Genomic DNA, 144179 nt, shown 5'->3' with positions numbered 1-144179 from the left:
AACACAGTGAAATAAAACTACCTCTGGTAAAGTGTCTCCAGTCATAACTAACCTACTAAAGTAGGAACTTCTGATGTAGGGATACATCTACCAAAGCCGGCGTATCACAAAGAAAAGGATACAAAACTACAAAAGTATTGTAGTAATGATATACTAATATCCTGGTTGGGTGGCGCAGTTGTAACACCTTTCACCTAGGCGGACGGGGTTCGATTCCCCTATCGGACGTGAAAAGGTATGGGGTCACCGGCTCGGCCCCGTGGGTTTACCCCGGGTTCTCCGGTTTCCTCCTATAGTAAAACCCCTCGCGCGCTTCAATTTGGGCCAAAAAAACGTGATTAATATAAGTTGATATAACTTGTTTTACAATTATTGTAAAATTAATAAAGTTTACATTTACACTAATCAACAGTTGGATCAGACAGTCATACGGAAAGACCAATGAGGGTTTAGGAAAGTGTTAATTACACGTGGGGACATTTCGCATTTTTTTTTGAAGCAGCAAACATACATTTTAAAACAAAACCGCACAGATTATACACGAAATACATTCGATCTCCCTACGCATAGATATTTTAAAACATAGTTATATGGAACGCGTTTGGTTAATTTTTGCTTTATAATGTTTTAATATTGCTTTGAATTGTAAAATAAACATGTGAGCTTGATCATATTTTATTTTCTTTATCTGGGAGTATATAAGAGAAATTCTTCGGGTTTCAATTACTCATTTATTCGCTTTTAAAAACATTTAATTAGAAGCTCAAACTTTTGGCGGATGGAAATTAGCATGAATATGTATATGTTACATATACCAGTATATCTTGTTTCCAGTCTATCACTATCATTTGTCAGAGATGTAGCATGTTTAATGAAATCCCAATTGCAGGACAAAGTGGAAAACGATTCTGCAAGTTTAGAATGTAATCTACCATTACCACGCCGGATATAACGTGGGATCTATCTCATTTTACGTGGGGGGAAATCTTCAATGCTTTATATCACATCATTATAAAACATGAATGAAAATAAAACTAATCCGCTATCATTCACATTATATTACACGTAAGAGGAATTAAAGTTCGTTGATAGCCTTCATCATGAAATCAATCGAGATACGTATTTAAGGGGAGATAAATCTGACATATTTCTGTGACAATGATGTTTTGGGAACAAATCCCAAAGCTTCTTTTGTTCAAAATGTTGTTGATAGAATGAGTCGTTATGTTGATTATATGTAACGGCTCGATATATCAGTTATCTTTAATTGCTAATTATATTCAAATTGTTGGGCAGCAAAAACAAAACAAAAAACAAAAAGACCAATAGACCAAGGACAAATTATTTCTATAAATTTATTGATCTTTGATCATTTATCAGCCTGATTATATTCCACTTGTTTTTGTAACCGTACAATACGGGATGATGCAAGACCGCGTGCATTTTATAGAGACATATACAGTATGTGAGTTCTGTGGTAGATAATAAACAAAGCGACAACAAAAGTACAATGTAATATAATTAATCATTCATAAAGGTTCTCAACGGTATATCAAATGGATGTGTGTCCACACTTCAAAAATGCCGAGTCCTTTCATGATTATTGTAATGGCCGCCGTAAAATGTTACTTGTTTTCAATGAAATAAGCCAAATCCCATAACTCACAAACAGTGATAAGAGCAAAATATCGAAATGTGAGAATATGCCCAGCGGACAACTGATATGCGTTTTTTTTTTAAATAACAATCAACGTACTTGATATCGATGGAAGGCAACAAGGAAGATAACTCTCGCGATATTAACGACACTTGGAGTTATCTTAGTTATGCCACTAAAAATGGCAAAAATGATATTACTCAAACAACAAACAACAATCATTTTAAAATCTATCCTTTACCAGCTAAGTCAAAGAAAAATAAACATGAAACCTGCATCCATGGCCAAGTTTAAAGCGGTAACTATCATTATATTTCTAATTCCAATAATATAGTTTAAATAAAAAAAAACAAACAAAAGTGAAAAACATCAATTCAATAATAGCCTGTTTGAAATATGAAAATGTTACAGTTAAATGAGTAAAATGAAAAAGAAAAAAAGTTCGTCACTTGGGAAACAGTTATTGAAATACATAACACTGAGTTGTTTATATCCATTATTGTGAATGCCTTAAGAAATATGCAAACATTATCGAACTTAAAATCAAGAGGGGTTTCGAAGGCACCGCTCTATGTTGATAATAAATTATCACTTAATGATCATATAGGGGTAAAACTATTTCTTATTCATCATTTTAAAAAAAACAACTAAATAAGAATGAGGATTATCTTATGAGGACCATTCAAAATTTGGAAGAACAAGAACAGGTAGACATTGAAAAATTAGAGGGTAAGAAAAAGGAATTAAAACATTAGAGTTAATAAAATTAAAGGCAGTGTTATTCGATCAAGGGCAAGATGGCTTTTAGAAGGCGAAAGGCCAACAAAATATTTTTTAGTCTAGAGAATAGGAATTTTACATCTAAGATTATACCTAGGATTGAAAAAGACAATGACGTTACATTAACAGATCAGGGTACTATTCTCAAGGAGGTTCACTCTTATTATGAAAAATTATATGATGATAACTATGATACAGAGGATATTGACTTAACAGATTATTAAGATATGTATGATGTTCCAAAATAAGATAACAATGAGGCTAGAAGTTTGGAAGGGATGATTTCTGTAGACGAGGCAGCTAAATCTTTGAAAAATATGAAAAATAATAAAAGTCCTGGCACAGATGGTTTCACAGCTGAATTTTTTTAAATGTTTTTGGAAACAGTTAGGGGTTTTCATAGTCAGGTCTATAAATTTTGAATATATCAAGGGGATGTTGTCTGTAACCCAAAAACAAGGTCTAATAACATGTATTCCTAAGGGAGATAAGCCCAGACAATTTTTAAAAAATTGGCGACCCATTACCCTTCTAAATATAGTTTATAAAATAGCCTCAGGATGTATAGCAAGTAGGATTAAAAATGTTTTAGATAAATTAATATGTGAAGATCAGACAGGATTTCTTACTGGTCGCTATATTGGGGAGAATACAAGACTTGTTTATGATATTATGCAGTATGCTGAAGAAAAATATATTCCGGGTATGTTACTCATGTTAGAGTTCGAAAAAGCCTTTGATTCTGTATCGTGGAAATTTGTAAATAAAGTTCTGAATTTTTTTAATTTTGGGCCAGGTATACAAAAATGGGTTAAATTGTTTAATAGTAATATTACTGCAACTGTGAACCAGGGGGGAAACTTGTCACCTTTTCTTCATATCAAAAGAGGCTGTCGTCAAGGGGACCCGATTTCCCCATATATTTTTATTCTGTGTGTTGAAATTCTAGGAATCAGGTTAAGAAATAACAAAAAGATTAAGGGCATAGATGTAGGCAATTTTCCCATTCTAATTTCGCAGTATGCTGATGATACCACACTCATACTTAATGGCTCGGAATTATCTTTAAAGGAATCCATTACTGAGTTGAACACCTTTGCAAACATCTCTGGGTTAAAACTTAATGTTGATAAAACACAGGTTGTTTGGATAGGGAGCAAAAGTTACAGTGATGATACCTTCCTACCCGAATTAAATTTACAATGAGGAAGAACAAAATTCACATTGCTTGGAATTGAATTTGATGTGAACCTGCATGTAATTCCCAAACTAAATTTTGATAAAAAGTTAATTAAACTTAAAGCACTGATAAAGACATGGAGTAGAAGAATACTTACACCCATAGGGAGAATAGCCTTAATTAAGTCTCTTTTGTTATCTCAATTCAACCATTTATTTATTTCTCTACCTAATCCAAATGAACAATTTCTTCAAGAGCTCAACTCAATCCTTTTTAACTTTTTATGGAATAGTAGGTAGATAAAGTAAAGAGAGATATTATAACACAAAATTATCATGAAGGGGGTCTGAAAATGGTAAATGTAAAACTATTTATTGATTCATTGAAACTTAGCTGGGTAAGGCGATTGCTTAAAAAAACATGCAAATGGCAAATTATTTTTGAATCACACACTGATATACAAAATTATCAACATGTGGTAGCGAGTTTATTGAGGAATGTCGAACAAATTGTAAGAATAAATTCTGGAAAGATGTTTTAAAAGCATGGAAACAATTTATTGATGCTGAGGGGGTGAAAGAAAAAATAAAAAGGCTGACAGGTACATTGACAATACCTCTTTGGTATAATAAAAGTATAACTATTGGAGGGAAGACAATCTTTTACAAGTCCTGGCATAACAGAGGTGTAACAATAATTAATGATTTGGTAAAAGATCCTGGTACAAGTTCCTTCTATACATTTCAAGAATTTAAAGAGATATATCAGCTCAATACAAACTTTCTTCAATTTCAGGGTGTAATCTCAGCTGTCAAAGTACTTTTAACGAGGCTGAATGTTGAGAATCACACGAAAATAGTATATCCAGTTATTCCCGATAATATATTATTGTTCATGAAAAGTGTCAAAGGGACAAAGGATCTTTATAATATTATGGTAAAAAATGCTCTTATATCAACTGGTAGAAGAAAATGGGAAGAATCATTTGAAGATATTGAATTGAATTGGGTCAATATTTATAATAATCCTTTCAAGGTTACGAAAAGCACAAAATTACAATGGTTCCAGTATAGGATAGTTCAAAATATTTTAACGACAAATTCGTTTTTATTCAAAGTGGGATTAGTAAATAATCAAATATGTAATTTATGTAATCGTGAAAGAGAAACTATCGTTCATATTTTATGGGAATGTAGAGAAACTCAGAGATTTTTGCAAAGTATAGAGACACTTTTGGATGCGCTGTATATCCCATTTCAATACAATAAACAAAGTTTTCTTTTTGGTGTGTTTTTAAATAATAGATATTCTCCTTTAAATAGAATAGACAATGAAATTTTGATAATAATTAAGTTTTTTATATACAAAACAAGATGCTTGCATAAAGTCTTAAGTCCTCACGCCTTAATCAATTCAATTAAAGAACATTACATATTTCAAAAGTATATAGCCAATAGTAAAGGTGAAGGTGCACAGCTGAAATGTGAAAATGAATGGAAAAAATGGGAAAAACTTATTGAACTATCTGATAGTTAATTTTCTTTACAATTTTGATTTAGTGTGCCAATATATGATAATACATGTATTATTATGTATGTAAATATACATGCGTACCTTGTATATGCTTGTATGTAAACTACTTCTCCCTACTTGAGCTGCTGGATGCTGGAGTTTATATGTTTATGGTACCACTTGAATAAATAACAATTGAAATCAATGTTAATTATCAAAATGCTTTTGTGATCTCTTGTCTAGTCTCTCTCTCTCTCTCTCTATCTCTATCTCTCTCTCTCAGGTACATGTGGGTATGATATTGTTTTGAATGCGTATGTATGTTTTGTGTGTAAATGCTAGGTGTAGTTGGTGTAATCAGTGTGGAGCCTGGTTAATCGTGCCGATGGCTCAGTTGACGTGGCAAGAGTTGATATGACCAACACAGAAGCTGAACCCTCGACAGGATTGATCAGGCTACCAGGAAACTGAATATGTATGTGTGTGTGTGTGTGTGTGTGGTGAATGTATGTTTATCAGAATATATATACAAGTATAGGAGTATGTATGTTTTTTTTTATGTATTTATCTCCTTGTTTAATTGATGATGATAATTAGTATGATGTTGAGTATGATGATAAGATTACAATGATGATGATTATGATGATGAGATTATGATGGTGATGAATATGATGATATGATGATGATGATGATGATGATGATTAGCATGATGATAAGAGTACAATGATGATGATTATGATGATGATGATGATGATGAAGATGATGAGATTTGGATGATTGCTATGATGATGATGAGATTATGATGATGAGTACTATGATGATGAGATTATGATGGTGATGAATATGATGAATATGATGATGATATTTTGATGTTGATTACTATGATGATGATGATTACTATGATGATGATGAGGTTATGATGATGATTACTATGATGATGATGATTACTATGATGATGATGAGATTATGATGGTGAGGAATATGATGAATATGATGATGATATTTTGATGTTGATTACTATGATGATGATGATTACTATGATGATGATGAGGTTATGATGATGATTACTATGATGATGATGAGTTTATGATGATGATTACTATGATGATGATGAGATTATGATAGTGATGAATATGATGAATATGATGATGATATGTTGATGTTGATTACTATGATGATGATGATTACTATGATGATGATGTGGTTATGATGGTGATGAATATGATGATGAATATGATGATGATGATGATGATGATGATAATGATATTTTGATGTTGATTTCTATGATGATGATGATTACTATGATGATGATGAGGTTATGATGGTGATGAATATGATGATTATGATGATGATGACAGGCAAACCATACCAATTGGAATTGATGTGTGTTTGTGTGTGTGTCGTTCTTATACATTTATGTATTGAAAATGTCTTAAAAAATAAAACAAATATAAAAAAATATATAGGGTCTAGAACCCAGGCCCTTGTGCCACAGAGATGTACACAGGCGACGTGATGGTGCCGGTGGTCAAGACCCCCGGTGGTATGGATATCCTCCAGTGAGACTCGTCCTTTTCTTCCGTACGTTCACTGTGCCGGTCAGCTCCCTGGAAAAGACATGATCGAAATAGTCCTCTATCTCCTGTGTCAAACTTCATAATTATGTGAGGAGCACATTTTATAACATTTTCTATACAGTGGGGTCTGGCTAAACCGGACTCTGTCTTATCCGGGTCTCTGTTCTCTGGTGGTATGATATGGTCCCGAACATTTCTTTCTCTATCTAAAGTAGTGTAATTCTGTCTAATCCGGACTCTGTCTATTAAGTAATACGGCCATATTTCAAGGCCCCTACCTTCTTTACACTAATATTTTTTGTGGGCTCCCGGCAATTAATTATACCGTCTTCAGGAAAACCATCAGTTGACCATGCTATCTAGATACGGTCAGCCAAACACATGAACTCCTTCCACGCATAATAGATTATGCTGTCCTGTTGATTAAAATGCTTTACGTAATTATATCTGTTACAAACGCAAAATTAAAAAGTGTATTATGCGAAAGAGTTTTTTCTCTCGAGGACCGAAAGGTTGCGGAATACCCTGACGAGGAATAGGTGTGTTTCCGCCTTACATACAACAACCAGAAAACTTCTTGTGAATGAATGACCGAATACACATTTGACAATGTCCGGCCAGTTCATGCTGGTACGAGAGCTGATTGATAAGTTGTGAGCCTCATATTGAAGAATTTGAATTTTGCTAGACATATTGTATTATTTTCAACATAATTAATTTCAGTATCTTTGTCAGCGGTGCTTAAGGGCCGCAATGCTACTTTTATAGAACTCCTTTTTATTGGCTGTTCAGAGAGTCATACACTGCGTTTTAGAGTTAGGGTTAGCGATAGGGTGCCTGGAATAGCTGTTTCCAGTTTTGGAAATAGATGAAAGGCTGATGGAGCGAGATCAGATGAATAAGGCGGATGCTCAATCAATTTAAAGCCATAATCGTGAATGGGTCCTTGGGTAAATAGTCAGAGAAAAGCAGGACTTAAAAAGAACATCTTTGAGTATCTCCTTCAATACGACGCTCACAATTATCAATCAGCTCTCGTAAGTAAATAGATAAAGAGTCAGATATCGAATCTGAAAACAAAAATGAGATTATCTGACACAGAGGCGTAGTCGCGACGTTCCTCAACTCATCGATAAAATGGAAAATTATTGATGACCAGTTTCAAAGATAACACATGATTCGATCATTAAGATGAAGGCGAGTTTTACTCAAAAGAAAGTCAAAGACGTTGCCTAGCAAATATCGTTAGTGTTGTCTAAGTGATAATACATGTATGTGATGACGAAGGAATGTCATAACCGAGTTTTTAACAAATTTTGTACAATTTTGCATCTGTCCCTATGCCAATCTCTCCCAGAGTGCATTGCGGTTCCCTTCAATGCAATGCACTCTGGGAGAGATTGTCCCTATGCTTGTTCTGCATTTTAAATTAATCTGGATTTCATTAAAATACATGTATTTGTTTAACTGTAATGGCCTACAAATATCAATAAACATGAAAAAAATATCATCGAGATATTACAAAGTTTTTTTTCGATACAATACTGTATCTTGTTTGTCAATTTCTCCCAGAGTGCATTACGGGTCCCTTCATAACACCTCTGTAAACGGCTCAAGCACATCCACAGTTGACCTCGAGGTCATCTTATTTATAACTTCAGTGCGTTGTGAAATTGGTCAACATTTCGGCCCCCAACACACTCATGTGTACACCGACAAAAGAAACTGCCGTGTTTGTGATATATTGGTTTTGACAATACAATGTACTTTACTTTTTTTTTTTTATTTTCGGGGAGAAATTGTGCTACTACCATATTTACAAAATTAGCATCGTTTATTTCAACGAGGCGGTGTACAGTGCAACTGTTATACGCGCCTGGGAAAGACATCAGAATGAGAGGAAGGGAAGAACGATATGTCATTGATAATTGGCCAACAAATAACATGTTCTCTTCGTGCAAAGTGTAATCATGCTCCGATTCCCTTTCTTGTACGATAGGTTAATGAAATGTAAACACAGCGTAAACATATGTGACTATTTACTCAGGAATACTCATCCGCAATATAATCCATAATAAAAATAGATTTTTAAAATGATGTGATTATTTTCTGAAGTAACTGAGAATCATATAGAAGTAAATGACACAAGAACAAACTTCGAAATTGGAGAAACAAATTGATGACATACCATGAATATATTTTTCAAGAATCTTGAAATTGCGTTTATCAAGTTCTTCAAGCTGAAAAGTATCCTACTCGAACACTATCCATGTAACGAATTTTAATGTGTCTAGGTGACTAATAAAATCTGAAATCTGACTAATAAAATCTGAAACACTGGCATAGGTAAGTGTTTCCGCCTCCTGCCACGGGTACTGCGTACCGACAGCGTCGGAGTAAGAATTAACAAAACATCAGAAAACAACCTTAAAACGACAATTGATGATCAAATCGTATCAAATCGGTTACAGCAGTACTAGTATAAGCACATAGTAAATAATTAAATATTCCATTTGTCTTACATTTAACACACATGAATACGGATAACAAATACCTGATTCAATCATCTCCTGGAGACAGAACAAAAGCCTTTGTATAAAAGCCATGGTGTGATGCAAGTAGCCAGTATAGACTGCATTTTTAAGTCATATAAAAAACTTGCATATAAAAATGACGCCTATTGAATCCATTTGTTAATCTCTATACTTACTTGGGTGCTTTTGTCTGCGAGAGAATTCCTTATTGTCATATTTTCAATTAATGAAAAATGGAATGATTCTAAGTATAATATTTTATACATAATGATTGATACAATTTATCGATAGGTTTTACCAAATAGAACTTCAAATCAAGGACACCTCAAACTCTTCATCACCCGCTTCCAGTAAGGACAGCTTACGACTAAGCCATATGATAAGTGTGATTTTCCATTTCTAGAGAGTAATGTTCCTGCTCTCCCTACCTGCGGCGTTACATGTCACAATTGATTTGACATTCAATGAGCTATTCCCATTATCACGATTTCCATGACAAATGTCGCTTACTGGAGAATAAGATGTAGGCTGACCATGCATCGGAAAATTCATGGTCGACACAATGATTCCATTTGGAAGAAGTCTATTTCTTTGTGCTATATGAAGACAGACATGTTCAATGCTTGAGGGCATGGAAGGTATTTCCGGTATCTCCTCTCTAGTTCTAATTTTAAGAATGTGCCCCAGATTTGACATAGATTTGGAGGATGTCGTCAATGAAGCAAAGACGCTTACTCTTTCTGACCACATGGTATTATACTCGTGGTACTTTTAAGGGTTTCACTGTAATTCTATATTGTTTGTTTTTATTTTACTCTCGTTTTATTGATGGTGAGTTAGAATTACATTCGTTTTTCTGTCGGTATTCTCTGTTGTTTGTTATTTGCTTTTCACTTATGATTATTTTCACCTTGTTGAAGATTCAAGTAGATATCATACTGTTCAATTTAACAGATAATCCAATGAATCTCATAAGGGTTTTAAGTTACATGTGATGTCAATCTAATAATCATAATTATAAAAAAAATATTGATAGTGTATGTTCAAAGTTTTACACCATAAAAATATCACACTCAGTTGTTGAATTGCATAGCTGTTGATGTTCCCAATGTATAGACCTGTATTTTCTGTCCATAAGGTCTTATCATAATCTTGACAGAAAAAGATACGACAGATTTGTGTATTCATGTCTCTTTCAGCTGTGTTTAAATAATTCTTCAAATACATTGCCATGTAATGTGAAATTTACAACTTTTGCTTTATGTTATTTTATCAATATATATATATTTTTTTTTTTATTTTTCAAGTTTCCATGTTTCTTGCTCCACGTTTGATCTACGACGATTTATCGAAACACAAACTAGATCAATCAATAACTGAAAAACGCTATTATGTTTAATGTGTTGACAATGCTTTTTGTTTCGTACTTCATTTATCACATATGACTCTTTGTAGAAGTCAATAATGGTCCGCTATTGTTAGGCAGTGCCTTTTGTTAAAGGAATCTAATTGAATATTTCAAAAAATTTATACATAATAATGATTGATTTTTCACATTATCAACAAGTTATTGTTTTGAATACCAATATATATATATTCATTGACCGTTTATCTATTTATTTCCGTGACAGATGTCGACAACTCACGGATGATAAACAACAACAAAACGTTCCGAGAGACGCAGGTTGATTATGGACGGGATTTGATGGTCGTCACCATGATTTAATTTAGTCTATTTCTTTGTACGATATTAAGTCAGACGTGTTCAATACTTGTTGGTATGCCTAGTGGTGCCGGTTTCTTCTCGCTATTTCTAATTTTGAGAATGTGAAATGGTCCCTAAGCGTGCCGTTACCAGTATACCAAGATGACATATAGGGCATACTAATTCGAAAACTCCTTTGGTATCAATTGAAATTTAAAAAAAAAGATAAACACAATATAAAATATGAAAGATTTATTCAATACTCAATATGAGAAATGAGCTGGTACAAGATAATGAATTTACATGCAAGTAAGATATTGATTACCTCAGAAATTTTGAAAATAGTAAAACAACGCATCTACACACACATGTATATACATGTATATTCATAGGGTCGGCTGCCTCAACACACGCAACTTCATATCGCTTGCATACATTTTTTATGACATTCTTAATAAAAAAAATAATTCTGTAAATTCCCAGTAGTACATGGCACAATATGCGTTTAATGTCACGACGCATACGTTCTTATCAAGCTGATATAATATGCATGAAGGAAAGTATTACTCTCTTTTGATCATATTATCTCGTCAATTATACATTCCCAGTTCAACAGCACAAATAGCATTTAATGCAATCACCATGATAGGAATTAGTCACACTCATTATGTGTTCATCGCGTCAGTAAGTTTCTAAGAACATTTTTATGCATGTATGACAAAAAACGGCCGTCAATAGTTGAATCTATCCTCCAAGGCATAACTAGGGCCGACGTTGTTTGTAGAATTTTCCCCAGTAGGTTCATCGCCTTCACTTTCGTGGGTTTCGTAAAGGTCATATGATACCATGCCAATAACAATAATATTTTTCAGGGAGAAGATTGAGATTCCATGACTCATTCCATGCCAGACAATCATGCGTGTTATAAGGAGAGGGAGATTAACTATAAAAGCTAGTAACACTTTATGTAGTATCACCATCTTTTCTGATAGCTTCTTGTGCCCAAAATTTGTTTTCGCCAGGGTTATTAGTGGAATCGTCGGCAACAAGAAATTGACACAAGCAATTCCTATGATGGTATCATCCAAACTCGGTAAAATGTTCGCACGTGCTTCCTCATCAAATAAGATCTCCATGCTGTCTACACAATCCAAGATGTCGAATATGACTGTCCCCGTGAGCTCGTCAATGTACTTCCGTCTGTGCGACCCTGGCTTTGCGTCGTGAAGCGTTGTGAGAAGAATCAGAAAAACTATCCCCGCTAGTGCAACAGTTGTTTTAAGAGTATTTTCTCCAAAGAAACTATCTTCATCCAACTTGTGAGAAAAGTCTTTAAATGCATACGCCACTTTAAAACACAACACCGATGCGTACACAAACCAGGTCACAACCCCAACGCGTGTGTGTATTTCTAAATCCTCATTGTCGTTTTTTCCAGACTTTTCTCGGGAATGAAATCTGTAGCCGAAATAGAAGGAGATTGCAAGAAGAATGAGAACCACAATATCAGCGGCCGCCCAGCCTGCCCAGTTGAGGTTTTTGTAGGTGACTAGATAGTAGTCCAGGGCAGCTGCCTGCAGGAGCAGGACTAGGACACATACCAGCCTTGTTGGAAGGTGTTTCACCGTCCGGCAACACTTTATACATAGATTAGCCATTTTGGATTTCTGCAAGAAAAACATTTGAAATATAGACATACCAATTTGATGAAGTCGTGTCGACAACAATTAGTTTATTATAAGTAAATTTGTTTTTAAGCCAAACTATAATGAAGTTAAATCCCACACCTACCCCACTCCCAACCCCCAACCCCCTCCCCATATGTCGTTAAATATAACATATAGATAAAATACAAATGTAACAACTTCAGAAATCAAAGGTTTCGCCCTCTATGTCAACCATTCAAGCGGATATGCCATAGAGAAAAAGAAGTCACATGGTTGGCCATTTTGTTGGTTTCAGATTTAACAGACTGACCAATTGTTAGACTGATAGATGTCATTGGAGATTACAATATAATGGCGGTACCAAACCTGGCCAAAGCGTCCTTAATGTCGCCGTTTCTTTCAGATTAATTCTTATACCCGAATCCATTACATCTGAGGTGAACATACACTCTTCTGTAAATGTTTTCAGATTAACTGATCTCGTCCCAATCGATATGTAATTAAAAGAGGTAGAGAATTCACATGGCTTTATCATTAAGCGTGCACCTTTCAGCAATTTTAAAGACAACCATGCATGTGCTTAAAACTTGATGAAGTAGGTTTATGTAAGATGCGCTGATATCATAATTATACATGTATATATAATTATCAATATTGTAATAAAACATATTACTGTTTGTTTCATAATAATTGATACTTTGGCATTTGTTCGGATCACTGGACTAAGTCCCCTTAACACTCTGTAATGTTCACGGTCCATAATCATAACAGTAACCTTCAGTCATATGGACAATTATGGCAGCATAAACCGCCAATGTTGATGAGAGAAAAGAAATATGGACACTACCAACCCTGTGTTTCTTTAATCCCTTATTACCACTGATGAGTCCTAAAAGAGCGAAATAGCTGCATGGTGCAGTTCAATGCATTTTGGCTCTTTATTATTTAACTTTCATATTTTTTTGGAACGTGCTTATATCTTTTGTCTTTTGTACAATTCTTGGACCAGTTAATAGGAGACCTAAAAAAATCGGATATATTAATTCCCCAAATTCAAAACTCACCTCACCATAGTAATACAACCGATCTCCTACATTTTGTATGACCTTAAACCATATCATTATAGCTTACTTATTATAACCATATTATTATACCTTACTTATGATAATAACCCATATCATTATACCTTACTTATGACAATCAACCATATAATACTTATTTACGACCATAAACCATATTATACGTTATTTGTGACCATAAACCATATTAATGAAACCTTATTCAAGACCATAAACCATATTATACGTACCTTAGTCATGACCATAAAACATATTTTACCTTATTTATGACCATAAACTATAGTATACCTTATTTATGACCATAAACCATATTATACCTTATTTATGACCATAAACCATAGCATACCTTATTCAAGACCATACACCATATTATATGTACCTTATTCATGACCATAAACCATATTATATCTTATTCATGACAATAAACCATATTATACTTATTTACGCCCATAAACTATATTATATCTTATTTACGACCAAAAAACAATATTATACTTTATTTATGACCATAAACCATATTAACTTATTTACGACCATAAACTATATTATACTTATTTACGACCATAAACTACATTATACCTTATTTATGACCATAAACCATATTATACCTTATTCAAGACCATACACCATATTATACGTATACCTTATTCAAGACCATAAACCATATTATACGTACCTTATTCATGACCATTAACCATATTTTACCTTATTCATGACAATAAACCATATTATACTTATTTAGTCCATAAACTATATTATATCTTATTTACGACCAAAACACCATAATATACCTTATTTACGACCATAAACCATATTATACATATTTACGACCATAAACTATAGTATACTTATTTACGACCATAAACCATAGTATACCTAATTTACGACCATGAACCGTATTATACTTATTTACGACCATAAACTATATTATACCTTATTTATGACCATAAACCATATTAACTTATTTACGACCATAAACTATATTATACTTATTTACGACCATAAACTACATTATACCTTATTTATGACCATAAACCATATTATACCTTATTCAAGACCATACACCATATTATACGTATACCTTATTCAAGACCATAAACCATATTATACGTACCTTATTCATGACCATTAACCATATTTTACCTTATTCATGACAATAAACCATATTATACTTATTTAGTCCATAAACTATATTATATCTTATTTACGACCAAAACACCATAATATACCTTATTTACGACCATAAACCATATTATACATATTTACGACCATAAACTATAGTATACTTATTTACGACCATAAACCATATTATACCTTATTTACGACCATAAACCATAGTATACCTAATTTACGACCATTCATGAACCATATTATACTTATTTACGACCATAAACTATATTATACCTTATTTATGACCATAAAACATATTATTTTACTTATTTATGACCATAAACCATTTCATACCTTATTCAAAACCATACACCATATTATATGTACCTTATTCATGACCATAAACCATATTATATCTTATTCATGACAATAAACCATATGATACATATTTACGCCCATAAACTATATTATATCTTATTTACGACCAAAAAACAATATTATACCTTATTTACGACCATAAACCATATTAACTTATTTCCGACCATAAACTATATTATACTTATTTACGACCATAAACTATATTATACCTTATTTATGACCATAAACCATATTATACCTTATTCAAGACCATACACCATATTATACGTACCTTATTCATGACCATAAACCATATTATACGTACCTTATTCATGACCATAAACCCTATTATACCTTATTCATGACAATAAACCATATAATACCTTATTTATGACCATAAACCATATTATACCTTATTTACGACCATAAACTTTATTATACTTATTTACGACCATAAACTATATTATACCTTATTCATGACCATAAACTATAGTATACCTTATTTATGGCTTTTTAAACTATATCATTATACCTTATTCATATAACAGAGTATTATATTACATTTCTGTAAAGGTACCTTGAACGACCAAATTTTAGAGTATAACCGAACTAAGACATAGCAGCGCGAAGGTCGAGTAAATAACGAATTGGATCAACTTTAGCCAAAGGAAATTTGACAGTACCCTGTGGGGGTTTTCATTATTTTTTTTTTCTTCATTTTTGTATAATTATAACCAACTTATTGCCCTTTCGTTGGAGAGACATGAATAGTTGTTCTTCCGAGACGTATCATGATCCCCAGGGGTAAATGTGTAGTATTACAATCAGCCGTCTTACCAGCCGTCTAGCTATATGTTTTTGTCTGTTACTCATATTGCATTCATATTTACAATGAACACTAGCTAACGACCTTTCAGTGATTAACAGAGCACAGTAATACGACTAGTATCATATGTCTATGGCTGGAAGCACTTATCGGATGGATGGTATTTTTGTCCATGTAAGTGGCGTTTTTATATTGAAATCCTCCTTCTTTTTGCCTTTACACATCCATTAAAAGCCGATTCATCTCTCTGGTATTTAAATCAACAAATATAAAAAAAAAAAACATATGCCTTTGGGTTTTAACTTGGCAAAACAGCATAGCAAAGTGTCTCTAGTGTGTTGTCTGGTATGTTTCGCATGCTAATCACGACTGACGAGTGTGTAAATCTATAGACAACAGATTTACAACCATCAACTGATGTTCACACCAATACATGTACATCAAAACTCCTATGTTCATTGGCTACATAATCAACCCCAACATCCAAGAGGCATAGACAAACAATCCATCAACGATATTCATAGACCATAGATGTACAGCCAAACTTCCAGAACTTGCGATATCAGTTAAAAACAAGAAATATCTTTTTAAAAAAAAAGGTAAACGGCATAGTTTTAATGCAGGTGGTAAATGTAAAACTGATGTGAAATAAATTAACGAACTAATGCGTTTCAGCACGGATAACAAAATTATATCAGTTTGAATCATTTTTGGAGATTATAAGACTGCATTTGAATCAGGGAAATAAGTTTATTAAAGTGTCATTTGAAAAGATACATCCACTTATTCAGCTTGCATTCAATCTTAACATTGTTTCGTTTTTAACTGCATATCTGCATTTTCCGCTACATTGACCAATCACATACTTCATCTGGTCCAGTAACGCCACCTGTCGCGTCATATCCGGGGCCAAAAGTATATTATACGGCTATGCCGAAAAAATCGATATTAGTCAGGATGGTAGTGTACGACGGGTCACCCTTGGCCTATGTCCAGACTTAGTAGTAATGTATGTACAACTGCTAGTAACCCCTATAGTCATTAATTCATCCTATATCTTCTTGATATAAAATCAACACATTCAAAATGTTAAAAATATTCATAGTCTTTAAACTGTATTGAATTAATGGAAATTAAGACGTCTGTGTATTGCTATAACAAAATACTTTTTTAAAAACACGATTTCGTTACTTTTTTTCTCTGAACACACTTACTGGTATTTTACATTACTGCGACATTCATCAATGTGTATGTGACGCTCGTTATTCCGGTATTTTGTCCGGTACACCGGACTAAGTACTGCTAACAGCCTGCATTAACCTTCCTAATCAAAGAAACAGCCTCCAATCATTATGGATTATCATAGTAGTATAAAAAGCCAATGTTCATGGCCGAATGAAAAGCTTGACTACCAACCACTTATGTTCACAGACTGACATTAGAAGATATTAATACGGAGACCCCTGCAAAATTGGATACATAAATGAGCTATACTGCTCCCTTTACATAAGTCACTTCTCCACAGTTTATCGTCATGTAACTCCTATGTCCGTAAACCATAATACTGCAATCAATCGTTCATTCATTCAATAAATACTATCTGATGACTATTCAGAGGTTAAACATGGTAATAGTCTAATGTCATATGTCTATACCCAACGGAAGTGCAACCAGCATCCCCAATGTCCATTGGCAACGCAATCAACTTCGTTTGTCCTAAGTTCAGAGATATACAATCAACCTCTTTTATCCAAATATTATAGTTATACAATCAATATATGATGTCCATAAACCAAATCAACGTCAACAAACCCATATCCTTAGTCAGAACGCATGACATGTCAACCTATGTCCAAATATTAAAACTGAGTGAACATCAACTTTAGATAAAAACATTTACCATTATATAGTCAAATCTCGAACTCGAAGACCCCGCGTAACTCGAAGTAAGCATTCAGTTTCAGTAAAACTTATATGTAATATATACTCGGCTATCTCGAATACTCCATTAAATTCGAGATAGCGAGGTTCGACTGTACTTTAGTATTATTGTGTACGGGAAATCCATTCTAAATATGTAGTTCGTTAATGCCCTATCAACCAATGTTTGTTTCTTTTCAACAAGAATACTACTTTGATGACAGCCTACATCTATTAATACGGAAACGAAATTTAGTTATTAACTGTCTAATTATCAGACAAGGTGAAAATAATAAAAAAATGTTCACACGTGGATTGCAATTGACTTGTATGTCTGAACCACTGGCCGGTCACGTGGTAGTGATAGATACGACGATATTTTTGGTAACCTATTAACAGTGGCATGTGGTGGTAAACAGTTATACACAGTACGTACGACAATGAGTAAAGCTTTATCTAATTTTTACATTAACGGCGAAATAAGTATAAGATTTAACACCACGTAATTCTGACATAAAATCAGTTTTATACATACCTAGGAATGGCGTATCATACTCGACCCGGTGGGATGCCAGATATAACCTTTACACTAGATGTGTTCCGTGATGATCTACAAAGAGTCAAACAACGTTACAGAACTGTATACTATCTCTGCCTCTGAACGAATGCTTCAAAACTGCACATGCTTTTCACATTAGACCTTCTCCCTGTATCGGCCACACTTGTTATCACACGTGTCGGATTACCCAATAAAATAGTTACTTTTCGCATGCGCTTGTCCATTTACTCTTACCAACGCTCTGAGCTTGCATAACTGTCATCTTGCCGTTAATCCTAACACATGTAGATAATGCTTCCAAGCAGAGACTTGTATATGCAAGTCTCTGTTCCAAGCAATCAATAAAACCATTAAACTGTGGGTTGCTGATGGTAAACAGTTACAATACTTTGTAATATAAAGCATCACTAAACTTAGTAATACGTTCTAACAAAGACAAGCATCAATTATGTAGGAAAGATTGGGCTGTGAGATAAGGTCGTCGTGGCTGAATACACCAGACAGATATTGCGGTAATGTATTGTACGAAATCAGAGAATTTAATTATGTTTTATACGAGTGTTATTTATTTTAACGAACCAACGGAGAATATAACCCGTTTAATTAATTAATTGTGTTAGTTCTTTTAAAAGAAATAACACCATCGAAAGATCGAAATCAAAATTTATGTAAGGAGTTAATGGTTTAAATGTTATAATGGAAATTACTAGAGGCCTGACCTTGCAATACATTTTGTTGATTGTTTTACTCGAAATATAAAATGCAATAAAGATCGATGAAAATCGCGTTTACAGCGTCATAGATATTTCATGTAATATCGCATATATCAATTGAAATAACGTATAATGACAAGCATTCACACTATTTAAATAATCCAATATTTTCAATTGGTTTATAGGGAAATGCGATAGAATTCTAAAATTATTAGAACGCAATACCATTGATTTTGTGTGCTGATTAATTAATGGCAATAAGATTTAATCAAAGAACGTGTATGACGTAAATTGCTTGCGATAAATGAGAAATATGAATAAATGAGGATCTTTCAGTCATGAATAAAAAAAAATCTTTCGATTATAAATTAATCAAGTGATCATGCTATTAATAAACATGCAAACAAAAGGTATACATTCAAATATATCTTATAATGTAGGTAGATTCAATTTTGAATTCATGAAAATTAATTTTGAATTGTTGAGTTGTATTGTTTCCATGGTTGGTAGATCATATTGACGACTGGGTTGGTTATTTGATCATGAACAAACCAATAGCTCAGAAATGATAGGGACGTTGATATATACGGGATATACTTAGCAATTGTCAGCTTTCACAAAAAGGGTACATGTTGACCCTTCTCGAAAGATATTAAGGTATGGCGGTGTCTAAATTGGATAAAAACACACACTTTATACAGTAAATAGACTGAGAAACTGGATGGTGTGTACGATATTATTTGTATTTCAGTTTTTGAGACGCACCGTCTTTGGCGTTATCAGAAATATGTTAGTACTGGTACATATCAGCATTGGTAAAATAAACTTCGTTATTTGAGATCAATATTTCAGAGCATTGTGCAAATGATTACACAAATATTTCACAAATATCAGTGATAAATACAGTAAGTACGTCATAAAAAAACTACACCATACCGCTACTTTGTCCATATATCACTCTTCGGGGAAAATGAGAGTCTAATCTAAGGATTGAACAGATGACACGAGATATTAGCACCTTTCAATATATATTCAGAGTTAGATACGTACATCCAACATGAATAAAACTAAACCATACAGCTGTTTGTGCTTCTAAGACTCGTCATTGATACTAGGGATCTAAAGTGTTGATACTTAAGAGGCGACTGAGGAAACTAAAAAAGGTTGTGAAAAGGCGACTGAGGAGACTCAAAAAGGTTGTGAAAAGGCGACTGAGGAAACTAAAAAAGGTCGTGAAGAGGCGACTGAGGAAAAGGTCGTGAAAAGGCGACTAAGGAAACTAAAAAAAGGTCGTGAGGAGGCGACTGAGGAAACTCAAAAAGGTCGTGAAGAGGCGACTGAGGAAACTAAAAAAAGGGTCGTGAAGAGGCGACTGAGGAAACTTAAAAAGGTCGAGAAAAGGCGACTGAGGAGATTCAAAAAGGTTGTGAAAAGGCGACTGAGGAAACTAAAAAAGGTCGTGAAAAGGCGACTGAGGAAAAGGTCGTGAAAAGGCGACTAAGGAAACTAAAAAAAGGTCGTGAAGAGGCGACTGAGGAAACTAAAAAAAAGGTCGTGAAGAGGCGACTGAGGAAACTAAAAAAGGTCGTGATGAGGCGACTGAGGAAACTAAAAAAAAGGTCGTGATGAGGCGACTGAGGAAAAGGTCGTGAAAAGGCGACTGAGGAAACTAAAAAAGGTCGTGAAAAGGCGACTGAGGAAACTAAAAAAGGTCGTGAAAAGGCGACTGAGGAAACTCAAAAAGGTCGTGATGAGGCGACTGAGGAAACTCAAAAAGGTCGTGAAAAGGCGACTGAGGAAACTCAAAAAGGTCGTGATGAGGCGACTGAGGAAACTCAAAAAGGTCGTGAAGAAGCCGACTGAGGAAACTAAAAAAGGTCGTGAAGAGGCGACTGAGGAAACTCAAAAAGGTCGTGAAGAGGCGACTGAGGAAACTCAAAAAGGTCGTGAAGAGGCGACTGGGGAAACTAAAACAGGTCGTGAAAAGGCGACTGAGGAAACTCAAAAAGGTCGTGAAAAGGTGACTGAGAAAACTAAAAAAGGTCGTGAAGAGGTGACTGAGAAAACTCAAAAAGGTCGCGAAGAGGCGACTGAGGAAACTAAAAAAAGGTCGTGAAGAGGCGACTGAGGAAACTCAAAAAGGTCGTGAAGAGGCGAATGAGGAAACTCAAAAAGGTCGTGAAAAGGTGACTGAGAAAACTAAAAAAGGTCGTGATGAGGTGACTGAGAAAACTCAAAAAGGTCGTGAAGAGGCGACTGAGGAAACTAAAAAAAGGTCGTGAAGAGGCGACTGAGGAAACTCAAAAAGGTCGTGAAAAGGTGACTGAGAAAACTAAAAAAGGTCGTGAAGAGGTGACTGGGAAAACTCAAAAAGGTCGCGAAGAGGCGACTGAGGAAACTAAAAAAAGGTCGTGAAGAGGCGACTGAGGAAACTCAAAAAGGTCGTGAAGAGGCGACTGAGGAAACTCAAAAAGGTCGTGAAAAGGTGACTGAGAAAACTAAAAAAGGTCGTGATGAGGTGACTGAGAAAACTCAAAAAGGTCGTGAAGAGGCGACTGAGGAAACTAAAAAAAGGTCGTGAAGAGGCGACTGAGGAAACTCAAAAAGGTCATGAAGAGGCGACTGAGGAAAGTCAAAAAGGTCGTGAAGAGGCGACTGGGGAAACTAAAACAGGTCGTGAAAAGGCCACTGAGGAAACTCAAAAAGGTCGTGAAAAGGCGACTGAGGAAACTAAAAAAAGGTCGTGAAGAGGCGACTGAGGAAACTCAAAAAGGTCAAGAAAAGGCGACTGAGGAGACTCGAAAAGGTTGTGAAAAGGCGACTGAGGAAACTAAAAAAAAGGTCGTGATGAGGCGACTGAGCAAACTCAAAAAGGTTGTGAAAAGACGACTGACGAAGCTAAAAAAAGGTCGTGAAGAGGCGACTGAGAAAAACTCAAAAAGGTCGTGAAAAGGCGACTAAGGAAACTAAAAAAAGGTCGTGAAGAGGCGACTGAGGAAACTCAAAAAGGTCGTGAAGAGGCGACTGAGGAAACTAAAAAAAGGGTCGTGAAGAGGCGACTGAGGAAACTTAAAAAGGTCGAGAAAAGGCGACTGAGGAGATTCAAAAAGGTTGTGAAAAGGCGACTGAGGAAACTAAAAAAGGTCGTGAAAAGGCGACTGAGGAAAAGGTCGTGAAAAGGCGACTAAGGAAACTAAAAAAAGGTCGTGAAGAGGCGACTGAGGAAACTAAAAAAAGGGTCGTGAAGAGGCGACTGAGGAAACTAAAAAAGGTCGTGATGAGGCGACTGAGGAAACTAAAAAAAAGGTCGTGAAGAGGCGACTGAGGAAAAGGTCGTGAAAAGGCGGTTGAGGAAACTAAAAAAGGTCGTGAAAAGGCGACTGAGGAAACTCAAAAAGGTCGTGATGAGGCGACTGAGGAAACTCAAAAAGGTCGTGAAAAGGCGACTGAGGAAACTCAAAAAGGTCGTGATGAGGCGACTGAGGAAACTCAAAAAGGTCGTGAAGAAGCCGACTGAGGAAACTCAAAAAGGTCGTGAAGAGGCGACTGAGGAAACTAAAAAAAGGTCGTGAAGAGGCGACTGAGGAAACTCAAAAAGGTCGTGAAGAGGCGACTGAGGAAACTAAAAAAGGTCGTGAAAAGGCGACTGAGGAAACTCAAAAAGGTCGTGAAGAGGCGACTGAGGAAACTAAAAAAGGTCGTGATGAGGCGACTGAGGAAACTCAAAAAGGTCGTGAAGAAGCCGACTGAGGAAACTAAAAAAAGATCGTGAAGAGGCGACTGAGGAAACTCAAAAAGGTCGTGAAGAGGCGACTGAGGAAACTCAAAAAGGTCGTGAAGAGGCGACTGGGGAAACTAAAACAGGTCGTGAAAAGGCGACTGAGGAAACTCAAAAAGGTCGTGAAAAGGTGACTGAGAAAACTAAAAAAGGTCGTGAAGAGGTGACTGAGAAAACTCAAAAAGGTCGCGAAGAGGCGACTGAGGAAACTAAAAAAAGGTCGTGAAGAGGCGACTGAGGAAACTCAAAAAGGTCGTGAAGAGGCGACTGAGGAAAATCAAAAAGGTCGTGAAAAGGTGACTGAGAAAACTAAAAAAGGTCGTGATGAGGTGACTGAGAAAACTCAAAAAGGTCGTGAAGAGGCGACTGAGGAAACTAAAAAAAGGTCGTGAAGAGGCGACTGAGGAAACTCAAAAAGGTCGTGAAAAGGTGACTGAGAAAACTAAAAAAGGTCGTGAAGAGGTGACTGGGAAAACTCAAAAAGGTCGCGAAGAGGCGACTGAGGAAACTAAAAAAAGGTCGTGAAGAGGCGACTGAGGAAACTCAAAAAGGTCGTGAAGAGGCGACTGAGGAAACTCAAAAAGGTCGTGAAAAGGTGACTGAGAAAACTAAAAAAGGTCGTGATGAGTTGACTGAGAAAACTCAAAAAGGTCGTGAAGAGGCGACTGAGGAAACTAAAAAAAGGTCGTGAAGAGGCGACTGAGGAAACTCAAAAAGGTCGTGAAGAGGCGACTGAGGAAAGTCAAAAAGGTCGTGAAGAGGCGACTGGGGAAACTAAAACAGGTCGTGAAAAGGCCACTGAGGAAACTCAAAAAGGTCGTGAAAAGGCGACTGAGGAAACTAAAAAAAGGTCGTGAAGAGGCGACTGAGGAAACTCAAAAAGGTCAAGAAAAGGCGACTGAGGAGACTCGAAAAGGTTGTGAAAAGGCGACTGAGGAAACTAAAAAAAAGGTCGTGATGAGGCGACTGAGCAAACTCAAAAAGGTTGTGAAAAGACGACTGACGAAGCTAAAAAAAGGTCGTGAAGAGGCGACTGAGAAAAAATCAAAAAGGTCGTGATAAGGCGACTGAGGAAACTCAATAAGGTCGTGAAGAGGCGACTGAGGAAACTAAAAAAGGTTGTGAAAAGGTGACTGAGAAAACTAAAAAAAGGTCGTGAAGAGGCGACTGAGAAAACACAAAAAGGTCGTGAAGAGGCGACTGAGGAAACTCAAAAAGGTCATGAAGAGGCGACTGAGGAAACTCAAAAAGGTCGTGAAGAGGCGACTGAGGAAACTAAAACAGGTCGTGAAAAGGCGACTGAGGAAACTCAAAAAGGTCGTGGAAAGGTGACTGAGAAAACTAAAAAAGGTCGTGAAGAGGTAACTGAGAAACTCAAAAAGGTCGTGAAGAGGCGACTGAGGAAACTAAAAAAAGGGTCGTGAAGAGGCGACTGAGGAAACTTAAAAAGGTCGAGAAAAGGCGACTGAGGAGACTCAAAAAGGTCGTGAAAAGGCGACTGAGGAAACTAAGAAAGGTCGTGATAAGGCGACTGAGGAAACTAAAAAAAAAAGGTCGTGAAGAGGCGACTGAGAAAAACTCAAAAAGGTCGTGAAGAGGCGACTGAGGAAACTCAAAAAGGTCGTGAAGAGGCGACTGAGGAAACTAAAAAAGGTTGTGAAAAGGTGACTGAGAAAACTAAAAAAAAGGTCGTGAAGAGGCGACTGAGAAAACTCAAAAAGGTCGTGAACAGGCGACTGAGGAAACTAAAACAGGTCGTGAAGAGGCGACTGAGGAAACTCAAAAAGGTCGTGAAGAGGCGACTGAGAAAACTCAAAAAGGTCGTGAAAAGGCGACTGAGGAAACTCAAAAAGGTCGTGAAGAGGCGACTGAGGAAACTAAAACAGGTCATGAAAAGGCGACTGAGGAAACTCAAAAAGGTCGTGGAAAGGTGACTGAGAAAACTAAAAAAGGTCGTGAAGAGGTAACTGAGAAACTCAAAAAGGTCGTGAAGAGGCGACTGAGGAAACTAAAAAAAAGGGTCGTGAAGAGGCGACTGAGGAAACTTAAAAAGGTCGAGAAAAGGCGACTGAGGAGACTCAAAAAGGTCGTGAAAAGGCGACTGAGGAAACTAAGAAAGGTCGTGATAAGGCGACTGAGGAAACTAAAAAAAAAAGGTCGTGAAGAGGCGACTGAGAAAAACTCAAAAAGGTCGTGAAGAGGCGACTGAGGAACCTCAAAAAGGTCGTGAAGAGGCGACTGAGGAAACTAAAAAAGGTTGTGAAAAGGTGACTGAGAAAACTAAAAAAAAAGGTCGTGAAGAGGCGACTGAGAAAACTCAAAAAGGTCGTGAACAGGCGACTGAGGAAACTCAAAAAGGTCGTGAAGAGGCGACTGAGGAAACTCAAAAAGGTCGTGAAGAGGCGACTGAGAAAACTCAAAAAGGTCGTGATGAGGCGACTGAGGAAACTCAAACAGGTCGTGAAAAGGCGACTGAGGAAACTCAAAAAGGTCGATAGGAATGTCAAAATGTAAGACATGGCAATCCAGGAGGAAAACGGGTATTAATATACAGAATTTAGTAAGGCTGGATATTAGATACTATCTCAAGAGTGTGTGTCACAATTTACAAGAACTAGACGTAGTATGCAATATTATGACGAGTAAAAAGTGTATGGTTTTGGACCGATGGCACATATACAAGAACTAGACAAAGCATGCAATATTATGACGAGTAAAACGTGTATGGTTTTGGACCGATGTCACATATACAAGAACTAGACATAGCATGCAAGATTATGGTGAGCAGGGAGTATGTTAAAACGAAAAGTATGATAATTCTAATGAAAGTTATGGTGGCTGTTTGGATCCGATATATATGTAGAGAGGGGAATAATAAGTAGGCGAGGAGGAGTAAACACGTTGTTACTGGTGCACCAGTAGGTAAACAAACAGACGACTACAGTACATGTTGGTATAAAAAAATTACATATATACGTGTATATATACACATTCATATCATATCAAAGAAATAGTTTTGTGTATACACCTCTATGTGTGAGAGATGGTATCAATATGGCGTAAGCAGAATAGCATGAGTGACATGGGAATTGAAGGTCGATGAAGCTATAATTGGGTTTCGGTCAGTTCATCGCTAGAATATACTGAGCGAAGCACGAATTCCCTGAGGGCCTGAATGTAACAACGATTAATTTAATTCATTTTCATTATGGAACAATAATTAGGCACAATGGCTTTGAAGTTAAGTTGCGTGAAGTAAATACAACATGACAATGGGTAATGATTTTGCCCCGACGAAGACTAGCACAGTTTCAGCGCCCACAGACAGAAATGTATTCCGGAAAGATAGTTTGCGAGCTACAAAGTTAACTTATTGTCCAGAAGGGTTCTGATAGCGCGCAATTAAGAACATATTACAGATACAGTAGGCAGTCAAAACTCCTCTAGATTGTAGTCACGAAACCTCGAGATTGTAGTGGTAACGTCTCGAGACTGTGTTACAAAACCTCGAGATTGTAGTGGAAACGTCTCGAGATTGTAGTCACGAAACCTCGAGATTGTAGTGATTACGCCTCGAGATTGTGTTACAAAACCTCGAGATTGTAGTGATAACGCCTCGAGATTGTGTTACAAAACCTCGAGATTGTAGTCACAAAACCTCGAGATTGTAGTCACGAAACCTTGAGATTGTAGTGATAACGCCTCGAGATTGTGTTACAAAACCTCGAGATTGTAGTGATAACGCCTCGAGATTGTGTTACAAAACCTCGAGATTGTAGTGATAACGCCTCGAGATTGTGTTACAAAACCTTGAGATTGTAGTCACAAAACCTCGAGATCGTAGTCACAAAACCTCGAGATCGTAGTCACAGCTCCGCGAGATGATTTTAGTCGCAATACCTCGAAATTTTAGTCACAATACCTCGAGAGTGTAGTCACAACTCCACGAGATTATAGTCAAAACACCTCGAGATTGTAGATTCAACTACTCGAGATTGCAGTGGTAACGCCTCGAGATTGTGTTACAAAACCTCGAGATTGTAGTCACGAAACCTCGAGATTGTAGTGGTAACGTCTCGAGATTGTAGTCACGAAACCTCGAGATTGCAGTGGAAACGTCTCGAGATTGTAGTGATAACGCCTCGAGATTGTGTTACAAAACCTCGAGATTGTAGTCACGAAACCTCGAGATTGTAGTCACAAAACTTCGAGATTGTTGTTACAAAACCTCGAGATCTTTGTTACAAAACCTCGAGATCGTAGTCACAAAACCTCGAGATCGTAGTAGTAACGTCTCGAGATTGTGTTACAAAAGCTCGAGGTCGTTGTTACAAAAGCTCGAGATTGTAGTCACAAAACCTCGAGATTGTAGTCACAAAACCTCGAGATTGTAGTCACAAAACCTCGAGATTGTAGTCACAAAACCTCGAGATTGTAGTCACAAAACCCCGAGATCGTAGTCACAAAACCTCGAGATCGTAGTCACAAAACCTCGAGATCGTAGTCACAAAACTTCGAGATTGTTGTTACAAAACTTCGAGATTGTTGTTACAAAACCTCGAGATTGTAGTCACAAAACCCCGAGATCGTAGTCACAAAACCTCGAGATTGTAGTCACAAAACCTCGAGATCGTAGTCACAAAACCCCGAGATCGTAGTCACAAAACCTCGAGATTGTAGTCACAAAACCCCGAGATCGTAGTCACAAAACCTCGAGATCGTAGTCACAAAACCTCGAGATCGTAGTAGTAACGTCTCGAGATTGTGTTACAAAAGCTCGAGGTCGTTGTTACAAAAGCTCGAGATTGTAGTCACAAAACCTCGAGATTGTAGTCACAAAACCTCGAGATTGTAGTCACAAAACCCCGAGATCGTAGTCACAAAACCTCGAGATCGTAGTAGTAACGTCTCGAGATTGTGTTACAAAACCTCGAGATCGTAGTCACAAAACCTCGGTATCGTAGTCACAAAACCTCGGGATCGTAGTCACAAAACCTCGAGATCGTAGTAGTAACGTCTCGAGATTGTGTTACAAAACCTCGAGATCGTAGTCACAAAACCTCGAGATTGTAGTCACAAAACCTCGGGATTGTAGTCACAGCGATTCGAGATTATAGCTACAATTCTTATAGAAATATGAAGTGTCAAATACCACCATCTGTCTGTTAGATAGAATAGTATATACCTCATTTCAACATCTGATCAGTTTTGTTTTATAATTATGTTCTATAATGTTTCGCTTTTTATTTTAGAGCTATTTTCTATCATTATTCATGTCTGAATCACAATGCCATTTGTTTTAGATGGTTTAATAACGAAGGTATGTCGTTGAATCAAATTTAGTGTTTACAATTTCTAGTGACATTAATTGATTACATTATTATTGTATATTAAATTCTATAAGTACCATCACTAACAAAATTTTAACAAATTTAAATCTCATTATCGTATGGATTTTGAATGTTACGTTGGAAATTATATCGCAATACAAATGTTTCCTGCATGATAACGCCTTAATGGCATGGAAACCTGCACTCCAGAGTTATTACCTAGTTGTGTTACATTAGAAAAGCAATATTTCACATTCACAATTGTTCGTGAATGTTTTCCTATGAATATAAATGTTCCACTTAACGAAGTGTCGAATAACCTCTAAACTATGAACATAAACAATACTGATATTACAGACGCATTTTTAACAAAAGATAAACATTTTGTCTCAAATATCAGATTTAAAAAAAGTAATTTTGTATTTTTTCATGTTTTTCAGTCTCTTAACAGACTTTTAACATATACCATTAAGATCGGTATCGCGCTATTTAATCATAGTCCCTCTCAGCCATAATTAAGTGTTTAAAAAATAATAATAATAAAATAAAAAAATAAAATTTAAAAAAATAACAATAATAATAAAAAATAAATAAATAACCAAGAGAGATTGATTATTGTCACTTCAGTAGTTTGATTTTTGTCCTTCCTTTTTCTCTCTCTATTTTTTTTTACCATTGTTTTTTTAAAGCTAAAGCGTTTGTTACAGCATAAGTATGTTTATAAAAAGATGTTAGACCGTTATTTCTTGTGAGTGGAGGGATTGTAAACCTGTCAATCCGAAATTTGACTTATGGTAAGTTGGCGGCCAGAATCTAATATAAACCCACATGTCTTTTCCTAAATGACCTAAAGTCCGGATGTAATTATCATAGGAGGCGGCCAAACAACCCGGAGTACTTGTGTATATTTTCTGAACCGTGTCACTATTCAAATGAATTAATACGTAACTTGACAAGCAGGGTTACGCTTGAAGACTGAAAAGCCCACCAGACTTATATACAAAATGTATAATCTAATTTAGGGTGAGGCGTGCACGTATTGAGGAGTTTTAAAGCGTTAAGTTTACCTCGACTCGCTATTGACACGAAGTACACATAGTTTTCGCTCTCGGGGTACATTGTGTTTCTCAGTGTCGGAGTACGGGTCTGTTTTGTAATGCGTGTCTCGACCTCAGAGGTAGGACAAAAAAAAAACTACACCTCTTATACACACAACTTCTATAAGTCCTCCGCTACGTTCATTGGTGCTATTATAGATGAAGAAATGAGAAGTCTAAGATGTTAGTTCTTTTCCAGTTGAAAATGGCAAGGTAGCGTGTATATCGCTACGAAACCTGTGTACCTCATGAAATATACATTAAACTATAGGTTCAAAATACAAGGCTGGACACCGTACTCGATTGTACTGATAGCAGGTAGTAATTACCAAAGGACATACATGTATTGATCCACACAGAGTCTCATAATTAAGTGTGCTATTGCTCCAAAGCCTATGTATAGCTTTTAACTTAACCCAGTCAAGCACTAACTCGACTTAAAGTACTACACATGTATTACACAACCACGTGTACATTTAAAATATTGACTGTTTTTTTCTTTGGATTGGGGGGGGGGGGGGGGGGGGGGGGAGTTCTGTGTAGTGGTTGTCTATTCAATTGAACTTGTGTTGAGAATAAAGCCAAGGGCAAGAAGACACCGCATACCTGAGTTGGTCGGCCATATTTTTACCTGCCTTACCGATCTCGCGATCATCACAGTGACCGCAGTGATGGTTGTCGACTACCGATCTAATAGGTCAAACATTAAGCCGAATTTCCTCAGGCCTTAACACCAGCCTAGGACATTCTTATTTATCTGAACCAAAATCTTCAGCGACATCTAACGGTATAAACGAAGATTCTACATGTACGTTTTCATATACTAATGCACTCTGGTCTTACATCACTGTCAGGTGCCTGGTTTCAAAACCAGAGGAAACTTAAGTTAAGTAAAATGTATGAGATGTATATATCACAGAAGTTTTATAAATAGACACCTGCGATTTGCATGATGACATTTAATGGTCATTGTTGGAATATGATGCTACCTAGTCCCGAGTTTCCTCTGGCCCTGACACCATGTCTGGTGTAGGCTACACCAGACATGGTGTCAGGACCAGAGAAAACTCGGGCTAGATGATACCATGACATGAAAATTTATGTACTACATATGCAGATTCGTTTACACAAAAGGCACGCATGGCTGAAAATGAAAATAATGAAAAATAACCTGCAATACTAACCTTAAAACTGGTGGCCTGGAGGACCGTGCCTGCTGGAGTGACGCTCACTACTACATGAACCCGTACACTGAATGTAGATCATGCGTACCAATCTGTTGGTTTTACAGAGTTGAAGATCAAGAGGTATTGAGCGTTGGTAGCCCGTTCATAGGACCACGCCATTATATACGACGTTAATCCAATCGACCTAGTGACCTATAATCTATAATGCTATAAGTTATGTATTCAAAAACATAATCGTTTAGAAACCAGAACTATCCTATGTAAGCTAACAATGATGAGAGAGTGTGAAATTTAAATGTCGTTGACTTACATCCCAGCTTTCATGTCGTATTCACAGTGAGAGAAAGTGTGATAATACATATACTGTCTTTGTCATATGTATTTACTCATGTTACCATGGTAACATAAATGCTGTTAATCATTCCATTACGTACTGTATTCTAGTCGATTTATATTACTGTGTCTGAGTGATGTAGCCACTAACGATGTGAATGCATTGTTCTAATCATCATCATTACTCCGTTCTAGCGCTGGATTATATGTAGTTTTTTTTTGGTTTTTTTCTTTGTATTACAATTGATAAAATGCTATCCAAATGGTAGCGGCGTTATGGCAACATGACGTCAGAACAACCTCATCGGCTCTTTATCATTTTTGCCAAATGCAATTAGTAAATTAGATATTAATAATGAATTATCACGATTTTATTACATTTTTTTTTTTTTTTCAAAAATGTTTGTAAATAAACGATGTATGTAGTTATATATCCTAAACATATCTTTTTACGCGCACCAACTCATTCGGCCTGTAAAAAATACAAATTAAACAAAATCAAACTGGTGGTACACAATATATCTTTCTTTGATGAACACTGGTTTTTAAATGTTTGTTCATAATAAAATGATATTTCAAAATCAATAAACACATTTGCATGCAGAATACGCCGCGGGAAATAGTTTCTTCTCTTCCTCTTCATAATATACAACGAAGCAACAGCTGTCTGTCAATCCGGAAAAGCCGGTTTGGTTACGTCATCGTTTTCTGTGTAAATACCGGCGACCAAGTGTGCGATTATTGATGCGGGTGAAAATAGATATATAAATTCACACACACATATATATACACATATATTTGTCTGACATCGAAGGTGGAAATCATATATTGTGCACACGTATGATATCCAATCGTGAGAAAAATAAAAAAAATAGTCCTTTACATTCTCAGGTATATCTATGTTTTTGACATAACCAATACACTCTAAATATAGCATATTCATATACACTCATACAGAGATAACATCTATATGAGATGAGTAACTTGGCTTCAAGTATACGCATGTTAATTTGATTGTGTACACCATACAAATCTATAAACGATGACTCCGATATCATCACAGGCACAGAACTGTAAAACCCAAAGAGATGATGGGCATCCAACCATGTAGGTTACATTTAATTACTTCGTCACCATTGCCGATATCCTCAAATCCGTGAATTATTCACATACAATGTAAATTAATTTTTTTTAATGGAGGGAATTGTGCCTTTAATAAAAAAAAAACAGTTTCGGTATTAAGAAATATATGTTTAAAATATATTCCGTATATACTGTATTCTGAAAATCAATAATTCGATTTTTATATAAAAACGTAAGCATTGATATATTTTTGCATTTAATTGGAAAACAAGTAATCGATTATCTTATAAAAACATAACTTTATATACTTTTTACTTTAAGGTGAACATGTAATGTGTTATGTATAGAATATTCAATTGACACGACGAATGCAATTTGTTGACCTCAACAAAGGACAATATTTTAACAAGACCCTTTATAAGGAGTAGTGGAAGTGCTGGAACGTCTAACACTACCCAATATATCATCTTAAAAAGAAACTGTAAAAGGGTTGATTTAATAAGTCTCCTCATTTTTAATATGGAAGTGAATTTCACATAAAAGCTTGTATAAGTAAGATTGAATCACCTATATCCACAAAGACAGGTATGTAGTAGGTACAAACTACAACGACCCACCCACAGGTGGCAACAAAAAACACCAATGACCCACCTCAGGTGGCAACAACAAAAAACAATGACCCACCCCAGGTGGCAACAACAAACACAAATGACCCACCTCAGGCGGCGACAAAAACACAAATGACCCACCCACAGTAAGCAACAAAAAACACCAATGACCCACCCACAGTAAGCAACAAAAAACACCAATGACCCACCCCAGGTGGCAACAACAAACACCAATGACCCACCCCAGGTGGCAACAACAAACACCAATGACCAACCCCAGGTGGCAACAACAAACCCCAATGACCCACCCACAGTAGGCAACAACAAACACCAATGACCCACCCCAGGTGGCAACAACAAACTCCAATGACCCACCCCAGGTGGCAACAACAAACCCCAATGACCCACCCTAGGTGGCAGCAACAAACACCAATGACCCACCCTAGGTGGCAGCAACAAACTACAATGACCCACCCCAGGTGGCAACAACAAACCCCAATGACCCACCCCAGGTGGCAACAACAAACACCAATGACCCACCCCAGGTGGCAACAACAAACCCCAATGACCCACCCCAGGTGGCAACAACAAACTCCAATGACCCACCCCAGGTGGCAACAACAAACCCCAATGACCCACCCCAGGTGGCAACAACAAACCCCAATGACCCACCCCAGGTGGCAACAACAAACCCCAATGACCCACCCCAGGTGGCAACAAACTCCAATGACCCACCCACAGTAGGCAACAACAAACAGCAATAGGCTGTTCACAATTTACCGGCGAGAACAAAGGCGTGCACAGGTAGGTATCAGTCACCTACAAACATTACTCAATCGTCTATAGGGTGGACACCTCAATCTGACAAGATACTTTAATTGCCATCCCTTTTGAAGTGTTCTGCACTAGTGTCGTTTTCTGGAAGTGAGTAGCCGTGGTCTTAAGGACTATACCCAAACTGGATATGCATACATTAACATTTGTCTGTTAAGTAACAATTGTCACGTATCGATGTATTTGTTGAGATTTTCCTACACAGAGTCAATACTGCAGATTATTCCCCACATCTCTTGACGTCACCCGAGAACAATATAAACATGTTACTATGTCCGGAAGGTCGTTTATATAGATAAGAAACAAAACTGGGCCCAATTCACCACACATTGTTCCATGATGTGACGAAGGTCATGAGTCCAATGTCCTGTGTCGCCACTCATGCCAAAACCTTTTACTTTCTCAAAAACAAAAAATCTGTGCAGAATACTGTCAAAAGCTTTACTTAATTCTAGATAACGTCTGCCTGATTTCTCTTATATAATGATTCCATTTCCAGGAGTTAATTGTTCTTTTTCGTATGGTCAAACACTCGATCATTGATGATCGTATGTAGGACTATCCCTAACAGACCTTAGACTGATTTAATGTTAATGAATACACTCCTGTTTTTTTCTGTTCTGATATATAGCATAATAATGACTAAAGGGACCTGATATATTTTTTTTTACAGTCTACGTGTATCTGAACCTTTCCCTGTTACGTATAGCAGATTTTCAGACATTTTGGGGGTATAGATTAGAATCGGGTGAAAATTACACCCCCGGTGTCATTTTTACATAATTTTAATATAGATCCCCAAAATGTCTGAAAATGTACTATACATGGTCACTGGTCAAAATACACAAAGACTGTACAAGTTCCCTGTTGACCACTCTTCTTCCAGTGACTTGTTTAAGGTAAGATGTAGTGGCGTCTGCAACTCGTTTAAAGTTACTTCCAGCAGATTCGGAGTGGATGTTTGGATATTTGGAACAGCCTATTGTTTTTACTGCGTATACTATTTCCTTCTCGGTAATTTGTATATTCATGTGGTCCAAGCGTTTGAGAGGACACACTGGCTGGTGTCTCTGATTTCCCTGTGTGAACAGGATATCGGCCTTTTCCTGGTCAATGGTTTTTATTCCGTCGTGCACATTTTTTCTTCTTTCTCTCGCTTGTATTTCCAAAAAGTGTCGCTTTTATGAGCTATGTCTTTCTCTCTGAGGTATAATGATTTTATAACAAGGTTGGTTAATAACTTCCTTGTATCTGTCAAGGTTCACGGCGTGTTTTCGTACAATTTCGTACCGTTTTGCGGTAATATCTGAACCGCTGCCTGATTGAGTGGATGTTACTACTGTAATGTGGTTCGTCTTTATTCGCTGGTTTATGTTTGTCTCAAGTTCTCGATATTGCAACAACAAAATGTTGTTACAAAATGACTTGTGAAATCAGATAAGATCAGGACATTTAAATAAGTGTTCGGGGATTTACTTGATATAAATCTGACTTATGAAAACGATTCTCCTATGCATAGTTTTTTGCTGGGTGGAGAATTATTTATACGCAATTAATGACTATATCCGGGGATTGAAATTGATGGTGATAGTTTAATGGCAGAGTAATGATCTGGGGGCTATATAAATACAATATAACTGGCCACCAGGCATGTCCAGCAATTTAAGATATATATATAACAATAAGGACCGAAAGATTATATATGTCACGAATTTGGGTTTACAAACAAATATATAAGCACGGTAACCTACAGTAGAGGGGGACTTTAGATTGGGACTTTAGATTGGGACTTTAGATTGGGACATTAGATTGGGACTTTAGATTGGGACTTTAGATTGGGACTTAAGATTGGGACTTTAGATTGAGACTTTAGATTGAGACTTTAGATTGGGGCTTTAGATTGGGACTTTAGATTGAGACTTTAGATTGGGACTTTAGATTGGGACTTTAGATTGAGACTTTAGATTGGGACTTTAGATTGGGACTTTAGACTCAGACTTTAGATTGGGACTTTAGATTGGGACTTTAGATTGGAAATTTAGATTGGTACTTTAGATTGGGACTTTAGACTGGGACTTTAGATTGAAACCCTGACGTACGTAGAGGGACACACGTACAGAGACTGAACTTTCATAGATATGAACGAACAAAAGAATAAAGACTTCAACCAACCGCTTTGAGCCTTTGAGTGATAGTGTTATAATGTTCACTGCCCGATCAGTCCTAAACCTGATGGTTCGTCATTAGTTCGAAGCCGCTTTTGTTGTGTAAGATGTTGTTGAAATACAAAATTATCCGGCACCGATTCCAAGAAATTCGTTTTCATATGTAGATAGAGAATTACTAAATCAGACATTGATTTATTTCGTCTGAAAGTCACCCGTGATTAGTAAAGGAGTATCATCAACATTACCGATTGTTTATCAACATGTTATTCTCGCCTGAAGTATTAGGGCTACGGTAAACGCATTCAAATAACAATTTATCGGTTAACTCATTTTCATCTTCATTTATGCTTATTGTCGCCGACACGTATAATTCGGTCACAATGCATTTTCGACGCTAATACCTATACGTGAAAGTCCATATTCCATTGGATAGACTGTCAGACCTGTGGAAGATCTCAAGCTAGAGAGCTTACTGGGTTTTGGTGTGCTCGAAAGCTGCTGTAGTCGACTAACAAATTGGATTAGGCACAAGTTATCACAACTTATAAACGCATTCTTCCAAAAATTACATTGTAGCAATATGATATATTTTCATCAAATCACGGTTTGATTTGTATATATTTAAAAAGAGGAGAGTTGGAAAAAACAAAAGAAATTGGATTGTTGTAATAAATATGCACGCTTCGGGATTCCTTTGTTGTCAGCGTTGGGTCGATCAGTGCAAAACCACTGTATCCCGAACGAATAACAGTTCAAGTTCAAGTTCTTTATTTACCAAAATCCCTAGGGCCTATAGGTATACAATATATATAACATTAAACAATTACAGATGTGTACAGGCGAGTGTTACATACATGTACATGAAAATTGTTCGATATAAAATTATCTACACTAATCAATTTTGTCTTTTGCTAGCCAAGTATAGATATTTAAACAGGAAGTCACAACATCTATTTTACAGGGACAATAATGTTTTTGTAGTAGTTTAGTAAAGGTATTTTTTCTTACTTTTCTGTTGCGAGAATCTTCTCCTCTTCCCTAGACTATGGAAGGTTAATTTGTTATAGATTTATAATTATTGTTGTAACATCAGAATGATGACGTTTTTTTTATAAATGTTATATTGCTGTTACCAAAAGAACAAATCTGAAATTAAGCAATCCGTGTTGACTCTGAGAAGAAATAAACTGTCTTGGTAATACTGCGTGATTGGTTGTTTCTTAACCTGCATAATTTGGGGTTGGGTTGTTTCCTTAGGAAATTGGCAGTACCCAAGCATAAAGCTGCTGTATCCCGCTACGGAGAGGTATAATGTATGATGGCTGATAAGGGCCATATTTGTTTATTTATTTATTCATTTATTTATTTATTTTATTTATGTGTATTTATATATATTTGTTTATTTATTTTCCTCTGTTGGAAAAAGCGAAAAAAAAGTGTTATTCAAGTAAAATATTGTTTTTAGCCTCGAAAAAAGTGCTTTTTTAATTTTTCTATGTGTTGCATTTTCGCATTTACTAACTGTATTCAAATCATCATTTACTAACTACTGTCACGATGATGTTTACCGTTTATAAATTGGTAGGTAAAAAGCACAGAAATCTTATAGCATCTGTAAAATTCACGGTGAGGTGACTCAATAACTTAATACGATTGTAAACATTTTTATGAAGTTCCTTGAGTACTTCAGATATTGGAATCGTGTAAAGTTTTTGGTATACGTCCATACGCCAGAGTGTTGTTAAATAGACTTCAATTACCGGCAGTGTGGTTCGTGACTCCGGTGTGTTGTGAGTTATCTAATCCACACTGACATTAGTCATCCAGTCATCAATATTAACACAAAGTGCTTCATGTTTATATAAGGCACTCTTTTAAGAATTATTAGGAAATAGCCGACGCTCTCTTTATATAAATATAATACTAGTACCAAGGGCAGCGATAACTCCGACACAGCGCCTATCTCAAGCCTGTGTTGGGAAAGGAGGAGGAGGGCAACGCCTACAGACACCAGCTAACAGTACACCTGGACTTATGTTCAAACCTGAAGTCGTGAGTAGAGGTTGTAACCAAAATCGAGAATTTAAACCTGCAACATCAACATTAACATCGGGCCACGATAACTCGCTCGGTTAGAGCGTTGGCCTACATACGTATCCCTAAGCTTAGACATGCGACGAGCCTCCTGTATGTTGTTCAGCGAGGTGGCCACCAACTACTACAAGGATAGCCTCGAAGTGACCAAAAGGCGGTAAACGCAACAAACAAATGTTTGCACATCAAATTTTGAACAACAACGAGCGCGTTCCAATGCATGTGTCACCAAATAAAATACTACCACGTGAGAGCGTTCAAATGTGCCACCAAAACTATCACGTGACGGGTCACTGATAACCGTCTATTCTCTGTGTGACGATGTCGTTTGTATTCTGTGTTAATCATGAGATAAAGAGTTCCATAACCAAACAAATGAGTCGTAAAATAAACCCTTTATAAAGGTATTGATTGAGATGTTAGTTTGAACTTACGATGTGGATTTCAAACAATACAAATATCGATAATGGATGCCTACTTGGAATAAAGCACTTTACTGCATTAGCAGACGATATGTTTCGCAAACATATCTTGACGTCAAAACAAACAAGAATGATTGTATTGATAGTATTAGTTATTCAAACCATCAAACAATACTGTAATAATTTACATGTACATGTGTGTAAAGTCAATGCGCATTTTTGTAACAATATTCCATCGTAGGTGCTTTTCAGTTCTATATTACGGGGGAAAGGCAACCATGGATTTGACACTAAATGGAAAATATGTAATTTTTGAAGTATTCGAAACTGCTCTTTTCCCTTACCCGGATATTGGTAAAAAAATCGTATAAATCAGCAGTAATGACCTAAATGGTTGCTTGTGAGAAATTATATAAATCAATATAAACAAATCTATAATCACAGGGGTTTGAAACTCTGACAGTAAATTGAGATAAATGTATGTATCGGATAAAAATCAAGGGTATTGCGTACTTTATTGAGTAACAGACTAGTATATACCTATTCAGGTATGACAGTCAAGCATATCTCAATTTACTGTAAGAATTTCAAACGCCTTTGGTATACTCAGAGACCTATATCAATTTAGTATAGTATAGGTCTCTGGTATACTATTATGTGGAGTTGGTGCAAAGGGACGGTTTCCAGACTATGCTAACGACATTTTCTTCACATATATAGTTTCCAATTTACCATCATTTCGCCTTGTATTAATTTAAAACTGTATTTTGTCGAAATTAAAAAGATATACTAAAGTCTTTTGAACCTGGGATGTAGCTGCGAGGTAGATCTAACAACTGGTTACCATTGCTTGACGAGGGGAAGCAACTCGTACAATTTTGTAATAATGATACACAAATTAAACCATAATACCATAGAAATACATCCACAACAACATATTTTACATAGCTGTCTTTATATATCTTTGTATTCAATTTTAATCACATTGCATTTACCAACCACCCCTGATATACAAGTCTCTGGCCATACACAACGGCTATCACATTCCGGATTTTATCTGACCGCTTCCATTCGTGATTTACTTTTCTGATCCCCATGCCGGATGTCGTGTGAACCCCGCTCGGATCGGTCTTTTCACTTCCGCTGTGACCACGGTGAGAATGGCGATATGGTAGAGCAAAAGAAATTGACTTGTAGATCCTTAAAAAACGAGTTTTTGAAAGTAGTCAGGCCTGTTGATGAACAAATAAACATTACTTAATATCACTATATCTCTCGCTGTGATGACTAGCCCTCACAACGTGCTTCTATGATGGTGTTTTGTGATGGTCTACACGTGGGTCATGTCAGTTGTATACCTATGGAAAGGGGGGGGGGGGGGGGGGGGGTATAGGCAATCATTTTATCTTAAATTATTAGGAGTGAATAATTCCTTTGCATTAAATAATGTCCTTTTGAACTTTGCTGAATGATAAGCTGTTTAAGTGTTACTGTTTATGTATGTCCCCAATACGTTTCAATTCTGAAAAACTCCTGCATGATTGGAAGTAAATTATATCGAATGGTTGAGATGCCTTGTATGTAAGAAATCAAATAACATTAGAATATTTTGCTAAGATTATTTTTTTTACATTCTCTTTTTATTAAGATAGAAAACAATAATATTTAAGACACGTACAATGCAATTTTCCATTGTATTGTGGCACAAAGCTTATTGGGGTTTGCATTGCAGGTTGGGAGTTTGAAACACATTGTTTAAAGTAACAGAGACCTCAATATAGGAGGGACTGGCAGCTACTGTATATAAATATCTACTGCAGAAACACATATTATACTATTGTCATCTGAATGAAGATGTATATATATTGAGTGCAAGATAAAATTGGCATGGCTGCACACTCAACCAAGACTGAAGTTGTGACACTAAATTATCAAATCTGTGCCATTGTTAAGGCGTATGTAGAATTAAATATTGATATTAAGTAGTATGGGACAAAATATTATCCCGAGAAGTATATCAATATATTTGAACCATTTAGTCTAGAACATTGGAGTAGACCTATCCATTAATGAAATATATGTTTCAACAAAACTGGAAATAGATTCAAAAATAGGGAATCAAATCAAAATCCAGACTTTATAAATTGAAATTTTAATTGACGTCATTGAATCATGATTCAGTTAGTTACATTATGTGAACACAATGCTAAATACGAACGGATACCATTATAGCTTTGTTTAATGTGACAAACAGTAAGGCTGTTACTCAGCCTATTAGAATACAGGGATTTTCCTACAATAGAATCTGGGTCCGTTAGAAGGACCCATTCCCCTAAAGGAAATCTTGTGAAAATTCCCAAAATAAATATATATTTTTCAAGATTAAATAAGCTTGATGTAAAATGACCTCAGACAATTTTGAATAAATCACAGAAGTTAATACCAAATGTAATGAAGAATTAAGAAAATTTTAAGAACTTGAATTTGTTTGAATATCACTGTTTTTCCAATTTCACATTTGTTGTGTAAAAAATTCCCAATTCAATGGACCCTGGACCCAGATGAAAAATTGTAGAAAAATCCCTGTGAATAAGTTGCCTGTCTCTTAATATGGTCTCTGCTTCTAACACATATTTGCTGTTAATGTTGTCTTCAGAAGAAATGTCCCAGTTAAAATTTCATTACAGCAAAAACAAATCATTATACGTGTAAAATGGAAGTAGAATGTTTATAATTGCAGCTTTTGTGTGGTAATGAGATTTTAAATTATTGCAAAAGAAGTGTCTTTGTTACTAGATTATTTAAGTTTTCAAGTGAAATTGGTTCGATTGATTAGGTGCCAAGGTGGGATAACTTTGCTAATTAGAAATCTATTGATTTATAAATGGTCTTTAGCAAAATATGGGAGAAAATGTCATTTTGTTTAAGTATGTAATGATTTGAAGGATTGGTATTATCAGTGTTTTTGTTCCCATTATTTTTCAGTCTCCTGTGGCATGGCTTATAAGTTGGGAAAATTCATCAACATTTTGAGAAATTTGGGAAAATACCAAATTGCAAAAAAAAACAGTACTAATTTTGTCGAATAAATTTATCAATACATAGTTCACCATGTTTTCAGCATTATTAAAGTAAACATCACTTGCAACTAAATAACACATTAAGTGGTCTACAATCATAATATGCCCATAACATGCCATCATGGTGAGATATGACTTGCTGCTAGTACTGTTTTCATTGTTTTAATTCTTTGAAAAGATCAACAAGTTCCTCTAAATCAGTCAACGAAAGCTCCTTGTTCAGGTGGCAAATCCTGGTTAGAACGAGTAATCATACCCTGCATGCACTGCACTCTGACAGGGTATAGAAATCCCTCCTACTCAGGCTACAGCCGATAGTGTAGCAAGCCCCACACCGGGTGGGGCAGTTGTATGTACACATATTTTTGAGTAGAATTTACACATCGATTTATGATTTTGATAATTACTATCAGTATCCTAATTAATGTATCACTAATTTTAACAAGACCTTCATGTCTTTTTCAGTCGGTCGTATGTGTAGTATTTGGTTTCACGATGTCTGCATCATTTTAGCGCTTGAAATCACTGACATCTATTACAAAGTGTTTTAATGATCAAGATCGAAAAGAACAAAGATCGCACGCCTGTATGCCTACAGGATGATGTTACATGTTTGAAGTGATAACGTTCATAATAGTTAGGTTTGGAAAATACTTCCTGGTTTCGGAAATCGCGATGTTATCATTTACAAAATGTCAGAAAGTAGGTAAAGGAATTTTTTTTTTCTATTTTTTCAACTTTATTAATTGGGAAACTTCATTGAAATTTTTGGGAAATACAGCATTTTTGGCATAGGGGAAACAGCCGATATACGGCGGTAAAACAGACCAAACAAAAACACTGATGATCATCTTCATTTTATCACTGTTGTAGAACTAACCAGTCATGGCCGAGAGTTGGGACGAACCTGCCCCCGTAACTGCAGAGCTTCCAGAGATCAAGCTCTTCAGTAAATGGTCCTCAGATGATGTACAAGTCAGCGACATCAGTTTAACTGTACGTTTTGTTTAACACATTTAATTGTATATTTTGTTTACCAGATTTAAATTTGAAATAACTGTCAATATTATGTAAAATGTTTTCTCTGGTGTGGAGAGGTATTGTATAACAGTGATAGTTTATAAACCCAAAATTTGCCATCTACAAGTAACAGCGGTATATAATGCCCTGTATCAGTAATGTAAGTTTTAAAAAAATACAATAGACACTGGCAATTTAGTTACTTATCTTGAAGTCAGTATTGAATGAAGTCCATATTTGGTTAGCGATTCAAATAACAATAGATTACCATTTCATTTTATTATGGTTCTAATGTTTGAGGGTTGCTGTGGGGATTAACAATTATTACCCCAAGTAGAGTGTGGTTCATAATGATGATAATTTCAATGCTTTCTACAATGTAAAACCTAATTTTAAGATATGTCCATTTTACCTTATGCTTATATTATTGCAATAATTTTTGTTCAAATATTGGTATACATATATTGCATTATAGATCCCAATTGATGAACTTGCCCGACCCCTAATTCTAGTGTGAAGTATAGTGATATACAATGTGAGGCAAGCTTTGTACCGATGATGTTACTCTCGTTGTCACAATAATATGAATTTGTCCAAAACCTATCATACATTTGACGATCCTCCTTTATGATCTTGTTCTGTCTTTAAATTTCTTTCCCAGTTGCCTTGCTTATTCTTGTTTTATTTTCTTGGTTTGACAGGATTACATTGCTGTCAAGGAGAAGTATGCTAAATATCTGCCTCACTCCTCCGGCCGTTACCAGGTCAAGCGTTTTAGGAAGGCACAGTGTCCCATTGTGGAGCGCCTTACCTGCTCCCTCATGATGCATGGACGTAATAACGGCAAGAAACTGATGGCTATGAGAATAGTCAAACACGCTTTTGAGATCATCCATTTGCTGACTGGTGAGGTAAGAAGTAAAAACAAAATGCTGTGCTCACGCTATTGATCGCATTTTGCGCATTTCGCGAAATGTAATCACTAATTGCGAAAATATAATTAAGTATTTTCGCAACTTTTGCGAAACTGTGTTTAACCTAAGAAATAATATAGACTGCATAAATATCCCCCTGTCTTAAATCTTTAATTCAATCACTTACGTTTACACTAATTACGATGTCATTGCAACTAACTTATCCTGTGATCAAACTACATGATTATCACATGTCGTATACATGTATGTTACGGAAAAGGAAGTACTTAAATAAATCTGAATCATTTGAGCACAAAAACATGGCAGCTGTGACCCTATGGCAGTGCCTGTGCCTGTGCCGCAAGCTTACATTGCTCTAAAAACAAAATGACAATTGTTTGTTCAATGTTATTTCAACTTTCATTAATTGTATGTACAATATTATTTAGTATTTAACAAGTATGTTTCAGTCAATGTCTTGTATCACGAACATTACATAAGGTACAATTCACTGTAAACTACACGTTGTGACAGGGCTGCAAAATTATTTGTTCATGATGATTTATGTATGAAGCATCAGTTTGGAAATGCATCTATTTGGCAATGCAGTGAATAGGTTAAGCAGTAGATATCATTCTCAAAATCCAATGACTTATAATTATCACCAACATGATCTAAAGGAATAGGGACAGTCAATTCAATTTTCACAAAAAAATAAATAAATAAAAACCGTCCCGGGAACGATAACATTAAAACATTAGTTGTGTTTTGAAAATCAATTTGAAAATCAAGTTCATATAACTTTTAAAATGTATAACATTATTTCAGTGTAATCTCAGTTTTGTTCTTTTTCAATATGAAAATAATAGCAGCTAGAACACAACTGTTTTGGTATGATACAATGCGTTTTTTTATTTAGTTGAATTTTTTTGTTTTTGTTTACCCTGAGGTAATAAATGATATTTTTCAGTATTTTGTAATTCATAAATTCTTTAATAATGAACACTTTTAATGCCTGCCTTTACTTATAAAATAGTTTAACACATTTTATTAATATATATATATCAAACAAATATGCGTGTGCTATATTTAGTTATTAAATTCTAAGCAATAACATTGTCTTGCTAAACCATTTCTTATTTGCTAAAGAGAAAACAGGTATTTTAGCAACTTTTGCTAAAGGATTTTTACACCTAGAGTGAGCAGAGAAATGGAAGTGATACAGGATATTATGGCTGGTCATTAAACTTTTCAGTCTTCGTTATTTTTTATGAAAAATATACAATGGTTTTTCTCTTCATGATGGAGTCACTTAGAAAGTATAAAAACCTTACATTTACCCTGTACTTTTGAGCAAATCTTGGATAATCCTGTCATAGTGTAGCCTTGAAAAGTCCTTGAATATGATGTTCAGTGTTGGGAATAATATAATAAGCACTGAAGTCGCACATGAAAAGTGAAGCACCAGGCTTTTCAAAGATTTTGTTTCAAAAAAAATAAAATCTAGTTTTAGGATGATGATTGGATATAGTATAACATCAACTGATATGCTAATCAATTGTGGTTTTTCATAATCGATCAGTTGTCGATTGAAATTTTCCTTTAGATTTCGTGTCGTACTTAAAATGCATAATAAGGATGATTTAATTATAAACGTATCCTAGATAAGTTGGTATTCTTTTAGTAAAATTTACACAAAAAAATGATATGACAGCAAAAGAGAAATTATACATTTTATAGGAAATTGAATACACAGTGATATGATTATGTAATCAATCAACTAAATCATAATTATCAGGTTTATCAGCTATTTGTATATTTCCATGACTGCTTCGATATGTTTAAATTTCAATTTTGTAGTGTTCTCTGTTCAGGTATTAATTCAACATCGTCTTTATTTTAGAACCCACTCCAAGTGCTCGTCAATGCCATCATCAACAGTGGCCCACGTGAGGACTCCACACGTATTGGTCGTGCTGGTACCGTCAGGAGACAGGCCGTTGATGTTTCTCCTCTCCGCAGAGTCAACCAGGCTATCTGGCTGTTGTGCACAGGTGCCCGTGAGGCTTCCTTCAGAAACATCAAAACCATTGCTGAATGCCTTGCTGATGAGCTCATCAATGCAGCTAAGGTAGGTTGTGTGGAAGATACTACCAAGCAATGAATATTTCAGTTAGTCTGTACTTAAGAGTGAATTTGATTCATACAGAAAAGTAAAAGAATTTAGCATAATACTCATTTCATGTGTAAGTATGAAGTTGTATAGAACTCTTTGAATATTGTCAATATCAAGACAGATATTGAAAGAGATGAAAGTATTTTTTGCTGACATTGAACAATGTTGGTCTCTACTTTTCAAAGAATATTTATTCAATTAGTTTTCAAGGGACATTGTATTTGTGGTACTTCTCTGCCTCATTTTCCCGATGTGTGGCAAGATGCTTGTAGAAGTTCTGTGCAACAATTTTGGTTTTAAATGACTTTTGTGTTTGTTCAAAATTAATTGAGTGTTGGAGTGAATAGTTAGCCGACTCCAGTGAAAATAAACTTTAAAGAAATAATTACTCGGAAATAATCACAAACTAGACAAATAAGCATTGTGAAATATAAGTGGTCAAAACATCCAAGACTTGTAAAGGACTGCCTGTTAGCTGAACATTTTATATAGAGCTTATATTTAAGAAGAGTAGCAGATGATTCAATATTTTTGTCTGATTTCACATGCTGTCATAATGGGAACATGATGCAATCTAATAATATTTTGAAAATTTACAAATCGTATTCTTAAAAACTTTTTCTTTTCTTTTCAGGGATCATCAAACTCCCATGCTATCAAGAAGAAGGACGAGTTAGAACGTGTTGCCAAGTCCAACAGATAGATACAGACTTTATTGATTTGTTTACAAAATGTGAATAAACCATCCTCATCGTGCAGGAGTACCCAAGGGAGATAATTCTTTATTGTTTCTGTGAAAACCATCATTCCTTGTGATACATAGCAAGTTCCAGGTTATCAATGTGTATACTATTGAAAACTCTCAACATAATTTTTCAAAATACATTTCCCAGTATATGTTGAAGAAGCATAGAGAACATGCTGTATTTAAACAGCAAAATCCCTGGAGCAGAAAGCAGTGGGTCATTTAAAATAAAACATAAAACAACGGGAAATTAATTACCAAGGTTTCGCTTTGAGGACCAATGACCCCCTCAAGGATTAGCATAGCCTGAGTTTCCTCTGGTCCTGACACCATGTCTGGGGCCAGATTACATGACATGTACTATATGAAAATGGAATACTCCTTACACCATTTGGTGTTGCAAGATTTTGGTGAAGACAAAATAAATCTGGCATGATGGAACTCCTACCTTAAATATTCGGATAAATGAGATGTTCATTTATACGGAAATGCTCATTTAGTCCCATATTGATGGTTTATTCAATCCATATAGCTACACTGGACATGGTGGTGTTTGGCCAAAGGAAACTCTGGCTAGGATTAGAAGTATATATTACTACACTATCACTCTTCTTTGTAGGTGTGTAATGTCTTCTTAAACATGTACTATCAACATAAAATCTTCCGTGATGAAATGGTTCATGAACATCGACAATCTCTTCGCACACGGGTAAAGCACACCTAACAACACCAAGTATTGGTGATCTGCTTGAACACTGGATCATTGTCTCCAGGAACAAACATTACGTCACATGAACATAAAACTGTCCCCGCAGACAATTAAGTTAAACTTTTTTCGCAACCTTGTTCGTTAAAGAATACACAAACATCTATGAAACCAACAGGTAGTCAACAAATAGACAAAAATAGAACTGTACATTCCATTAGTTTGTTGACTAAAACTTCGATAATTTAATCACCTTTGAATATAATACAATCCAGGAATACATGAAAGTCAACGTTGAGATTTGCCAGAATGTAAAATTATAACTTAATTGCAAGAGAGCGATACAATTGGTACAGGCTACATCTGTCAATACACAAGATATATAATTTATTACATGTACATGCCTATATTTGGTGTTTTAACAGAGGAATCTACTATCTGTAGTAAATCCTGTATGTAACCAAAAGCTTTAAATTCCTGATTTTCGTGGGATCTATGATAACCCTTAGTAGATGAATTAGTGACCCAGAAATATAACATCCATGTAACTTAACTCACAGAATGATTGATAAAGTTAATTGCTGAAGATCAAATTACTTATTACTAAGAAATGGTAATGTTTTATGTCACAGATCCAGCACGGACATTTACGGAAGCCAAATAGGACCAATGAAAAAAAAAACTTAGTTGGTATCATTAAAAAATAAATTAAAAATCACGTATATACGAGTTTATTTCTCGTAATAACGAGATTATTTCTCGTATATACGAGTTTATTTCTCGTAATAACGAGATTATTTCTCGTATATACGAGTTTATTTCTCGAAATAACGAGATTATTTCTCGTATATACGAGTTTATTTCTCGTAATAACTAGATTATTTCTCGTATATACGAGTTTATTTCTAGTAATAACAAGATTATTTATCGTATATACGAGTTTATTTCTCGTATATATACGAGTTTATTTCTCGTATATACGAGTTTAATTCTCGTATTACATGTAACAGTGTGCTCCATCATGAAACCGGAACTAATTTAGAACAACTCTACGGAATGGCAGTTGTAACCGACATTGTGGAATGTTGCTCTTACAAGGCATTTAGTAACGATGATATACTGTCGTCTTTGGCGATTTCGTCTTACTGTGTTATTAGTAGATAGACACTGAAAAGGTTCTTATGACAGCAACATTTGTCAAGAAGGAAAACCCACTCATATACATAGACATATCTACCTGTACTTACATTATGTAGCTACACGTTTTAATTCTGATATTTAATAAATACATCTAGTGACGCTGTCTTCGACAGTGTGACCAGTAGCAACACAGACATGTCTGAAGACTATGAAAGGTCGTTCATGTCAAAAACTAGTACCATTTAACGCGTTAAACATAACATTTAGATTTAACGAGTCCTTTAAATACGTAGTAGATATATGAAACAAGGTATTCGATTGTTTCTGTTATGTTAGTCATTTTAACGCGTTAAAACAAAAGCTACGACTTTAAACGCGTTAAACGAACAAAATCAAACGCGTTAAAATTCCAAGAAAACATCGTGTTAAGATTTACCGCGTTAAATGTGTTTAACACATTAAATGCTAACGCATTAAATGTATCTCGTTTTTGACATGAACGGCCTTTTATAGAATACGATCTGGAAATGAGATTTGAGGTTGATGACTTTGGCGAATATTGTCGACAAGAAGTCGGATTCCAGCATCATAAGTTTGAGCTTTTAAGAAAATTAAATATTAGCGAAATGGACTCTGAAAATGACCGCTTTGATAACACAGACTGATGTAGGCCTACAGATGGATGTTATACACGATCCAATAATCAGTCAATCACCAATACACAAAATATAAATGTATTTACCATTCCTTACTCTTTACTATAAAAAGGAACACCGCCTCAACATTATTTTTTTGTAAAATGATATGTCATTTTATTCGCAAATTAATATTCAAATAAAAACATACCAACAATACAACAGTTCTGGATACTCTGGTTTGTGTGACGACGATACACACGTACAGTAAAGTTATGCATTGTATTCTATACAAAAACCCGCGCATGAAGGACACTACTTTCAAAAAGTAATGTATTATATAGATTCATAGTGTGATCTACAATAGACTAAATATCTCCCGTATGAAAACCAGTGTTGGAACCTACAACGTACTTCTATAGATACAGATCAATTTTAGACAATTCTTCAATTAAGTGGATTTCCAACGTATCCATTGCTGTTTTGGCTAATAAGAATTCAAATTCTTCAGCATTTATTTCACATCATGTATGAATTGCATTTTAAACTTCTATTACTAGAAGTATTATGAGCGAAATAAATATTTGTGTGCAACAAATCTCATAATAAAGAATATATATTAATGTAAGTCGTTACATATGTTGTAACGGCCCGTTATAATAGAACATTATTCTAACGTTATACATGTTATATACATGTACGACCCCTTGAAATAGAAAATCACAAATTTTACATGTTATATACGACCCGTTACAATAGAATATTAGTAAGATGATACTCGTCGTATTTGGCCCGTTATAATAGAAAATAAGTAAGATGTTACATGTTGTATACTGCCCGTTTTAAAAGAAAAGTATGTCCCTGGTTTCGGTAGCACTTGTTATTAACTTATTCACAAATATTACTCAAAACGTTTATCCAGCACTAACATGATTTTTGTCTAATTTGTATAAATTGCAGGCACGTGTTCACGTTTGTTTCTATATATTTTCTTTCTGGCGGCTCTGATTCCTTTAACCTGTGACGTCACAGGTCATAGGTCACCGAAACGAGGTCAACGACTTTGGGCTTCAGGTGTGTTTTCGAGAAAAATCGCAATAACTCTAAAACTAAAGTCGTCATAAAAGTCGCACTTTCAGCATTTTTAGTTTCATCCTAAATTACATTTTATAAGCTAAATATAGCATATCGTTCCGGGTACACTAGCTTTTTATGACGACACCTACTTAAAAGTTGTCTTCGCACATTTTATATATCAAACTAGCGACTTAAATGAAGCTTCTATATCATGATATCGTTTTCATTATATCAGTTAAATTGTTATGTGACGTAATTTATGTAAATTTGGTGATAACCGAATTTCCATATCGCGATAACGAGAAAAAAGAACTCGCAAGTTAGATAGTTCAAACCCCGTATATACGAGAAATAAATCTCGTATATACGAGAAAGAAACTCGTATATTACGAGAAATAAACTCGTATATACGAGAAATAATGCCGTATATACGAGAAAGAAACTCTTATATACGAGATTTTTTATTTATTTTTTAATGATACCAAATTAACTAAGTTCATTTTTTTATTGGTCCTATTCGGCTTCCGTAGACATTTAATATGTATAGCGCAATGTTTTTTGTTTTGTTTTTGTTCAACAATTACTAAACGAGTTATGCAAAGAATGAACTTAAACCACGCTTGTCAGCTCGGATGATAAGAAGATTGTGATGTATTAACCCTTGTTCAAGTGATTTGGTTTGTAGGAGGCCTTTATGAATGAAAAACAATCGATAGGTAGTATAGGAGTTACTCCCCTTTACAGGCGATAGCTATCTGATACCCATTGAACACACTTTTAAATAGTTCTAACTCTACATTTATAAAATACATTAACTATTTCATTTAGATAAAAAATAAAGAAACCCATCACACTGGAGCATGTTGAAAGTGAAAATGGCCACTGAATTAGAATTTCCCATTGGAAATAATTACCGAAAAAAGCTTCCAACTAGGATTGTCTTTATCGATTCCATTTTGGCTATTCCATGGAAAAATATCTTCTTTTTTTTCAGAATTGAAGGAAAATTTCTTGAAACTGGATGCAGCAACTGCAAAACATTACCCGATTCAAATATCAATTCGGTTGTCTGCTTCAAGACCTGTCTGAGAATCGATCATTTTACGAAGTTGTTTTAGTCGAATTATCCATTAGGAATATTGAAAGGAACTCAACCGCTATACTTCTAAAGGATATGAGGAGATAAAACATCACATCGACTAAACACACGCACGATAAAATCACGGTAAAAACGTGAAATCTAATGGGAAAGAGGAAAATAAACAGTCACAGCAACTGATAAAAAAATGTAAAAAAATCACAGAATGGAAACGAAACAAACACGGAGATTTAATGAGCAAGTCTTCATATAATGTTAAAAAAAATTGCTTGTGTTCGAGTTAAGCCAACAGTTTACAATTCATTTGATGGTAGGTCATAGTGTGACCCTTAATTTGTTTGCATGGTATTATTGAACCGTGGGCAGTGTGTGCCAAGTCTATGCTTCTGTCAAGGATGTACAAGACATCGTAGAGGGCTTTATCGTAAAGTGCAATATCGTGTACGTGTAGATAATATACACAGATGACACAACGAGCAATATAAAAGCAGAATGCATGCCACCAGTGAATCAAGTTATAAGTCAATCGTAATAATGAACAAACCACTACAACTCCACAATTGTTTTTAACTATGAAGGATCAAAAGGCGTAGGCGAATTATGTAGGATCACAAAATGATTGTCAAATACATCAGGACAGACTCTTAACTTTACCCAGGTTCTGAATCTCATTAAAAAGATTTAAAATACACAGAGAGTAGATACATTATTGTAAGGCTAATTAATCGATTTCAAATCTAACCGGAAAAAATACAATCGATTGAATTTAAATACATTGTGTAGAGACCACATCTAGAACCATAGAATCCGGACCAAAAGCTGTTATGATTTGTTTTTAACTTCATTTTAACATAGCATGATTTAAGAAGATGTTGGGTCATAACAGTCATTTTCGAATTCAGAAACCACTCGAGAAAAAAGCAACACTTCATCTGCCAGTATCATCTCAAAATATTTCCAATTTTTCCGGCAGAATTTGGCGAGCATCAAGTGGCCTTCAGCTGGGCCTGCTAGGGCCAATTGCATTCTGAGACGGTGTTTTGTCGCTGTGACAGCGAAAAACCACCCTTTTACTTTCTTTTAACGACTGACAATTTTTTTCGTGTGATTGACTCTGCTTATACTTGGTACATATGACATTTTAAGCTTTTTCATAACATAAAGCTTGACGTTTATAAAATAGCGTTTTTGGGAAACATCATGGGGCATAACATTTTCTTTTAATACATTTACATACATTTATATAAAGTAAGACTTTCCCTTAATTACGAAAATTAAAGTCGCAACCATGTTTCGTAAACACCTAAAATCGTGCCTAAAATACAAGAATGCATGCTTTCTCTTGGCAGAAAAAGTCAAAACTGTCCGGAGTCACTAGACGTTGTGAGACCAAGGTTTATTTTGGAGTTTTAGAATTAAGTTGAAATGTAAATAGACATAAAGCTGATAGAAAACTTGCGTAAAACGTTTCCCGATTCGTTTTTCTTGAGCCATTATCATTACACACGTTTTGGGTGCAGACTTACAGCCCCAGTGACAATCCCCATTCTCGCTTTCCTCTTAATACCCTCCTTATCTGATCTGTTCATTCACGACCTCGCCACTCCTTTCACCAGTTGCGTTGAAACATCACGTATTCAATGCCATTCTCGATTAAAATGAAAGGCAAGATTGTCTAGTTTGGATATTATGATATATCTGTGTAGTCTTTGCGTCCGTCTGTTTGTAAACATTTTTTTTTCTAAACTCGACATGTCTGTTATTGTTTTATCCAGGGCAATTACAGCCATGTTTGTTGTTTGTACTACATATCGGAACATGTAAGAGTTTTACAATATTGTACTGGGTAGTATATCTCTAATATTGTACTGGGTAGTATATCTCATATTGTACTGGGTAGTATATCTCTCAAATTGTACTGGGTAGTATATCTCTCATATTGTACTGGGTAGTATATCTCTCATATTGTACTGGGTAGTATATCTCTCATATTGTACTGGGTAGTATATCTCTCATATTGTAATGGGTAGTATATCTCATATTGTACTGGGTAGTATATCTCTCATGTTGTACTGGGTAGTATATCTCTCATATTGTACTGGGTAGTATATCTCTCATATTGTACTGGGTAGTATATATCTCTCATATTGTACTGGGTAGTATATCTCTCATATTGTACTGGGTAGTATATCTCTAATATTGTACTGGGTAGTATATCTCTCATATTGTACTGGGTAGTATATCTCTCATGTTGTACTTGGTAGTATATCTTATATTGTACTGGGTAGTATATCTCTCATATTGTACTTGGTAGTATATCTTATATTGTACTGGGTAGTATATCTCTCATATTGTACCGGGTAGTATATCTCTCATATTGTACTGGGTAGTATATCTCTCATATTGTACTGGGTAGTATATCTCTTATATTGTACTGGGTAGTATATCTCTCGTATTATACTGGGTAGTATATCTCTCATATTGTACTGGGTAGTATATCTCTCGTATTATACCGGGTAGTATATCTCTCATATTGTACTGTGTAGTATATCTCTGATATTGTACTGGGTAGTATATCTCTCATATTGTACTAGGTAGTATATCTCTCATATTGTACTGGGTAGTATATCTCTCATATTGTACTGGGTAGTATATCTCTCATATTGTACTGGGTAGTATATCTCTCATATTGTACTGGGTAGTATATCTCTCATATTGTACTGGTAGTATATCTCTCATATTGTACTGGGTAGTATATCTCTCATATTGTACTGGGTAGTATATCTCTCATATTGTACTGGGTAGTATATCTCATATTGTACTGGGTAGTATACCTCATATTGTACTGGGTAGTACATATCTCTAATATTGTACTGGGTAGTTTATCTCTGATATTGTACTGGGTAGTATATCTCTCGTATTGTACTGAGTAGTATATCTCTCATATTGTACTGGGTAGTATATCCCTCATATTGTACTGGGTAGTATATCTCTCTTATTGTACTGGGTAGTATATCATCTCTAATATTGTACTGGGTAGTATATCTCTCATACAATGTATTGTACTGGGTAGTATATCTCTCATATTGTCCTGGGTAGTATATCTATATTGTATTGTGTAGTATATCTCTCATATTGTACTGGGTAGTATATCTTTCATATTGTACTGGGTAGTATATCTCTCATATTGCCCTAGGTAGTATATCTCTAATATTGTACTGGGTAGTATATCTCTAATATTGTCCTGGGTAGTATATCTCATATTGTACTGGGTAGTATATCTCTCATATTGTACTAGGTAGTATATCTCTCATATTGTACTAGGTAGTATATCTCTAATATTGTACTGGGTAGTATATCTCTAATATTGTACTGGGTAGTATATCTCTCATATTGTACTAGGTATTATATCTCTCATATTGTACTGGGTAGTATATCTCTAATATTGTACTGGGTAGTATATCTCTAATATTGTACTGGGTAGTATATCTCTCATATTGTACTGGGTAGTATATCTCTCATATTGTACTGGGTAGTATATCTCTCATATTGTAATGGGTAGTATATCTCATATTGTACTGGGTAGTATATCTCTAATATTGTACTGGGTAGTATATCTCTCATATTGTACTGGGTAGTATATCTCTCATATTGTACTGGGTAGTATATCTCTCATATTGTACTGGGTAGTATATCTCTCATATTGTACTGGGTAGTATATCTCTCATATTGTACTGGGTAGTATATCTCTCATATTGTACTGGGTAGTATATCTCTCATATTGTACTGGGTAGTATATCTCTCATATTGTACTGGGTAGTATATCTCTCATATTGTACTTGGTAGTGTATCTCTCATATTGTACTGGGTAGTATATCTCTCATATTGTACTTGCATGGTAGTGTATCTCTCATATTGTACTGGGTAGTATATCGCTCATATTGTACTGGGTAGTATATCCCTCATATTGTACTGGGTAGTATATATCTCATATTGTACTGGGTAGTATATCTCTCATATTGTACTGGGTAGTATATCTCTTATATTGTACTGGGTAGTATATCTCTCATATTGTACTGGGTAGTATATCTCTCATATTGTACTGGGTAGTATATCCCTCATATTGTACTGGGTAGTATATCTCTCATATTGTACTGGGTAGTATATCTCTAATATTGTACTGGGTAGTATATCTCTCATATTGTACTGGGTAGTATATTTCTCATATTGTACTGGGTAGTATATCTCTAATATTGTACTGGGTAGTATATTTCTCATATTGTAATGGGTAGTATATCTCTAATATTGTACTGGGTAGTATATTTCTCATATTGTAATGGGTAGTATATTACTCATATTTGTATCACAATGTTGTACTGAACGGTATATACATGCATTCTCGTAATGTAGTAAACGGTTTATTCGTCATATTTTACTGGACAATATATTCTCATATTGTATATGGCGGTACATTTATTTTCATAGTTTACTAGATACTATGCATGGATACCTACATAGATACATGTATGTGTACTGGACGGAGGTTGTTAATTAGACCTCTATCTCCAGATCCTTGTCCTCCATCAGGACCGACTGTGACGTCACTCCGGGTACGGTTTATGTCGGCCTGTAGTTATGTGGGGTTTGGTACATTCCCGACATTGTCTGGTAGGGATTTCCAGCTGTTTACAACTCTTTGTGTAAATGGTGAATTTCGTATATCTTAATCATCATATCTTTAATCATGTCGCCTCGTAGTCTTGGGAATCGTAAAGTTGGAAGTTTTAAACACCTTAATTAGCATTTCTTCATTTGGTATGACTTTCATCCCTGGTATTTGTTCTGTTGTCCGCCTCTAAACACTCTCTTATCAATGTCTTTCATTATGAGAGTTCCATACGCTCGCTCCATATACTTTTGTATAAGATCTCCTAATCAGTTATAATTTTGTTTGATTATGTGATTTTGAAACTTCAATTCATCATCTGTGTACTGGACGGTATATACATCACGTATAATATTTGACGATATATTTCCCATATTAAGCTATTAAATTGATAAGGATGAGGAAATTGAAATATCGTGTAGAGTAAGTTCTAAAATATTTCACTGTATAAGGACATATAATGCCTAGTGTCTAAATAATATAAACTTAGAAGGGATACCTCCTCCTCTCCCTATGCCCTATACTAGTCCTTTTAGGGAAAAGACAAGCCCGGAATACTACATACAGAAAAGAAAAAAAAAGTCTTTTAAATTAGTACTATGTACATGTATGTCGCTGGTATATATATATATACATGTAGGTAAATAAGTTCGTCTGCACTAAACCTGCGACCTGACCATTCTGTTATTTTGTCTCTGACTCAGGAATAATTTGAATTTACACATTTTATTTTTCGAAGTTTGATAGTTTTAATGGCCAACTAAAATCAGTTGACCAGCTATTTGGACTTGTGTGCCGTTTAAAAGTCGCTTTGAGTTATCCTTTGGTGAGCCCCACGATTATAAGGATATCCCTGACATCGCTAAGCCAATCAAATTAACGCAAATACGGGAAACCCCGATATCGCCTCGTGTTGATTCCATGTGCAAGGTGCGCGAAACAAACACCGGGCAGACAGCATCAGTATCAGACAGCAAAGAAGTTCACCTCTTGTTTGGAATTTTGCCATGCCCATTCCATGTGAAATCTAGCTAGAGTGACTTTATTTACGTTCGAAGTGTAATAACATTGTTTGTCAGAGAGACAGCGAATGAAGACGGTATCGTTTCCGAGGAGTTTTCGATTCCTTACGTGTCTTTTCTGAAATCATCTTTCAAGTGTTCCATCCCAGCAGAAGATTCTTCGTCTAATACCTATTCCATTATGGCAGGAGCTAACCCCGTAGCTACAGCATCGCCCGGTGCTGCTAAAAATTGCTTACTAAAAACCATCCCTGATGTAGAAATCGACACGGGCAAGTTCAAATACATTCTAGTGAAGGTCCACGACCCAGCCCCCGAGAAAAGCAGGGAATACAAACATATTGTTCGTGGATCCTCAAAAGCTTCGTATCACGGTAAGTTTACTTTTTATGTAGTAGACAAGTCGATGTGGAAGTAAGATCCTCTTTAGCACCATTATTTTGGCAGTGATAGTGGGTCATCTTCCTTTACACTCTTACATGTAAGGTAGTAGATCTAGAGTTGCCAGTTGTCCATATAGACACGGCAATCTCCCCTTGAAGTTGTGTCCCAACTTAAACCCAGAAATGAATTACCATAGAATTGAAAACCAAAAATGGTAAAAGTTCAGCTAAAACATAAGCATAAGATTGTTTTTCCATGCTTATTACTTCAATATTATCAGGATTTCAGAAAGTTGGATACTCATGTTGGTTTAATTTCTGTAATTTTGCAAGTTTAAATCATAATGAAAAAGAATGTCAGTCATTTCAAACAGATGTGATATTAATTACTAATTGTTCTTTAATTAATAGTCTCTCTGTAAAGTATTGTATGTGTGCAGTTTATTATTGTACATCTATGCAATGTGCGAAAAAAAATCACGAACTGATCGAAAACTGAACATTGTCGGGTATAGACTATTAAACGGCAGAACATTTTAAAAATTTCAGAGGAATATGCTTGATTGCAATTACGTGTCCTTATAATTAACATTACCTGTTTTGATTTTCTAGGAATATTTGGAAATATGTAATCTAAAACACACAAGCATCAATCTCGGTGTGACAGTGCACAAATTTGAACACAAGAAGAAAACAATATTTAGGTTTAAACAGTTGTAACTTGCTTTACTCTGCAATTAATAACTAGAAGTCACATTGAAGAAGTCTCACCTGTAACTGTCATGTCATTAATTATCAATTTCATGAGGTGTTGGGGTGATTGACATCATTTAAACGACTCTCAATCTGGGCTTGGTACATCATGTCTAGATCTGGGTCGTCATATACATGTATATCACACATATCTGTATCATATTATCTCAAGTAAAATCAGTGAAGTTAAATGCTACATTTGGGAAAAAAAATATAATGGACGTTGACCTTAAAATGTTTTTGGTTGAAAAAGTCCTAGATTCTGATGAAAAAGTCAAAGGATATATAAATGCAATTTTAGCATAAATTAATATTGTAAACACAATACTTGTTTTCTTTAGCCTTCACTCCATAATTGTTCCAATCTCTATTCCAACGTAAAAACAATTTGTTTGGTAAACAAGTGCATAATCATCTCGAAGTGATGAAGTCATTATACTAATTGCTTAGAAGGATCAGTTTTAATTAAGTAGAATTTTTATCTAACAGCATACATGATGATCAGCAGGAGCACACAGATATCGGCAGTGACACATTCACAAACACCACGGGTTGGACATAATTTTTTACCTGATTTGAACCCAGTTAAAAAAGCTTTATATTATTAAATTGAAAAAACAACTCCAAAGCTTCTATAGTGATCTTTCATGCTTGTTGGCCTTGCTGGAAGTTTGTAAAGGGTCTTATAACCGTCGTACTGTGATTAAACCCACATGGTTGGGCAATCGCAAGTGATCAACACCCAAACCTTTAAACATCATTGGGGAATCGAACCCTGGTCAGCTCGCTAGCTGGTGAAAGTAAATTCAAGTGTGCTATGTACCATACCATGGAAGAGTCTTTGCTTATATGCCACATCAGAAGGGTTTCAGCCAAGCTTGTTGTTAAATTTAGCAAAATACAGAGGTTTTCCTTACAGAATGTTTAGATGAATTCAAGCCCTGAAGTTACAAGACTAATGGTGAAATCTGTATAGTTATTACATATGTGTTTGCTTTAACAAGTATGTTGTTGACTAGACGAGGATGAATGTCACAATTCATCAGATTAAATCATTAAGCAAGTATGTTTAGCACTTGTAACTTTGCTGTAACAACACTTCCTACACAACAGAAACTCTACAAATGTCCAAGTCTGAGAATTAATCTTGTTCTTGTTGCACCAATTCAAGCATAGTAAGCTTGGAAGTAAAATTTCAAGCATTATACAAATTTATCTTATCATTTAATTTATATTTTAACTTAAGTCATTATAGGTAGCTAGGGGGCCGCGGTGGCCGAGTGGTTAATGTGTCCCGACACTTTAAAGCTGCCTTCAACCTCTGGGTTGCGAGTTCGAAACCTACATGGGGCATGCACAGTTGCCAGGTACTGACCGTAGGCCGGTGGTTTTTCTCCTGGTACTCCGGCTTTCCTCCACCTCCAAACCTGGCACGTCCTTAAATGACCCTGGCTGTTAATTATATAATAGGACATTAAACAAAAAAACAGACCAAACCAAACTATAGGTATATAGATCTGCAGTATTCCTTACTAACCAAATAATCGGGTACAATTTTTAAGAATATTTTATTATTTTAGTATTATATAGATATTAAGTAGATATATCCACTTCCATTTTAAAAATGTATCTCAGAAGATTTGTATCGAAGGTACGTCAGTATAATAGTTTTTGTTTATGCTTCTAATTGACGATTAAAATTTGAAGGTATACGTATGCATTGTTTGTTTTGTTAATTCTTTTACTTGTGAAATATTGGAAGATATGTATATGAATAAATTCACTGTATATCAGAAAGCTAGAAATTTATGTTGAGCACTCTCTTTGAAAGCTATGATACCTGCAATGGTGTCTGCATGCTTTCCAGCATATTGCACCATTGGAGTCTAACTCGCTTAACATAATTTGTAGCTGCCATAACATTTTGATACATGTGAAAATCTTGAAAATTCATTAGCCTAAAATCTTTCTAAGGAGTTGGTACTGAAAAGATAGTTGGTGCATGCATGGACATATTAAGATTCATACACAACTTCTAAAAAGTTTTTGTTATGAAATAAAAAAAAATTGGACTTGGTATTGTACTTGGACAGGTTCAATGAATTCACTCTGCCAGATGATTCAAGCTTTACTGCAATATGTCGGCCAAACACATTCCAACAGCAGATCTCTGACTCAAAAAACACATGACCCTCAGTCACGTGCAGTGCTATGCATCCATCCTAATTGTACATGTATCCTATAGAACATATCATGTATTGGGAAAAAATTAATGGGAGCCTGCAGAAATGTAAAAATCTTAATTGTGTTCCGTCATGGAGTTGAGAACGGAAACAGCAGGTGAAATTATACTAATCATTGAACTGGCGTATCAAGTTTTAGTGCTCCCGAATGATAGTATGTCCCATTAAAAAGTACTCGAAGGATGTGTGTCAGTGTGTGTTTTGGAAAAGAAAAGGAATTTAGATCAGAGAAGTAGAAAAAAGGGAAATGTAATGGCTAACATTCACATACTGCTAGCATGCACAGTTAATGTTATTTTATGGGGTTGGGTTCATGGGAATATATAACTTTTTAATAAGTACCACTTTTGATAACCATAATTCCATCCAAACTAGTTGAATAGTGATCTTCTTATTTGAATAATTTGCATAATTATGTTCTAATCGTTTGTTGGGTTTATCTCCCCATGAACAGCCAGCTCAGGGTCATTTTGAGGCTGGGTCACCTTGTAGTAGTTGGTCGGCTACCTCACTGAACAACATACTCGAGGCCCATTGTATGCCATCCATACCAATCAGGGTAAAGTGTCTTGCCGAAGGACACAACCAAGACAGCACTGACCAGCCTGTTTCTTGTCTTCATGGGAAACACGTGCACTAACTCACACGGATAGGGAGTGTTGAACCACACACCTCAGATTTTCACCTGAGGTTCCGTTGTATACAACTGGCCGGCACTCTAACCTCATGGTATATGTAAAGAAGAATGTAACGGCAAAATAAGTTTTGTTCATAATTTTGAAAGTATAAATTTCCGGAAATAAGTAATGAAGCTATTTGTAGAGGTCAGAGCACTTAATTATTATGATGCTATGGTAATTAGATTTCAATGCAAAACAATGTATCCAACTTTCACAGTCTTGAAAACTGGGATGGAAGCTTGTGAGGGGTATTATTGTGTGAGGAAACTGGAGTACCTAGATATATCCCACATGGTCATATGCAGCTGGTGACCACCATGTGATATATATATTTACCATTTCTTGTCTGATTGGGATATGCCACCCGACCACCCAATCTGCTTATTCCTTTTTTGGCAAGTTTGTTTTTTAAAATGCTTGAAAATGGTTCTAGAATAAAATCATCTTGGCATATCAATGTTATATTAACTACCTGCAGGTATATATGTTTTATAGGATTCATAATTAAACTATGAAAAATGATATAGAACTGGAGCTACATATATAGGATTAAGGTGTATAGTATATTATAACAGGATATGTTATAGTGACTGCAAAAAATATATGTATAACCAGTGTCTTCGACAGACATGATAATGAATCCACGAGACAAAACAATGGAGATGGACAAACGATATAATAAATAGTATGTGATGGACAATGTCCATTCTGTGCTAATGGGGGAATATCCCCGCAACCCACTGACATGTTGTATTAGATGGAGAAACTAGTAAGTCCAATCTAACTGAAGTATGGTGATGATTAAGGCTGTGTTATTCCCTCCCATGTCTATTTACACTAGGGCCATGGCCAGCCTCTGTCTTACCCAGGTAAATACACACTATACTAATATATATGGTATAGTTGACAAATCAGTAGACATGTATGTGTATGTCAGCCACAGCCTCAGGAGCAAATCACTTGTCCAGTCCCTGTAAACAAATAGTCTCTGAGGGTATCAGGGCCATGTGTTATCTGTCTGATGGCTAATGTTTACACAATCACTGGGGGAGGGGAAGGGAGGAGGGGGGGGGGGGGGGGGATAGAAGCATAGTGTACTAGGGTAGGAAGTCAGGGTGCAATAGGGGGGGGGGGGATAGCATATAAGCATCCAAAGAAAATGTAGTGCACTAGGGTATGATGTCAGGGTGTAATGGGTTTGTGTGTGTGTGTGTGTGTGTGGTGGTGGTGGTGGGGGGGGGGGGGGGGGGGAGTTTGTAGTTGTAGATACTAGGGTAGGAGTTCTGGGTGCAATGTGGGTGGAGGGGGAGGATAGAAGTATCTAGAGCAAAAAACAATGTAAGTGAGGGGGGAGGTGGTCTGCATGGATGTAATGGGGGAGGGAGGGGGGGCCGTTATAAGAAGCATCCAGAGAGAATGTAGTTGTAGTGTGCTAGAGTAGGAGGAGGTCAGGGAGAGTAGGAGGTCAGGGAGCAATGGGGTAGGGGTGGAGGGGAGGGGGGGGGGGGGGGGGGGGGTAGAAGCATCCAGAGAAAATGTACTTGTAGTGTACTAGGGTAGGAGCTAGGTGTCAGGGTGAAATGTGCTGGTGGTGTGAGTGTGTTATATTTTGTAGAGTGGTCATGGAGGTAAAGGATCCACTGACTTGTTTTATTAGACAGGAGAAACTAGAAGTCCAATCTGACTGAAGTACAGGGATCATTAGGGCTCACACAAAGTCATAAAGCAGAAGCTTATGTGCCTAATATCCAACTGGATATATATATACCAATACCAATGACCATATCCGGCATATGTCCAGCAAAGTTTGTATTAAAATGAAGTTGTAGTTGATGATAATGGAGAACATTCTCCTGAATGTTTGAAGTATGAACTAAGAACACAGAAATGCATTCATTTTTATAAATGAAAAAAACTAAATGAAATTGAAGGAAAAAGAGTACATCTACATCCACAGCAAAAAGAGGAGCAACATTTTAGATTTCAGATGATCACCCCAAGGAAAGATGTTACGATGAGCATTGAGGTATTGGGATGGTCACTGGTCAAAAAGTAGTATCATCCATGCCCGTTGGGCTGCAGAAGGGAGACCTAGAAGGTGGTCACTATAAGAATAATGTGAAATAAAGAGTTAACGACATAACCTGACATTGACGGGCATTTATTTGATGACAAAAATATCACAGCTGTGATACATCTCCTAAAGTCATGGACCATGTGACTATACAGTCTACCCTCGTTATATCGCCACATTTCGTCCGTGTCAATTATGGCGGTATAACGAGGGTGGCGTTAGTATCGAATCATGAAAATTACAACAGTAACAGATAATGTTGTACCAATGTTTTAATAAATACACAATGAGTTAACATATAAGACACCATGGTATTGACCGTACGTTTCGTAGCTTACAAATACACATTTACATATGTAATTTCTGAAAAAAGTCGAATTTTATTGGAAAGTACGCGGCACTGGATCAAGTCCGAAGAACACGCTTTCGTCTCGGAGTTTCCAACTCGACTGACGAAGCCAAATCGTTCATACCATAAATAAGATCACTTATTGAGCAGAAATCAGTCATGCTTTATTACAAATCAAACCATACCTGTGTGCAGATGTCGCATATATAAACATCGATACATATATCTACCTGAGTGATAGAAACTCATTCAAGCGTATAACTAAGTTACCTGTGAAAAAGGAAGTACCCTAATTCTATAAATAGAACACTAAAGAGTTCCTCGATCGCAGAAAAAACAGACCACGAGGGCGATATTGTCAAGGGTAATATATAGGGATTCGGGACGTTTGTATTGTTATGAACATGGCGGATGGCGGTATGCAAGGGTGGCGAACGGCGGTATGCAAGGGTGGCGAACTTAACGAGGGAATTATATAGAAGGGAAATCCGTTCTAGGGGTGTGGGTGGCGGTAGATTCGGGTGGTGATAGGTCGAGGGTACACTGTAGTTATATACTGATCATATCATGACTCAGTGTATGTAAAATTTGAATGGTTATAATTATGTCTCTTTGTTTTTCCTACCTACCTTAATTGTATTTACTTGCCTCTGATTGCTGTACTTATGTCATATCTATAGTACCAAACTTTTGTATGCTGTTTATATGGCCATGGTGTTACTCCATATACAGAGTTATGGCCCTTGGTTAGTCATTTTTATACAGATCCAAGTTTAATCTGATTCAAATATACAGATCATCTGATTAAAATTTATACTTTATAATGTTGTTTACAATGATGATCTGTATTTCAACACTTTATAATGTAGTGCATAGTGATGATCTGTATTTTATAGAGAGTTATACCCCTTGATTAGCTTTTCTTATATAAATATAAATAAATTATAAAGTTCTGTTACATAAATCTTATAAAAGATTGCTGTGATTTATTGTAATTGGATTGTATTACAGCAATAACTCAACTTCAAAAATAATCATATAAATGCATGTTTACCAATAAATACATCAGAAATTAATTTTAATCAGATATGCATTAAAAGTTTCCGCTATCAAACAGATAAAATGTTCCTGTAGTCCTGCTATTTACAAGATATGGCTCAGACAGATCAAGTGAAACAGTTGATTGCTTTTGAATTCATATACTTTAAATTGCTTTATGAAATCACTTGCATGATGCAATTAATGTTAAGTTAATTTTTGAAATCTTCCTGAATTATAAAGCAAGATGGGTAGGAAAGCTAAAGTGGCATTGAAGTGTATATTTATAGATGTATACTTTATTTTAAGCCAGGTAGGATGATGGTTTTAAAATATGAGTCATCATTTAGTAGGTAACAAATTACATATTAAAGTTTAAAAAACATGGAACTGAGAAGGCATTAAGGATAATATTTCTTGAAAACGGTGTTCTATATTGTTTAAGATGAGTGTTGATGTATAAGTTAGGTAATGGTGAAGGGATATATATCAAATATGGTCCAATCGTCAGGTTAATGTTTTGAGATATTGACCTGAGTCAATATTGCAATTAATGGTCTTTGGGACGTCACAATGCCCCAACATCTTATCAAGATAAGTATAATGCAACTCCATCCCTTTTGCAAACAAGTTTCATATACTAGGGATTAGAAAAGTGTAAATTTCCTTACCCAAATGTCTAATATCAAAATAATCGACCCTTGATTCGGTCAATTGTTATACCAACCTGGACTTGGTAGAATCTAAAATATTGACTTAGGGCTTTACCATTGGTTATTATGTTTTATTCTACCAGGTTAGCATAACACTATATTGACCTCACAAAATGTCCATAATTGATAAGTATTATAACAATTTTACCAAGAATGTTATTGAAATGCTGGGTTTTTTTTAAAGGCCAAATAAGGTGAATGGTACCACCTGGTAAATAGCGCTAGCACTGAAATATATATCTTAAGTTGCAGATATATTACCTATCCTTATAGGACACTTACAGAAGTCTGCATTATGATGTAGGCCTACTCATACAACAATTTGTACTGCTATATACCATTAAATTGATGGCAAGATTTGGAACAGCTTGAGTTCTTTCTTGATTCGGATGATTACATTTCTGTGTTTTGCGGAGTTTCAAATCTATGTACATATGCACGAGCACTACAACTAACATTTTAACAGTTTTGATGATTGTTTTGAGATATAACTTTTGTGTGCGAGCATCATCCCGACCTCTAGATCTGCGTATAGTAGTATTGCTGTGTACAATCTATTCATTTGCACAGCAATTCAATTCACATTTAGATAAGCAAGAGAATACATAAAGCACCATGTATCTCATGCAGACTGAAGCTGGAAGCCTGCTGCCATGGACAAACTCACCCATGATACTGTATTAATACTTAAAAATGTGATATAAAGGAAAAATTCCACCATCTTCAATTTCAAGAATACATATATGCAATTATATGAATCATAGCGATACTGTAAAATTTCTCAAATTTCTGCAATATTTCTATATACTAGTATCAGTTTTAGCTGATGCTAATTAGCTGATGCAAGTTCTAAGAGTTAATTAAAGATATTTTCATTTTAGAATATATTTACTTTGTCGCCTTTCTGGTACCAGCTAGCTCATAAGCATTAAGCGAGCATGTTAATTTTTTGGATTACCCCTAGAGAACCTCCCTCGTGCAGGAAGTGAAACTGCTGCAAGAATACATTGAAGCATATATGTTGCTTTCACATATGTTCAATGGGGCCCGATGTGGGGGCCAGTAGAACACTTGCAAAAATGAGTTGTTAATTAGAAACATGTCACCATATGTGTTAAAAAAATGTAAAGGAAAATCTATATTTATCTGGTATGTGCTGATCATGATATGGTTGTATATATAATGGGCTTCCAGGTTCCTAATGTATGTATAAATGATCATCGACTATAATTTACAAAAGACTAGAAGGTAATTATAAAGATGTGAATAATTTTGTAGTGTGGAACTGGATTAGACTGAATGTTGTTGGCCTGGAGACTGGTATACGTATACGTAGCTCAAAGGTTAGAGTGATACTGTCTAGAGTTTGGAGGTCTGGGGTTTGAGTCCCAGTCTGGTCGATGCATTTTCTCTCTCCTGCTACGATAGCTATATATTATTAGGCTCTCTACATGAACTCGTGTCTTTGTGATCAGGGTCAAAAACTTTGTTGATAAGTGAAAGGCCTTGTCTACTGCTGTCTGAATGATGATGCAGAGATCTGTAGCCAAGCTGTCTTTGTGTAGAAATTAAGAAAAATGAGCACATAAGCATGATAAACATGATTTCATTTAAAAAGAAAATTCTATAAATCAAGTTCTCCTTTTTTATGTATTTGCTTCATAATCTTGACCCTTTACGTATACCCAGCCACTAAGAAACATTTTCAAATTTCACCGTTTTTGTTGATGTTCATTGTCGTTATAGCAGGATCAGTTTCATTGATTTTGAAAAATTGTTTGCGAAACCTCTGAATTTCAGTCTGTGATGTTCATCTAGGTTTGAATTTCAGTCTGTGATGATAATCTAGGTTGAAGACTTGCCTGTTTTCCAATTGTAAAATAAATAAAAACTTTTATCTTCCTGACATGTGTGGCGTAAAATCACCTCAGAAACTGGTAAACTTTTGATTGTAAAACAGCAATAAACCTTGTGTTGCTATGTGATTGCCATCTTGGTTCCCCCGGAAACAGGCAGCAGGATTTGTGAAAAGTGATAGAATGTGCTTATATTTAGAAAACAAAAGTACTTTTCAGATATCTCCACGACTCGTCGCCACTAGCAGATGGTAAGATGAGTTTTACAGACGATTTTAAAATGAAAGAATTTTGCTTAGATGAGATTTATCATGTCTTTGGATGAAACTTTGGAAAGGGAAGATGTTTGATTTTGAAATAAAAGTGGCAAAATTCAGCCAATGCTTAGTGGCTGCATGAGCATACAGCCCATAAATATTCCATAAGGGAGATAATTATACTAAGTTTAGAACTCCGTTAGGTAAGACGTCTATTTCAGCTTGTAAATGACTTAACAAAAAACTTAACGTTGGATGATTTGTTTAGATATAAGAGAGGTCAAGCAATATGTTCAGCACATACATTTTAATCTTGAGAGTGATTTTCTGTTTCATTGAAGGTTAATGTGATGTATGATACGTTCCGTCTGTTGCTGTTTATTGAGAACGAATGTTTTTCAGTCAATGGACGTAAATTTTACCAAAACATATGTATGAACATCAGTTGCTAAATCATTAAAAGTCAAGGGTGTTTTTGTTCCCAAAGGGGTCTTTCTAAAATAATCGGCTCTTTCACCTTCAAGTCCATTGAAAAAAAAGAGAGGCTGCACTTTTACAGTTGGTATCTGTTGTTAAGATAAACAATATTCATGTGTGTTAATTCTTATCGTATTTCATTTTAGGTACTTTACCCGTACTACTGTTAAGTGCAAACATATTCACACATCAAACAAATCTACGTGCAAGTTTGCTGCAGACTACCACCCATTTCTCTCTACAAACTGTCAAAGTTCATATCTCACCCATCCTCCGTAAGAAGAAATTTTTCACAGACAAATTAAGAGCCTTTTGTTTCAACTGTTACTCTTAGAAACACATGCACTTTTCATATCATAATCACCTGGTAAGCCCTATTAAAGATGTTGTTGATAAGAATTCTCCCTCTCAAAAAATATAATGATGAAATAAATAAATATAAAAGACAAAATATCATGCAATATTTCAAAATGAGATTTACGGCTTCATATAAAATGCTATACAATAATAATACTATGATGTCTATTTCCAGCACTGTGATAGCTCTATCTTAGAATGGAGGCTTGTTTTTGAATCACTAATTTCAGTTGGTGTCTAAATAGGACTGCTGGATTAGAAGATCATGTTAATCTTGTTGAATTATTTGTTGTATCTAGGCCTAGGCAAGCTATAACATATTTTTAACATCAAGGGCCTTTCAGGTCCACGGTCGCTTTGATTCATTGAGGGACTTATCTTCTGGACATCTAAACCTATATTGTAAAGTAAATTGATATATTTTTAGTGTCAAATCGCCCTGCGTCCGTGGTCCGTGGTCCGTCCGTCCCTCCGTCCGTCCGTCCGTCCCTCCATCCGTCCGTCCGTCCCTCCCTCCGTCCGTAAACAATTCTTGTTATCGCTATTTCTCAGAAAGTACTGAAGGGATCTTTCTCAAATTTCATATGTAGGTTCCCCTTGGTGCCTAGTTATGCATATTGCGTTTTGAGACCAATCTGAAAACAACATGGCCGACAGGCAGCCATCTTGGATTTTGACAATTGAAGTTTGTTATCGCTATTTCTGAGAAAGTACTGAAGGGATCTTTCTCAAATTTCATATACAGGTTCCCCTTGGTGCCTAGTTATGCATATTGCGATTTGAGACCAATTGGAAAACAACATGGCCGACAGGCAGCCATCTTGGATTTTGACAATTGAAGTTTGTTATCGCTATTTCTGAGAAAGCACTGAATGGATCTTTCTTAAATTTCATATGTAGGTTTCCCTTGGTGCCTAGTTATGCATATTGCGTTTTGAGACCAATCTGAAAACAACATGGCCGACAGGCAGCCATCTTGGATTTTGACAATTGAAATTTGTTATCGCTATTTCTGAGAAAGTACTGAAGGGATCTTTCTCAAATTTCATATGCAGGTTCCCCTTGGTGCCTAGTTATGCATATTGCGTTTTGAGACCAATCTGAAAACAACATGGCCGACAGGCAGCCATCTTGGATTTTGACAATTGAAGTTTGTTATCGCTATTTCTGAGAAAGTACTGAATGGATCTTTCTGAAATTTCATATGTAGGTTTCCCTTGGTGCCTAGTTATGCATATTGCGTTTTGAGACCAATCTGAAAACAACATGGCCGACAGGCAGCCATCTTGGATTTTGACAATTGAAGTTTGTTATCGCTATTTCTGAGAAAGTACTGAATGGATCTTTCTGAAATTTCATATGTAGGTTTCCCTTGGTGCCTAGTTATGCATATTGCGTTTTGAGACCAATCTGAAAACAACATGGCTGACAGGCAGCCATCTTGGATTTTGACAATTGAAGTTTGTTATCACTATTTCTGAGAAAGTACTGAATGGATCTTTCTGAAATTTCATATGTAGGTTTCCCTTGGTGCCTAGTTATGCATATTGCATTTTGAGACCAATCTGAAAATAACATGACCGACAGGCAGCCATCTTGGATTTTGACAATTGAAGTTTGTTATCGCTATTTCTGAGAAAGTACTGAATGGATCTTTCTGAAATTTCATATGTAGGTTTCCCTTGGTGCCTTGTTATGCATATTGCGTTTTGAGACCAATCTGAAAACAACATGGCCGACAGGCAGTCATCTTGGATTTTGACAATTGAAGTTTGTTATCACTATTTCTGAGAAAGTACTTAATGGATCTTTCTGAAACTTCATATGTAAGTTTCCCTTGGTGCCTAGTTATGCATATTGCATTTTGAGACCAATCTGAAAATAACATGACCGACAGGCAGCCATCTTGGATTTTGACAATTGAAGTTTGTTATCGCTATTTCTGAGAAAATACTGAAGGGATCTTTCTCAAATTTCATTTTGAGGTTCCCCTTGGTGCCTCATTATGCTTGTTGTATTTTGAGATCAATTGGAAAACAATATGGCTGACAGACCGCCATCTTGAATTTTGACAATTGAAGTTTGTTATCTCTATTTCTCAAAGTACTGAATGGATCTTTCTCAAATTTCATAAGTAGGTTCCCCTTGGTCCCTTGTATTGCATTTTTGGACCAGTCTGTCCTGAAAACAACCTGGCAAACAAACAGCCATTATCGTTCAATCTCAGATTTCTTATATAGCTAGGATTCCCTTGTTTGAAAAGTACTGGATGGATGTCTCAATTTGCACAGATTAGTAAAATGAAGGGAAAAGTAGAGAAAAGATCAATCTGACATGAAACCTATGAAGATCATTCAATGGTGGGCGCCAAGATCCCTCTGGGATCTCTTGTATTTGTACCAAATTAATTAAAGCTTAGAGCATCATGATCTCCATCTGTATATTAACATTCGTTTATGCCCTTTGATTTTCCTCCTGGATTTTTGGCCCCCAGTTTTCACTGTTTAAACAGGCCAGTCCTAGATTTATTTGCTGGATTTATCACCCGAATAGTCAGAGTCATTTTTAAGGCGGGGTTTCCTTGTAGTAGTTGGTCACTACCTCACTGAACAACATATGGAAGCCTTTCGTATGCCATCCATAGCTAAAAGGGTAAAGTGTCTTGCCCAAGGACACAACCGCGACATCACAGACCGGTACCCAGAAACACAAACCAACACATGTACAGGTATATAGGAAGCATTGTACAACACACCTCGGATCTTCACTTGAGGCTATGCGGCCGGCGCTCTAACCGACTGATGAGCTATCTCGGCCTCGTCGGTCCTCGAAAGACAAGTTTAACGCACAGTTATACAGTAATCCAAACATATTGCATATCCAATAACTATATTCCTATTTCAAGAAGCTATTTGCATAAAGTACTTGTATAAATTCTTCTGAGAAAATCTTTTCAGTAAATGAAATTTGGCAGATGTCTTTTGACCATATTTAAGATCACAAGGAAGAAATATGCAAAAAGAGTATCTTCAGTTACATACTGTAAAGTATGAATGACCTTATGTCCTTGACCAACTTTAAAGGTCATGTACAATCAGCTGTTGCATAATACATTAAATACATTAAGCCTGTGATACTCCATAAGTCTCCTGTAGGAGGCAGTGTTGGAATTGTTATCATGAATATGTTTTTGATTTGATACAGTTGTACAAAATACAATCCGGTTTTTATAAGATTTCGCATAAACGTTTATTGAAATAAATATATCCTTGATATGTTTTCATTAAAATATAAAATGATTGATGTAGTGCAGACGTTGGTAATAAAAGACTCCTGACTCTGTACCTAACCAACTCTGTAATCGTACATAAAGACAAGCTATAAAGCATCGACTGTAATCAGGTTATATTTGTCTGATAGGTTTGTGAAATTAAGAAATTTATAAGTCATTACATAATGTCTCGGAAAGATTATGGTTAACAGATAAACGTAACTGGTTAATGAAGAATAAAACAAATAATATTTATGACGTGTATGCATGTACCGTATTTTACTTCCCATCTTTCTTTTAGATCTAAATCCATAAATTTTATTTACTCAGCTTTCTTGGCGATATAAAGCTTGTAAATAATGTCATAATTTGAGTTGCGAAATTGATTATTTCTAGCACAAACTAAATCTGATTAATTTAATTTGTACAATACTTAGCTAGGAGATGATTTAGATAAACAAATCTTGCATCATAAACTATGTGCCAATTACAGGTATAGAAAGTTATACAATACCTTCATATATAGGGCCACAATTTCTAGCGCTTACTTCATAGTCACAAGAGATAACTACATGGGGTATAGGGAAAGACATATGCTATATGATGCAATGATAATGAAGTGTAAATGTGATGTATTTGCTTCTGTGATGTTGTACAATGCCGTGGGAATGGCCCCAGTCTCTTGGTACCCTCGGGTTTTAGCTCACTGGGATGAAGTTACTACATTGTTGACAAAGGTGGAGATGACATCCACAGGCAGCTATAGGTTAAACTTTTTATAATTGATTGTGTTGTGTCAATACTAATGAGGATAGAGCTTATATATATATATATATAGGTATTTAACACGTGTATTCCTTTTGACAAGACTTTTCCAATTGGTACTTCATTTGCAGACCTACTGTTCTTGATCATGACCTTTGACGTACTATTAACTAATTAACTAATTCTGAATTTCAACCCATTTGGCAAGCTAAATATCTTCTTTTGTCAAACCGCTCACCTACTTACTAAAAGGAGGGGAATTATAAAGCTAATTTGATTTTTCTGTGTCCATGTGTGAGAGCAGTAAGGGTTTGACCTTGCTGTCAAACAACCAAACCCAACCCGACTGAACTCTGATATAAAGTGGTCTTACATCTTATATATTGAATCCATCTGATTATTATCCTACCAATAAGGATGTAAGAAATAACTGTTATCTAATATTGACAGATGTAAAATTTCCAATCCTTGCTGGTTTCATTAGTTACTCGAGTCATTACTGGCTAGTACTCGTCATTATTGATCTATCACCAATAAACTGTTAGGTCAGTTTAAGTAATTGGGTCAGGATCCGGAAATCTCATCATAGGACAATACACATTTTATGAAATGTTGAATCAATCACCGGCCAAATCCATCAACTTGATATATTGGCAAGAAGTTTCCTTGAAATGTTGATGCATGATTATAATGCACAGTGTTGTTTCATTCATTTTTCGGACTGAAGTTTAGATTCAGTAATGGGTAAAGGAAAACAGGCCTTAACTACGAGATAGAGGAGAACCTGTGGGGTTATTAATGCTCCTTTCCATTTTGAGGTCTTCTTGTAGTAGCTGGTGGCTACCTCACTGAAAAACATACAGGAGACCTGTCGCATGCCATCCAGAGCAATTATGGTAAATTGTCTTGCCCAAGGAAACAACCATGACTGCACAGACCTGTCCGTTTCTCAGCTTCCTGAGGAAAACTTACCACCATGGGTAGAGAGCGTAGAGAACTACACACCTGTGATCTTTACCTGTAGGTACGTAGGGCAACACTCTAACTGACATAAGCTATTGTAGCCCTGATTTTGTCATGATTAATTAATGTTTTTCCAGAGTTTTAACTTTACGACTTTTATGAAAGTTTTTACAAAAAGGGTAGGATCAAAATTGGAGAGCCTTAACAAACTCCAGTGGAAATTAAAAAAGGAGAAAGAAAAGAAATTCACAAACAAGTATACTACAATTGTACTGTGTTTAAGGCAATATCTGGGGTGCAACTAAGAACAATTTCATCTCAAAATAGATTTGAATGAGGCCAGGCTGTCAATGTTCTTGTAGGCATCCAACCATCCTTATCTCTAAAAGTAATGAGCTCTAAAAAGTTCCAAACTTATGGTGACACATCCAGTTTTGTAATACATGTAGTATCAAAGGAAAAAATGTGGGATTTTTTTTTTTTAAATTTGAATTATTAGTCCATTGTACTTCATAGCCTTTGTTACAAAGAACAAGGCATACTGTTCTATGTCTTTCAAAGAGTTTTCCTATGGTTTTAAACTGTTAGAAATTATCCTGCATGCATATATAGAACAATAAAATCACAATTGATAGTACATCTAATGTATCACACAGCAAAACCTGGGGGAATCTCTACACCAGGAACAGCAGGGAGCTCAGCATCCTATATCGTACAGCTTCACCCACGACTCCAGGGTCAGATGTTTGTAATAATCATATGTTGTTTATTGAGAGCAGCCCATTGGGTTGCTAATGAGTTGACGGTTACAATTAAGACAATTGTACTGGAGAATTAGCTTCTAATCACTGGCAGAAAAATGATGAGTCGTACTTAGTAAGAAACCACAGTGTGTTATTATTACGATAGCGTCCTGTCTAGATGTTGCTAAATGTGTGGAATCTATCACGCGATTAGTGGGGCAGATTTTCGTATAATGTATACATATATTGTACACGATGATATTAACACCTCACTCAAACTAGAGTGCAAGACTTATTGTCGGAATTTATGAAGGCATTTTTTTAATTATCAAATCATCATTAAAAGTTGAAGATAAAAAAAAAGGACAATTATTATACATTAGATACAATATTTTTCATGAGTCATACCTCATCTTGGCATACCAAGATGTATTTGCTAAAATTCGTCACAATAAATGATTGGACCAATATGTGTTAAGTGTTCGTATTAATGTTTACAACCAATAGGCCTACCAAGCCAAGTCATAATATATATATTGGACCAGTATATAATTTGCTGGGATGAAGATTATGATATCAACTTTGTTCAAATAAATGACCTTGAGCCACATGCATTTTTATGGTCACCAAGCTAGGTGTCAATGTGTTGAAATATTTCGAAACAAATTCTTGTCAGTATATAGCTAGTGCATATTTTGTCAGGCTTCCATGGTTTCTTCATGTGAATGACCATGATCCACTTTAACATCCTGATATTGGGGAAAAAAATCTAGGTTACAACATTATAGGTATCTATATTGTTTCGTAGGTTTTGGTTTGGTTTGGTTTGTTTTGTTTTGTTTAACGTCCTATTAACAGCCAGGGTCATTTAAGGACGTGCCAGGTTTTAGAGGTGGAGGAAAGCCGGAGTACCCGGAGAAAAACCACCGGCCTACAGTCAGTATACGTACCTGGCAACTGCCCCACATAGGTTTCGAACCAAGAGGTGGAGGGCTAGTGATAAAGTGTCGGGACACCTAAACCACTCGGCCACCGCGGCCCAGTTTCATAGGTAAAAATGTTAGAAAGAATTTAAAAAAAAAAAGAAAGTTGGATAGTTTTCCTGTTTGGCCAGCTATAGAAGGATATCCCTTTTAACTTCACCTAGTTTCCGTGCTGAGAACATATAGTTTTGTTAGGCCTTTGTGTAGGAATGCTTACATATGTATATGATAACTTGTTACCCCAGTCTGTATATTCCTGATCAATGAAGGTCTGATTGACACTATAAGGGAGGTCAGTATAGATCAGAAGGCATGACTGATGAACGAGATACAGAATATACTATCAGTGTATTAAATGGCTGTGTCTGATTAGTGTATATAAATATCATTAACAACAGTTTGTCTATGAATACAAATGGTTGTATCATTCTTTCATCATCCTGAAAGAACACTACTGTCATCCAACCTTTTTTCTTGTTCGTTTGAAACTCCGAGTACCGAAACCATGCAGGCACCAAGTACATCATTCGCACCAGAATTGGCCTGCACACTCAACAGTAAATATTGTGTTTAATTTTTTATCCGACCATCTGACAATTTATCATTGGGTTTTTTTTTTCTTGATTATTGATTTCTGCATTAATTGCCATTCATAATACACACTGTAGTCGAGCATCGAGGTCAATTTAACACTTGCTTTTGACATCAATGTTCTGTCCACGATATCAAGATCAATTTCCCAGCTTATGACCTGATTACTTCTGTTTGTGTTTCTCCTAGCTTTCTCTTCATTCTTGATCACAAATTTGTTTTAATGTTTGCTTCTTGGCATGCTGTGATGATTCGGAAGACTTTTATTAATGAGTCTCAGCTCTGTAACTAGACATGTTAAATCTGAATTCTGAAAAAACGGATAACTCACTGAGCCTACGGTTAGTACATTTAACAAGTGTTAAGCTGCAAACATATCGCTTTAGCTAGCCATAAGCTGCAACAGCTTTTCATGCAGCGGCCAGTGGGTACAGTTTTGTAGTTGAATGCAATAATATGATAATTTTCAAGAATATTGCTCCTGGATTTGAGCAATTTGTATATATGCTATTGTGTTTATTTATGTAAATGTATTACTTAGGTAAGATTAAATTTCCAGGGCTTTGTTTAAATTATATTACTATAGCTACTAATTTGAAGAGGATGAAAAGATTATGTTTGTGAACATTTAAGTTGAGTTGTATTTATGATATAAATGAAGATAGAAACGTTTTACCAGAACAGAAATATTTATGTACGAGCTCAGATCTCGGCATGAACCTCATCATCACTCGGATTGCAATTAAATGCTGATTGGTCCAATTCAGGTTACCATGAATTATTGGAGACTTTTTCAATTTCTGTGTCAAAGTTTAAAACTTCCTGGATTATTCTTCAAGGTAGAAGATTTGTTCATTTAAGCAATGAGGTTGATTTTTTTAATTTTCATCTTTTTTTTGCAAACTTTGTAAGAATCCGCGTACCGATGAAAATAAAAAAAATCAACCTCATTGCTTATAATTAATTTCAGTTAATTGCCTTTTTCTAATTCAAAACATGTTTTATGTACAATTTTTACGGGTTTTATTTGGGATTCTTTTCCTCAAATCAATACGCAACGTCAATTGTCGTATTGTGACGTCACATTTTTCGCGCCATTCTTGGAATTTCTTTCATAGAAGAATGAAAAGAATTTTTCGACCAATCACATTTGAGTATTTACCATGGAAACAAAGAAAAATTAATCATTATATATTACGAGCAAATAAACAGATTTTGTTATCAGAGATGTGATAAATACTATGAACATGTACTCGGCAAGCCATGCACCCACATCAGAGTACATGTACAACTAGGCGTAGAAATTATGGAACACTTCTATATCAAACAAGCCTCAATGAAACAGGTACATCCATTAGTAAATAGCCGAGATACTTGAGGCCACTCGGTAGAATGTCTGAGATTATCAAGGAGAAGTACACCACTACAAGCAGACCAGTTACTGAGTCTGATAGCTCGGCTTTTACTATAAATCATTCTGTGGAGGGTATTGACCTGTTGACGTCTATGTATCAAAGTCTTGTTAATTTTTGCTTGGCTGGTCCTTGTTTTGAGTATGTTTTTATCTGCTTAATTGTGTCCTGTTTATTTCTTAGTCACAACTTCAGATTGGCCATTTTAAAGATTCTTTTTACAGGCACCATTTGCTTTTAAAATATGTTTTGGTCATCTATCCAGTGATAGAGACATAGACATACCAAAATTCTACTTAAATTGTGTGGTTGACTTTGACATAATTCAGAACCTTGCATTCCTGCCCTAGTGGGTCTTCAAAATCACAATACTCAGTTTTTGGTCAAAGTTTAAGATCTGACTTATACATGTATTACTTACATCAGATTTGCACAAGAAATGGCATGTATTTTATGAAACTCAACAATGTACAATTGTTTGAATTAATTTAGCAAAATTGAATTATCACCATCATCAAAAATGAAACTTTACAAGCTTTGTTTTGTTCTGTTTGTTGGCTTTATTGCTCTGTGAACAGCCCGGGTCATTTTGAGAAGGGGTCTCCTTGTAGTAGTTGATGACTACCTTACTGAACAACATGCTTACAGGAGGTTAAGGGTCAAGAGGCAAAGGTCAAGTAGCAGGTATAGAGGGTGAATTGTGAGCTGACTTGTGATATGCTGGTAATCTATTCAATTATTTATGGGTCAATATAAAAATAACTGCTGCACACAAATATGTGTGTACTAGGCAAGGAAACATTCCATGCATATATACTGCAGAGTATAGTGGTGTGTGTTCGTAAGGCCCCAGACCTCACACTGCTAAGTACTGGTTATATACCAGTAAAGACAATACTCAATCCCATACATTTGTATATCAGAGAGTCATACCTCATGTATAAATAATAAACAAAAATTGTGGAGTGTTGATTGAAATTATGTATATACACCAGCTGATTACCATAGGATTGTGCTGAAGTCACAAGATATATAAGCACCTTTCAAAACAAGTTGTGAGTTAAATTATTAGACACAGTATGCCAGTATAGAGCCAGAGTTATTAAAACTAAACTAAATTAACAGCTCTTTGGTCCTTCTAGGACCCAATCATCAGTGATACTAAGGTCCTAAAGTGTAAACGTTGATACCCCAGACCTAAAGGTGGCAGCCATGCAAGTTTTTATGTATATTTGGCATAAGTCTTTAAATGTGGCATAAAAATTGTAAAATTTTAGCCTTGGTAATGATTAAAAAAAAAAGGTAATCATCTTTCTTTAAATCTAGAAAATGTAATTTTCTTGTATAGTATTTATATTTTATTTTTCAGAGGTTAGAGATCTTCTTGTGTTATTCATCATCATCAATTTGATCATATTTAAGTTGTGAGGTTCGGAGGTGTGCATTTGTGCATTTCATTGCAACAGGTGAACTTATTTAAACAAAAACAAAGTTAGTTTCTGTTAGCCAGAAAATGCTTTACACTAAAATTACAATATAAAGTTTCCCGGATATTAAACTGCTGTTTCCCAAAATATTAAAATGCTTTTTTTTCAAAAAAGTTTGTTCTAAAGCAGGAACTATATCATGAGTCAGTTTATAGTTATACAATTGAAAAAAAAAAAAAAAAAATTCAGACCAGTTATTTAAATACTTCAGACAGTTTGGTCTATTCTACTTGCTAGAAAGAGTGGCATGCCTTGCCATTACATGGGAGATGTCTTGAACAGTCCAGTGTAGACTTACATCTATTAATTACTGAACTTCAATATTAATGAAACCTTTGGTCGTTGCTTGATCACAGTTTCTGAAAACCATGAGGAAAGCATTAAGAGGGCAAGGCATTTCTTTTGACTGTCTAACTAGCAGGTATTATAAAGGAGTGTTTTAGTGCTGTCTGACATCTGACCTTCACCCTGAAGTCCCCATCTCTGATCAGCGGGGTGATGAACATCAACTTATCTTCATATCATAGGAAAATATGTGAAGAAGCCAGAGAAAGATGTGATTATGGAAGCTTTATTATAGAAGGGGGAAAAAAACACCAATAAAGAATAACCCGAATGATATGGCACAGGAGAACTGGTCAGGGTTTTGAAAAAATTGATATTGTTATGTACATTCTGAAAATTCCAGCGAGATTTTATTTCTTCATCCCAAAATGTCACCCAAAACTTTGTATTCCACATGTACATTAAAACTTAAATTAACAGAGTCAGGTATTGAGGTGTACAATATATATATCTACAAACCAGTGTATACTATAACACCTATTGAGAATGAAAATACCACCAATATATTTGACCCACAAAAATATTGGAGATAGATGAGCAAGGAGATTCTTGAATGATCAAATAACACAAGTTATGGGTGTTTGTATGGGTAGTGGTGAATAAGTTATGGGTGTTTGTATATGTAGTGGTGGGTAGGTTACACATACTGAGGAAATAAATAAAGTCCGTTATTGTAAAACGATGAGCATTACTCCTGATTGAAAGAAGATGAGAATAATTAGAAGCAGATGTTTAAGCTGGATGTTGTGAAACATGAGGAAATGGTACTAATTGCTATCATATTGAAGGATGGTGGACTTTACATTCATCAATAAAATCAATATAAGAAGCTGCATTTATGGGGTTATGAATGAATCACGTATTTAGATGTGTAGCCGAAAGACAAATGCATGACATTTCTGTAATGGGGGACAGTTTCTGACAATGGCGCTCTGAATGTCAAGTTGGCCATTAACAGCTGGTAATGTTGTGTATCAGGGTATACAAGGTTCACTACTGGGCACATACAGATCTACAACAGTGATGTCCTCGGGGGAACAGCACCTGGACAAGATTTCTTCCATTATTCCTTAATCGAAATTCCATAACTTGAAATTTCCGTAGGAAAGCATTAAAGAATTGAAGAAAATTTCTATTACTAAATTTTTTTCTAATATCAAAGTTCCCAAAGGAAAATTTGAGGAATGCTAAAATTTGGGCAAGTTAGTGAATCTTAACACATCTTGTAGGACATATGGTCTGATTATATGTATCTAATTACTAATTGTATCTCTAATTACATGTACCGATCTGGTATGGTAAATTCTAATATAGTTGATGGAAGACTTTTCCTCCGGATTTAGTAATTAAGCAAATGAGGCAGATTCACCTTTAAAATAATGCTGGTACCTTTATTATTTTGTATAATGAACAGCATCATTAGTGTTGTAATTGTTCGAGATGGAGCTGGCACAATATTGGATACAATCAATAGATGGCGTAATTACGACACCATACCGATTAACCTTGGGGATCAATAATATTGATAACTTTACGTTAGTAAATTGATATTTAATCTGCGTCATTAACAAAGGCTACAACTGCTAAATTGCTCTCGGACTCCAATTTATGATCTTTAGCATGTTGGTAACATCTCGAAATCAATAAGCCATGAAAACTAACAGAGTCCACAGTGTAGGGTCATTGACCTGGTGCCAACAGCTGATGGTTATATACTTAGGAGAATTTTGTCAATACACAATTTCCCTAAGTCACTTGTTCTCCTGATGAATTAACATTACAGAATTACAGAGAATTGTTTTATAATTCAATGTTGGCTGTACATGTTGTGAAAGGGATTTTTCTCTCTAATGATTGAGAACGTGATTCAATTAGCTGTTGGCCCAGGCCAGGTGAAGTGATCTAGACTAGCTTCTAAGTAAAATATCGAGATTTTCATGTATCATTTAGGAACAAACAGTAATTTCCGTTATTTAAGTTTACCGATAATGAAATGAAACATAATTTCACATAAATAGTCGCTGGATCAATCTGAGATTAACATGATTGATGCTGTAACTGTTTATAATAGTGAAGGATTATAATATAATAATCATGTATCAACTTAGCGATAACAGTTTAGGTGGGGTATATTCCAATGTTTGGGTCGGTAATGACTTCTTGATGAATAAATTCCAGTTGAGAAATAAAACATTACATTGTATGAGAGCTGAGATAAACATGGGCATACCTCAAAGCTCTGAGCGAGACACACCCTGTGTGTTTTAGGCTTACACTATGAAGTGGTGGATCCTCCGATACAGCAGCGTGGTTGGTACATGTTGGTGTTGTATAGCAGAGGCAGAATGGTACATTTTCAAGATTCCGACTGAAGATGCTGAGGAAAATCTACTGAAGCCTAAAAAGAAATGTGTTTCAATGTAACGCATTACAATGGTGCACTCAGTCGTTCATGAATGACCAATGGACAATATGGTTTTATCAAAGTGTGCTCAGGAATAAATATACATGTATACTATGCTGATACAACATCAGTTTGGTGCTGATCGATGCTGACCTCATCCGAGATCTACATCAACAGGAGCGGCAAATTTAACACAAACATGACAGATATACAAGGCGGTATTTCATCTACATATTTAAACACAATTCATCAAATCAACAAGCCTTCCAATTGCAACACAGCCCCAATTGATTAAATTTGGTCAACTTTGTTACTTAATTACCTAGCGGAACATCAGTGATATAAGTATGTTGTTATGCTGTCACTCATAAATCAACTGGAATTTTAAAGAAGCAAGGGTTAGTTCTCCACTGTAGCAACTGATGGAACATCCAGGATAAAACGGACAATAATCAAAGACAACTTTTGTATTTTGATATTTTATGCTTTTCTTGTTTGGAAAACTTTAGAATGCTGATGAAATAAGTGATATGCCTTAATTTGTTTGTCTACTGGGTTGATTGTCTATAAAATAAAGAGTCTTTTTGAGATGTTCTCCTACCTTGTAGGCAATCTAAATGAATAAGTTATAGTTGTTTGGTTGGTTGGTTGGTTTGGGAGGGGGGGGGGGGGGGGGGGGGGGGCATGATGCTTTGCATCTGTATCTTCTATATAAAGTACAAGTACAACAGCACAGGATGTACTATATATGTGAACAGGGACCATAGGCCAAATGCACATAGCTCATAGAAAATACATTGCTTTAATTCGAAGGACTTCCTGTAAATGATTCAAACATGGCATCATAGAACTTCCCATTGTTCCCAAATAGGACCAGTAACCTTGACTTAAACATTTTCAAGATGGCTGCCAGAACCTCTTATTGGTAGATGTATTTCTTGCCATGGGCTACGTTTCTGGCCTTGTGTTTGGCCAAGTTTACCTGGAGGTTGGAAACATTGATTTCCTTGATGGGCATTTTGGCATTGATGATAATTAGATTACATAAAAATGAATCTAGCACTAGCAGGTCATTGTTTCAAATATTTATCATTTATCATATGATGATGGAAAAATTGATACATCACAGTAGGAAAAGCTGTGTTTTGGGAAAAAAGAAACTAAAAAACTTTATCACCTTTATCATATTCTTTCCTAGATGAAAGAACAGAATTTGTTTAATCAGGAATAGGTATAGTACTGATTAATCAACAATTCTTTTGTCACCATTTCTGGAAGAGTCCGGTATATCTTGTCCAAGTAAATAATTGTTGCTTATAATTATAGTTGCTAATACAAGTCTATTTTTTTAAATATATTTGTTTATACATATATAGACAGTTGAGAAGGAAAAAAAAAACCAGGAAAGAAAAAAAGATATGGAAAAATGCTTGAGACTTCATTGAACAACATCTGAAAGTTGATCTGCTTGGGAAAACATATGTTTGGAACATTTTAAGATTGAAATTGGAAGGAATCAAGGGTCCAATATTGGCCTCTAAGAGGCCCTATACACTTTTGTGTGAAATAGGACTGATGCCAACTCATGAAATATTGAAAAATCTTACTATGACATCTGAGTGACTTAAACACTTGAAAGGGTAGGACTAAATTCCAGAACAACACAGGTGTTCAATAGTTCGCACATGACCAAATTCTGAAATGTCATAGGTGTTTGATAGTTATCATGTGACCGTGCAATAGTCATTTTATCCATGCAATAGTTCAAAATAGCTTACGGGTATAATTATGAAAAATCAAACACATTATGTAATAAATAAATACAGTATTCTGGTAATATTGAATTTGATAAATCGATGCAGTTGTAGACAATCTTAGAAACAGGGATCTCAGAAACAGGGATCTCAGAAACAAGGATCTCAGAAACAAGGATCTTAGAAGGCTTGTTGGTGGTATATATCCTGGTTTATACTGTAGGATTGGAGGCCTGTCGGGAGCTGCCTCTGGGTAATGACTGGGTAACATTACCTAGCATGGTGTACCTTGATGAACATGTTAGATAAGACTGGGTACTGTCAGCTGGGACAGACTGTTGTAACTCACCTCTCTAGTGTTGTAATGATGCGCCCAGGTGGGCCTCTGACTGATATCTCAAGGATATTCATAAAATATCACAAAAAAATGCATAAAAACAACAGGATGTACTTTTTTTTTTTAAGTTGATCTATAATATTAAAAACAATTGAAAATGGAATACAACATTTTTAAAAATACTGATATTGCTAAAATTACTTGGTTTATTTAGTTTTGTATTGTGGTGAAGTAATGACCTTGACCTTAAGAGCCATCTGGATTTGTTTACAGGATTCCATCATGGCAGGTTGATAGTGTAAATTTTTGCAGATATTTCTGTGAAGGTATGAAGAAAATAACCTATTGAAAACACATGGCGTTGCTGATCGACCCACTTATCTGCAATAAAGGAAATACAAAAGAATTCTGTTTATGAACGATTCAGCCTGAAATATGGCCCGAGATATTTCCTATATACAAAAGTTATTAATGTCTTAATGGAACTGTTTCATTCACTAATTCAGAAAAAAGTCGGTAATTCAGAAAAAAATAAATTCATGCTGTTTCAAAATTGATTCCATAATATAATTAATCTTGCTTCTGTATCCATTGCATATGGTGTATATATATATATATACAATGTATATGTGGCCACTAATATGTTTATGGATAGCAGGGTTTTTCGCTGCAGTGGAATAACAGACACATATGCTGCTGTACAGATGTACACATGGTCTGTGTTAGCCTTAGAACATTATTATAAAAGGTAAACAAACGTACAGGCCAAGGGGTCACTACCAATGGAGGCTGAGTGATAGCTATATACTGACAAATTACTATCATTATACCTTCTATCATGAGGATTGACCACTGTTTGGGTGGATCAAGTTCATTATCAGTTGGTCATATATATATCATTCCTCAATAATTCCTCATGTGGCTGATTGTTAATCAACCATGTTTTTTTGTTTGCTTTTTTCCTCATAGGAATTGTGATCATTTGGAAAGTATAAACATTCACTTACTTTACACTAATATTTCTTTTGGTAGATGATATCTGTCTGCATTATGATTTAAAAATCATAAAATAGATATTTGATTAGTATTGTCATGATGTTCAACTTTGTAGAAAGAAAACCTTTTGAATTAATGTAGTGACTCTATATGCAGGACCAGATATCAGGCTTATCTAAATATTTGGACATAATTTAGGAGGTTAATTGCTTTGATGCTTATAAAAGTGCATCTGGTATACCTGAAGTTACTACTGACCTTGGGGTCAAGGTCACAGCCTGCTAAGGTCAGAAGTCGATTTTTCAAAAAACAATGATACCAGTATAATCCTGATATTAGGTATCCTCTATATATTCGTGAGATGTAATTACAAACAGACTTGTTCAACTAAAAGACACTTAATTAATTAAAAACCTTCAAGGTCAATGTTTCAAATATTAATTAGTGTTCCTATACAGAGAACCATACATGAGGCTTGATCATGAGTCCTGGTATGTTTCCAGAAACTGCCTTCATTTAATTTGTTGTGGTTGAATTCAAAGGCATTGGCCTATATTATTGGGAGGAAGTTTGAAGACCAAAAATGAAATATTGTGTTTAAATGGTAGAAACAAAACAAAACTTGTGAGCAACAAAGAATGTTGAGTCTCTTATAAGAACATGCCATCATGAAATCAAAGGGAATGAGGCCAAATTGGGGGTTTACAGTTGTTCATAGCTATGGACAGTGAAATTTCACCTCACAAAGAGTACGTATACATTATCTCGCCATTTTATTGTGTGTGCTTGAGATTGATCATTTCTTAATTTGAACTAGTTATCTGTGTCCAGAATGGTATAGGGTCAATTTAGAATGTATGCCAGATTGACCTATTTTCTTGATTCATGCACTTTTTGTAGACAATTTCTTAGTACAGGGAGCCTCTGCTAGCTTCTTACAAGGGTTCTGGGATGACCCATTTCCATCACAGCAAATTGTGCATGACTATCTTGTTAAAGTGTTATTAATTCATAATGAAAAACCTGAGCCTCACAATGAGTGTTACCTACATGTTCTCAGTGGCGAACTACACATGTAGGTACGCACTGTGATAGCTGTATACAACTTTGTGTTGGAGTCGGAGGTAGACAATGCCATATGGTGAACACAGCTTGATAAATAATTTCCAGAAAAAAATGCAAAATTGGTGTATTCACCTATCAGACCACATAACTGAATCACATGGTGGGTTGTTTAATTACTCTTTGTCTGTAGTCCGTCCACAATCATTGTTAGTGTGATCTTCGTTATCGTTGTGTCCCTTATGAATTTGCAGCATGATCACAGCATAGATGCAGTATGAATGCAGCATGGAATTGCAGCATGAATGAAGCATGACTGCAGCATGGTGCCTAATTTACCTCACTATATATTCTTACTAGTTAAAGCATGATTGCAGCATGTTTCAATTATGCAAATTATGCTGGGATCATGCTGCATTTATGCTTTAAGGAAGCATGGCCGCAGCATGATCCCAGCATGGTCTGTGAAGCATGATCCCAGCATGGTCTGCAGCATGGTCTGCAGCATGATGCCAGCATGGTTTGCAGCATGATGCCAGCATGGTCTGCAGCATGATCCCAGCATGGTCTGCAGCATGATCCCAGCATGTTTCAATTATGCAAATTATGCTGGGATCATGCTTCAATCATGCTTCATGGCAGCATGGTTTACAAAATCAATGAAAATCATGCAATAAAAACTTGAAGAATACTTTTGTATTACATTTTATTTGGTAATTAACATGGTATAAAACTTTTCATACAGGCTGTTTTTTCTAGTTCAAACATTTAAAACTTATCAATGAAATGAGAATGTGACAAAACAAATTTTAATTCTAATTTACCCATGGTACTTATTTTATTTGCCTCTTATATTCTTTTTCTCAAAACTTCCATCACATACACAACACAGCTATCTTTTTCTAGTACAATTTTCAAATACAACTAATATCAATTCATCCTAGCTAGAAGTGGTTTGTTTCAACAAAAATAGTCAACAAGATATACAAGTTCAATGTCAGTACATACTACAGTATGTATTTATAATTCTGTGTTTTTTTTCTAAAATAGTAGGAAAATAGTACAAAATAATATTTTCCAGCAGAGTTATAGTAGGATATGTATACATTTTGTCACCGACGCACAAGACTGATTTCAGACAGTATACGTAGTTTCCTCGAAGTAGCCCAGATGTACTGGAAACTGTTTTCATGTGTGTCCGTAAACTTAAAATAAACAAAAACAAGCAACAGTCAATGACTTCTTCTATCGAATTTAACCCTATTTCTAATAAACTGTGAAAAGATTATCATAATTTTGGAATCAATTCTAAATACTGACTAAATGAAATGTTGATTGACAATTTGAACAATGGTGTGTTGTTTGATGTAGCACGTACTGTAGTGATATATCTCTGTCACTGTCCCCGGGGATTTCAATACAACCAAGCTTGAGACGACTATATTATATTTTTTGCTAGTACAACAAATAACTAACAAGGATTTTTAGATTATATACATAATTTTTTTGGGTATATATATTAATGTTTACACTTTTATTATGAAAGGAAATGTTGTATACCTCGACAGATAACATATCTCGAATAATCTTAATTAATGTGAAACATAAACTTCTTCATTTCTCTTCATTCCTTTCTGCTTTGTGTTAAGTCAATGCCATCAATTTGGACCACAATTAATGCATGCGGTGTTCCTCATTCCAGAATGTACTGCATGAAGACTCAGTCTCTGTTGGAAGAAAGAAAGACTTTTAGAATATTCTTTTATTTCAAAATTAGAATAATTGTCAAGTTTTTGAAGATAATGTATGTATTTAACTTATGTACTTTTCATGATCACTTTGCTATCATTTTCATTATGTTTGCTTTGGAAGCCTTTTTATCAAGAAAATTTAAGCCAGCCACACAAAGCTACAAAATAAAACTTGCCAGGATGACTTAATTATTAATTAAATCAAGCTACTCCCGAATTCTCCATCAGTTCATATCAATGTGAAACTGCAATATACTATACATAAAACAATGTTACTTACTTATAATTCATCTTAATTCACCTATTTCATTTAATCGTTTCAATTTGATGCAATAATCTGCAAACATCGATCCTCAAAAGAATGTGGAGGTAAAGATCTTTCACGAAAGGTTTCATTATCCAAAACACAAATTTTCCTCACCATTGTTTGTGAATACGTATGTACGTCATAATCATAACAAGGGTTGTGTGAGTGGGGGAAAAATGCAATTTAAGTCGGGCCGAAGATCGTTAATAATAAATAAATAAAATTGAAAACTTACGATTGTAACACATGGATCGGTACTGCGTTTCCTTCGGCCGTGTAATCTGTGATAAATTAATCATCAAAACCCTGAAATAATAAATTATTAGGTATTATTGATATGAATAGATCTATATCAAATTCATCGTCGTATAATGTGAAACGATGTCAGAACGTGAAGAAGATTATATAATTAAAACTTACCCTGTCTCGTAACGATGTTTGTCGGTAAAAATATGCATCGGTCGTCAAAAACAACGAGAAAGCTGATATTCATTCGTCGGTAACTTGAAGTAAGTCGATCTTCTTCAGTAAGACTGGAAACAAACTTCGTTTTTAGGCTATCGTCGTGTTTGTTTATACTTTTCTTCTGGAAATAAACATCCGGTGAATTCAAACATGGCTATCAGACTTCCCGCTAAACTCGTGTGTGTTGCATCATGGGATAAATATTTTACTGCCAGAGATTAACACGATTCATTTTTACTTGTGTGTGTTTTTTATTCTAAATCATAAACTTCTATTGTGTCATACTTTTAAGATAAATATTACAGTATTTAATACTTGCATCGTGCACATTTAGATCGCACGAGCTCGAGGAGCACTCTCGTCACATCTCGGGAGCAAGGTAAACAAACGAGGTCATAGGTGAACCGAACGATAAACATGTAATCTGACCAGAGGTTTTGGCCTCGTCTGTCATACGCCTATTGTTTAATATGGATGTATTTTCAGACGAGGAACCGACCAATGCACGTTTTCTTTTTATGTTCACGATTTCAAATAATTCAGATTAAAGTACGGGAATATCGTCTGTTGTTAGTAAACTCATGTCGAGGTCGAGATCATCACAGCGCTTAACTTCAATATACGTTTTACAAGGAAGCGTCCGAGTGACAACATAAGTTCGACACATGTTTATTGGAGTTTATAGCGATGAATGTTGTGTCAAACACGACGTTGATTTCGTATGCTATTATCAGATGTAATCTTAACACCGCATATATCCAGAAAGTATGCGATACAAAGACAAAGAGCAGGTGATTTTAATCTTATTTGATTGAATTAAAAGCGATATTCCAAGCACATGTGTAACTGTTGGTAGAGTGACCCCGATTTTGTTTTGGCGAACATGTTACATGTGTGGCTACCTGGTAGTAAGCTGGTGCATGGTAAATGGCAACGTCTTGGTTTATGTCAGTGTTTGGATAAAGTGACTGATTCTATCTCCGATAAAAAGTGTATAATCGAAGCAAAAGTCAATATACTGGTTCTTCAAAAAACGATCTAAACTCTGAAAATTTGAATGAAATTTTTATAGGGATGAGTTTTAAGTCGTCACACGAATGTACTAACTTGCAACATTCATCAATGTTTAAGTTAATTCCTTCTGAGATAGAACTACAAGTGAAAGCTGACAAAATATCACATTTAAAAGCTGTGAACCGTTATACTAACAAAGAACATACTTATAAACGAAATACTTAATTTAAATAATTGTTATTGAATTTTAAATAAATATGTGTGGTACTGATCAAGTATAAAAAGGAAATGCTGCAACACAAACATGTTATTAAAAATTATTTTGTTATCACCATTGATACCTGGAAATTTTCTATATTTTATTTAAAATTAAAAAAAAAGATACTAAAATATCTAATACCAACTTTTGTTAATTTTCTGTATCTTATTTTATTAATTAATAATTGTTTAGGTTAATCTTGGTACCTGGGAAATTTGGTCCTAGATTTTGGATCCTCGCTTGGACCTACATTTCACCCACAGAAATTTTGTGATGTCCGAACAAAGGAATGCCCTTTTAAGCTAATGCAGAATGGCCAAGCATATACACATTTCAACTTAAACAATTCATGTTAATACATGAAAGAATGGTGCAGTTCATTAAATTAACTAAGTTAATACAGCATAATTGCAGCATGGTACAGTTTGTATCTAAAATGGCAAAGTTAATACAGCATGGTTGCAGCATGGTACAGATCCTATCTAAAATGCCAAAGTTATTGCAGCATGGTTGCAGCATGATGCATTTCATATGATAAATTTACTAAGTCCACACAGCATGATTGCAGCATGATATAATTCGATATCCAAACTGGCAAAGTTATTGCAGCATGGTTGCAGCATGGTACATATCCTGTCTAAAATGACAAAGTTATTGCAGCATGGTTGCAGCATGATACAATTCATATGATAAATTTACTAAGTCCACACAGCATGATTGCAGCATGATATGATTTGATATCCAAACTGGCAAAGTTATTGCAGCATGGTTGCAGCATGATACAGTGCATATCATAAATTAACTAAGTCGACAAAGCATGATTGCAGCATGATAGAGTTCAGATATTCAATTACCTCAATTTTTAAAGCATGGTTGCAGTACATGCTGTACAGAAGCATGGTACCATGCTGCTATGCAGCACATGCTGCAATCATGCTGTGAAACTAGCAGCATGATGCCAGCATAAAAGCAGCATGATTGCAGCATATGCTGCATTGCAGTCCATGCTGCAAATTGATAAGGGGTTTCTTTAGAAATATATGATATGAGAAACAAGACATGGAAAAAATCTCCAGTTGGGGAAATTCTCCAAGAACCAACATCTTGCCAACTTTATATGTTTGTATTAATTCATTACTAGATTTCAGGAGGATATACCTAGTGGTATACAGATCTAGACAAGAGCCCAGCTCTTTGAATAAAAGCAAGCAAAACGAAACAATTAAAAGAGGAACAACTCCTGAAGCCAGGTTTCCATACAGTATATTCTATGATATATGTACATGTGATATGAGAGTTCTCTAGTTGTGCATTATGACATTGTGGACTTATAGATATTATAAGCCACACTGCCAACATGCACCTCTGATTTTGACAATTAAAGATTGTTATTTTATTTTATTTTTTTGCTGTGGATCTTTTGAAAAATTATGTGTAGGTTCTGCTTGTCTCTTGGTGTGCATGTCCAGTTTTGGTTATATTTTATGAAAACCACATTTTGATTGGACAGAATCCGACCCCATGCAGTCACCGAGTTGAAAGGCTATATAAGCTAGTGACTTCCACTGCACAACCCATCACGCAACTATCCATTGTAAATGTGTCACCTTGTGGATAGGAACATTGACACCATTGACGTTGACAGAGGTGGCCTTAAGGTGTTCCGACACTTTATCATGATCACTAGCCCTCCATCTCTGGGTCACGAGTTGGAAAACACACACGGGGCAGTTGCCTGGTACTGACCGTAGGCGGGTGGTTTTTCTCCAGGTACTCCGGCTTTCCTCCACCTCCAAAACCTGGCACGTCCTTAAATGACCATGGATGTTAATAGGATGTTAAACAAAATAAACCAAAGGACTTAATATCGCAGACTGGTTGCATTATTCTGCTAGACCAGGATGTAATTTTCACTTGATGGCTTATTGACTGAAATTCAGATAAGCAGTAGAGCAAAATCAATTAATGTATTTAAGTGACAAGACGAGGAATTGAGTCTGTGACCCACAAAGCCTATCAGAGTTGCTGATAAAGACAGAACTCTATCAGCGTGCAAAAAACAAGGAAAAGCAATGAATCTACCCGCAGAGCTGCTCAAACTTATGATAGTATATAGATATCTTTAGGAGAAGAGAGAGAAAGCCCTGAAGGAAACACCTGCCTCGGCTTGGATACAAACTGTAGCCTAAAAACAAGTCTTGATTTGTAGATTATCCTCTTTTTTTTTACGTTTTGATTGAAATATACCTGTAAGGTCAAGGAAAGGTACATTTTTTCCCACATTATCAATAGTACATCAGAATGACTCACTCACTTCAGAATTTCTGACCTACATTGTGTGGTTCTGCACTTTAAAATTTTAATTGTGGTGGCTGAGGGAAATTTGTAGTGCTGGCTTCAGACCTGAAGGTGTCTTTTGAAATTTTAGTTCTTAAATGAGGACAGTTATATTGTTTAAAAAAAGAAATTTAAGGGGATGGTGTATTGAAGGGAGGGGGGGAATGAAAGATTTTTCATGAAAGAAAAGAGAAAAACAAATAAATAGCAGATAATATTGAAAACTTTATTTGCATATTAATGAAACAGTAGATTTCTTGGAACCCTGAAGGCTAAAATTGTACGGCAATGTTATATAGATAAGAGAATACATATGCTGCTGAAGATTTCATGATATTTCAAATTTTCCACAGCAAGATGTATGCATATTCTTTGTTAGTTTGAAATGGCAATGCCTTTTAAAATGCAATGGCCATTAGAAGTGTTTTCTGATGTAAGAGCCATATTTCTCTAGGCTTGGCCTCTTGTAGTAATATATTTTTATTGTTATGTGTACCATGTGAGTATGTTAATAATGTGAAGAATGAAATTGCTGCTTTTATGAATGAAATGTTAAAGTGATCAGGTGTTAGTAGATCACATAGCAGGTGTATATATAGTGCCGACTACAAGCTTGTTGATGATCATGACTAGATCATGCGCTTCAGGTGTGCTGTGTCTATCAGAATACTGCCATCTGTTATTAGCTTAGCCGCATGTCTTCGACTGAGTCAGTATAGACAGCAATTGGAAATCACTGTTGATCAACCAGATAGATAATTATAAATCGGGATTAAACTGTTGACAAATATATTCTTGTGAGCAAAGCGAAATTCAATAAACAAAAGATGATATTCCTTACCAGCTGTAAAAGGTTCTGTGTCTTAAGATTATCATTATTTAAGTACCAGACTATTTTCCCTATGTCAGGTTGCATGGTACCAGTATTTTGATTCCTAGAGCTAAAAAGTTGATTGATGAATTAATTAATCATCCTAAATGATATTGCTCCCATATAAAATGTTGATGTAAAATGTATTGATGATCAAAACTGTTGTAATTATAGGGAAATAATTACTAATCTATACCAAATATTGATCAGTTTCTGAAATATTCTTACAGATTTGAGATATAATGACCATATCTGGGTAAACATTAGCCTGTTATATGACTAGAGGTACTCTGGCTAACATCTGCCCTATCACAACTTACACCAGCCACTCGAATTCTCAGACTGGAGATTTTTGTAAACAAGCTGCTAAACCCTTTGACAGCATCTCTAATCTAAAGTTTGCTTCATCACTTCAGCAACTGGAATGGCAGTACGGTTGATTGGATTAAGTTTTGATAGTATTTAAATTTGTTGGGAACATCTTTAGAGATTTTTTTGAATACTGAAATAATACACAATTATTCTCTGCTCCATAATACTTTCCATAATTTGAATCTGCCTTTAGAAAAACTGGAAACATTTTAATGAGCTAAATACAACAGCATTTAGAAATTAGATTCCCAGAAGTTACTTATTCTAAGCTTTAGGTTTGTAGTTAAGTTAGATATTATGTGATTAATTTTGCCCCTCACTGACTCAAGTTCAGTCTTGTATTAATTAGCCAAGAAAGATCATATACTTATTACCTCCACTGACATAAGATCAGATACTTACGGTATTTCCTCCCCTGACATAAAATCAGATACTTATTACCTCCCCTGACATAAGATCAGATACTTATTACCTCCCCTAACATAAGATCAGATACTTATTACCTCCCCTGACATAAGATCAGATACTTATTACCTCACCTGACTTAGCCTTGTACTAGTGGAGAAAGTTCAGATACTTATTACCCCACCCTGACTTAATTAGCCTTGTATAATTGTAGAATTGAAATCGCCTCCCCTTCACTTGAACCCATAATTTAACCGACTCAGCTCAAGTTTTATCACTGCTTTCACTCCATGCTCTACAAGAAACCTGGTCCTGTTTAGAATATATATTATGTACAATATTATTTCCTGACCTCGTTCTCTATAGCTATATATACTTTATAGATGATAGGGTTATAGTAATCAGGTAGTTATAATTAGTAATTAAGGTAAATCCATAAGGACAATGGTTTAAATAGTCAGTATGCACTAACTGGTAATCATATAACAAATGCAAGCTTCCAGAAATTTCTTAGTCAAACTGGTGAAGGGAAAGCTCCTCAGATGGCTGAAGATTATTAAACCAATTTTTGAGAATTGAGTAGGTAGCTATATAGGCAGTAGCAGGATCAGTCAACTGGCAGGACTAGTTGGTGTGGCTTGTACATGTTGTTTAATGTGGTTTACAGAGTTTTTTCTCCCAAGTTTGGGTTGGGGCCTTTTTGCCTCATTTTGGGAAGAAAATTGGCGAATTGGGAAAGAGTTTTTCAGGATAAACTGCTAATTTTGGGAATTTGGGCTAAATAGGATATAATTTCAATTGGGAATGGGGCCTATTATCGGCCCCTAAAAGCCCTTAAAAAAATATTGGGTTTCTGTCAGTCAGCTTTCAGGATGTGGCTTGTACATGGTGTTAAAACGTGATTTCTGTCAGTCAGCTTTTAGAACTAGTTGGTGTGGCTTGTACATAAGTGTTAAATAATAAGTTAAAACTAACAAATTTTACAGAAATTCATACTTTTTCCAGTCACCAGGTGGTCTGTTAGTCAGCTAGCAGAGCATGCTTCAAATTAGCTCAAGAGGTAGAGCTGGGATTATCATGCAGTAGACCTGGGTTCGATTCCCTTCTGGGCACTTCATAGGAATGTGTTTTCCCTGTTCATTCACAGTAATATTGGATGGCAGTCAATGAAGCTATTAGGAGAATGTGTATAATGCTTTGATCTTACAGGTCACAAAACATATATTTGACCTCATAATCTATGAGAAAGGTCACATTCCAGAATACCTACAGGAATATAGGGACAGTGTTAATCATGACAGACTTTGACATCAAATAGAAGTCTGTGGTTTCATACTTTCTTACTGATCTAACTATGGGAAAGGCAGTACAAACTCCAGGCTGATAATATTGGTACAGCAAATCTCATTGACATTTACCAGAAGCAATATTTTCATGAATGGAAGATGGGAGTGTGTGTAATCCATTTAACATGCCAGCATCTGTATTTCTGCTTACACAATATTGTGCTTACACCTTCCTTGAGATAAAGTTGTGGGGCTCCCAACGGGTTACTTATGAAGATATATTCTATCAAATGTTGTATTAATTGTATTCTTTGCTGTAATGAAGAGCTCTCTAGATCTGCTGGTCCCCTTAATTAACTTTGTATGGTTAACTAGAATGTCTCTTTGTATTCTTCAGGAAATATGAGAAATTACCAATTTGCTTTCAGCTGATATTGTTTTATATACACAAGTGTCTGGTGTATATTAGCTCACCTGGCAGGAAGTGAGTAGAAACTGGTGCCAATTGCAGTCATACCTGTCGAGTCACCTATTAGGCGGGTGGTAATACCTGAAAATTTACATTTTTGATATAAATAAATAAACGAATAACTAAATCAAATTTCTTTCTGATGCAAACATTAAAAAAAAAAAGATTATGTCAGTTTGCTGTATATGAAGGCCAGTTTGTGTCGAGTATGGTAGTTTGCTGTATGAAGGCCAGTTCGTGTTGAGTATGGTAGTTTGCTGTATGAAGGCCAGTTTGTGTTGAGTATGGCAGCTTGCTGTATGAAGGCAGTTTGTGTTGAGTATGGCAGTTTGCTGTATGAAGACCAGTTTGTGTTGAGTATGGCAGCTTGCTGTATGAAGGCAGTTTGTGTTGAGTATGGCAGTTTGCTGTATGAAGACCAGTTTGTGTTGAGTATGGCAGTTTGCTGTATGAAGGCCAGTTTGTGTTGAGTATGGCAGTTTGCTGTATGAAGGCAGTTTGTGTTGAGTATGGCAGTTTGTTGTATGAAGACCAGTTTGTGTTGAGTATGGCAGTTTGCTGTATGAAGACCAGTTTGTGTTGAGTATGGCAGCTTGCTGTATGAAGGCCAGTTTGTGTTGAGTATGGCAGCTTGCTGTATGAAGACCAGTTTGTGTTGAGTATGGTAGTTTGCTGTATGAAGGCAGTTTGTGTTGAGTATGGCAGTTTGCTGTATGAAGGCCAGTTTGTGTTGAGTATGGCAGTTTGCTGTATGAAGGCCAGTTTGTGTTGAGTATGGCAGCTTGCTGTATGAAGACCAGTTTGTGTTGAGTATGGTAGTTTGCTGTATGAAGGCAGTTCGTGTTGAGTATGGCAGTTTGCTGTATGAAGGCCAGTTTGTGTTGAGTATGGCAGCTTGCTGTATGAAGGCAGTTTGTGTTGAGTATGGCAGTTTGCTGTATGAAGACCAGTTTGTGTTGAGTATGGCAGTTTGCTGTATGAAGACCAGTTTGTGTTGAGTATGGCAGTTTGCTGTATGAAGACCAGTTTGTGTTGAGTATGGCAGTTTGCTGTATGAAGACCAGTTTGTGTTGAGTATGGCAGCTTGCTGTATGAAGGCAGTTTGTGTTGAGTATGGCAGTTTGCTGTATGAAGGCAGTTTGTGTTGAGTATGGCAGCTTGCTGTATGAAGACCAGTTGGTGTTGAGTATGGCAGCTTGCTGTATGAAGGCAGTTTGTGTTGAGTATGGCAGCTTGCTGTATGAAGACCAGTTTGTGTTGAGTATGGCAGCTTGCTGTATGAAGGCAGTTTGTGTTGAGTATGGCAGCTTGCTGTATGAAGACCAGTTGGTGTTGAGTATGGCAGCTTGCTGTATGAAGGCAGTTTGTGTTGAGTATGGCAGCTTGCTGTATGAAGGCAGTTTGTGTTGAGTATGGCAGTTTGCTGTATGAAGGCAGTTTGTGTTGAGTATGGCAGCTTGCTGTATGAAGGCCAGTTTGTGTTGAGTATGGCAGCTTGCTGTATGAAGGCAGTTTGTGTTGAGTATGGCAGTTTGCTGTATGAAGACCAGTTTGTGTTGAGTATGGCAGCTTGCTGTATGAAGACCAGTTTGTGTTGAGTATGGCAGTTTGCTGTATGAAGGCCAGTTTGTGTTGAGTATGGCAGCTTGCTGTATGAAGACCAGTTGGTGTTGAGTATGGCAGCTTGCTGTATGAAGACCAGTTTGTGTTGAGTATGGCAGCTTGCTGTATGAAGACCAGTTTGTGTTGAGTATGGCAGCTTGCTGTATGAAGACCAGTTTGTGTTGAGTATGGCAGCTTGCTGTATGAAGGCAGTTTGTGATGAGTATGATAGTTTGCTGTATGAAGACCAGTTTGTGTTGAGTATGTCAGCTTGCTGTATGAAGACCAGTTTGTGTTGAGTATGGCAGCTTGCTGTATGAAGCCAGTTTGTGTTGAGTATGGCAGCTTGCTGTATGAAGACCAGTTTGTGTTGAGTATGGCAGCTTGCTGTATGAAGGCAGTTTGTGTTGAGTATGGCAGTTTGCTGTATGAAGACCAGTTTGTGTTGAGTATGGCAGCTTGCTGTATGAAGACCAGTTTGTGTTGAGTATGGCAGCTTGCTGTATGAAGGTCAATTTGTGTTGAGTATGGCAGCTTGCTGTATGAAGGCAGTTTGTGTTGAGTATGGCAGCTTGCTGTATGAAGACCAGTTTGTGTTGAGTATATCAGCTTGCTGTATGAAGGTCAATTTGTGTTGAGTATGGCAGCTTGCTGTATGAAGGCAGTTTGTGTTGAGTATGGCAGTTTGCTGTATGAAGACCAGTTTGTGTTGAGTATGGCAGCTTGCTGTATGAAGACCAGTTTGTGTTGAGTATGGCAGCTTGCTGTATGAAGGCAGTTTGTGTTGAGTATGGCAGTTTGCTGTATGAAGACCAGTTTGTGTTGAGTATGGCAGCTTGCTGTATGAAGACCAGTTTGTGTTGAGTATGGCAGCTTGCTGTATGAAGGCAGTTTGTGTTGAGTATATATGGCAGTTTGCTGTATGAAGGCAGTTTGTGTTGAGTATGGCAGCTTGCTGTATGAAGACCAGTTTGTGTTGAGTATGGCAGCTTGCTGTATGAAGACCAGTTTGTGTTGAGTATGGCAGCTTGCTGTATGAAGGCCAGTTTGTGTTGAGTATGGTAGTTTGCTGTATGAAGACCAGTTTGTGTTGAGTATGGCAGTTTGCTGTATGAAGACCAGTTTGTGTTGAGTATGGCAGCTTGCTGTTTGAAGGCCAGTTTGTGTTGAGTATGGCAGCTTGCTGTATGAAGGCAGTTTGTGTTGAGTATGGCAGCTTGCTGTATGAAGGCAGTTTGTGTTGAGTATGGCAGCTACATTTGTACATTGCCCTGATTCACAGAGTATGGCAGCTTGCTGTGGCAAGTTTGTGATGAGTATGGCAGTTTGCTGTATGAAGGCCAGTTTGTGTTGTGTATGGCAGCTACATTGCCCTGATTCACAGTTGTATGGCAGCTTGCTGTGTGCAATTTGGAGGCCAGTTTGTTTTGAGACAAATCTTTACATTGCCCTGATTCACCGAGTACAGCAGCTGGCTGTGTGTAATTTTGAGGCCAGTTTGTGTTGAGACAAATTACTACATTGTCACTGTTCATTAGCAATAATGTCAAAGTTTGCACAAACATGTACCATTCATTATATAGGTTGTTTACCAGTTTACTGGGAGTTAGATATTGACACTAAATGTTTCCATTCCTCTGTATCTTTTCTAGCCTATCCTGCATAATTTTCTTCCTATGAATCATTGGACAAAACAGTTTTTATACATATTTTTTAAATTGCACATGTACAGACTTCTGTGTAACTATTCAATAGTATTGTACATGTCCTGTGTTAAACCCAGATGACATTTGGCTTGTGGTTTCCTTGGACGATGCCAAACAAATTTTGTGAAAAGAAATGACCTTGACCCATACTCAAGGTCACAAAGGTCAAATAATTTATTACTCTTTAATGACTTCTGATTTAACATGAGGCCTATAATCACTTGACATTTGGTTTATGTGTGCCTTGGATGACACCCGACAAAGTCTACAAAATGGAAAAGAATTTGATCACTAAATAAACATATACTGTAGATTCAAAGTTTAATCCTTGATTTTTTTTCCTATTCTGGATACAAATTTAGAAAAAAACAACAACAAAAAAACAAAATAAACTTACTGTTTAGTGTTCACTGCTTGTGGACATAACGAATTTGATAAAAAATGTATACAAATATTAATTAAATTGTCATGCTACCCGCAGGCAATATATTGGTTATCAGCAATTAATTTTACAAAATGCTAAAAAAATGCTGTATTTTGCATTTTGCTGGTTATACAGGTGCAGGTAATATGCAATAAGTGATGCTCTGGGCAATACAGGAAGTTATGTACTGGGTAATACACAGGAAGTTATGTACTGGGTAATACACAGGAAGTTATGAACTGGGTAATGCACAGGAAGGTTATGTACTGAGTAATACACAGGAAGTTATGTACTGAGTAATACACAGGAAGTTATGTATTGGGTAATACACAGCAAGTTATGTATTGGGTAATACACAGCAAGTTATGTACTAGGTAATACAGGAAGTTATGTACTGGGTAATACAGGAAGCTATGTTCTGGGTAATACACAGGAAGTTATGTACTGGGTAATACACAGAAAGTTATGTACACTGTACTGGGTAATACACAGCAAGTTATGTACTGGGTAATACACAGGAAGTTATGTACTAGGTAATACACAGGAAGTTGCCATAGTTACTGCATGGGGTCATATACTTATGTATAGTGTCTATGTTATGGCTGTGAGGGGTGGGACATTTACTCTGACTTTACTGTACTTGATCTGAACTACATATAGTGTACTGAAAATGTGGGTTCACCACGTGCACGTTACAGCATAATTCATAAAAAGGTAGAAGAAGTGTTCCAAAATCCCTGACTTCATTCATCAGGTCGGTGTGTAGATCTTCTACCATTGTTAGGTAAGCTGGGGAGAGGCAGCATTATGGATGTTGGTAAGGTACTCAGCCGTTAGTTTGTTGATAAATGTGAAGACTGGCGATGTTGTGTCAGGTATGCCAGGATTGTAGTACTGCCAACATGTGTCAGATGGCTAGTGTCTATGGGGAAGGCTTCAAATGTTTGATAAGATATACACATTATATTGCATCACCACAAAGGAACATATACAATACAGGAGTTCTCTTGTGCTTTTGAAGGTTAAACTCTTTGTACCTGACATGATTAATGTTATTGAAACATCACACTCTCTGTAAAAATCCATGATGGCGTCCATTAATCTAACTTTAGATCCTTATCCAGTTATAAGACCACACCGAGGTGGAGACTTGATTTTAGCATGACCTACGTACCCGGTACATGCTTTTAGTTTGATAAATTGACAGGTTCAAGTCAAACTTTGTTAACACCAGAACTGTGGTCAGGTTCATTAAAAAAAAATTCAAGTATTTGATCTTTTATATAATGCATGATCTTTATCAGCAAATTAAAGAAAAAGCAATCTCCGATTTGAGATAAAAAAAAAAAAAAATTTCGCTGGAACCAGAGAAATACTACCAGTTTAATTAGGTCTTTGAGTTATCCGAGCTCAAATTAACGAATTTTGACGTTGATCGATATTTAAGGTCCATTTAAGTCTGTTGTTGATTGTGTGTCACATTTTCTGTGATATGTTTTCATCGAGATGAAGTAAGTGCTTAATTGTGCATGCTTGATTATGTACAAATCTTGGGATGATTATCCAATGTTTAGTGGAGTTATGGCCCTTTGAACACAATTTGTGGTATATCTCCAGTATACTGCTTTAGATACATTAGCGAGATGATAATCAAGTCGGGTCAGTGGCCCGATAGCATTTTGTATATCAGATTTCTAATTGTGATTAGTTGATTCATTTGTAATAACTTGTAAATATCTGTACTCTGATCAACATGCTTTGTATAATTTTTTACGGCGCTCAGATCTAGACTTCACTGCATGTGAAACACCAATTAGTTCCTGGTGAGTGCCATACAAGTTTTCTGTCAATATGGTCAATTTTTAAGACTTCCTTATACCCCATAAAAATAAATACAAATAAAATCTAGATATGATTAATACACAGATCCGCATTATTGATGGTTATTGCGAAACTGTCATTAGCGGAATTCTATATATAGGCGTATTGGATGCCATGTGATATCAACTGTAATTATAAGCTTTGATCGAGTGGTTTGTCGTAGAATCTGTATATTTGCAATCATAAATAAAGTGCCAGGTGTCACTGTTTTTACTTCCTGGTCTTGAGCATTGTGCACTCTTTCTTCGATAAGTACTGGGTTTGGCAGAAATGAGACCTTTTATTGACAAGTTCGTGTAATCGCTGCTTATAAGATCATGTACATCAGGCCATCAGCTGGGATTTGATTGACAGAGATGGTATTCTTTATCTTCATAATAGCAATTGATGTGTACATATATGTCAGTTATGTAGCAAAATTGGGTTTTTAGGCGCAAACTAAAAAGACTAAATGCCATCTTGGCCTAGTTTAGCTGTTTGGAATGACAGTGTTGTATGTAATGAATCTCGGATTTCTTGTTATCAAGATGAAATGTCGGATGCTGAGGCGCACATGATGCAGGCTTGTTCAATTATGTTCAAATCGGATGTAGACGTGTATACATTACCTTTTCAAAACAATGTTCTTAACCTATCGTCCTAAATAAGGATCGTTATTTTCCATTGATATAAATCCTTGTTATGAACTTACAATTGATAACAACAATATTTCACCCGTCCTTTTTGAGTTGGTATAATAATAAACATGGGTTTACAGTATAGTGAATATTGAGGGTTTCGCATGAGTCACTTTGTCATTTGGCATTAGTTGAACAAATTCAATCATTTGATATGTCATGCATGAGCCTGAGGTTTGTGCCAAACAAATTAATCCATATGACGAAGGCACAAGTGTAAGATTCTGTTTTTAACATAAATCAAATGAGAATAAAAGCAAAAACTCCAACTCCATTCAATTCCCAATGGTGACGTTATATGTTTATTGTGATAGCATGAGTTATATATGATATCACAATACTGTTATTACATGTGTTTTGATATTAATTACCTGGATGTATTTTTTATTTTTAAGTGTTAAGATGAGTCAGTTTTGTGATTTATAAATAATGCTAAATCAGCTTGTAACATTGATTTGAGGTCACATTGGTTGGCTTCTACATATACATTTGGCAAAATATATACTTGTATATCACCTATTGATAAGTATATACATGTATATAGTAATTATAACTTCACTTTGTCAACACCTGGGTCTGGGTGTTTTTAGACTGTATGGCACTCTATCTATGTAAAGGTGTAAAATTAGTTGACATCATCCTTTTTATTTTGATCAAGACCATTTATATATAAAAAAAGTATTCTTTGACTAACAGTCATTGATACACAGGACCACATTAACTCTACAGATCACAGGGACTTGGCTCCACACGGTGACAGTTAATATAATCTCATATAAAGAATTAATCTAGTGAATAAGTTGGTATAAATGATGTTTTATATACTTACCTGTACTGCAAAGATTTTGTGCATATTCTAGAATTCATATCATATGACAATTATTATTTTTTATTCTTTGCAGCTGACATATATGAATCTGTGGAGCCCATCATTGAAGACAAAGGTTTGGATTGTGAATGTGTGGGAGGTGGACGGATAGAACATGATGCTAACTCCAAGAAAATAAAGATATACGGATATTCACAGGTAGATATAGCTAGATATTCACAGGTAGATATAGCTAGATATTCACAGGTAGATATAGCTAGATATTCACAGGTAGATATAGCTAGATATTCACAGGTATAGATATAGCTAGATATTCACAGGTAGATGTAGCTAGATATTCACAGGTAGATGTAGCTAGATATTCACAGGTAGATATAGCTAGATATTCACAGGTAGATATAGCTAGATATTCACAGGTAGATATTCACAGGTAGATGTAGCTAGATATTCACAGGTAGATGTAGCTAGATATTCACAGGTATAGATATAGCTAGATATTCACAAGTAGATATTCACAGGTAGATGTAGCTAGATATTCACAGGTAGATATAGCTAGATATTCACAGGTAGATATAGCTAGATATTCACAGGTAGATATAGCTAGATATTCACAGGTAGATATGGCTAGATATTCACAGGTATAGATATAGCTGGAACATATACAATGTACATTTGTACCTATAGGCCAGGCCAGTATATCATGATAAAGCTAGAACATATATGATTGTACTTCTATACCCAGGCCAGTATATCATGATCATGATAAGATTGATCACTATTCCAGAGTAATGAGGGCACATCTAAAAAGTTCGAACTTTTCTTACGACATTTGAAAGGAACCATTTTAAGGAGCCTCATCCATCTTCAACAATATTACAGATTAAACCAATTTTAGAAGCCTCATGATCACACATCATCAAATGTATTAAATTTCTTGAACCCAGAATCAATTAAGAAGCAGACTGTATAATGAGACTTAATGAAGCCATCATGTATTTGGGTCCAAATTCTTAATTTCCAATAATTAATTTCTTCTTAGGGCCTTGGCTGTTCTGTTGATACAAAAACTCATTAAGAAAGAGAGAAACGAACAAAAACAAATTTAACAAACAAACCGATGTTGATAAGAAATCACATTAATTTCAGTCTGAACAATTTGGCTGGCTTCACAAGTACAGTAATATATAATTGCACAGATAATATGACATTCTTCTTTTTTGTGTGTGTAGGTAAAAAAACTTTCAAGTCTTTGGTATGTTAATAACTACTTCAAGTGAAGTTTACAGCTACATGACCATGATATTTCTAGATAAATCTGAATCATGTATTATATACTATACAATACTTAAATACAGAAATGTCAGGTAAAGAATGCCATAAATGAAGAATGAATTACAAATATCATAATATATATCGTAGATTACTTAGTTAAGCTATACCTGAGGTACTAGAACGAATTCCCTCTAGAAGTGGATATTGGGAGTGTCGTACAGTATTGTAGTGGAATGAAGATGCCTTAATGACGTAGATAAACATAAACTACACGTTCCATTCAAAAATATCTCCATCAGGGCTGATGCACAGATTGCATAATAATATGTTCGTCTGGTGCCAAATTCCTGTGTTTTCACAGCTGAAATAACAGTTGGCTTATCTGTATGTGTTGTATGAGACGGGTTACATAAGACAGTGCATTTACTCGCTTCTGGTAACTCAGACTGCTTATACAAATCTAAACTAGGACCACATTGACAATTAATGCTGTTAACAATCTGATACAAAGGCACTTGGGTGATAGGAAAAGAGAATTTTGTACTAGGTTAATTGCTTAGGGATTCATTGAATACACTACATGTAATTGTAATACATGTGTCTATATGCCGAAGGTGCTTGCAATTGGTTTTAGAGATTATAAAAGTACAAGAATGTGATATTTAAATCCAGAGGGACCAAATTGACTAAGTGAATTAATTTCAAATTGAATTACTGTTGATTGAAATTGAATTAAAAAGATAATTAAAATTGGATTAAAGCCTTAATTCAATTTGAATTTATAAATTTTGTGAAATGTAATAATACAATATGAAGTTCATTCCTCTTAAGACACTTACTTGTTTCAATGCAGTCATAATGAGAATTTAATGACATTGAATTACAGCAAAAGTACTGTTCCAAAGTTATTCCAAAAGAAAAAGAAAAAAAAAAAAAATTATTAAAATTATTAGCTCACCTGGTCCGAAGGACCAAGGTGAGCTTATGCCATACCGTGGCGTCCGTCGTCCGTCCGTCGTCCGTCCGTCTGTCGTCCGTCCGTCCGTCAACAATTGACTAATTTGACTTCTTCTTCATAACCGCTAATCAGAATTTGAACAAATTTGGTCAGAAGCATCCCTATGGGTAGGGGACTCAAAATTGTACAAATGATGGAGCTGACCCCCTGGGGGCCTCTGGGGTGGGGCCAAAAGGGGTCAATTTGACTATATTGATATAAACGACTTCTTCTCTGAAACCAAGCAATGGCTATCGCTTATATTTGCCAGGTAGCATCACTATGGGGTGGGGATTCAAAATTGTACAAATGAAGGGGCTGACCCCCCAGGGGCCTGAGGGGCGGGGCCAAATGTGGTCAATTTGGCTATATTGATATAAACGACTTCTTCTCTGAAACCAAACAATGGCTATTGCTCATATTTGCCTGGTAGCATCATTATCGGGTGGAGATTCAAAATTGTACAAATGATGGGGCTGACCCCCCAGGGGCTTGAGGGGCGGGGCCGAATGTGGTCAATTTGGCTATATTGATATAAACGACTTCTTCTCTGAAACCAAGCAGTGGCTATCGCTCATATTTTACTGGTAGCATCATTATGGGGTGGGGATTCAAAATTGTACAAATGATGGGGCTGACCCCCCAGGGGCCTGAGGGGCGGGGCCAAATGTGGTCAATTTGGCTATATTGATATAAATGACTTCTTTTCTGAAACCAAGCAGTGGCTATTGCTCATATTTGCCTGGTAGCATCATTATCGGGTGGAGATTCAAAATTGTACAAATGATGGGGCTGACCCCCCAGGGGCTTGAGGGGCGGGGCCGAATGTGGTCAATTTGGCTATATTGATATAAACGACTTCTTCTCTGGAACCAAGCAATGGATATCTCATATTTTACTGGTAGCATCACCTTGGGGTAGGAATTTGAAATTGTACAAATGATGTGGCCGACCCCCCTGTGGGCTGAGGGGCGGGGCCAAAAAAGGGGTCAGTTTTGCAAAATTCTGCTCTGAAACTGAGCAATGGATTTCGCTCATATTTCCCGGGTAGCATCCCTATGGGATGGGGATTCAAAATTGTAAAAATGTTGGGGTTGACCCGGGCCGCCAGGGGGCTTAGGGGTGGGGCCAAAAGGGGTCAATATGGCTAAATTGATTTAAACAACTTTTTCTCTGAAACTAAGCAATGGTTTGACTGGTAGCATCCTATTAGGGTAGGGATTCAAAATTGCATAAAGGAAGGAGCTGACCCCCAAGGGGGTAGAGGTCAGGGTCAAAAGGGGTCAATTGGTCTAAACAAGTTCTTCTCTGAAACTAAGCAATGGATATCACTCGCATTTGTTTGGTAACATCCCTCTGAGGTCGTAGATTAATGCACTTTTTTGAATTTTCAGTATTGAATTAAAACCAATGTACATGTACAAAATGTACCCATATAAATGCTTATGATATATATTGACATAGCAATACCAGCGACAAATATACTTCAGCATCATTCTTGTTTCATATCTCATGAAACCAGGTGAGCGATACAGGCCCTCTGGGCCTCTTGTTTTTTTTCTTTTTACAGAACTGATTGTTTTAACTGATCATCAGTAATGAGAACTTTCTCTGGACTCAAGACTAGATTTCAAACATTGTCAGATAGCACCCAATTGAAGATTCCAGTTAACAATCTCATGAACTGGCGTTATTGTCGGGAATTTTGGCCCGTAAATTGACTTGAACACTTGGTGTCTTGAAAATATTTGGTATTTTAAAAATATTTGATTTGAGTATATTTCATACAACTAACAAAAAACCTTTTGATTTTGTAGGCATATGGAAAAGCTGATCACTCTGTTACCTTCTTAATGCTTCAAAAGAAGTTTGGGAGTCACTATAACATCACATTCAACAACGATGGCTATTAGAGGGTACACGTCTTATTCCGCATTTTTGACCGATACTGGATGTGTTCAAATCATAGACAAAGAAATTACTACTGGGAGCACTCGGCATTAATGGAGTTGATGAAGTTGGAATACCACTCAGCATTATGGGAGAAGTTTACTGTTGGAATATATGACGTTATACTACTGAAGCTTTAATTTAGACAATGAAATATTGGATTTACGTAAGATTGATGATGAATTGATTATTGAAATACTTGCATCATGTGACCATACGGAATTACAGTGGATACACCATGTAACCATGGTTACCAAATTACTTAAGTCTAATTAATGAGTTACATCATGTTACCATGGTTTCCTACAGTAGGAGATATTGTTTACATCAGGTGACCATAAGTGTTGTCATGGTTACCTCACGCTACTATATATGGCTCCTAAATGAAAGATGTAGACATTTGATAGGAATGGGAAAGTAAATTTTGGCCAAAACAAACTGATTAGAATTTTGATAATTATTTTTTTCTTTAATTTATTGGTCTATCGATTAATGTCTTAAGCATCATAATAATTTTAAGTCATTCACACAAGTACTACATTAGCAAAATTTTTTAATATGACTCAAGGTTCCTCTGTGGCATTTCAGTGTTGTTATGCCTTTTTTTCAAAACCAAATTCATAAGAATTTAATTATAGTATGTTGTATAAATCTGGCTATTACTTATATGTGTTTAATGATGTTTTATCACATTAATCCAAATGTCAAAAAAGTCATGATTTTGATTAGCTTTGATATAAGGTGCCTCTTTATCTTTGTCAAATAGGAGACAATCGTTTAATGTACAAAATAAGTTGTCACTTGTGGTTGGTTGTTAATGACTATTTTCTGATATCTTTGCCAAGAGTTTTAGTACATAAGAAAATGCTGATTTTTGTTGATAAGTATTTTAGTATATTTAATATTTATAGTTTAAAATGAACGGTAATTATCTGAAATGGTTGTAGTTACCATTTTATTTGAGTGTGGTGAATGAGTCTTCGGTAAAAACGTGCCTTCATATTTTGTTTTCAAGTTTCCATGATTAACATTTTCCCAATGTTTATTTTAAAAGCTGGCATTGTAGCGCTATTCCGTTCTATATCATTAACTCAGTGAATATGTAATTAATTTCGAACAAAGTCACATACCATTGTACATATATATATGAACTGCACCAGTTTCCAATTACAACAAAACTTTGCGAATGCAGGCATAAATTCCAGCTTCAAAAATATAGAAAAAATCCTTTTTTCGTATACATGTATTATTCGAACATCATTATTTTTCCAGAATACGGAATGGCACAACATTGAATGTACAGTTGTATTGGTACCCGTTAGCGCACAAATCGTCTCCGTACCAATTAACACCTTACTGATTAATTTAAAGTGTAATTATAATGTACAGATATTTGGATTCTATTGTAGTTGATACCCTATTGTAAATGTACGTTTGTTAATCAATGTAGAAAAAAGGTTGAATGAGCAAGTTTATCCAGATCTGTGATGGCAGAACATTGTATATATGGAGTATTGTTTGAAAAAGTAAATTGGGATTTCACATAATCTGAATCTGGAATACTTCACTCAAATCAGGATATTTTTGCTGATTTGATACAAATTCAACATACAAAGTATTGCTTCCTTTTGAAAACAATAAACTATATATATGATAATGTTATCATCAATTTGTCTAGAAATGATGCAACATTTTGGCCGTCCATTTGAAATAGCTTGCACTCTGTGTATGTGGAATGGCCGTCCATTTTGTGGGAACTTGAAAGCGACAACATAATATTTTCATTGTATGTGTTGGAAAAAATAAATTATGTTGTATCTAGTATTTTTGTTTGTGTTATTTTTAATTTAAATGTGTAGTTGATACTAAAAAAAATTCATCTTAAAAATAAATCAAAATTTTATGTTTCAATTTGTACAACATTGAGTACATCCAATTAGTTATAGGATTTCAGTTTCCTGAACAACTAAACACCTTTTGGTCAGCTGCAACCTGCAGTATATATATATGATATATACATATTTATACATGTAGATACGTGAATCACTGGTGCTTGAAGGGTTTAAAATCAACCATTGTTTCAAATAAAACAATACTGGTGTCCGCCAAAGTATCGCACTACAAGGATTGCACCAGAAGTGAAAGGAGGACACAAAAATTGGAAGTGGATAGAGAATGGATCAGAAGGCCGCGATGTTTTAAGATAAGATGAGATGAATTTTATTACCAGTGCAGAACCTTTTGATCTCCTATACTGGACTCCAAAATATGATTATTACAATAAATAAAATCAATAAATTGTGACAACAGATTGAATTCCCTATACAAGTTTTGTGATTATTGATAGGTTTTCTGTATTGCCAAAGCTTGAAACATTCAGCAGTTAGTTTTTATCCAGGATGTGCTGTAGTGAAATGAATTGATAATACAAAATCAATAGTGTCCTAAAAAACAAGGAGAGCCTTGATACGATTTAAAATCTGACTACACTAGTGAAGTTTCCTCTGACCAATTCAAGACATCAAACTTGGACATGCTGACAGCTAAGTGGAAACAGGGCACTTAAAAAAACAAAAACACTTATTAGGGCCCATATCGAAGGTACAGGTGACCTATAGTAATCACTTTGTCCATCCGTCCACAAATTTTACTATCGGTCTAACTTTGATATTTGTTGACAAATTCACACGAAACTTTGACACTGCACACTCAGCTAAAAAGTCAATTTTGTTATGACATAACGAAGAAATGTTGTTCAGAATTTAACATGGAGTCTACTGGTCAAGGTCAAAGGTCAAGTTCAAATTTTGTATATCTTTACTGATAAACATATTGTTATGACACTATGAAGCAATGTCGGTAGCATTTTAACAAGGAGTCAACTGATTTAGGTCAAGATCACTGGGTCAAATGTCAAGGTCACTTTTGTATCTTTACTGATGAATTTTTTGTGATGACATTATGAAGTACAATAAGTCGGAATGAAACAAGAATTCTACTGATCTAAAGTTCAGATCCCTGGGTCAATACAGTATCATGACAGATTTTGTATCTTTTTATTGTGAAGAACATTTTTTTTCAGACATGAAGCTAAACTGGCCTAAAGTAAAGTACAAGTAAGTTGTCGAAAAATCCAGGTAACTTGATTATGGTTTGTTTGTTGGGTTTATCACCCCGTGGACAGTTAGTGTTATGTTTAATTTGATAAATTTAAAAAATTGACTTTGACCTTCATTCAATATCATAGCTCAAATGATAAAAAAGTGAAGAGAAAAAATCTTTCAAAACAGGTTTTTGGATCGTTCGATTCTTTGCACACTTAGTGTGTTGAATACTTCATAGTCATGGCTACCTTTTCTCTAATACATTATCAGAAAATGGGTCAAGGTCTTCCCAGTACCAGGGCAAAAATGAAAATTGAAAAATAAATAAATGTTTCCTTTGCACATTAAAGAGCACGATTCACAGAGAATGATTATGTGTTATGCAATATGCAGAAATGGCACTTTGAAAAATGTTTCATTTTCCAAGCAAAATTCAGAATTTTCAACAAAAAAAAAACCGTGAAGTTTTCTTCTCCTCCTTTATCTTAATAAACACAGACTTGATATTTGGCACAATGATAGCTAGTACAAGTGCCTACAAAAGTATTGCGTTTCATTGACCTTGACCTTTGTTCTGTGTCATCTTTGTTCATGGTGACAGGTCATATGATCAAAAGTAAAAAAAAAAAATCAAATATTGTTAATTTTGATCATACATAGAAGAATATGCTCATATGAAGATGTGTGCAGAGTTTCAAGGTCAGATAATTAAAATTACGCTGAAACAGTTTCGAAAACATTTTCCCTCTAAAATATCCTAAAATTGTACTTATGTTTTTCTTCCAAAAATCTGACACATACAGACTTGATAATTAGCACATCTAAAACATGAATGGCTGGCTTCAAAAGATATACAAATTGTTGACCTTGACATTCGTGTTCTAGGTCAGGATAGTCCGATAACCGGTCAGAGAAGGAATTAAGCAAAATGAAAATGTTAGTAACACGTAGTAAAGTGACCGTCAGAACGATAACATATCTTATGACCATCTGTGTTTGGATCTTGATCAAATCTAGTTTATTTGTCAGTCGTGTGGGCTATGTGGTACATTACCAAAGTACTGGGGACAGTGGTACAGTCCCGTACGGTATTTTTCCCATTACAAGATATTTTTTTTTGTTTACGGTTGTTTTACATGTGTTGGCGCATTTTACATTTGATTTTTTGTTCAATTCTACATTCAATAAATGTCAAACTTCTGGCAACTTTACTATTCGACTAGACGATCGAGAACCTTCACTTTCAAAAATTTTGATAAACATTTTTTTTTTTTCATTTTACCTGTGTGTATAGGCACATTGCTTTATCTGAATTTGTGAATAATTTGAATACAAAATGCAATATCGCATTGGAGATATCATTTTGCAGCCAAGTTACTGTACTCAATACACCGAAACATCAATTAACAGGCTGACATACCTACTCTTTTTTGTATGCACAAATAGGATCACCTACTAGGAATATTCCACGAAATGTCATTCTTATCGGACTATATGTATACATAAAAATTAACATTGAAAACACTTGTTTATAAAGCATTAGTTCTTTCATTTTCAATCTCCATTGATTTATGTCTAGGCTGAGATGTTACCATATGTAATATATAGATATCTATTCTAAAATTGTAATTTGAATATGTCCATATGAGTTATGTCCCTTGAAAAGTCCGCTCTGTAGTGTATTTGATAGAGTGTGTGATAAATCACAGGGGCATGTCTAGTTTTATATTACAAAAAATAGTCAGAAATACCTATATATATTGAAGCATGTCTAGTTTTATATTACAAAAAATAGTCAGAAATACCTATATATATTGACAATATATATAGGTATTTCTGACTATTTTTTGTAATATAAAACTAGACATGCCCCTGTGGATAAATTGTATTGAGTACGTATCCGAAATACGAAAAAATGCTTTGTGCTAAATGTTCACTGCTAAAAGCTTTATGCTAAATATTTAATGCGAAATGCTAAAAGATTGAAGTTGTACTTTTGATTTCTTTCCATTTTACTACATATCAAACTTTGTTAATGAGGATAAATGTTGATTTATAATTGAGGACGTCTTCGTTATCACCAAGCTAAATTCATCACGTGATAAGTGTAGTGGAGTTCAGTCAACTGTGGGTATCTATCTGCAGGTAGGGCGTAAGAATTGTACCTGCTGCCCCCACTGCATGATCGTAAGAGGCGACTAAATTTGGGATCTTATCTTTTCTCTTCTTTCTTAACAGCTTTCTTCTTCATAATGTCTCCCTTGGCAATGTCTCTCATTTGGCCTTTAGTTGAGCGTTCGCCCCGGTGAGGAAGGCTTTGGGTTCTGTCCCCTGGTCGAGATATACCAGAGTGGTAGTTGCTACTCCTGCTTAGCGCTCAGCATAGTAGGAGTGGGACGACTGGTTCACCCGTTGTCAGTATAATGTGACCGGGTGGGGTGTCTTGCTGAATGTCTTCGGCAGTATGCTTCAGTGAGGTAGCACTATAAATCGGCAAAAGTTCCGGCCTACCACAAGGAGACTTAACACGAACATACCGCAGCTCCCAAAACACATACACACTCACCACACACATGCATGTCGTACGCACGGGAGGCCGTCCTTAAATGATCTTAGCTGTTAATAGGACGTTAAACAAAATAAACCAAACCAAACCGACGATGAATTTAGGATAGCAATTCTAGAAACAGAAAAAAACACCCATAATTTGCTTAAAGGCTAAAAGACAGCTGGTCTCGAGCAACTAGAGAATATTCCGCATTTCAAAATCCTTATGACAACTGTAAACAAAACAACATTTAGCAATAAGCATTGAGCATTTTGGCTTATTGCTTAATGTTAAATGCGAAATGGTACATACTTTATGTGAAATGCTTTCTTTTTCTAGACCTTAAATACGGAAAGTATCTGCTTTGAAGCAAACAATGGTCGCTTTGTTAACAACGTATCCCTTTTGGTTTGATTATGCTCAATTACAAAAGATTTCTGCATTAAAATATTCACATAAAGCATCAAGCATATCATACCAGCTTTCCATATACACCGTATAAGTACGGACATAATAGTGCTTTATGTCGGAAACGTCAGTTGACATGTTAAGACAACTTTGGCAGATCATATAGTATTTCACAAAATAATAGTATTTCACAAAATAATAGTATTTCACAAAATAATATAAGTAAATGCACAGGGACCCGACACATAAAGTATTCCGAACACACATATGTGGACCTTTAAAAACAAGTTGGCAATTTGTTCCACATCCCTGTGGTGAATGATATAAATTTTGATTTAAATATAATATTTTAAACTTCCTCCCTGTATGGTTCCGGAGAAAAAAACAACGAAAGACCAATGGTCTCGCATGTCACTGATAATTGTTTTTTTTTTTTTTTTTTTTTTGTGATTGGAAAAGACTTTATATTTCTTTTTTCTTTATAATATCGATATGCAACTAACAAATATTTGGTCAAATTTTATACTGTATAGCAGCGCAATGTTGCTAGCATAACTATAACACGTAGATAATTTTGTTTATTGACAAATTTTAACAATGCGTGCACAACTTTTTAAAAAATCAAATATTTATGTATTTTTATGTTTTTATTTAACCCAAAGACAGAAAACTAAAAATACAGGGAAGTATAGTTCATACAGAGTAGTCATGTCCGTAACCAAATCCCAAGGGAGACAAATCTTACAAGCCTAATGCCACGTGTTGATTTGATATATCTACATCTTTGCACAAATTTTATTTTTTTACTCGTTATAAGTAATCGTGTAATTGGCCCGATTTCAGTGGTTGATGAGCGAGATACTGTCACGGAGAATGAAACTAAAAAATTACGAATGAGGACAAACGAGAAAACATATCTCCATCACATCAAAAACAATTCCTTTGTTTATTTTTTTTTTTTTTTTAGTTTCAAAATACAACTTTTTTAGAATAAATATAGTTTCATAACAAGCAAGAAAATAGATAGAATATTCAAAATTCAATTCTAAGCCTGTCTTATGTTTGAAACTACAACTTATTCGGGTGGGGGACACGATACAAATTTGATTTTCTTTTTAAAGTTATGCTAAAAGATGACAGAAGACACCAAATGCTGACAACAGAGGACAAATAATGACAAAACAGGACAAGTGATGACAAAGGAGGATAAACGAGGACAAATGACAAATGAGAATATTTTTTTACCTATTCTTTGAACTGGACTTGACTGAAAGCCGATCTTCATATAGCTGATGGCCAATAGTCCAAATTATTCGTTTTACCAACCCCTATTTATTGATCTGACGTTTATTAGTTTATCGACACCAGGCAGACATTTTTACCTATGGTAAATTTACAACTGACTACAGTAACATAAAGTCATTATACTGTATGTGTTAACGGGATTCTAGACCGAGTGACGAGGGAAGTACGTCCGCCAATGGCTCAGAGAGGCCCCCAAGTCTTACAGAAAAGCTCGATGACAAACTTGTAACAAAAGTAACAAGTAAGTAACACGTAAGTATCAAGTAAGTAACACGTAAGTAACAAGTAAATAACACGTAAGTATCAAGTAAATAACACGTAAGTATCAAGTAAATAACACGAAAGTAACAAGTAAATAACACGTAAGTAACAAGTAAATAACACGTTAATAACAAGTAAGTAACAAGTAAGTAACAAGTAAGTAACAAGTAGGTAACACGTTAATAACAAGTAACAAGTAAGTAAGTAACACGTAAGTAACAAGTAAGTAACACATAAGTAACACATACGTAACAAGTAGGTAACAAGTAGGTAGATAACGACGATCGTTGGAAGGGTGACTGTTTGTTATCAAGACTGTTCTACACAAATGATTTTAATATAGACTTTGTGTTACAATTAAAACAAACGTTTCCTTACATGAACATCGAGGGGTGTCCGTTTTACCGAATGGTTGTTAATCTAACAGCCAAAAACGTCTGAAAAGGTGCTCCATGCACAAACTAGGAGTCCAAATAAACCTGGAGTAGACAATATGTCAGGTCAGCTGACGTAGGCGGAACCTTTTCGTCGTTTTTGGTGTTTGATATTTTTGTTTAAAGTCCTATCATCACCCAGTGATTGTGTGTGTATGCATGTTGTTGTCTTTTTAATTACAAATGACAAACCTGCAGGATAGGTCAGTCTACTTTTACAGTAGGCCTGTACAGTAACGAAGAGAAATCTCTAATTGTTTAACATTGTCGCCCTATCGGTTTAGAGCTGGTACGATGCGTGTATCTACTGAATATATCTATTTATTTTTATAGTTAAGTATAACTTTTCAAACCTGACACAGGCGATTGAAGGTTGAAAGATGAGAACACAAGCAGAAGAAGTTGTAAGAGTTGCCCCCCTTGAACCCAGATTACTCGGTGCGCGTGAAATACTATGAATTTGTATGGACAAAATCCATCATAGCCTAAGCGAGATATGAGATATACAACTTTTTCTGTAGAAATAACGGCACTGAAATATCAACTTTCTCGGTAAAATGGCGGCTTTAAAGTAACAACTTTCTCTGTAGAAATGACGGCACTAAAGAAACAACTTTCTCGGTAGAAAAATGTCGGCGCTAAAGTAACAACTTTCTCGGTAGAAATGACGGCGCTAAAGTAAACAATATCCTCGGTAGAAATGACGGCGCTAAAGTAACATCTTTTTCTACCCCCTTAAAACCATATCATACACAGGCAAAAGTGCCACACATGTGTCACATACGTGGGACACATGCGATTTTCACACGACTCTCATGCGTATATCATATGATTTTCCACACGCATGATTTTCGCATGAAAGGTTCATGTCATCCATATGCGATTATCATGGGATGTACATGTCTAGGCCTACTTGGCACGCATGAGAATCACATGTTTTGTTGTTACATGAGAGATACATGTGAAATTTACAAGCGTGTAACACATTAAAGATTTTACGCATCAGAATCATGCGTAAACAATTTTTTTATTCATTTTTTTAAAACTATTTTTCATATATTTTTAGTCGAGACAAATAAATGAGGACTGATTTTCAAGTGAGATTTTTTTTATTGTTTTAAATTTTACATTAGGCCTAAGTTTGGCATGCATAGTACATATGTATGTTACCAGAAAAATTAAACAATGTATACTATCTGAACAAATTCTTCTAAATTTGAAAGCAAATTTCAAGATCTATACATAACTTCACTCAAATGGTAAATATTAAGAATGAAACATGAATACATATATACTGTACATTTGCATTTCTTTTCCTAAATAAATTCAAATTATCAAGATTACCAGGTCAATATCGTAGAACATTTCTGGTTCCAGGATATGGATGTTTTGTCATGATCATTGTATGTTGCTTTTCACAAGCACGCCTGCAAAAAATCAACCCAGCATTCAGAATGTCAAGCAAATTCTCGTAGCCTCGACCTATAGCCTACCGCTGACGGTAAGTAAACTTGTTTGTTGACGTTGATGTAAACAGACGATGGTAATATGCACGGAGAACAGTTCCCGTTTATTTGATATTTACTGTAGTAATACTTTGTCTCCTAATTTCGGTTTACATCGCACAGTTGTGCGGTTTGTATCGCACATCGCACATTTGTGCGCACGATGTCTGCACGATGTGCGCACGATGTTTTTGGGACGTTGTGCGATCACACAACTGTATATGAACTGTATTAGAGGAAAGGGCGTTGCTAAGTTGGAAAAACTTGTGCCTAATCCTCTGCTCAATTTTGGGTCAATAAATGTGTTTAAATCAAAACCACAAGCATGGATGTGCCATCCTAAATACAATGTGTATTGCAAAATACCAAAAACATCGTTCATACACTTTGTAATTTGTTAGCCCAATTAAAAACATATACCTAATTACCAAATATGTGACGACGACTGACAAAATGGGCCATCTGATTTTTCCTCATCTGGGCCCATTTTGTCAGTCACGGTCACATATGTGTGTGGTAATAACCACAGGCGCTTGCATAGAAAATGTGATTTTCATTTTTTTTATATGACAGTGGTATGTGTACTCTGTAAAGTACCCAGTACACATACCACTGATATCATTTTTTTTAAATTCTCATTTTCTATGCAAGCGCCTGTGGTAATAACAGGAATATGTCTGTTTGTTCGTTTATTGTTTATTTTCTTCACGAAAGCTGTTGACTCAGCATGGCTGAAAAGTCTGATGTACAAACTCCCCTTCATTGAAATTCATTTAGATCCTCCCCGTTCACATTTGAAGATTTTGACAATTTCAGAAACAAGCTAGGTGACATTCGACTTCCAATACCCTTCAAACTACACATGCATTGTGAATTATCTGAAGATGGAGCTGAAGGACTACATTCATCCTATGACAAACTCCTTTCATAATGATCAAAATAACCCTTACACTAAAAATATGAGATTTCAAATCTCAAAATGCATTATTAAAAAAGTATAAGTAAGGGAATGTAATTAATTAATTATGTAAATACACTATTTATCATCTAATAAAAGCATTCAAGTATTATTTGCAAATAATAACAAATCGAAAAAAAGAGCAAAAAACCCCCCAAAACACACAAAACAAAAACAAAACAAACAAAGAACAAAAAAAAAACCTGGCATTATCAACAAATACCCAGTACGAGAGTAATACATTGTTTCTATATACTATATAAAATCCGATTTAAAAAAAAAAAAATCACATTGTATCTTTTTATTTTTAGTAGCGGAAGACTTTTACTTAAAACTTAGATTGTTTGAACACGATCGTGACTTTGCCAAACCTGCAATTCATAGGATATTAATAATAACATGTCTTTTTTACACTGTATCGTTAACCAATTTACTAGAAAAAGTGCCATGCGCAGACCAGAAGTTTATTTAATTCTGCATGAACTTATCATGAAATTGTTTCGATATATCTTTTCATCTGATAACACGTGCGCGTGGTTGATACTTCAGACCCGCTTATTCATTAAACCGTTATTAGAACAGTCATCAAATCAGAGGGAGATTGGGCCTGGTGGACACATTCTTGTCTGCATGCGTTCTATCGGAATAACATGTTTAATTCTTCAATTATTTGTGTTTGCTACGAGTTTATGACTATCACATTACGACTATAATGTGTTAATGAAGTTAAAATTGAAATGAAAATGAAATTGAACTGTAGTTTAGGAAAACTACTTTCCATTTCAATTTTAATTCAAATTTACTGTAAAGTAATAAAATGAAGTTACTGTGTGAATGTAGTAATTTCTCTAACGAAGCCACTCTGCGGTAAGCAGGTAAGCAGATTAAGACCATATTGTCAGTCACATGGAATTGGAAACCCTTAATAATCTGAGCTTTTGATAAGGAGCGTCCAGGCACAGACTACAGCCACTTAGGTGACCACCTAGATGACCAGATAACACTGGTCAAGGTCTCGTCTCTATACGGATATTTCAGGTAAGATTGTCGATATTCCATAATTCACGTAAACATACTCACTAATCACTTCATAAAGTGTGTTGCTGACGATTAGAATGTAAACTGTATTTATCTTGCAACAATTGCGAAACAAATTATTGGCCAGGATTGAAGAGCGAACGTGTACTGTGTGAGGAAAACGTGAAGAAAACCCACGTGGTCAGGAAGTGACACACGTCGCCATTTTCACGACAGGTCAGAGAAAGCGAGCGTAACAAACATGTTAAAATACTGAGTAACATATACTTGTAATTATAATCACACAAACAGTGATACAAGGGAAATTTGCTTATGGCCCGTATATACTGCATCAAAGCATTTAAAAAACAAATCAAACAACTGTACCGCTTTTTAATTGTTGACCTTATGATTGTTTTTCCAGCTTTTAACCTTCGAGACATTCTTAAACAGAGTCCGACACCATGACGTCGTATGACCGGATTGTAGTAAGGATGTTTCGCCGTGAAAGCCGACTCTAACGAAAAAAAAACCTAGATTTTAATTATTCAATCTTAGAATCAAAAAAACGACATGGCGACATTTACGACATTTGATTATTGCCTCTTTATAACAGTGCTTCTAGTTTCATTTTTAATTGGACTATATTACATGCTGAAAGAAAAATTCGCTAAACGAGAAGCTACCTCGGACGATATTTTAATGGGCGGACGAGAGATGCCAGTGTTTCCGGTGGCGATGTCCCTAGTAGCTAGTTACATGTCTGCCATTACGGTATTGGGAACTCCGACAGAAATGTACGTGTTTGGGACACAATATTACATGGTTGCATTTTCCGGATTATTGACCTACCCCGTTACCTGCTTTGTGTTCCTGCCATTTTTTCATAACTTGGGATTAACAAGTGCATACCAGGTAAAACATAATACTATGCTATGTACAACGACATATTTCAACTATAATTCATCCTTCCAAGTAGGATAAAGTTATTTATTTTTAGATGTGGAAGATAAAATAATAAGGAATAAAAAGTTAGTCAAATTTTATGGTATTTTAAGGCATATTTGAAGATTGCATTATTTTTTTTATGTTATAAACATAAAACATTGTGTTGTATCTGTGTACTAACTCTATTATAAAACTTAAACACTTATTTACACCTTTCCATTGTAGTATTTGGAACTTCGATTCAATAGTTGGACTCGCTACATTGCGGCGTTTGTCTTCGCCATTGAAATGGTAAGTTGATAACTCTAGTGTATCGCACTCAGAATTTGCATTTGAACAAAAATTACACACAATAAACGTTTTAACAAAGGAAAACAATGTCATTATTTTTACAAATGCAAGTAATGTTTCCAGCATGAACACTAATGCATTCCCGTTGATTTGGAGCACACAGAGGTTACAACGAGACAAAGCATAATACAATACACGTTTTAGTGCAGAAACAATACTTAATCTCCGTTGTTTTCTTTGCTGGTGCTGTGTGTCTAAATGTGTTTTCTGTCCGTTTTAGATACTCTATATGGCAGTGGTGCTCTATGCTCCAGCGCTTGCTTTAAATCAAGGTAAGCTATTACTAAACGTTTTAAATCCATCTTGTATTATTTGTTTGTTTTTTGTTGTTCTTTGTTGTTGTTTCTTGTAGTTTTTGTTTGTTTGTTTGTTTTTTTGTTTTCGTTTTGTTTTTTGTTTTTTGCCTGTTTAAATATATTTTTTTGACATGTTGTATGTGTCCAGTTTCTTGAAATTAAACAGACACATCGGCACATGTAATTCTCACCAAAAGAAATCTCGCCATAATCATGTATCTTAGAATAGTATGTCGGTTGTCTGGTACATACCATAGAGTTTCACATAAACCAGCTGTAGTCATACGATGAGGTTAAAGACTTTTTCTGTATGTCAATATAGTCTCATTTCCGGTATTTCATATCTTTTATCAGATTAACATCAGTTACCTGTTTCAAATGACTGGTCTCGATGTTGTAACCAATATTAAAATGTGATAAACATTTTAAAACTTTTAACACTTTTCGTTTCTAGTAACTGGTCTCTCACTGTCGGGATCTATATTAAGTGTGGGTGCTGTGGTAACATTCTACACGTCCATGGTAAGTATGGTGATATTGCTGTTTGTGAAATGTCGTTTTATATATACTTAAAAAAAAATAAAAAAAAATACAAGACTTTTAATGCTAATGATATCAAACTGAAACACTGGCTATATCATATGATATTTAAATAGTTGAACTTTGTATAAATATGGAATTCTTTCATTTGGGTATTCTTTCGTCAACATCTGGCATTTCCCTTTGTAAAGTAGCTGGGGCAAGTTATATACATATCATTTGGAATCTGGACGACTGTTATAGAAACAACACAGAATAGCCATTTTAAAACGATTCCGTAATTCTAACTCCAAATCAACAAAACAACGAGGGCAAATATGAACAAAAGTGTAGATTTGCTTGGAGACCATTGGCAAAATACAAGGATAACAAGACCAGATGTTCCGGAAAGTTATGCCTCATTCAAGACACCCGCCATGAAAATCTTGATCAAAAGTTACATTCTCAAAGTAAGAACAAGGTTTGTGTCAAGCAACTAACTCGGTTACAGGGAGGGTTGCGTGCCGTGCTGTGGACGGACACCTTCCAAACATTCGTTGTCGTTGGGGGTCTGGTTGGTATCATTGCCATGGGCTGTTCAAAGTTCGGAGGGATCGCAGAAGTCTGGAACGTCGCACAGCAAGGAGGCAGAATTGAGTTCTTCAAGTATGTGTAAAGAACATATCAGAAAAGTCTCTAGATGGTTTTAAATTTCGTTCAAGCAAAGAGGATAAACATTTTGTTATGCAAAAATAAACAAAACTCTTTTTGATTATTACTTCCCAGATTCCACACGATTCAAATACTTCCTGGTAAATAGGGAAAATAGAACCATTGAGAATAATTCGCTACTAATCTGCTTACTAAAGTATTACCCTAATTTTCATATACATACAATATGCATCAAGATAAATATTCAAACTGTATTTATATTTAATGTCTGTTAACAATGGTCTTTAAGGTCAACTCTGATAATGAGTCTGAAGATCGGTGTTTATCATAAAGGAACAAAAAAGGTTAAAAACCCTAATATGACACAAAGACAATATTGTTTGCAGTATAGGTAAACTGGAATTGATTTTTAGTAAGGCTAAATTGCAATAAACATTTCATAATTAACATAGATTTCTTTTCCCTACAGTTTTGATCCAAGCCCCCTCACACGGTGCACGTTTTGGGGACTGATATTCGGCAGCTTTATCGGCCAGCTGACGATCTACGGAGCTAATCAAACCATGTTACAGCGATACATGAGCATCAGTAATGTCAAAAACGCACAACTGTAAGTACCAAGGATTATCCACCAAGGTAAGAGTATTTAGTCCCCAAGGAACTACGTTTCCTAACTGTTAATGAAAACTGATATGATTAATCTCATCTGTACAAGTTACTACGTGGCACTTAGTAAAGATGCCATGAACAGGCGTTTTTAATCAGATTGAATGAAATCGTTATCGCGAAGATTTACACGAAGGAATTACGTATTCACGAGGAAATTCATGAAGGAACAATTTATTTGCGAGCAAATTAACTCCAAAAGGAGCATCATTTCCCAAGTATAAAGAACGCCTTCGTAGCGAAAATATCAACTCCATCAGGAATTACTATGAACTCTCTGAGGATCTGACTTGAGCTGATATTTACTGGGTCATTCGTTCCTTCATCCCGAAAATATATACATTCGAATTATGTAAGATATGAACTCATTCAGGAATGATGATTCGTGATGATCTTAACTCACTATAGAATGACTCTCTTGTGACTGTCGCCGTAAGTCCACTTTGTTACTGTATACGAATACCTTTTTGCGAGATAGGTTTGATTTCGCGATCGGTCGTTTCAACCAGTGAACCATATACTAAAATTTACCTCGCAGAGGCATACATTAGGGTACACAATACTACGATCGGTGACATATATATGACGGGATTTGTGTTACAGAGCACTATTTGTCAGCTTACCGGCCACCATTATACTGATCACTCTGGTATGTCTGTCCGGACTGGTCATTTACGCGGAGTACCACGACTGTGACCCTTTACTGGACGGTAAACTGATATCCAGGGACCAGGTACTGCTTCTTAGTCCTTTACATGATATGGCCCGAATAAAACATTAATGTTGAGTTTGTTGGTCTGGTAGGGTGATAAATGGAAAATTTAATCTTATTTCACTTATTCTCAAGATCATGAATTAGTTTTAGTTCATGACTTACCTTGCCAATTAGTTAATTGTATATGCACATTATTCTACAATTATAACTTTGTAAATACATGCTATTTGCGGTTTCCAATTTTCATATACTATTGCAGTCACTATCTCCAGAACCATTTTGTCGTGAATACTATTAGGAATAAAGTTCGTATATAATCAATGGATATTTATTAGACTATGGTTATAATAAGAAGGATCCGTCAGGTAGTTTATGAAAATGCTTATAAATTCAGACTTATAAATTAGTTACAATAGATTATTTTCGCTTAAATTGTCATGGAATAGAGCTGTGGAATAAAGGAATTTATCACTTCTACCAACGTTTTACCTTTTCATCCTTGTATAAGTATGTAATTCTCGTGTTGTAGCTGTTGCCCTACTATGTAATGGAGAGTCTCGGGAGAGTACCCGGCGTACCGGGACTGTTTGTTGCCTGTATATTCAGCGCCGCCTTGAGGTATTGTTATTGATACTACAGGAAGGGGGAAAACTTTCAGCAATTGCTAATCATTGGTACAACATGAAAATACATTGTTTTTATTTGTTTGGCGTAGTTATTCATGCAATATTTCAAGTGATCGTAAGGTTGATTGAAGAATTTTATACAGTGTATGGTCAATGTATTAGTCTTTGTTTATTATTATGGTCAGTTCCTGGTAATGATAACACAAATATAGCTAAATGTACATGTTAATCTAAACAGTTATACTATTTTCGTGTAGGTTAAACCGTTTTACAGAAAGGCTGCTATCTTATAGCATACATAATTCATTTGATTGAATGACATTTTTTCACTTGTTGTGGTATGTATTCCAGCTCAATATCATCTTGTTTGAATGCTCTTTCTATAACTTTGCTGGAAGATTTGTTGAAGCCTTTCCTGGAGTATATTGATGTAGTAATGAAACCGTCTGCTGAAGCAAAAGCTGCAAATATATTAGGTAGGTTTGGTTCAGTGACGGATTCCACAGGTTCTGTCGTGAAATATTTTCACATCTACACATTTAAAAAAAATCAATCAATCAATACTGTTGTTACAAGTTATGTGTATCTACTTGTTTTAAAATGAACCATTCTTTAACAAATAAATCCAGCCAGCATCACAGTTATTCCAAATAAGGTCAAGTTTCCAGTTAACATCAAACAGTCATAACCTTTGAATTTGTACATTTGTACACAATTTAAAAAATTCTGAGGTAGACTTACACGGCTAGAGTCATCGATCAGACAGAAGACGCTTACTCTTCCAGAACGTATGGCCTTCTTCTTCTTGAGTGACGATATCATTGAAGTTAATGTTATTTATATATGATGCAGCTAAACATAACTTTAAAAGGTGATTGTAGGTATTGCTAATATAAAATATGGCTGTTCACAAGTGTAGTATACATTTTTTTAAAGTGATGAATATACGATTTAACGTTATTGTCACAGGTGTATTGGGTGGACTGGTCGTCATTGGTTTTGCCTTCCTCTCTGCACTGCTTGGTTCTACTGTTCTACAGGTAATTTGCAATCTAAAGAAATAAAGTAATATCCATTACTGCATGAATTTTGTATAATCAACAAAATAAAACAACATTTCTTTTCTCGTTAAAAAAACATACAATATTTAAGTACAGCTAGTTACATAGTCTTCCCTGGGATCCAAAAACTAATTTATTTTATGATGATATTATTTCCAAAGAAGGCGATATTTGAAATCGAAGGAGTACGATCTAGATTTGTAATCTGGTCTCGTGGAGATATCATGAGTTAACGCAGTTAACGCGCCCCCTGAAATTTCAAGAATGGAGGAAGCCCAGTCGTTTTATTTTTGATAACAATTAAACAAGACACTTGTTTTTCTAAAGATTTAAATGTGATATTGCCCATTTCTGTACCAGATAATGATATCCGTGTTAGGGATGGCTGGAGGACCACTGCTCGGATTGTTCCTCATGGGAATGTTCTTTCCATGTGTAAACGGCAAGGTAAGTTATTGTACATGTACATGCTATTTTTATGAATATATACATATATTTCCTCATAACTTGGGATAAACTATCTGCAATTAAGAAAACGGAATTCAATCTATTAGTTAATGTTTCCAGTGAAACAAGAATGATTTTTCTCTCAGCAATATCAAATTCTGCATCAAAGAGTTCGTGGACGTTATTGTTGAATTCTCATCACTTTTAGGGTGCGTTGTCCGGCATGGTTGTAAGCACAGTCCTGATCTTCTGGATCGTGGTTGGCTCTTTTGTCTATCAAGTTCCCATGCCAACACTTCCGTTTGAGACTGACGGATGTGACGTATCAGATGGTGTTACATATGCATTGAACAAGTTTGTAATGAATAATCCGGATATCAACATGCCCCGGGTACAGATTACCGACAGCTATACAGCCCAAGAAACTGAGATTGACTGGCAAGTTCACGTCATTTGATGCTATAGTTCACTTTATTTTCATTTTGTGATTTAAGTTACTTTATTTCCATTTTATGCTTTACATCTTACATTAATGCTAAAATATATATTTCACATAACTGTACGGAATGTCAATTTCAGGTTCTGCAGTATCTGAAAATATACACATTGCATGGTCTATATTATTTACATACTGTACTGTACAATGAAAACATACAGGTTTTGCAATATACGTTTTCGCCTACAATGTATATCAGGATAAGTTACTTTCCAATTTCGCGCTTGAGTATTTATTGGAACATTCAATAGGGATATACGAATCATTCAATTGTTAATTTAGGATATTCATGCCTATATGGAGCAAAATGTATTTGTATCATTCACATAGAAATACATCTATTAAGCATTCAGATATATGCACATATGCATACAATACGCTATACACATTGACGCAATAATACATATATGAAAAGTAATCCTCGGCAATTCAAATTCTTTCTTTAAATATGTATACATTAAATGCAAAATATACATAACCAGTCTTTAAATACGGTAACATTCATTTCGCTCTTCATGACGATCAGGGCAAACCACCTGATCTAGCATGGTATACGTAGATATATATATATGTATTTCCAGAATACATGGCCGAGGTCTTTGTCAGGTTTTATATATTATGACTGAAAGACTTGTTTGTCAGGTTTCATAAAAATGACCTGCTATCCGTTGGTTATAATTATTTTGTGTACAGGACAGGTCCAATGGCAGTGTATAGGTTGTCTTTCTTGTGGTACCCGACAGTAGCAGTAGGTATAGCGCTGGTCGTGGGTATTCTCGTCAGCTGTCTTACAGGTAATTTGTTACTTACGTCCCCAAGAAAGCCAATGTTATTATTAGGGCTTTTCACCTAAGTGGTGAAAAGACCTATTGTTTCTGTTATGTTTATTAGGGCTTTTCACCAAATGGTGAAAAGCCCTATTGTTTTTGTTATGCTTCTTCTTATTAGGGCTTTCACCAAATGGTGAAAAGACCTATTGTTTTTGTTATGTTTCTTCTTATTATTAGGGCTTTTCACCAAATGTGGAACGATTCACTCCAAAATGGTAGGAGGTATGCCAGTAACATTTATCTTATATTATAAAGCATATGTTGAAGGGGTGTAGTCATCTATTATTAAGTAGGTCAAAAAGGCAATATGGCCGCTATGACGTCATACCTTAAAAGTTAAAAATGGCCATAACTCAAAAAGTGTTAAAGATACAAGGTTCATTCTGTGATATTATATTACATTCATTAAGGGGCTAACTTTTATATGATCACAAGTTTAAGGTCAGAGGTCAAATAAAAAAGCTCGCTAAGGGGTCAAGTTAGTTTATTTTTTAGAAAATCTCCATTTTTCAATCTTTTTCCAAAAAAAATCTTAGTATGATGTAGAATGTCATTCTGAAGAAGTTGACGCTTTCAGTTTTTCTGTGACACATACGGTTTCTGTTGTACGCCATTTTGAATTTCCCCCTATATATTCTATATTAAAAATAGTTTTACATTTTAAACTTCTTCTCAAGTTCCACAAGTGGCATTCAGCTCAATCTTAGCTGAAATAATCCTTGGATTGTCCTGGCCAAGTTATGTTATTTTTTTAAGTTGATTTGAAATCCAAGATGGCCGCCATGACGTCATGTATTAAAAAGCTTAAAATGCCCATAATTCATAAAGTGTTCATTTTACAGGGGTCATGTTATTATGTTATTTGTAGTTAATGACTAGCGCTAACTTTTACTCACCAAAAGCTTTAAGGTCAGAGGTCAAATAAAAGAGTTCGCTATGGGGTCAAATAAGTCTATTTTTAGAAAATCTTCATTTTTCAATCTTTTTCCAAAAAAAAATTCTTTGTATGATGTAAAATGTCATTCTGATGAATTTGACGTTTTTAGTTTTTCTATGACACATATAGTTTCCGGTATACGCCAACTTCCACCAGTAGCATTCAGTTCAATCTTAGCTGAAATAATCCTTGGATTGTCCTGGCCAAGTTATGTTATTTTTTAAGTTGATTTAAGCTTAAAATGCCCATAATTAAAAAAGTATTCATTTTACAGGGGTCATGTAATTATGTTATTTGTAGTTAATGCCTGGCTCTAGCTTTTACTCACGAAAAGTTTTAGGGTCAGAGGTCAAATAAAAGAGTTCGCTATGGGGTCAAGTAAGTCTATTTTTAGAAAATCTTCATTTTTTAATCTTTTTCCAAAAAAAGAAATTTAAGTTTGATGCAAAATGTTATTCTGATGATTTTCATGTTTTTTGGTGTTTCGGTAACGTTTACCATTAACGCGGAACGCCATTTTGAATTAATTTGGCATCTGATATATAACGGCATCTGAGATATAACGTTAGTTGGACGAGGGGAGATAACTCGTACAAGGCTGTACGAGTTATTTCCCTTCGTCCACTCCTTTGTTGAAATGTTATATCTCAGATGCCAGATTAATCAAAACTAGAATGTGGATGACCTATCAAGTGTTCTAAAATAGTTTTTTATGTTTGGAAATACCAAGCCTTTAGTTCATTTATGCTAAATAGTGAAAAGCCCGTCAAATTGTTCCGAAACAATTTCTAGTTTACTTTTATTCTTATTAACAAATAACAAGAAAACAAGATGACTAATATTTACCGCTTCATAAATTCAACTGTTAAATTCCTTGTATATATATGCTTTTATGATTAGATTTCTTATAATATTTCATTTAAAGAGGCAATTTTGGATGTGTACATGGTGATGCGAATGCTTATTTTAACAAATACCCGTATTGTGATGAAACATATAGAGATGTATACAAAAACTACTATTATATTTGGTCAAAACCTATATTATTTAATAACACAATAATAAAACAATTCATTGCATCATGTGTTACGTAAATAGCTTTATTGTTAATTGTGACGTGGTGAAATGAAATACTACTGGTTACATTAACGCTCATTGTATATACGCTTCATGCTGCCAATTTTGTTACCTTTATTTTTCATAACTGCTGAAAATATTGATTTCATGTACCTTAGGTTGGCAGAGCGAGAAAACTGATCCTAAATTTGTGTATCCAGTGTCTGAAAAGTTGTGCTGTTGTCTTCCTAATTCTGTAAGAAAGAAATTGAACTGTTTCAAATTATGGAAATATGTGAGTATACCCACAATACATTACTGTAGTTGAATAAAAAAAAAAAAAAGATATTTAGGTACAAACGTCTATGGTTTTTCGCCCATACTGTAAATTCCAGAATAAAAAAGTCATAGTTTAAATTAAATTACGTTTTTTTGGACAAAGTATTCTATTACAATATTCCATGAAGCATATTTGTCTGTTTGGAATAATAAAATTAAGAGCTGCGTCCTGGCCGATAAATCATGGAAATATAACTTTGAAAAAATTAAGTTGAAATATCATTGAATTGTATTAGAGTTGCTCAACAGACTTTGTCAAGTGCAAATATATCATCGAAGTTTGAACTGGTTGTTATGTTAATATCATAAGAACAAACAAAGGAACAGAAAAAACAAAAATATGATAAACGATGAAAAAATGGTAGAAGCCCACCCAACTGCAGCTATTGTTAACGTATTCTTCCATATCCCATGAGCGGAGGACAGTACAAAATCCAATCTGCAAGGAAGCTCACATCAGTCGCCTCATAAGTCACACTAGGTCTTTGCTGTATCATATTGACATGTGCTCTAATTGTATTGGTATTTAGAAATAATATGAGATGATATTATCAAATAAACATTGTTTTTGCAGAATGTTGGTAACATGAGCGATGTTTTGTCGGATGACGAAGAGGAAGAAGAATTTAGCAAGTTAAAGATGGAAACAAGAGAGACGGCAAAACTCCTTCCACCAATGTCACGACGAATGGATAGCTTCGAAGCTGAAATAAACGAATCGAGTATTTGATAAACAGCGTAAAAATTCAACATTCCTGTATTATATTGATAAAATTAAACACATGTATAACTCAACGAGTGTTTTAAATTAATCATTTTCATCATCTTCTTTGGAAGTATCGTATATATGTACACCAGAATCTCTTATATAATCCCCGCTGAATAAATCGTTCGCATTACCCTTTCATCCTTATGAAACTGACAAAAATTGTAATGATTAGGTCAACATTTGTGTATCTAAAAACAAAAACATCAAAATGGGAACATGTGAATATGGACTGATCCAGTATTGGGAATTTCAATGCTTGGGTGTATTTTTATTTTCTCTCTCGTAAGACAGAGTGGATAATATTCATTTATCATTATCTAGGTTGAAAGTCAAAATGTTGGTCACAGTGACCTATTTCTGAGTGTTACAGGTCAAATGTTAAGATAACGGTGTCAAGTATAGTGGCATTGTACTATATATGAAAAAATGTAATGAAGTCACTGCCTATAAAGCAAGTATGAGATAAAGACATGATTAAATCAATTATATAAGATACAGTGAGCAATAAGAAACTAAGTCATCTCATACTGAATTCATTGTATTCTTATCAAGTTTCAATCAATTGCAAATCTTGTCATTCACCATAACTTTGAAGTATGTAACATTTACATCTATCCACTGCAGTATTTGTTATAATTTTTAAAAAAAATCACACGAAATGCGGTCGATAGATTGTAGACTTCTGTATATCGTTGTTTCTATTCACAAAATACGCCCAACATCTTTACCTGAAATTCCACGGTTGCCCCTAACCTTACAAATCGTAGACGCATGATAACTGTTAACTTGCCACTAACAGTTTATAACATTCACCGCCAACATTATGCTGTTTTAATAGGCCTATATACTGTATGCAAGTAAGCAGTTGACCAGCCGTGAACTGCAAACACTTTTATATATATACAGAATTTAAAGGATTATTTCCTTGCGGTAAGAATTATTTCAAGAAATGATGCACAGCTGGGAGCCAGCATTTTCAGAAGGGAAGGGTCACGTGGTGCGGATACAAAGGTCTTTCGTAGCTTAATTCGATCAACACATATAGACTAAGATGTACACTATCAAGGGATTATTGTAAGCGTATTGTTTTCCTTGCGTATTACATAATATTATATATATAAATAATATGGTAATCTTAAATCATGAACAGATATGTTATACACGAGTGATGCTATAATGCACAATTTGATATAAGTGTAGTGTTATCATTCTTTTATTTCGATATAGTTCAGATATAGACACTAAAATGAAGTTTCTGGTTTCGTTTATGCATATATTTTTAATATCAATATTACATTTCATAAGAGATACAGCAAAATTATAAATACGTGTAGTTGTAAACCTAGATAACGTCTAGGCAGAAATTTGTCAGGATATTAACTATACCATATTCTTACTATCTTGACAGATTTGGAATAGTCATGCTTAAGAAGCAGATATATCTATTTTACAATATATTATTTTGGTACAATTGATAAGGAATACAACACAATGAAATTAGATGTTAAAACAACACATTCGTTGATTGTGTATGACGGACTAAAAAATCCCACTCAAATTATGTAACACAGGGCGTAAATTATTCTGATACCAGTGAATAGAGTGTGAGCGTTCGTATATGAAATACACTAATATACAATATTGACGTACAATTTATCTTATTTCACATGGTTAATCAACTCGTGATAAGCTTTGGTCACGTCAACCTCTATACAAACTGACCACTGTCAACAGACGCAATGTATTGGTCAAGGTAACTTTTATCAGGCCCTGATAGCGCCCACTTGGTGCGCGTGGTAGTCTACGTGCATGCTGCCATTGTATGTCAAACTTAAATTCAACTTAATTAAATTTCAATAAATACATATTGGTAACTCACACGAGATTCTTATGCAAATACAACGGCAAAAGTATGCGTTTTCGGATAGGGATAATAAATTAAGATATAAAAATAAAAACGATGATATTTTGAAATATTCCATAAAATGGAATACCTTACTGATATATATAAACATGGTCAAGATAACTAGACTTCAACAGTTGAGAATTCGTTGTATATCAGGTGAATTGAAGATAACGTTACCAATGAAAAACCATGAGGTATCTCGAGTAGTTCTAAAACCAGGTGGTAACACATGTATAGGTAAACGTAAAAGCCAATTCACCTTCAGGATATTACAACTATATTATGTGGTAGTATGAAGTACGGCATAAATATTTTACTCGAAATGCCGTGAAATATCGTTATTCAAATTTATATATTTGGTGAAGTTCACGCCCAGGAGTGACCGTTGTCCACTGAGTTGTATCCTTGATACGTTATAACCAGACACACACCATGGATTTTTATACTGAATCCAGTTTAAAAACATGCAAAAAGGTATGTGAACTCTGCGATGGAGAACAAATTGGATCATTTGTGGCCGTGGACTATGTGTTATTTGCAGCAGTTCTTGTGGTTTCGGCTCTTATTGGAGTTTTCTATATGGTCAAAGAAGCTCGTGCGACGAAACAAGCAACGGCCGAGGATGTTCTGATGGGCGGGAGAGACATAGGGATCTTTCCCATTGCCATGTCTCTGATGGCGAGTTTCATGTCAGCTATAACCGTGCTTGGGACCCCTACAGAGATGTACAATAATAACACGAGTTATTGGATTGCAGGAAACGTCATCATCATTACCACTATACTAACTAACCATGTGTTTCTTCCTTTCTTCCACAATCTTAACTTAACCAGTGCATACGAGGTAAGCATGCTATATATGTCATTTGATTCCCCGTACTTAATATTAATTTTATCTAACCATCGTTACATATTCTGTGAAGATATACAAACCATTTCTGATTTCATGAGTACCTCTCAGGGACATAAGGTGTGTAAGATGACATATTTCTAAGACGGCCATTAGTCGGATCAGTGTTTAGCTAAGACTTATACCCGAATCTCTTTTGAAAACTTCAATGTTAAATAAAAGCATGTTTATACACAAATCTCAAAATATGTGCCTACGTCGCTTAAGTGACGGATCTGTTCAGATACAGATGAAGCGGTATTAAATAATCATTTACAAGGTTGCATCTACATCGATGATGAACGTCAGTTGTAATTAGCATCATATGTACAATTTATCTCAGTTGTCTGTTATATATCTTGGTGAAAGATACAAAAGTCTTTTCAGTTTGGGATTCATTCAAATACGATTATCTCTTATCTCACATAGACTACGTCTTTCACTTTCATCCTTTTATAAATGATGGAATCTAATTTCGGAGAAATACATGTGAAGTTTTAATAGTTGATGGACAAGCAAAGAGATTCCGTTGCCATAACCATAGTTATCATTTTGACAGTATGACTTAACCTGAATTTTACCTAGATTTGTATGAAATGTGTCGCCGTGACCTAGATTTGCCGCCGATGAAGCAGAAGACGCTTACTCTTCCGGAACACCTGGTCTGATTCTCATAGTATTTTTCAAGGGTCTCTTATCACATCTATATTTTTGTTTATATTTTGCATTCATATAATTGATGCTGAGTTATAATTACGGTTTTCTCTACTCTTTGCTGAAATCGTCTGTTTCATCGAAAAGGAAATGTTAGAATTTTATGGGTTTTTTTTTCTGTTATCAGCTTTTATAATATATATATTCTTTACAATCCTTAAACATCAATTAAATATGTTAAATACATGAGTAAATGTCTTCTAAAACTGATCTTGTTAATTATTTATAGAATCATGAAGAGTTTAGTTTCTTAATGATTTTGGCAAATTCTACAGAAAATTCTAATTTATTTCGAGTTATTGATATCCAGTTGACGTCTCAAAACTGATATCCATTAATCGTTATCGATCTGCTGCAGGAAGAGGTGATTAATAACCTTATCAGCAAATGCAAATATCACCCTCGTCTTTATATCGGAGTTTGTTCCTTGGGCAGATCAAAGGTTATCGTACACGTACACATATTGGGCGGGGAACTGCATCTCTACTGTTTATCTACTTCACTTCTTTGTTTGCTGGATATAAATAGTCATTTAACTGTTAAGTAATATTAATTGATTTTCAAGAACAAGAAATTAAATGTTTAGTTTAATTTGCAAAGTATTTTATCAAATTACTAAATGATAATCTGAATGCATGGTAAATACAATAGATATGTAAACACCTTTCTAAGAATAAATCACATTTCAAGCGGGCTTTTCCTGTTAGCATATTTTGATTTTTGTTGAAATTATACATCCATGTTCAACATATCGCAGATGTTTTTGATGCTAACGAAGTAATATAGCATATATTGATCCGATTGGTCTAGGAATAAATGTTAACGTTTTACTGAACGAATATGTACAATGTATAAAAAAAAATAGGCTATTGTAAAATATGGATCTCGTATGAGTAAATATTACACCTATTGGTATGTACAAAATCTTCGTGTTTACAGCAATATATAACTAGGTTGTACATACAATTATATAACTACTTGTATGTACCAAACTGGCCGTAGATCGGTGTTTTCTCTCTGGGTAATCCGGCTTTCCTTCACCAAAAAAACTGCCACGTCCTTAAATGACCCTGTCTGTTAAAAGGGCGTTAAACAAAATAAACCAAAATAGACCAATGCACCAAACTTTAGATTATATACATATATTTACATTTGGTACTACAGGCTCTCACTGCCTATGTGTTAATCTTGGCTGCAGCTATGATCGTATAGATGCAGTCAAGATCACATGACGTGATTGTTACAATATTTTGATCAACAGCATGGAAATGCTTCGGTATGCGCTACAAATCAATCTAAAGCAGCAAGGATAATGACTGAGAACAATTGCGTTACTATGATGTCATTTTGGCGCTATTCTATTTACCTGCCACCCATATTGCATTTATATTGACAATAAATATAATCTAACAAGCTTTTACCAAAAGGTATATACCGAACACTAGTGTTTACAACAGTATATGTAATTATGTTATATACATATATGCCTATTGGTATGTACCAAACCCTCGTGTTTACAGCAGTATATGTAATTATGTTATATACATATATGCCTATTGGTATGCACCAAACCCTCGTGTTTACAACAGTATATGTAATTAGGTTATATACATATATGCCTATTGTTATGTACCAAACCCTCGTTTTTACAGCAGTATATGTAATTAGGTTATAGGTTTCGTACAAATATATACCTATCGGTATATACCAGCCACTAGTGTTTACAGCAGCATATGTAATTCGGTAATATAAATATATACCTATAGGTAAATTCCAAACACTTGTAGTATAGCTGTTTATCTTACACTGCGCCAAACGTCGATACGAAGCTCTGTTAGGATATTATCGAACTGATAACTATTGTCCCTATGTTATCTGTATATACCACGATTAATGGAGCCACCTGTTTGAATGTGTCAGTCCACCTCGATAGTAGATACTCGGTGTGTCCAATTATATATCAACAGGTCTTTTGCTGACTTCTTTACATATAGAAATACAAACACTATCATATTATCATATTTTAGTTTTGTATATTGAAAAAAATTAAAAAACAACAAACAAACAAACAAACAAAAAACAAAAACAAAAACAAAAAACAAAAACAAACAACAAAAACTGAAAAATGAACGTTGGGTATTGTATGTATATAGAGAGAGACCACTGTCAAAGTAGAAGGAGAATAGGACCAGGTATTCCGGTAGAGTAAACATCTTCTGCTTCATTGGCGAATCCCGGGGCAGATCCTGGTTATCACATTCTCAAATTGACGAAGCGAGAGTATACAGAGTAATTCGATTCATTTAGCCTGAAATTAAACACTTCATCAGATAGGTAAGATCATACTATCATTTTATATCAATTACCAACAATACTTATTAATCTTAAATAATCTTATTTTAGAGTATCCAACACTTGACATACACTTATGTTCAGTTTAAGCAAAGGGTCACCAGCAAATAGTTGATATTTGTATATATCTTTATGTGATGATGATACCAATTATTTAACTATTAATCAGACAGGAATTTTGTTTACTACGTGTCAGTATTGTCAATTTGTTTCCTTTAATACAAATATCCTCACCTTGATTTCTGTTTTGTTTTTCAGTATTTGGAGAAAAGATTTAACGTAGTTGTAAGAATATGTGCATCAGTGATATTTATGATGAATATGGTAAGTACTAGTAGATTATTAATTACTCCATTCATATCTATCTATTGTTCTTATATTTCTTTTGTTAATTACCGGTTGTTGATTAACTTATTCCTTTAATTTTGCTATTTTCATCATTAAAAAAAGAAAAGTAAGTTAATAATACATTTTCCTAATGCTGTAGGGTATTATACTATCTTAGTCATTATCTACATACCAGGATCAATGAACATAATATTATGCCATCCATCGAATAATAATCTTTACACGTTATATATCAACTCGGGCGGAAGCGCACGAGGAGTCTTAGTGTTAGAGGAAACCAGAGAATCCGGGGTATATCAACATAATCAGACAGGTGACCCCCTTATTACAAATATGCCACCCGACTACCCGTCAAATCATTTAACGAGAGCTTGTTGAAATAAATAAACAAATATTATCATGCATAGAAAATACATTCATATATATACGGAATATGAATAACAGTCAATCTATATTTTCTCTACAAATACACGATTCAGTACAATTCTCCAGAGATATATACGGGTATTCATCTCTATGTTGTAGCTACTGTATATGGGTGTCGTATTATACGCCCCTGCTTTGGCATTGAATCAAGGTAAGTTGATGTGTTTAAGTCATGACATTGTGGTAAATAAAGTAAAAAAGAAATAAAATAAAAATAAAAATGCATACCACACACAAAATGAATCAGGAATATCTTATTGTATTCCATATCTTTTAAGCTATTTCAAGTTGCTATGTAGAAGCTGAAGTTTTGTTTTTCCATTTGACTATGTAACAGTGTGTCTTTTCTATAATGATATGACACTGCTCGATCGTCCCATATCAGAGTACACCACCTTAAATTCTCATAAATAGTGGCACCAGCACAGAATATGAAAACGTATGTTTTGCTCTTTTGAAACTTATGCAATCATTGGGTTAATGAACCCCTTTCTTCATTATAATTGGTTTTGATTTTCTGAGAGTTTATTTTGGATCCCCACACTTTTGGCCCTTCACATCATTGATGAGTCCTAGAGGGACGAAACAGCTGTTTGATATCCTTAACGTCCTAAAAGAAACAGCTGTATGATATCACTAACATCGCTAATGAGTCCTAGAAGGCAAAAACAACTGTATAATGTCCATAAAATCACTGACAAGTCCTAGAAGGACAAAAAATCTGTATACTATCCATAACATGACTGAAAAGTCCTGGAAGGACGAAACAGCTGTATGATATCCCTAACACAACTGATGAGTCCTAGAAGGACGAAACAGCTGTATGATATCCCTAACATCATTGATGAGTCCTAGAAGGCAAAAACAACTGTATGATGTCCTTAAAATCACTGACAAACCCTAGAAGGACGAAAAAGCGGTATACTATCCCTAACAAGTCCTAGAAGGACGAAACAGCTGATGAGTCCTAGAAGGCGAAACGGTTGAATACATTTCTTAAAAACACCGACAAGTCCTAGAATGACAAAACAGCTGTATGGTGTCCTTAGTACCACTGACCAGTCGTAGAAGGACGAAACAGTTGTGTGATATCCCTAGCATCACTGGTGAGTCCTAGAAGGACCAAACAGCTGTAAAATACAGTTCTATATTCATATTCCGCATAATCTATCACTTTCAAATTTATGTTGAAAGATGCCGTCGTGTCACCCAGGGATTGCCAGTGACCGTATTGATATCTGATACAAATATTTTTTCGCTTCAATTTTGTTGATATTTGTGATTTTCTCATATTAGTGTCTACTCCACATTCTGTCTTACTTCCGGTTTCATTAATTTTGGTTTATTTATAGTTACAGGTTTGAGTCTATCGCTGTCCATTGTCTGTATAGGTCTGGTGTGCACATTCTACACGGCACTGGTAAGCTCCTATTTATCATCCATTAAGGGCTAATATAAGTAGATATCAAGTAAAACGATTACATTGATATCCTACATGTTCAACTAAATATCTATACCTCGATAGGGAACATGAAACCATGGAAGTTTACTGTAAACGTGGAAATTTACGCGAGGGGTGAATTAACGCTAATTATGTGGAGTCCTTTTGATCGCGAAAATTCCCCCACGCGTATCATATTGATATCAATTTGCGTTATCTCGAACTAACGAAGGTGGATGGACCGCGAAAATTATTCCCAAGCGTATAGTATATATATTGAAATCGCGAAATTAACCCCCTCGAAAATAACCACGTTTACAGTATGATTATTTAAATAATTACTAGTATCAGAGTGTGTATTAATGGTTGACAGGGTGGACTTCGTGCTGTCGTGTGGACGGATACATTTCAGACTTTTGTCGTCATGGCAGGACTCATCGCCATCATCGTAGTTGGGTCACGTGAGGTTGGAGGATTGGACAAAGTTTGGAAAATAGCTGACCACGGAGGCAGAATACATTTCCTAGAGTACGTTATATTATCCTAATCAAACACCTTGCTAACTGTGTCTTGTATATAACAGATTCATAACATTCATTGCGATGGACAATGTTTAACTTCAAAACTCAAAAATATAATATATAGTCTTCCCGAAACCTTATGATTTCATTCTCGAAAGATTTTTCAATTATTGTTCTACGTTTGTCGTCATAGTGTGTTACCAAAATGATATCAATCGTTCGAAATGCAGACATGCCATATCGCATAAGGTTGTGAAGAAAAATACCATTTGTAGAATTGAAAAAATAGCCTGAACACTAAATCCCTCCAGTGTTTTCGTCTGTATGAAATTGGCCAAATCTGGTAAGAGGTAGTTTTGGTGTTTGTCTCAGTTTATGATGAAACGTAAGTAACGAGACAATGGAAGTGAAAATATAGCTTTAACTTTAATAGATTTTCGAAATATATTCCTGATTCTCTTGGGGATATATTAGTACGATAAAACCATTTGTGTACGTGACTCTGGTATAGAATAGAGGGTTCTTCTACAAATGTCCAAACATAGGTTTGTGATTCATATTCATGTATACTCAAGCACAATAATTCAGTTGCATATTAATCCAAACGTTTCTACTTAAATCAAGGGGAAATCGAAATGGGACTGTTTCTTTTAAGCATACGATATTTTCAGCTGGAGTGCTGACCCTACAGTTCGCCACTCCTTTTGGGCTCTTGTAATTGGTTCAGTTGTTGGTCAGCTGACAATTTACGCAGCCAATCAGACAATGATCCAGAGATATCTCGCTATCAAGGAAATAACTAACTCCAAAAGGTGAGATACGATTCATTTGATATAAAGCCAATTAGTGATGTAAATGTATGATGTTAAAATATATTAAAAGGAAAATGTTTCGATTATTTGGTATTGCAGTACAATATCTTAATTTCACTTAGATTAACATTGCGGATGCTGTCGACAAAGCAGAAGACGCATACCCTTTCAGAACGCTTGGGTGTGGTCTACTTGTTTATTCGAAGACTCCATCAAAATCTGCATTTTGTTATTTTGCCCTCGATTTATCTATCTTGAGCCAGATTAACGATATATTTTAGCTGTAGATATTTTCTGTGTGTTTTCCCATAATGTAGGTGAAGTGAATATAGCTATGGTTTTGTGATCAGATGATCTCATACAAAAATATATCGTGATCGATAACATGTACAGTACTGTAGTTAACGGTACATCAGATTAAAGTGAATTATAACTGTTGGATATTACCAGTGTATATTGGGATGAGTTATATATACATGTCTAAAGAATAACTGGGTCACGTTTTTTATACTAGATAAGTAAATGTATCCATACATATCATTAACTGTAGTGTTAATGAAGCTTTCGTTTATACCTGAAAGACTCAACATCTCATGAGTAACATTATGAGAATGTTAATTACATATCATTATTAGTATCTATTTCCAATAAATAGTTTAGCATAGTGTTGATTTCATCCTAGAGCCCTGTATGTCAGTCTTCCGTTGACACTGATCCTATCCACGGTGGTATGTTTAGTAGGAATAGTCATTTATGCGACCTACCACGACTGTGATCCAAAAATCCTTAACCTCGTAAAGGCCAGAGATCAGGTAAATATGCTTTATTATCACTCAAAAAAAGATGATATATTTTATTACCGATAATATGAGGGTGTATACTGTAAAACATTTGCCCTTTTCCAAGTGATTGGCAGATACATTAATTTCGATAGTTTTATCGCAATTTTAACTGTAGCTGTGTAGGCCTATATAAAATAGATTCAATGAATAATACATATGAGATATAAAATATTTATCTCATTGTGTTAAAATCCCGTTTTTAACATCATCGATAAATATATCTGGCTTTTGATTAGGTATTACAATTTCAGTTATATTTACTAATTTGTCTTAACATTGACCCTAACTACTGATTTTTTAAAACAGGTGATGTCATTCTTGGTGTTTTATTATTTTTATACAGTTGCTGCCTTTCTTAGTTATGGATAAACTCACCTTTCTACCCGGTTTACCCGGACTGTTTGTGGCCAGTCTTTTCAGCGCCTCTCTCAGGTATGACAAAGCATTGGGGATGAATGTGCCTGAATGCATCTGAACGCGTCTGAACGTTTTCTGAACTAGTATACATAATCAGAAAGTCATCAAAAGCTAATTCCTTAACAGTGAGTTATTGCGGAGAAATCTTTGTATTATCCATCATGACAGTAAGCAATTGTATCATACAAACTATACGAGATAGATACTTTTGAGGGAATTGTTCCGTGATCGATTTAAGAGTTCATATAGAGAATGTCCTCAAAGGACTGGCGTTGTACTTTTGTATGCACAAAAGAAATTATAAACCCATAGAATTTAGTAGAGAATACGGCCTTGCCGAGATTCTACAAACCAGTTGGTGAAATCTTAATATTTACAAAAGCTATATTTTGATTTAATATTTTTCAAAAGATTTTTTCTTCTGAAAAGAAAAAAAGACATTGAGTGATATGCTTTGGCATTTGATGTGCCAACAAAGAAATACAAATATGTACATACATATAGTGTTTGCTTCCAATTATGAGATTTTAAATAATTTTAATTACATTCATCCAGTAATTTATTTTGAAAAACGAATTGGCAAATAAGTTTGTTTCGACGCAGTTCAATCTCATCTGGACTGAACGCCCTTGCCATTGTGATATTGGAAGATGTACTGAAGATATTCTGGCGACATCACGGAGGAGACCCGTCACCAGCTACTCAGGGACGCATAGCTAAAGTACTAGGTAAGCTTACTACTGTGAAGACGGCAGAAGAAGCTTCCCCTTCCTGAACATCTGGTTGTATCATCTTTGTACTTATTAAAGGGTCGCAATAATGGTTTCGTTTGCGTCGCAGTATTATCAATGATCGAGCGAAAACAAATGTACCTCGGCATGTTTGTGTTCTGGAAATTGAATCAACAAATACACTTTGACAAAGACGAATAACAAAAATATTCAATGTCAGGCTATTATGTATTGTTAAGCATCTTCATGTCTTTCCAGGTTTTATTTGTGGAGGCATGGTAATTGGTATTGCGTTCCTCTCCCAGTTTCTCGGACAAACTGTTCTTCAGGTAAGAACTGTTTTTCACATGTATCTACATTGTATATTCTTCTAACACTTCATTTCCTTCAAGTTCCTCATGAACTGCTGTGTACTAGCGCTTCGTGTTTAATTTGCCTTTTTCCAGTTGGCATTGTCATCCAATAACTGCCAACTGAAAACAGTTCAATGCTTATATTTACCACTTGCGATTTAAAATCATTATAAATAACGGAATTCAAGTCTCCCCACTATTCTCGGCTAATAGTCTGTTAACAGCTCTACCATGTTGTTCTGCGTAAAAAAAGAGTACGTAAAACAATAGAAAACCAGACAGGAGTAATCAATGTACTACAAATATTTAATGTAAATTAACATCATGAAATATTGGTGAATATTGTTTTTTGATTAATTGCTTTGTACTTTTTCACAGATTATGTTGAGTATATTCGGTATGGTAGGAGGTCCCCTGCTAGGGCTGTTCCTGAACGGTATTTTCCTTCCTTGGGTAAATTCGGCAGTAAGTAACGACTGTTTTTTTTTTTTAACTTACAGTATATTCTTATAATTTAGGTTTTAGTTCCAACGTCTAGTCGCAAAGAAAGGGGTCACAGATCTACCAAAATAATATCAATATTAACTTTTATGCATTGGCTCATTTTGTAAGATGCATATAAATCACTATCTGACAGTTTTAAAAGTAATTAGTATTATTGACGACGCATGCTTAAAATGACGTTATTTGATTAATTATAAGATGAATATCGTGTGAATAATATCTGTGATATCTACGTGATGTGTGATTATCACTAGACAGTGCAGTATTCATGTAAACAATACTTTATAGATATGAATTAATCGATAGCCTGACAGCTGCATGAATTTTTGGATACTTATATTTTAGGTTCATTTGATCTATTTATTGTATGGTGTACATAGAAATAAGTTCTAAGTCCATTGTTGCACACAACAAATGCACATGGATATCCTTCCATAAATGGACTGTTATACTATGCATTTTAGAGAATTGGTCGAAGTGGTAATAACCAATTAGACCCCCTGTGAGCTTTCATCCTGACCTAAGAGTGATTACTATAAATTGAATAACTTCTTTCATTGCATATTAAATGGAAATTTACTAGGATTATAATGGTAATTTCTATCTTAAGAAAGCAATGCTAGGTTTTTACCATTCAGGGGGACAGAGCCAACCTCTTATCGCAGCGGCAGGGAAGGATTGTCTAAAATTGTTCAAGTATTTTATTATTCTCACAGATAATGAATAATTTTGATATCACAGGGCGCACTTTGTGGATTGGTCAGCAGTGCTGTTCTCACATTCTGGGTCGGAATCGGAGGTTCTATAATATTACCAGTACCCCCTATACAGAAGGTATCAGCATCTATATGTCAACACTTCCAGAAAAACTGTACGACGCCTGCAGAAAATCAAAACGTATCAGCAATTTATAATAGCACCATGTTACCTATTTCATCCACGTATTATAGCACGTCAGAACCGACAACGCCTGCAGCGACAACCAACGGTCAAGATTTGTAAATATTAGATTATTATATCATCGATAGATTAAGTCGGCAGTAAAAACATAATAATATTTGTTTCATTTTTTTCTGTTATTTCCTTAAGTACACAAGTACAAGTTACAGTTGTTTCCCTCTGAAATGAACGAAACAAACAAAACATGTTTTGGTAATATACATGTAGTTTGTGTAACTTTGCTTATTATCTTCATGTAGCAATAAAAATATGTTTTTGATAACATTTTTACAATGCATGCTTCATTTCAATATTTCGAATTTTTTGGGTTTCTTGCTAAATCTACTTAATCTACCTGAACTTCCTCTAGGTGGATTTACCATATATCCTACCTATGGTATGCCTTATTCGCCGTCCTCATATCGCTATTGGTTGGAACCGTCGTTACTCTTTTGTCAACGTTTTGTTCTGGTAAGGGCATTCCTGGGAATTTCTTAATCTTGTTATTGACGTAAATTTGAATGATATATCTAGTTTGATTTTAATACTTTAAAGTAGCATCTGCTAGAGTAATGATGACTTAACATGGAATACTAATTAAATTTCCAATAAAACTTAAACGTAAACGTATTTATTTTGGCGCACAAAATTTTTAGCGCATAGCTGAATTTAAACGAATTAACGCAATGTTAAATTGGCGCACCTAAAGTGCATTCCGTAGGAAGTAGGAAACTTTAGCGCAATATGAATCTACTGGAACGTTTTCAACTCAAAAACGGCTAAAATAAGATAACCACTATAATATATACGTTTACAGTATCTTATATTTAATATACCTGTTTAACATTTATCATGTGGTCAACAATCAGCTAAAAAAAACAATAATGACTGAATTTGTGCTTCGGGAAAACCAATCATACGAATTTCAACTGAATAAAAAGGTAAAGAATCTTTGTCAGCTTTGCTACACTGTAATATGAGAATCTGTAAACTAAATGTGAATCGCCTTTATTTCAGATTTGAATCGCCCAGAAGATCTAGATAAAGAATTGGTACATCCATTGGCTGATCGAGTTTGCTGTTATCCAGCTTTATCATGCCAAAAAGTTAATCGTCTTACCAAAACGGTATGTCTGTGTAGATGATCATAGATAGTAGTAATTACAGTGTATTTTAAAGAGATTATAAATGTAATACTCTAAAGGCATGGCATGTCTCCCAATTTGTATATACAGAGACTTGTGTAACACAGGGATGATTCTTATGTAACAGGAATGTATTATCGTATGTATCATTGGCTGGTGAAGTATTTTACATATCTTATGTTGCCATGCATTTCCTGACGTAATATCACTGTATCTTTGGACAAAATTCATGTTTGCACATATTATAAATATGTATAAAAATTATGTATGAAAAAACATAAATAAAAGAAGATGACAAAAACAAACAAACAAACATTAAAAAAAAGAAAAAAGGGGAAAAAAGAAGAAGAAAAAACAAAAACAACAACAACTGATGATCAGGAATTGAAGTTATGACCTGTCCACAGAGGATAATGTATTTTTTAGCTTATATATGGAATGTTGAACATTACAACTAAAAAATCTTCGTACGTATGATTAGTTTTTATTGGTAGAGAAACTAATAATTTCGTAATCTGTGTAGAGTAAAGCAATATCTCTAACTATGAAATTGTCTACAGTCTGTAATATCATTTCAATACTATGGCGTTCATACGGAGGGATGATTGATACATTTCAGCCTTCTCAATTCAATGAAAAATCACCGGAAATGGTCAATGGATACGAAAACGGCGACGTAGGACATGATGGACCTTATACTGTTTCAAACGGAGATTTGGAACTTCAGCCAAAACTACGAGAAATGACGCAAAGACGATACGGCGACACTTCACGGAAAGCCAATGACCCCAATCACTCCTATTATGATGACAGCATGTTGCCTGATGACGACAACTCCTTAACAAAACTGTAAATTACGCCATCTTTATTGTCATTGACTATTGTTGGTGAATTCATGACAAAGCCATTGTGATAGGAATATTATCAGTTTCATTTTACAATATAAATAGGACTAGTATTGCTTCATTCTAATGATACAATGTAGTACTACTGTTCTAATGATACAATGTAGTACTATTGTTATAATGATACAATGTAGTACTATTGTTCTAATGATACAATGTAGTACTATTGTTCTAATGATACAATGTAGTACTATTGTTCTAATGATACAATGTAGTACTATTGTTTAATGATACAATGTAGTACTATTGTTTGTTTTAATGATACAACATAGTACTATTGTTCTAATGATACAATGTAGTATTATTGTTTTAATGATACAATATAGTACTATTGTTGTAATGATACAATGTAGTACTATTGTTTTAAGGATACAATGTAGTACTATTGTTTTAAGGATACAATATAGTACTATTGTTTTAAGGATACAATAAAGTACTATTGTTTTAATGATACAATGTAGTACTATTGTATGATGATCTGTCAATAAAACAGTGTTATACCCTGCTGAGTATACAGATACCACGTGATATAGGTAAGGGATGTATCTTTGATAGACAATGCCTTTTACTTTGGTTCAAAGAAGAATGAATGCTGCGTGACGCGTTTTATTTTCGAAAGAGCAGCTTGAATATAATAAATCAGTTTAAAACATAGACATGTATTTGTGTTTACGATTCTGATTATATTGTTCAAATATATATATATATATATACCAAAATGTACAAATAAAAAGATAAAGAACATAAATTATATATATATATAAGCTCTGTACATTACACCTTGAACAAATATCAAATTAAATTTCATGACATGTCGATAATACTTAATTTCGATTAAAGTTTATTTTAAAATAGATTTCCATTATCTTTTTAATTCAATGACGACTTGATTATGAATGTGATTGTATTAAATGTACATAATAAAAGGTTAGTCCAAATTAGGTAGACACTGACATAATCAATAACTGTTTAGGGTTTCTGATCACGAAACAGATTATTAAACAGTTTTATATTTAGTTTGTGAATACAAAATAACTCAGGAATAAATTCTGGTTTTAAAATGGTTCGAGTTGCTTCCCTTCGACCACAAGGTTTGAATCGCTCATATCA

The 144179-nt window shown here is 35.2% G+C and overlaps 7 protein-coding genes and 1 long non-coding RNA gene across 9 annotated transcripts in view; 6 read left to right on the top strand and 2 right to left on the bottom strand.

Annotated features, from left to right (window-relative positions):
* LOC117342852 overlaps positions 1-5932 on the top strand; it is a 10819-nt gene extending 4887 nt beyond the window's left edge. Inside the window, exons 3-4 of the mRNA XM_033905133.1 lie at positions 2870-3008; positions 5847-5932. Coding sequence (XP_033761024.1) covers positions 2870-3008; positions 5847-5932 — 225 coding nt within the window. The remainder of the gene's footprint in view (positions 1-2869; positions 3009-5846) is intronic.
* A 5250-nt stretch (positions 5933-11182) lies between these two features.
* On the bottom strand, positions 11183-30906 carry LOC117322015. 2 transcript variants are annotated; one of them, XM_033876712.1, is made up of 3 exons: positions 30566-30906; positions 18440-18514; positions 11183-12612 (listed from the first exon to the last, which is right to left on the bottom strand). In XM_033876712.1, the coding sequence occupies exon 3, from the start codon at positions 12601-12603 to the stop codon at positions 11677-11679; it is 927 nt and encodes a 308-aa protein (XP_033732603.1). In that variant the 5' UTR covers positions 12604-12612; positions 18440-18514; positions 30566-30906; the 3' UTR covers positions 11183-11676. The 2 variants fall into 2 exon arrangements, with proteins under 2 accessions (XP_033732603.1, XP_033732604.1); XM_033876713.1 differs by lacking the exon at positions 18440-18514 and having other exon boundaries at positions 30566-30659.
* Positions 22581-25452, top strand: LOC117342846 (cilia- and flagella-associated protein 251-like). The gene is made up of 6 exons (XM_033905122.1): positions 22581-22741; positions 22919-23117; positions 23639-23870; positions 24107-24315; positions 24687-25076; positions 25120-25452. The coding sequence occupies exons 1-6, from the start codon at positions 22581-22583 to the stop codon at positions 25450-25452; spliced, it is 1524 nt and encodes a 507-aa protein (XP_033761013.1).
* LOC117342838 (circumsporozoite protein-like) lies at positions 28242-33356 on the top strand. Its single transcript, XM_033905109.1, has 2 exons — positions 28242-28274; positions 33039-33356. The coding sequence occupies exons 1-2, from the start codon at positions 28242-28244 to the stop codon at positions 33354-33356; spliced, it is 351 nt and encodes a 116-aa protein (XP_033761000.1).
* A 5854-nt stretch (positions 33357-39210) lies between these two features.
* Positions 39211-46073, top strand: LOC117322014 (40S ribosomal protein S5). The gene is made up of 5 exons (XM_033876711.1): positions 39211-39264; positions 42064-42186; positions 42912-43121; positions 45028-45255; positions 45935-46073. The coding sequence occupies exons 2-5, from the start codon at positions 42076-42078 to the stop codon at positions 46001-46003; spliced, it is 618 nt and encodes a 205-aa protein (XP_033732602.1). The 5' UTR covers positions 39211-39264; positions 42064-42075; the 3' UTR covers positions 46004-46073.
* A 10212-nt stretch (positions 46074-56285) lies between these two features.
* LOC117322012 (14 kDa phosphohistidine phosphatase-like) lies at positions 56286-107379 on the top strand. Its single transcript, XM_033876710.1, has 3 exons — positions 56286-56764; positions 101412-101536; positions 105425-107379. The coding sequence occupies exons 1-3, from the start codon at positions 56572-56574 to the stop codon at positions 105518-105520; spliced, it is 414 nt and encodes a 137-aa protein (XP_033732601.1). The 5' UTR covers positions 56286-56571; the 3' UTR covers positions 105521-107379.
* Positions 85717-87911, bottom strand: LOC117322013. Its single transcript, XR_004531449.1, has 4 exons — positions 87162-87911; positions 86977-87047; positions 86244-86410; positions 85717-85888 (listed from the first exon to the last, which is right to left on the bottom strand). It is a non-coding gene; the product is annotated as an uncharacterized LOC117322013 (long non-coding RNA).
* A 9688-nt stretch (positions 107380-117067) lies between the features above and the next one.
* LOC117342833 lies at positions 117068-143238 on the top strand. Its single transcript, XM_033905095.1, has 31 exons — positions 117068-117118; positions 117551-118012; positions 118271-118336; positions 118617-118668; positions 119147-119214; positions 119723-119877; positions 120353-120493; positions 121153-121282; positions 121794-121882; positions 122242-122366; positions 122860-122930; positions 123312-123398; positions 123607-123836; positions 124588-124688; positions 126897-127012; positions 127631-127783; positions 130128-130574; positions 133944-134009; positions 134559-134610; positions 135812-135879; positions 136274-136428; positions 137093-137233; positions 137916-138045; positions 138419-138507; positions 139096-139220; positions 139482-139552; positions 139955-140041; positions 140822-141078; positions 141390-141490; positions 142037-142146; positions 142784-143238. The coding sequence occupies exons 2-31, from the start codon at positions 117671-117673 to the stop codon at positions 143015-143017; spliced, it is 4059 nt and encodes a 1352-aa protein (XP_033760986.1). The 5' UTR covers positions 117068-117118; positions 117551-117670; the 3' UTR covers positions 143018-143238.
* The last annotated feature ends 941 nt before the right edge of the window (positions 143239-144179 follow it).

This window comes from Pecten maximus, chromosome 2 (assembly GCF_902652985.1).
Source record: "Pecten maximus chromosome 2, xPecMax1.1, whole genome shotgun sequence".
Lineage (NCBI taxonomy): Eukaryota > Metazoa > Mollusca > Bivalvia > Pectinida > Pectinidae > Pecten > Pecten maximus.
Note: the sequence above shows the minus strand (reverse complement) of the source record. Positions and strands in the feature narration are given on the sequence as shown.

Excerpts from the sequence above, each read along its gene's own strand:
- LOC117342833 (XM_033905095.1), top strand. The coding sequence starts at position 117,671 with ATGGCGACATTTACGACATTTGATTATTGCCTCTTTATAACAGTGCTT. Across the intron at positions 127,784-130,127 it reads AAATAAACGAATCGAGTATT|GTTGTATCCTTGATACGTTA; the intron begins TGATAAACAGCG and ends GTTGTCCACTGA. Across the intron at positions 139,221-139,481 it reads ACGCATAGCTAAAGTACTAG|GTTTTATTTGTGGAGGCATG; the intron begins GTAAGCTTACTA and ends ATGTCTTTCCAG.
- LOC117322015 (XM_033876712.1), bottom strand. The coding sequence starts at position 12,603 with ATGGCTAATCTATGTATAAAGTGTTGCCGGACGGTGAAACACCTTCCA.
- LOC117342846 (XM_033905122.1), top strand. The coding sequence starts at position 22,581 with ATGAGGCGACTGAGGAAACTCAAAAAGGTCGTGAAAAGGCGACTGAGG. Across the intron at positions 22,742-22,918 it reads ACTGAGGAAACTAAAAAAAG|CCGACTGAGGAAACTAAAAA; the intron begins GTCGTGAAGAGG and ends GTCGTGAAGAAG. Across the intron at positions 23,118-23,638 it reads CTAAAAAAGGTCGTGAAGAG|GTCGTGAAGAGGCGACTGAG; the intron begins GTGACTGAGAAA and ends AACTAAAAAAAG.
- LOC117322014 (XM_033876711.1), top strand. The coding sequence starts at position 42,076 with ATGGCCGAGAGTTGGGACGAACCTGCCCCCGTAACTGCAGAGCTTCCA. Across the intron at positions 42,187-42,911 it reads TCAGCGACATCAGTTTAACT|GATTACATTGCTGTCAAGGA; the intron begins GTACGTTTTGTT and ends TTGGTTTGACAG. Across the intron at positions 43,122-45,027 it reads TCCATTTGCTGACTGGTGAG|AACCCACTCCAAGTGCTCGT; the intron begins GTAAGAAGTAAA and ends TCTTTATTTTAG.
- LOC117342838 (XM_033905109.1), top strand. The coding sequence starts at position 28,242 with ATGCCATTTGTTTTAGATGGTTTAATAACGAAG. Across the intron at positions 28,275-33,038 it reads TAGATGGTTTAATAACGAAG|GTGGCAGCAACAAACTACAA; the intron begins GTATGTCGTTGA and ends GACCCACCCTAG.
- LOC117322012 (XM_033876710.1), top strand. The coding sequence starts at position 56,572 with ATGGCAGGAGCTAACCCCGTAGCTACAGCATCGCCCGGTGCTGCTAAA. Across the intron at positions 56,765-101,411 it reads CTCAAAAGCTTCGTATCACG|CTGACATATATGAATCTGTG; the intron begins GTAAGTTTACTT and ends TATTCTTTGCAG. Across the intron at positions 101,537-105,424 it reads AGATATACGGATATTCACAG|GCATATGGAAAAGCTGATCA; the intron begins GTAGATATAGCT and ends TTGATTTTGTAG.